The 113,628-nt window shown below is 38.6% G+C and overlaps 2 protein-coding genes and 3 pseudogenes across 2 annotated transcripts; 4 read left to right on the forward strand and 1 right to left on the reverse strand.

Moving 5' to 3' along the window:
- Positions 1–5,871: 5,871 nt before the first annotated feature.
- Positions 5,872–6,472, reverse strand: LOC123453718 (60S ribosomal protein L12). The gene has a single exon (XM_045131410.1). The coding sequence runs from the start codon at positions 6,419–6,421 to the stop codon at positions 5,924–5,926; it is 498 nt and encodes a 165-aa protein (XP_044987345.1). The 5' UTR covers positions 6,422–6,472; the 3' UTR covers positions 5,872–5,923.
- Positions 6,473–8,941: 2,469 nt separating this feature from the next.
- On the forward strand, positions 8,942–9,667 carry LOC101609321 (annotated as a pseudogene).
- Positions 9,668–17,023: 7,356 nt separating this feature from the next.
- On the forward strand, positions 17,024–18,139 carry LOC101609609 (annotated as a pseudogene).
- Positions 18,140–34,298: 16,159 nt separating this feature from the next.
- Positions 34,299–83,380, forward strand: Adad1 (adenosine deaminase domain containing 1). The gene is made up of 12 exons (XM_004667020.2): positions 34,299–34,419; positions 34,840–35,019; positions 35,286–35,474; positions 37,514–37,681; positions 40,451–40,519; positions 42,192–42,317; positions 47,898–48,021; positions 55,426–55,596; positions 56,752–56,981; positions 68,899–69,136; positions 74,940–75,072; positions 83,260–83,380. Exons 1-12 carry the CDS (start codon positions 34,299–34,301, stop codon positions 83,371–83,373), a joined length of 1,863 nt encoding a protein of 620 aa, XP_004667077.1. The 3' UTR covers positions 83,374–83,380.
- LOC101609898 lies at positions 75,828–76,733 on the forward strand (annotated as a pseudogene).
- Positions 83,381–113,628: the final 30,248 nt, after the last annotated feature.

Here is a 113,628-nt window from a genome sequence, read left to right on the forward strand (position 1 = left end):
CTAGAAAGAGTACCCATTCCTCAGACTAAGGAAATCCCAAAGCATGTGACTGGATTAACAGAGTGTAGTTAGATTATGTTGTGGTTTGAATCAGATGTCCCCCATAAACTCATGCATTCTGAATGTTTGCTCCCCAGGTTATGGTAGTTTGGGAGATAGAGCCTTACTAGAGAATGTGTGTTATTGAGGTTGGCCTTAGAGGTAAGATGAAGTCATTATCATGTCCAGTTGTCTGTCATCTTCTTTGTCAGATGACAAAGAGACCCATCATGTATGAAAGATGACAGTATTATAATTTAGCAGTTGTTAAAATGATCTGTAGCATTCAAGGTTGGTTAAATTAACATCAGTATTCAGAAATACATAGAGGAAGGTAAGTGTTTAAAATCTGACATGCTTTCATATATCCAATCAGACACTAATCATTTGTTAATACTGACATAGTATCAAGTCTGAGGCAGCTCTAAATCCAATAAGCAACATTGAATGTAGTTTTGAAATATGAACCACTTAAATCAGATACATGTTACACTAAACAATGAATTTTTAAAAAGATTAAAAAATTGTATTAAAATTTTTGCAAAATCCCCTCCCACAACCTGCCTTTGCCTCCCCTCCTCATTAAACTTAATTTTTTAAACTTTGCATTCTGTTTCACTGGGAATTTGTTATGCAAATTTTGGATCAACTGTCATAGAGCTTATATTTCAACTAAAACTAAATTTGCTGTGTGAAAAATCTAATCATTTTTTAAAAAACCGATCCCAAAATATAGTTTTTTAAAAGTATTTTTAAAAATGTTTTAAAAAATTTTATTTATTTATTTGACAGCGACAGACAGAGAAAGAGGCAGAGAGAGAGGGAGAGAGAGAGAGAGAGAGGGAGGGAGGGAGAGAAAGGGCATGCCAGGGGCTCCAGCCACTGCAAACGAACTCCAGGTGCGTGCGCCCCCTTGTGCATGTGGCTAACGTGGGTCCTGGGGAATTGAGCCTCAAACTGGGGTCCTTAGGCTTTACAGGCAAGTGCTTAACCGCTAAACCATCTCGTTAGCCCCCCAAATATGCTTTATCTCTCCATTCCTCATCTTCTAAACTTAATGTATTTTGTAGAAATAAAATGAAAAAGGACACTAGGTGTTTAGCATAATGGAATCATGGGGCATAGAAAGTAGAACCTGTTGTACAGTATAACATACTGTTGCCCAATCAAAAATGCTGTCTGTTTAATGATAGCCAATATTCTTTGCTGTGCTGTAGACTTTATGGTGTAAGTTATGTTTTAACCAGTTATTATGAAGTGAATAAATACTGTTTCTGTTTATGTTTTCTCCCCCATTATCTTTATTGGAAAAGAATGACACAAAAGCCAAAAGAGCTTGGACTTCTATGAGCCAGACAGACAATAAGAAAACTATATGCAGAGCAACAAGGAATATGAAGAAAAGGTGAATCAGGGCAGGACCAGTGTGATTTGGAAGATGTCATGCTTATGTCTATGTGCATGTGTGTGCCAAATGTGCAGTTGTCTTCTCTTAGAAGTGATATCTAAGGAGAGGGGAGTTGGGAAACTGAAAGAATAAACCAAGAGAAGATTTGGCTGTTTCCATGCATGGGGAGAAAGATCCTGAGGTAAGCATCAGCCCAGCATGTATTTTTTTGTTGTTGTTGTTGTTGCTGTTGTTCAAGTAGGGTTTCACTGTAGCTCGGGCTGACCTGGAATTCAGTAGGTAGTCTCAGGCTGGCCTTGAACTCACAGCAATCCTATCTCTACCTCCCTCATCCCCCAAGTGCTTGGACAAAAGGCATGCACCACCACACCTAGTTCCTAGTGTGTTTTATTAACAGAAGGACACTCTGACTGGAGCAACATGAACCAAGGGAGTGGTGGTAGAACATGAGGTCAAGGGGGCAGGCCCATCCATGGCCATGATGAGAAAACTGCTTCTATTCTCAGATGAGAAGGAAAAGCATGTGAGTTGTTGATACCAGGTAAGTAAAAAGAATTCCTTTGGGTAAAGAAAACAATGTAAGAGGGAGATAGCAGAAATGAGAACAAGTGAAAGGAAAACAATTAGAAAGCAACTGCACTAATGCAGACAAGAGAAAGTGGCTGATTACATCTGCTTACTGGGGTCAGAGGTTCAGTTGTAGTCCTTCCCTCAGCACATTAAGGCTTTTGCTCCTCAGAGACACAGAAGAGTGGTGCTCACAGAGTAGACCACAGTAACCCACTGACACTATACCTACACTCATTGCTCCTAATGATGAAAACCTAATCTATAGAGGCAAAGCAACTAAACAGTGGCCTGAAGCAATCAGTGGAGACAGGTATACTTACTAGCCTCAGCTTTTGACTTGAAGGAAGATGAGGAGCATCTATATGAAGACATAATGAATATTATAGCAGGTATCTTCTCTTCATCAGGACAAAACACTCAATCAGAAGCAGTCTATGAAAGGAAAGGGTCTATTTCTGGATTACAGTTTCAAGGGGAAGTTTCATCACAGTGGGGAAAGCATGGTAAGAGCAGACATCTGGGCATAACAATTATACAGCAGCAGAGAGGAAGCCATAAAAGTGAGTTGCAGTGGAGCTACAGTACTAAATCACAAGGTCTGTCCCCAGTGACACACCTCCTCCAACAGTCACACATGAGGCTATGGGGGGCAATTCTTTTTCACAATTTTTATTAACATTTTCCGTGATTATAAAAAATATCCCATGGTAATACCCTCCCCGCCCCGGCACTTTCCCCTTTGAAATTCTATTCTCCATCATATTACCTCCCAGTTTCAATCATTCTACTTACATATATACAATATCAACCTATTAAGTACCCTCCTCCCTTCCTTTCTCTTCCCTTTATGTCTCCTTTTTAACTTAATGGTCTCTGCTACTAAGCAGAAGCCCAATCATCTGTAGCTAGGATCCACATATGAGGGAGAACATGTGGCGCTTGGCTTCTGTGCCTGGGTTACCTCACTTAGTGTAATCCATTCCAGGTCCATCCATTTTCCTGCAAATTTCATAACTTCAGTTTTTCTTTACCGCTGAGTAGAACTCCATTGTATAAATGTGCCACATCTTCATTATCCACTCATCAGTTGAAGGACATCTAGGTTGGTGCCATTTCCCAGCTATTATAAATTGAGCAGCAATAAACATGGTTGAGCATGTACTTCTAAGGAAATGAGATGAGTCCTTTGGATATATGCCTAGGAGTGCTATAGCTGGGTCATATGGTAGATCAATCTTTAGCTGTTTTAGGAACCTCCACACTGATTTCCACAATGGCTGGACCAGATTGCATTCCCACCAGCAGTGTAGAAGGGTTCCTATTTTTCCACATCCCCGCCAACATTTATGATCATTTGTTTTCATGATGGTAGCCAATCTGACAGGAGTGAGATGGAATCTCAATGTAGTTTTAATCTGCATTTCCCTGATGACTAGTGACATAGAACATTTTTTAGATGCTTGTATGCCATTCGTATTTCTTCCTTTGAGAATACTCTATTTAGCTCCATAGCCCATTTTTTGATTGGCTTGTTTGAGTCCTTATTATTTAACTTTTTGAGTTCTTTGTATATCCTAGATATTAATCCTCTATCAGATATATAGCTGGCAAAGATTTTTTTCCCATTCTGTAGGTTCCTCTTTGCTTTTTTCACTGTGTCCTTTGCAGTGCTAAATCTTTGTAATTTCATGAGGTCCCAGTGATTAATCTGTGGTTTTATTGCCTGAGCAATTGGGGTTGTAATCAGAAAGTCTTTGCCAAGACCAATATGTTGAAGGTTTTCCCCTACTTTTTCCTCTAGCAGTTTCAGAGTTTCAGGTCTGATGTTAAGGTCTTTAATCCATTTAGACTTAATTCTTGTGCATGGACAGAGAGAAGAATCTATTTTCATCCTTCTGCAGATATATATCCAGTTTTTCCAACACCATTTGCTGAAGAGGCTGTCTTTTCTCCAATGAGTATTTTTGCCATTTTTATCAAATATCAGGTGGCTATAGCTACCTGGATTTACATCTGGGTCCTCTATTCTGTTCCACTGATCTACATGTCTGTTTTTGTGCCAGTACCATGCTGTTTTTGTTACTATGGCTCTGTAGTATAGGTTAAAATCAGGTATGGTGATACCACCAGCCTCATTTTTTTGCTCAGTATTATTTTAGATATTCGAGGGTTTTTTTGTGATTCCAAATGAATTTTTGGATTGTTTTTTCTATTTCCATGAAGAATGTCTTTGGAATTTTGATAGGGATTGCATTAAATGTGTAGATTGCCTTTGGTAAGATTGCCATTTTCACAATATTGATTCTTCCAATCCAGGAACAAGGGATGTCTCTCCACTTTCTAGTGTCTTCTGTAATTTCTCGCTTGAGTGTTTTAAAGTTCTCATTGTAGAGTTTCTTTACTTCCTTGGTTAGGTTTATTCCAAGGTACTTTTTTTTTTTTTGATGCAATTGTGAATGGGAGTGATTCTCTGATTTCATCCTCTGTGTCTTTGTTGTTAGCATATATGAAGGCTACTGATTTCTGTGTATTTATTTTGTATCCTGCTACATGGCTGTAGGTTTTTATCAGCTCTAACAGTTTGCTAGTAGAGTCTTTAGGGTCCTTTATGTATAGAATCATGTGGGGGGGGGGGGTAGGGAGCCCCAGCTGCTCTGGTTCTCTCGCTGTTCCACACATTCTTCTGCCTTGTGATCTGCTCCTCCATTGTTCACTGCTGCTCTCCCTGCATGCTTCTTTTCTTTTCTTTCTTTCTTTTTTTTTTTTTGGTTTTTCAAGGTAGGGTCTCATTCTAGCCCAGGCTGACCTGGAATTCACTATGGAGTCTCAGGGTGGCCTTGAACTCACGGCGATCCTCCTACCTCTGCCTCCCAAGTGCTGGAATTAAAGGTGTGTGCCACCACGCCTGGCTCCCTGCATGTTTCTTGAGAGTGGAAGCTCCCCTCACCTGGCTTTTCCTGCAGCTCGAGCAGAGCCTGGAGGCCATGTGGGGCATTTTATATTCCAACCATCTTAAGTGTCAAACAGGTTAAATGAATGAAGATAATACATCATGCGTAAAGCAAATATAACAATGTTTATAGCATATCTTTTGCTTTACAGTTATTTTTCACTCATTGAGAGCAATTAAAATAATTTTTATAGCTTTATGAGCATCTATTCATGATCCAAAGTCTTCACTGAATTAGAAACAGAAAGGAATTTCCTTAGTCTAATAAGAGGTCTTTAGAAGCCTATAATTTTCATGACATCATCTGCAATACTGAAACCAAGTGTTTTGTTTCTAAGTCTGGAACAAGACAAGGATGCTCTAAGTTCTTACTATGTATTAAGGCCAAATAGCCTGTACAGAAATTCTATGAGATGTTCACAGGAAAAAAAAAATTAAGTAAGAAGAACATTAACATAACCTCACATCTTAAAAAAATCAAGTCAATAGAAAACTGGGTCATTTGATGATGAGCTTTTTAGATACAATAGCAAACACATGATGTATAGAAGGAACAAGTTGATAAATTGGATTTTATCAAAATTCATTTCTTGTGAAAGACACTTTCTATATTTCTTTGTGTATATATTCATATGTATGTGTGTATGGGTGCATGCATGGCACAGCACATGTGTGGAGGTAAGTGAGGTTGTCTGTACTTCACCTTCTTTGAGGAAGGGTCTTTTGTCACTGCGAAATAAGGTCGGCCTATGAGCTTTTGGTCAGTTTTTACAAGGGTGCCTGTGAATTGAAGCTAGGTCAGCAGGCTTCGCAAAAAAGTTTCTTTAATGGCTGAGCCATCCCACCAGCTTCTGTGAGGATACTTTAAAGAAAATAAGTTCTTGGGTCATAGACTGAAAATACATTTCTTTTTTTTTTTTCTCTTGATCTTTTATTGAAATATATTCTTATGCTTCTTAGCTAGCTGGGCATTCCACTGCCCCACTGTTGATGTCGTCTATGATATCATGTGGGTGGCGGCCATCCACATTGCATCCCACAGACTGTGCAGTGCCCAGGATCTCTTTGATGGTTCCAGAAAGTTCTCTGGCCAAAGACCGGTGGCGCATCTGTCGGGCAATGTTGACAATCTCATCAAAAGAAATATTGCCACTGTGTTTAATGTTTTTCTGCTTCTTTCTGTCTCTTGGTGGCTCCTTGAGGGCTTTGATGATCAGGGCAGAAGCAGAAGGCACCACTTCAATCTGAGCCTGTCTGTTCTGAATGGTCAGCTTCACTGTAATCCTCAGACCCTTCCAATCACCGGTTGCCTTGGCGATGTCATCACCAACTTTTTTTGGAGACAGACCCAGGGGACCGATCTTGGGGGCCAGAGCAGATGTGGCGCCGACCTCGCCTCCGGTGCACCTGAGGTACACCACTTTGATCTCGTTGGGGTCGAACTTAGGCGGCATGGTGGAGGCGGCTGGTGTCGGATGAACCCGGATTTGGGACGACCGAAGAAAGTTGCACCTTAGCCTCCTCCGAGCCGAAAGACGAAAGCTGAAAATACATTTCTTAAACTGCATGTCTAATAAATGATTTGTATAGCAAGTACATAAATACTCTTAAGACACAATGATGAGAAAACAACTAGTTAGAAAATGAACAAGTGCCTTAAACTGACACCAAGGAAAGTATATAGATAGCAAAAATATATGATGTTCAATATCACTTTTTAGGGAAATGCATATTTAAACCTCAAGTAGATACCTACACAATAAATAAAATAATTTTCAATGCTTTATTTATTTATTTGAAAGCAGGGAGAAAGAGAGCATATGGGAGCATCAGGGCCTCTTACCACTGTAAACAAACTCCAGATGCATATGCCACTTTGTGCTTCTGGATTTATATAAGTATAGGGAATTGAACCTAGTCTGGAAGGCTTTGCAAGCAAATGTCTTCAACCACTGAGGCATCCCCCAGCCCTAAAATAAAAAAAATTTTAAATGGGCAATACCAAATGAAGATGAAAAATAAGTAGAGTTCTCACTGATTGCTTTTAAGAACATAAAACTGTTAGACACTATGGAAGTTTGACAGTTTCTTATATATTTATATGTATACATAAAATGTATATAAATATATATTTACCAAATAGCCCCAAAATCCTACTCCTGGTTACTCACTGGAATGAGTATAAAAATGTATGCACACAAATGCTATAGCTATATTCATAATTGTTTAAATTGGAAACAATGAAAATATCCTTCAATGAGTAGCACAATGGATTAACACTCTAAAGTGGATTCCTACTCTGTGTTGGGCCTTGAGAGGCCCGGACATGAGGCCTAGTGGAACTTCCTGAGCCTAGCTAAAATTTGGCGACCTGCCTCTGGCCAGCTATGACGCAGTAGGGTGCCGAATTGCCTCTGGCTTGCTACTTCCACGTAGGAAGTTAGAGTTCCCACGCGCGCTTAGAACCAATCATCTCAAAAGTCATGGTATGCTCTTGGCCCTTACACCTTATCCCCTCCTGAGATCCCCGCCTTCATTCTCAACACTATATAAACACCTGCTTGTTACAAGAAAGCAAGTTCCTGCTTTGATGAGACTCTGGCTCAGTGGTGTGTTCCTGGCCTTCCACACTCACCCTCCTCCTCAACCCCTTAGGAGGAACCAGTGGGCCTGGTTCTTCCTCAGCACTACCTGCTGGGGGAGCCCAGCAACTCTGCAATAAAAAGAAACTATTGACTTGCCAAATTAGGGGGACAATGAATGCTAGTTAATCCTGAAACATTTGCATAAAGGCTATCAGGAAGACCACTGACTCCTCATGCATAGTGAAAATTAAGACAGACTAGTCTCATGCCTGCCTGCTGAGTCAATATTCCTTAGAATATAATGACAAAGCAAGCTAATCGAATGGTATCACTACTTATGTAGTGTAACAATTGGAGAACAGGGAAAGTTCCCCACTTCCTTCTATGAAGCTAGTATCACCCTAATACCAAGCCAGGCAAAGATGTCACAAGAAAATAAAACTATAGGCCTATTTCCCTGATGAACTTAATACAAAGATACTGAACAAAATCTTTGCAAACCAAATCAAACAAGACACTAAAAGCATTCTCCACCTTGATCAAGTAGGCTTCATCCCAATGAATGCGGGGGTGGTTCAACATATGGAAATCTGTCAATGTGATACACCACATAAATAAGCTTAAACACACACACACACACACACACACACACACACACACACAAAACACAAAACACATGAACATTTTGATAGATGCAGAAAAGGCCTTTGACAAAAATACACCACCACTTTATGATCAAAACATTGGAGAGAATTGGCATGGATGGTTTATATCTCCACATAATTAAGGCTATATATAAAGCTCCTAAAACCCAAATAATACTTAATGGATAGAGACTGAAACAATTCCCATTGAGATCAGGAGCAAGATGGGGTGTCCAGTCTCACCTCTGCTCTTCAATATAGTACTGGAAGTCCTAGCTCAAGTAATAAGACTGGAGAAAGAACTAAAAGGGATACAAATTGGAAAGGAAGAAGTTAGCTCTATTCACAGATGACATGATTATGTACATAAGAGATCCGGGAGCCTCCACCTCAAAACTCTTAAAGGTGATTAACTCCTTCAGTAAAGTAATAGGATACAAAATCAATGCACAAAAATCTGTAGCCTTTCTATGTGCAAAAGACAAAGAAAGAAATAAGTGACATTGTCCCATTGTAAATAGCAACAAAAAAAATACATTGGAATAACATTAACCAAGGATGTGAAAGACCTATACAATGAAAACATAAAAAACACTCAAAAAAGAAATTGAGGCGGAAACTGTGGGGCTGGTGGCCTGCGGCGGACACAGTTGGGAGGCACTGGCTAGAGCAGGAGCAGTGTTTCCAGACCGGCCAGAGGAGGCAGCCTGAGAAGGAGGATAAACTGACAGCAGGGAGGGCCAGCATGCCCACGCTGCTGCATCTCGCCTGGCCGCTGCTCCTGGGCGCCACGCTGACATTTGGGGCACTCCGGCGGGTGCTCTACCACTTGCCCCTGCCCCCGCACATGCGCACCGACCCCCTGCGCACCTGGCGCTGGCATAACCTGCTCCTCTCCTTTGCACACTCCGTTGTGTCAGGGATCTGGCAGGCCCCAGAAATGCTGGTGGAGATTGAAATGGCCTGGTCACTTTCTAGCTATTTGCTCGTTTGCTTCTCAGCAGGGTACTTCATTCATGACACCGTGGACATCATGATTAGTCGTCAGGCTTGAGCTTCTTGGGAGTATCTTGTTCATCATATCATGGCCATGGGTGCCTTTTTCTCTGGCATATTTTGGAAACGCTTTGTTGGCGGGGGTGTTCTAACACTACTGGTGGAAGTCAGCAACATCTTCCTCACCTTGCACATGATGATGAAGATCAACAATGCCCAGGATCTCCTCCTCTACCGGATCAACAAGTATGTCAACCTGGCCATGTACTTTCTCTTCCACCTGGCTCTTCAGGCCTACCTCACCAAGTTCTTCCTGCAGTATGCAGGCCCGAGGACCCTGGGCACCTTTTTGTTGGGCATCTTGCTCATGTTGGATGTGATGATCCTTATCTACTTTTCCCACCTTCTGCGCTCTGACTTCTGCCCTGATCTTGTTCCTAGTCACCAGCACAAAGACAAGTTCTTGACTGAATGAAATACAGAGCTTTGGACATAAGGGAAGGACAAGCCCAGCCAAGAACAGCCTCCTGAATAAAGTGGGACTCTGCCTCAAGCCTGGGTGTCCTCTGGGACCAGCCTCTCCACCTTGCACCTACACCCACACTATTGAAAACACTAATGAAAGCACTCCTCTGAAGTTCTCTTTTCTTGGGCAAGGGGTAGGGAAGCAGACCAACCAGTTGGACGTGGTAGATGGGTAAAGACATGGTGCCATTAGAAAACCAGCCAACCCACACTGCCCTGAAATAGATGCTAACAACCATTCTAAAATAACCCCTGTCTGTGCTCCTTCAAACTCTGGTATTGGTTTCACAGCTTCCACAGTCCAAACATAAAGGAAGGAACTCTTGTTTAAAAAAGAAAGAAAGAAAGAAAGAAAGAAAGAAAGAAAGAAAGAAAGAAAGAAAGAAAGAGAAAGAAAGAAAGAAAGAAAGAAAGAAAGAAAGAAAGAAAGAAAGAAAGAAAGAAATTGAGGAGGACTTGAGAAAATGTAAAGACCTCCCATGTCCCTGGATAGGCAGAATTAACATTGTGAAAAATGGCAATCTTACCAAAGGCAATATACAGATTTAATGCAATACCAACAAAAATACAAACATTGTTCTTCACAGAGATAGAAAAAAATGATCTCAAACTTCCTGTGGAAAGGCAGGAGGCCTCAGATATCCAAGCATATCCTCAGCAAAAGAAACACCTCTGGACCATACCTAATCTAAAGCTATATGATAAAGCCATAGTGATAAAACTAGCATGGTACTGGCATAAAAACAGGTGTATAGACCAATGGAACAGAATTGAGGACACAGACTTAGGATCACATAACTATAGCTACTTGATATTTGACTAAGGCCCTAATAATATAGGCTGTAAAAAAGACAGCATCTTTAACAAATGGTGCTGGACAAACTGGATAACCATATGCAGGAAATTGAAATTTGATTCGCACATCTTGCCAGGCATAAAAATCACATCCAAATGGACCAAAGACCTCAATATAAGACCAGAAAATCGGCTACTACTGGAAAAAAAAAAAGGAGGAAGTTTCCATGATATAGGAAGGGGAAAAGACTTCCTGAACAAAATACCAGCAGCTCAGAAACTTAAACAATCATTTAACCATTGGGATCTCATGAAGCTGAAAAGTTTCTCCACAAACAAACATACAATATGCAGAGCCGATAGATTATCCACAGAATGGGAGAAAATATTTGCTGGCTATCCAACTGACAGAGGCCTAATTTCTAGAATCTACAAAGATCAAAAATCTAAACAATAAAAAGTCAAACAACCTACTCACAAAATGGGGCAAAGAACTGGACAGGCAGTTCTCAGAGGAAGAAATACAAATGGCAAACACACTTAAGAAAATGTTCATCATCTCTAATCATCTGGGAAATGCAAATTAAAACAACTATGAGATTCCACTTTAACCCGGATAGAATACATTAAAAAATCAAATGAAAATAAATATTGATGTGGATGTGAAGAAATAGGAATGCTCATCCACTGTTGGTGAGCATCTAAGATGGTATAACCACTTTGGAAAGCAATAAGGACACTCCTAAAATGGTTGACTATAGAGCCAACAGATCCAGTTATTCCCTTACTGGGCATTTATTCTAAAATCTCCATGCCTCAGTTCAGAGAGATTTTCTCAACCATGTTTATAGCTACTCAATTTATAATAGCTAAGAGCTGGAATCAACCCAGATGTCCATCATTAGATGAATGGATAACCAAGATGTCGTATATCTACACGATGGAATTATACACAGTTGTAAGGAAAAAATGACACAATGAAATTTGAAGAAAAATGTTCAAACCTGAAACAGATCATTCTCATTGAACTCACCCAATCACAGAAAGGTGATTGCTGCATACTCTCACTCATCTATGGTTCCTATGCTGACACATCTCGACATGCATCTCAAGGACCAGACAATAGGGTGGGTGGGGTGGCAGGGGAGGGTAAGGGTGAGGTAGGAAATACAAAACAGGACCCAAATGGCAATGGTACCATAAAATTCTACATCCTAAAAGACAGACTAAATGATTGAACCTTCATCAGGTCCTTAGAGGGAACATCTGTATCATGAGACCCTGGAGAACGTATGATGAAGACTGACCTTAATCTTTTCCTCTCTCTCTCTCTTCTGTCTCTTACATATTATCTATCCATTTCTTTTTATATATTTTATTTATTTATTTATTTGTTTCAGAGCAACAGACACAGAGAGAAAGAGGGAGAGAGGGAGAGAGAGAGAGAGAAAGAGAGAGAGAATAGGCACACCAGGGCCTCCAGCCCCTGCAAACGAACTCCAGATGCATGCACCCCCTTGTCCATCTGGCTAACGTGGGTCCTGGAGAATCAAGCCTTGAACCAGTGTTCTTAGGCTTCACAGGCAAGTGCTTAATCATCTCTCAAGCCCTTACACATCTTTTTCTTCCTTATTTTCTTTGGCATTGACCTGTAACTCACAGTACCAGCATGTGGCTAACATCCAGTGAGCTGTTGATCAGAGATCTACAAGGTTTTCCAAAAGAAGACAGGTTTCTGTCAGAGTACTTGATGACCCACCAAAAGTTACTGGTAAGACCCTACTGCTGAAGACTCCATATGCTGATGGTACAGAACATGGAGTGACCTGGCTGGAACCTGGAAGAGAGTCAGTCCCCAGACAGTTAGCTTGTCTAGTGCCAGAAGGTGCTGCTTAGTGACTGGGGGGAAATGATCAACATCTATCCAAGCAAATTGTTTAAGCTACTCAGCAGCAAACAAACTGAGTTGATGCTCAAGTGCAAGTGCAATAGTGTCACACAGCCATGGTGGGAAACCAACTGCTCTTGATTTGGCTAACTGATCTGCTCCATGGAATGGAACCCATAGGTGGAGTTGGGAAACAGGTCATCACTATATCCAAAAATGAGCCCCTTTTCCATTATCAAGCCCATCAATCATGGGCTACAAGAGGGCCTACACCTGTTAGCTTCTCTCTAAAAAAACAATGATTATCCTATTTACATGGCACTGTCTTCCTCTCCATTGGAGAATTTGCTTCTTTGTTTCAGATGGACACAGGTTCTAAGGAGGGAACCAGCCCATCACATCTCAAAAGGGCCCTATCTGAAACAAAGAGTAATTGGGGAAATAAGCAAGATTTCTGCTTTCTTGGTGAATCTAGTACCAGCACAAGGGTGAAGGAGATAGACACAGAGAATACTCAACTCCTACCAAACTAGATGTCCAGAGACACAGAGGTTCCCAAGATCTCATCACTGAAGCAGACCTAAAATGAACCCAACATGGCTCAGGGAAATTTGCGGAAGAGGGATCAGAAAGAATGTAGAGCTAGACATTGGGTCATTATGTACAGAAATATTGCCTCTTACCCATAAGTGATGGCTATCCCCACAATGCATGACCCATATTCCCCAATGAGGAGGGTCCCTGAAGAGGGGGGAAGGAATGGAGGAGGCTAACAATGGCACCAACATGACTATATGCACTGTGTACATAACTAATAAAAAATTAATTAAGAAAAGACAATGTAAATATTTAGAAGACAAAAAGTTTTCATTCTCCATATTTTTCTCACCTTAATTGTTCATATAATTTAGACTTTACTCTTTGTATTAACTTGATTAATGTATTTATATTGCCACATGCCAAATCAAAGGTAAAATTGAGCTATACCTATATTTCCTACTTTTAAACTCTGACTACTTAAAAAATTGAATGTTTATCAAAATCAAGATTCATTTTGATGAGTTTTTGTTTATTTAAATTTTATCCAAATGTAACATAAAAGTCAAAAATATGAAATTAGTATAACTGACCTTCTGAATTTTCAAAAAAAAGGTGGGTGGGGGGGGAATCTCGTGGGATTGCTGGCCCTGGGAAGACAGACAATCAGAATGCAGACAGTCTATTTATAATTAGCCACAGGGACAAAAACCATAAAATCAGAAGTTAGGAGAAAAAAGCTGTTAAGTTTCTGATTATATTTAAAGATCAAAAAAGGATGACATAAGTATATTATTAAATTAAAAAAAATTTTACAGGTCAAAATTCAGGTTTTCTTAAATATGATTCTGATCTTCATATTTATAAAATGTTTGATTGTCTATTTATGACAATAGCTCTCTTACATGTTACTCTAGTTTTTTTTTTTTTTTTTTTTTTCCGAGGTTTGGTCTCACTCTAGCCCAGACTGACCTGAAATTCACTATGTAGTCTCAGGGTAGCCTTGAATTCATGGCACTCCTCCTACCTCTGCCTCCCAAGTGCTAGGATTAAAGGCATGCGCCACCATTCCTGACTTACTCTACTTTTATACTAATGTTCACAAAATAGTTTACAAATAAATTTTTATATTAAATGATATACTTAAAGCATATGGCTAAATATACCCAAATACTTAATTTACATGTTTCCAATAGATAAAGTCTTCATTTTGTTTGATAAAACATATGCTTCTCTGTTTTAAACAATAGATTTCTTACATACTCTGCTGTTATATGTTCTCCCATTAGATAAAAAGTTCTTTAATAAAATTTTATTCTAGGGCTGGAGGGATGACTTAGCAGGTAAAACACTTGCCTACAAAGGCCAAAGGACACAGGTTCAATTCTCCAGGACCCATGTAAGTCAGATATACAAGATAGTACATGTGTCTGGAGTTTGTTTGCCATGTCTGGAGGCCCTGGCATGCCCACTCTCCCTCTCTCTCTTTCTCTCAAATAAATAAGTGAAAAAGAAAAAAATATTATTCTAATAGATACACAAAACGTTATAAAGAAAGATATTTAAATGCTCAACACAAGTGCAAAAATGTGTGAGGATGTAAACAGTAAGATTTTTAAAAAGATGGCCCTCGTCTTGGTTGCCTGAACTGTAGAGTATGTGGGCTGGCGTGGCATAGAGTGAGTAGGCCAGATCCCTGCTTCCCTATGCCTCCCAGTTCCCTGTTCCAGATGGTGAGCGAGCATAGCACAGAGTGAGTAGGCCAGATCCTAGTTTCCTGGCTCCTTCTAGTTTCCTGTGCTGAATGGTGTGCAGGCAGGTGCAGCAATGAGTGAGTAGGCCAGAACCCTGTTTTCTGACTCCTCCTAGTTCCCTGGTCCCTGTAGATCCCATTGTGCCTTGTTTGAGGAGACCTGGTCCCTGTATAGGCTGTAGAATCAGGCCTTTTGCTCTGGTATCCTGAGTGGCCACTGGGAACCAATGTCCTTGTTCATCTGAGTCAGAAGGTGCATGGGCAAAAGGACACAAATATGCTTCCTCCTCAATAAAATAAAGAGTATCCCTGAAATGCGTAGACCAGAATGAAAAAAAAAAAAACTGCCAACAAAAGACAGAAAACTGAGAGAGATCTTGCTCAAGGATGCATAGTCCTACAATGGAAGCCTCCAATGAAATCATAGAAAACTGGACTTCCAGCCAAGATGGCAACCGCCTAACTGTGCTGCATAGCCCTGGGACAAGGCAGGGCAAGGCATTAAGGGTTCACTGGGTCTTTTAGCAGAGAGAAATCTCTAATAGATTGCCAGTGGGAGGGCACAGAGGGGAAAAAAACAGGGAATCACTGATTCCCTTGCTCACAGGTCGCCCGAGTCCCCTAACCCTCCAAGCAGCTGCCTTACCCAAAGTCCCACTTAAGGATATCACTGCACTTACTGTAGGAAAGGGGACCCAGACCAACATAATTCCACTGTCTCACTGCACAGGGGTGATCACCCTGCTCCACACACCCCCATCCATGCATGACCTTGGGCAGGCTCCGCCCACCAGCCTGCTGGAGCTCAGGCTATATTTTCCCACCACAGGCACTGCTGATAATCCCTTGTGCAAGTTTAGCTTGCTCCCTCTGCCCATTTGTTCACTTACTGTTCCAGCTGCCGCCCATTCACGCATGAGCCCAGGCTCATTCTACCTGCCTAGCCTACCTGAGCTCTGGTGCAAGCCCCTCCCTGTCTGCTGTGCTAGCTGGCCACCATTGTCCTGTTGCGGGAGAACTCAGACTGCTTCTTGGTCCCAGTGTTCTGCCACACGTGAGTTTAGGCTGCTGTGGTGCTTGGTGCTTCAGCGTCCCTCTGACCACCAGTGCAGGCAGCTTTGGCGCATCACTGTGTAAGAGCTCAGGCTGCTTTGGCATTCCTCTAAGTGAGAGCTCAGAGAGCTTGGCATTTGCCTCAGGCGGCTTTAGCTTCCCACTGTGCTTAAGCTCAGGCTGATCCACCATCTATGTTCTAGCTCAAGACCACACAGCCCTTCTGCTTGCCTGCCAGCCAGCCCAGGCCAGGTCCCCCAAAAGGCACCACTTCCCCTGTCCATACAGACCACAGTCCTACTCTCCCTGCTCATACACTGTGATGGGCCAACTACAGTGCAAAATAAATAACATGAAAAATCAAATGCAGGAAAATCCAGTTAGATTACATAGTCCTACAATAAACATCTCTAATCAAAACATAGAAGAGTCATTAGGATCAGAACACCAAAATGAAGCTATGAGCAATGCAACCCTGACCAAGCTACTGGTAGAACTTGCAGAAAAGCAACAAAGGACAGATAATTGTGTGGATGCTACAATCACTAGACTAGACCTAATAGATAAGAAAATGGAAGGAATTCAAAGAGAGTTAAGAGCTATGAAGGGGAGTGAAAAAAAGAGGACCTCAAAAATCAGTTGGCGATGCTAAATGAAGACATAAAGAAATGCAAGGATGAATTCCAAGAAGCATCAAGAAAATCAGAAAATGATATAAAAAGGGAGCTTGACAGAGGGATGGAAACTATACATAGAAAAGTAGTAGAAAATTCAAACCTACTTGAACAAGTCCAAAACTCTCTAGAAGCTCTCAAGAATAGAGTCAGCCATGTAGAGGATAGAAACTCCGATCTAGAAGACAAGATGGAAAAAACAGTTCTAGAGTTCAAAAATTTCAATAAGTTCAAAAGTTTCTGAGAACAGAAAATGAAGGAATTGTGGGATACCCTTAAGCATCCTAATATCAGGATCACTGGAATACCAGAAGGAGAAGAAATTCAGACCAAAAGCATGGAGAATTTATATATGGGGAACAAAATAATAGAAGAAAACTTCCCCACTCTCTCAAAAGAAAGGCCCATCAAGATACAAGAAGTGAGAGCCGAGAATGGGAGCTGAGCGTAGCATCTGAGCTATACACCGATCTCCTCTCCTCTCCTCATCTATTCCCTTCTCTTCTCTTCTCTTCTCTTCTCTTCTCTTCTCTTCTCTTCTCTCTCTCTCTCTCTCTCTCCCTCTCTCCACTTTGCTCACACTGCCTGCCCAGCATGCCTTCCACCATGGACACCTCAGCAAGTTCCAACGTGAACAAAGGCATGTACAAGACCCTGCCTCAGGGTGAGAAAGTCCAAGCCATGTATGTCTGGATCGATGGTACTGGAGAAGGGCTGCGCTGAAAGATCTGCACCCTGGACTGTGAGCCCAAGTCTGTAGAAGAGTTGCTGAAATGGAATTTTGATGGCTTTTAGCACTTTCCAGTCTGAAGGTTCCAACAGTGACATGTAACTCCTCCCAGTTGCCATGTTTCATGACCCTTTCTGCAAGGATCCCAATAAGCTGTTGTTCTATGAAGTTTTCAAGTATAATCAGAAGCTTGTCGAGAGCCATTTAAAGCACACCTGTAAGTGGATCATGGACATCATCAGCAACCAGCACCCCTGGTTTGGAATGGAGCAGGAATACACTCTCATGGAGACAGATGGGCACCCCTTTGGTTGGCCTTCCAATGGCTTCCCTGGGCCCCAAGGCACACATTACTGTGGAGTGGGAGCAGACAAAGCCTATGGCAGAGACATCGTGGAGGCTCACTACTGGGACTGCTTGTATTCTGGAGTCAAGATCACAGGAACAAATGCTGAGGTCATGCCTGCCCAGGGGAAATTCCAAATTGGACTCTGAGAAGGAATCCACATGGGAGATCACCTGTGGGTAGCCCGCCTTATCTTATATCGTGTATGTGAAGACTTTGGTGTGATAGCAACCTTTGATCCTAAGCCCATCCCTGGGAACTGGAATGGTGCAGGCAGCCATACCAACTTTAGCACGAAGGCCATGCAGGAGGAGAATGGCCTGAAGTACATTGAGGAGGCCATCCAGAAACTCAGCAAGTGGTACCAGTACCACATCCATGCCTACGATCCCAAGGGAGGCCTGGACCACGCCTGGTGCCTGACTGGCTTCCATGAGACCTCCAACATCAACGACTTTTCTGCTGGTGTTGCCAACTGCAGTGCTAGCATCCACATTCCCCAGTCTGTCAACCAGGAGAAGAGGGGTTATTTCAAAGACACCAGCGCCCTTATGCCAATTGCGACCCCTTTGAAGTGACAGAAGCCATCATCCGTACACATCTTCTCAATGAGACTGGTGACGAGCCCTTCCAGTACAAAAACTAAGGGGATGATGCTTCCTGTGATTGAGCCCTTCCCAGCTCTTCATCTCACTGCAACTCTCCCTCTCCCAGTTGTCTTAATTATCCTCATTGCTCAAAAGTGGAATTTCAAGGTCTTTTTATTCCTCATGCCCAGTGAACCTTGCTTTCCTTGGTCAGGATAGAGGGGTCAAGTGCTTAATCTCCATGTGCCCAGCACCCATTTTCTTCCTTTCTAATGTGTGGGTGGGGGCAGGGAAAGGTGGTGACTGCTTCTCTGTGGAGATGTCCTTGTCTGGTAGATGTCACTTCCACACAAAGCAGTGTTTGAAGGAGGGGAGAACTTTCTCTAAAGGATAGCTGAAAGGGCAGGTCTGACTACTTATGATGGCATGTCTCCTTGTGGGAAACTTCAATTCTTAAGATTAAACCAACTCTCACAAGTGGTAGTTAAGGAGAAGAGCAAGAACTGTGGGTTAGTTTACCTCTTGTGTTTCTCTTGCTTGGAGCTGCACACACCCTTCATAAACAACAGCTCAGCAGCAACAGATGGCTGTCCTACCTTAAGAGAAGAAAAGTTCTTTACTGCTTGGTCCTCCATTTATAACACAAAGCAAGGTAGTATTTTTATATTTAAATGTAAAAATAAAAAAATTATATAAGGCTTGTGGATATATATGTTTTTCTAAAGAAGAAAATAAACATCCTGGTCACTGGGTGCCAAATGTGAGGTAAATTATTTGGTTCAAGGGTTCCCTTTGTAAGTAAAGGAAGTAGCAGTGGGGAACATAGTACTAGAAAAATTGGTTATTTGGGACTGTTCCTCATTTTACCAGGATTTCCCTGCCCATTTTTTTTCAGGCAATAGGTACACATTACTTGCAGTCTCTGAGCCCCATGCCTAACTCTAGAAGACGCACACACACACTGGTCCACACATGGGTTTAGAATTATGAGTTGGCTGGTCAACATAGTTATTGACAAGGGAGTGTCGGGGTTGTATTTTGGTGGGATTTAGCATGTCACTAAAGCAGGCCTTTTGATATATTAAATTTTTTAAAACAGAACAAGTTTTAGATTTTAACCATATTTGTAGGGTTTCTAAGTATAGTTTTACAGAATTGCCTGTTTGCTTCAACTGTCTTTCCATTTGCTTCCTGGAGGAGCTGGGGTCAGACCTGGAGTTAAAACACTTGTAATTTTGCATCCTAGTATCTTTTACTCCCAGCAAAATGTTCTTGTTTGTTAAAATTCCTAGGGAGTAGTCTTTTTTTTATCATAATAAACACAACCCACCCCATAAATAAAAAGAAAAAGGATACAAAAAGCTAACAGTACCCCAAACAGATTGGACAAGGGGAGAAACTCTCCAAGACATACTGTCATTAAGACTCTAAACATTGACACCAAAGACAAAATCCTAAAAACAGCTAGGGAAAAGCAGTACATCACTTTTAAAGGCAACATTATCAAAATTACTTCAGACTTCTCAATGGAAACACTGAAAGCCAGAAGGACCTGGAATGACATACTGCAAAGTCTAAGAACCTATGGCTTCCAACCCAAACTACTCTACCCAGCAAAAGTATCCCTCATAATAGATGGTGAAAGAAAAACTTCCTATGACAAAACTCAGCTTTACAATTAGATGAACACAAAACAAAATCTACAGAGAGTATTTCACGAAATTCTTCACACAGAAGAATCAAATAATCAACCTCAAATGCCTACAAGAAGCAGATCACAATAACCAAACTCAGAGAAAGCACAAAATCTTTAAAGTCCATGAAAACACCAAACCAACATCACATCAACACCAACACAATATGGCAGGGATCAAATCAAATATCACAATCATTATCCTAAATATTAATGGCCTTAATACACCCATCAAGAGACATAAGCTAACAGGATGAATCAGAAAATTAGACCCCTCAATCTGTTGTCTTCAAGAAACCCACCTCACCACTAAAGACAGACACCTCCTGAGGGTGGAAGTATGGAAAACAATATTCCAAGCAAACGGGAATAAGAAATAAGCAGGTATAGCTATATTTATATCAGATAAAATAGACTTCAAACCAAAAATAATCAAAAAAGACAAATAAGGGAACTTCCTACTTATCAAGGGAACAATCCACTAAGAGGATACTACAATCATAAATCTGTATGCACCAAACAAAGGGGCACCACAGTTCATAAAGCAAAACCCACTTGACAATAAAACAGAAATAACCACCAACATCATCATAGTTGGGGACTTCAATACACCATTATCAGTAATAGACAGATCATCCAAACAGAAACTCAACAGGGAAGTAAGAGAGCTCAACAAAACCATAGATCACTTAGACCTAATGGACATCTGGACATCTACAGAACATTTCATCCCAAATCCACAGACTACACATTCTTTTCAGGAGTACATGGAACATTCTCTAAAATAGGTCATATACTCAGTCACAAAGCCTTCCTCCATGTATTCAGGAAGATTGACATAATTCCGTGTATGATATCAGATCACAATGCTATATTAGAAATTAACAACAAAAGACCCACCAAGAATCACATTGGCTCCTGGAAACTGAACAGCACACTTTTAAACAATAAATGGATAGTGGATAAAATAAAAAATTAAATTGCAAAATTTTTAGAAGTGAATGACAATGAGAACACATCATACCAAACCTTATGTGACACAATGAAAGTGGTCCTCAGAGAAAAATTCATAGCACTCAATGCCTTCATAACAAAGACAGAGAGATCTCAAATTAATAACTTCACCATCCACCTAAAGGCACTGGAAAAGGAAGAAAAATCCAACCCAGAAAGCTTCAGAAGGAAAGAAATATTAAGATCAGAGCAGAAATTAATGAATTGGAAACTAAGAAAACAATTAAGAAAATTGACAAAACAAAGAGCTGGTTCTTTGAAAAAATAAACAAGATTGACAAACCACTGGCCAATTTGATCAAGAAAAAAAAAAAAGAGATGCTTCAAATTAACAAAATTCAAAATGAAAAGGAGAGATCACAACAGACATAAATGAAATTGGGAGAATCATCAGGACTTATTTCAAAAACCTCTACTCCACAAAACTGGATAATGTGGAGGAGATGGATAAATTCTGGGACACCTACTATCTGTCAAAGCTAACCTCAGAGCAGATTAATCTCCTAAACAAACCTATCACGCTCATTGAGATTGAAAAAGTAATAAAAAGCCTCCCCCAGAAGAAGAGTCCAGGACCAGATAGCTTCTCAGCTGAATTCTATCAAACCTTCATGAAAGAACTCAAACCAATATTCCTCAAACTGTGCCACACAATTGGAGAACAGGGAAAGCTATCCAACTCCTTCTATGAAGCTAGTATCACCCTAATTCCAAAACCAGGCAGAGATGCCACAAGAAAAGAAAACTAGCGGGCTATTTTCCTGATGAACTTAGATGCAAAGATTCTGAACAAAATCCTCACAAACCGAATCCAACAACACATCAAAAGCATTATCTGCCTTGATCAAGTGGGATTCATCCCAGGAACATGGGGGTGGTTCAACATATGGAAATCTGTCAATGTAATACACCACACAAACAAGGTTAAACACATGATCATTTCAATAGATGCAGAAAAGACCTTTGACAAAATACAACATCACTTCATGATCAAAACATTGGAAAGAATTGGCATGGTTGGCTCATATCTCAACCTAATAAGGCAATATACAAAGCTCCTAAGGCCCAAATAATATTTAATGGAGACTGTAGGAATTCCTACTGAGATCAGGAACAAGGCAGGGTTGTCCACTCTCACCTTTGCTCTTCAATATAGTACTGGAAGCCCTAGCTCAAGCAATAAAATAGGACAAAGAAGTAAAAGAAGTAATTTGAAAATGAAGAAGTTAAGTTAGCTCTATTTGCTGATTGTATATGTAAGAGACCCAAGAGACTCCATTCCAAAACTCCTGAAGGTGATTAACTCCTATAGCAAAGCAGCAGGATACAAAAGTCAATGCACAAATATCAGTAGCCTTTCTATATGCAAATGACAAAGATACAGAAAAAGAAATAAGGGACATGGTCCCATTTTCAATAGCAACAACAACAACAAAAATACCTTGGAATAACGTTAACCAAGGAAGTGAAAGATCTGTACAACAAAGACATAAAAACACTCAAAAAAAAAAAAAAGTTGAGGAGAACTTGAGAAAGTGGAATGATCTCCCTTGCCCCTTGGTAGAAAGAATTAACATTGTGAAGATGGCAGTCCTACCAAAGGTAATTTACAGAATTAATGCAATTCCAATTAAAATCCCAACATTGTTCTTCACAGAGATAGAAAAAATGATATCAAATTTTATATGGAAAGGTGGAAGGCCTCAGATTTCCAACCACATCCTCAGGAAAAGAAATAACCTCTGGGCGCATCACCATACCTGATCTAAAGCTATATTACAAAGCCATAGTAATAAAAAAAAAAGCTTGCTATTGGCATAAAAACAGGAGTATAGTTCAATGGAATAGACTTGAGGACCCGGACTTTGGGTCAAGTAACTACAACTACTTGATATTTGACAAAGGTCCTAACAATATAGGCTGGAAAAAAAAGAGCATTTTCAACAAATTGTGCTGGACAAACTGGATAACCATATGCAGGAAATTTAAACTTGATCAACACATCTTACCATGCATTATACTCAAGTCCAAATGGATCAAGGACCTCAATATAAGACCAGAAACTTGACTACTACTGGAAGAAAATATAGGAAGAACTTTCCATGATATAGGAATGGAAAAATATTTCCTGAACAAATCCCCAGTAGTTCACAATCTTAGTCACTCAACCAATGGGATCACATGGAGCTGAAGACCTTCTTTACAGACAAGCATACAATAATCAAAGCCAATAGATTATCCACAGAATGGGAGAAAATATTTGCTGATTATTCAACTGACAGAGGCCTAATATCTAGAATCTACAAAGTACTCAAAAACCTAACGAATAAAAAGTCAAACAGCTGACTCACAAAATGGGGCAAAGAGCTGGACAGGCAGTTTACAGAGGAAGAAATACAAATGGCAAACACACACTTAAGAAAATGTTCATCATCCCTAATTATCAGGGAAATGCAAATTAAAACAACTATGAGATTCCACTTTAGCCCAGTAAAGATAGAAAACATCAAAAACTCAAATGAAAATAAATGCTGGTGAGGATGTGGAGAATTAGGAACACTCATCTATTGTTGGTGGGAATGTAAGATGGTAAACCTCTTTGGAAAGCAATATGGAGACTCCTGAAAAAGCTGACTATAGAATTACCAACAGACCCAGTTATTCCCTTACTGAGCATCTACCTGAAAACATTTAAACCACAGTCCAGAGAGATTTGCTCAACCATGTTTATAGCAGCTCAATTCATAATAGCTAAGAGCTGGAATAAACCCAGATGTCCATCACTAGAAGAATGGATAATTAAAATGTGGTGTATCTACACAATGGAATTCTACACAGCAGTAAGAAAGAATGACACAATAAAATTTGAGAAAAAATGGTTGAACCTGGAACAGATCATTCTCAGTGAACTTTCCTAATCACAGAAAGAAAATCGCCGCATAGTCTCACTCATCTGTAGCACCTTACCTGAATCTCCCCAAGATGTTGACATATCCAGCAAGCACCTCGAGGAGTAGACAATAGGGTGGGTGGGGAGGGAGGGAAGGCCAAGAGAGGAGGTGGGAGACACAAATCTAGACCCAAATCACAATGGTAACATAAAATTCTACATGCTAAAAGGCAGACCAAATGGTTGAACCTTCACCAGGCCCTTAGAGAGAACACTTGAGCCACAAGACACTGGAGAGGGTATGATGAAGACTGACCTTAATCCTCTACAGCTTTTCTCCCTCTCTCTTTCAGTCTCTCTTCTAATTATTTTATATTAGTCATCTTTTCCTACCTTTTCTTAGTGGGCACTGACCTGTAACTCCCAGTTCCAGCATGTGGACCCTAATTGCTGAAGACACCATATACAGTTGACACATAAAATGGAATGTGATGGCTGGAAGCTGGAAGAGAGTCAGTCCCCAGATAGTCAGTGCATGTAGTGCCAGAAGGTGCTACATGAGCAACTAGAGTACAATGACCAATATCTGTCCAAGTAACTCATGGTCTAATCTACTTAGTAGCAAATAACCTGTCTTGATGCTCACACAAGTACAATAGTGGTGCACAGCCATGGTGGGAAACCAACTGCTCTTGATTTGGCTAACTGATACCCTCAGTGAAATGAGACCAATAGCTAGATCTGGGAAACAATTAATTTAAAAAAAATTTAAAAAAAGAAATTATAGAAAAATCAACAGAAATTTGATCCCCAAATGAAAACACAACAACCAATGAGATCCTGATCAAAAGAATTGCTGAGTTGGCAGCAAACCATCAAATAACCAACAATCATATCAATGAAATTGTCATATCTTAGGGCATTTAGTTTTTGACAGTAGGCTTAAATTGATTGAAGAAGACATTAGAACCCTCAAAAGAGATATGAGTGAATTGAAGGTGAGTCAAGAAATGAAAGATCTCAAAAACCAATTGATTAAGCTTAATGAAGACTTGATTAAATGCAAGAATGAACTCCAGGAAACATCAAAAAAATCAGAACTAAACTTGAAATCATACCTCAAAAAACACATGGACATGATACAAAATGACACAAAAGAAGCAAAAATCAAATAAGACTTATAAAAAGCCTCTCTAGAATCTCCTACTAACAGAGTTACTCATGTGAAAGGCAGAACCTCTGACCTGGAAGGCAAGATAGAAGACATTGATCAGGAGGCCAGAAACTTTGCTAGTGAACAGAATACACATGAAATGTGGGATACCCTAAAACAACCAAACATCTAGATCATGGGTATACCAGAAGGAGAGGAAATCCAAGCCAGAGACATAGAAAACATATTCAATAAAATTATTGAAGAAAATTTCCAAATTTCTCAAAACAGAGGCCCATCCAGATACAAGAAGCCCACAGAACACCAGACAGGACCGAAGAAGAAGTTCTCCAAGGCACATCATAATTTAAACTGTTAACAATAAAAACAAAGAGAATATTAAAAGCAGCAAGAGAGAAACAACTCACGACATATAAAGGCAATCCCATAAGAATTACCTCAGATTTCTCAATGGAAACCCTGTAAGTCAGAGGGCCTGGAATGGAACACTCACAGAATAAAAAACTATGGCTTCCAACCCAAGCTACTCTTCCTAGCAAAAATAGCCCTCATAATAGTTGGTGAAAGGAAAACTTTCCAGGAAAAAAGTCAGCTTTGTGAATATATGAACACAAAGCCAAACATACAGAGAATACTTGAGGGAATACTCCACACAGAACAGTCAAACAACCAATCTCAAGAGCCAACAAGAAGATCATAATAACAAAAAATATACCAGGCTCAATGTAGTACAAAACACAAGAAAGCATCAAACCCCATAAAACACCTCATCATGGCAAGCCTCACAATAATAACCTTAAATATTAACAGTCTTAACTCACCCATCAAAAGACACAAGTTATCAGGGTTGGTCAAAATAAAAGGACCCTTTTATCTGCTGTCTTTAAGAAACCCACCTCACCACTAAAGACAGAGACCTCCTCAGGGTAAAAGAATGGAAAATGATATTCCAAGCAAGTGGAAACAAAGAACTAGTGGTCAAGATGACTGTATAAACACTGTGTACATAACTAATAATAAAAAAGGTGTTGCTATATTAATATCTCATAAAATAGACTTCAAACCAAAAGTAATAAAAAAGGACAATGAAGGCCACTTCTTACTCATCAAGGAAATCATCCAACATGAGCACATAGCAATCATGTGTGTGTGTATGTGCGTGTGTGCCAAACACAAGTGCACCACAGTTTTTAAAACAAAATCTTCTTGACAACAAAACAGAAATAAACACCAACACCATGATAGTTGGAGACTTCAATACTCCACTACCATCAATGTATGGATCATACAAGCAGAAAATCAACAGGGAAATAGTACAGGTCAACAACATCATAGATCAACTAGACCTAATGGATAACTGCAGAACTTTCCACCCCAACTTTACAGAATACACATTCTTCTCAGCAGCCCATAGAACCTTCTCCAAAATTGGCCATATATTAGGCCATAAAGCATGCCTTCATAAAGTTAGGAAAATTGAAGTAACTTCCTGTATCATGTCAGATCACAATGCTTTAAAGCTAGAAATTAACAGGAGACACATCAAAAACTTCACCAACTCCTGGAGACCAACAACACACTTTTAAAATCATTTTTTCTGTTTATTTTTTATTTTTATTTACTTATTTAAGAGCAATAGACAGAGAGAGAAAGAGGCAGAGAAAGAGAGGGGGGAGAGAGAGAAAGAAAGAAAGAAAGAGAAAGAGAGAGAATGGGCATGCCAGGGCCTCTAGCTGCTGCAATCAAACCCCAGGTGCATGGACCCCTGTGCATCTGGCTAACATGTGTCTTAGGGAATCGAACCTTGAACCAGGATCCTTAGGTTTCACAGTAAGCACTTAGCCACTAAGCCATCTCCCCAGCCCTAAACAACATACTTTTAAACAATGAATATGTCATGGAAGAAATCAAAAAAGAAATTGTAAAATTCCTAGATTTGAATGATAATGAAAACACAACCTACCAAAATTTCTGGGACTCAATGAAGGCAGTCATAAGGGGAAAATTCATAGCCCTAAATGCCTTCATGACAAAGACAGAGAGATCACAAATCAATAACCTGACTGTCCTCCTAAAGGCCCTGGAAAAACAAGAAGTATCTAACCCAATAAATAGGTCCAGATGGAAAGAAATAATCAAGATTAGAGCAGAAATTAATGAATTGGAGCCTAGGAAAACAATTTTTAAAAAATCAATGAAATGAGTAGCTGGTTCTTTGAAAAGATAAATAAGATTGACAAAACCCTGGCCAAAGTGATCAAGTACAAAAGGAGAAGTCTCAAATTAACAAAATCAGAAATGAAAAAGGAGAGATCACAAGAAACGTCAATGAAATTGGAAGAATCATCAGGGCATACTTCCAAAACCTCTACTACACATTGAATAATCTGGAATAAATGGATGAATTCCTAGACACATTCCACCTATTAAAACTAAACTCAGGGGCTGGAGAGATGGCTTAGCGGTTAAGCGCTTGCCTGTGAAGCCTAAGGACTCTGGTTCGAGGCTCGGTTCCCCAGGTCCCACGTTAGCCAGATGCACAAGGGGGCGCATGCGTCTGGAGTTCGTTTGCAGAGGCTGGAAGCCCTGGCGCGCCCATTCTCTCTCTCTCCCTCTATCTGTCTTTCTCCCTGTGTCTGTTGCTCTCAAATAAATAAATAAAAAATTAAAAAACAAAAAAAAAAACAAAAAAAACTAAACTCAGAGCATATTAATCTCCTAAACAAACCTATCATACCCATGTAGATTGAAAATGTAATAAAAAACCTCTCCCTAAGGAAAAGTTCAGGACTGGATGGCTTCTTAGCTGAATTCTATCAAACCTTCACTGAAGAACTGAAACCAATTTTTTTCGAACCGTTTCATACAATTGGAGACCATGGAATCCTCCCCAACTCCTTTTTTTTTTTTTTTTTTTTTTTTTTTGTTTTTGTTTTTCAAGGTAGGGTCTCACTCTGGTCCAGGCCTTCCTGGAATTAACTCTGTAGTCTCAGGGTGGCCTTGAACTTACAGCAATCCTCCTACCTCTGCCTCCTGAGTGCTGGGATTAAAAGCGTGCACCACCATGCCTGGCCCCAACTCCTTTTTTAAAGCTAGCATCACCCTAGTACCAAAACCAGACAGGGATAAAAAAAAAAAAAAAAAAGAAAACTATAGGCCTATAACCATGATGAACATAGATGCAAAGATCCTGCACAAATCTTGCAAACTGAACTCAGCAACACATCAAAAGCATGATCCAACTTGACCACGTAGGCTTCATCCCAGTGATGAAGGAATGGTTCAACATACAAAAATTGGTCAACATAATATGCCACATAAATAAACTTAACCATAAGAACCACATGATCATCTAAATTGATGAAGAGAAGGCCTTGAACAAAATACAACACCACTTCATGATCAAAACACTGGAAAGACTAGACATGGAGGGTTTATATCTCAACACAGTAAAGGCTTTATATGTAAAATGACTAAAGCCTAAATAATACTTAATGGGGAAAGACTTACGGAGTTCCCACTCTACCAGGATGTACTTAACATCCACAATGAGCTTTTGCTCAGAGAGACCTACAAGGTCTCCCAAAACAAATAAGACAGACTTTTGTCAGAGCACTTGATTACCCACCAGAAATTAATGAAAAGACTCTACTGCTGAAGACTCCATACACTATCAGCATAGACCATAGAGAGACCTGGTTGGAATCCAGAAGAGAGCCAGTCCCCAGACAGTTAGCCCATCTAGTGCTGGAAGGTGCTACATGAGTTACCGGGGAAAGGGGCCAACATCTATGTGGGCAACTCAAAGTCTAAGCTACTCAGAAGCATACAACCTGACGAGATGCTCACACAAGTGCAATAGTGGCATACAGGCATGGTGGGAAGCCAATTGCTCTTAGATTGGCTAATAGATCTACTCAGTGGAAAGAAAACCATATCTGGAACTGGGAAACAAGTCAGGATCATATACAGATAACAATTTTGCTTTCTACTGTCAACCTCTTAATAATCTTGGGCTACAAGAAAGTCTATACCCTTTAAATTCTCTCTAAATTAATAATGGTTATTTCATTTAACTGGTGCTGACTGCATTTTCTGTTGGAGAATCTGATTCTCTTTTTTAGAAGGGAGTGGGACCTGAGGAGATAAATGACCCAGCACACTACCTCCCCATTCCCTGCCCCAGCTGAAACCACAGAGGAACTGGGGAAATGATCAAGAGTGCTGCTTTTTTTTTTAATTATTTATTTATTAATTTGAGAGCAACAGACACAGAGAGAAAGACAGATAGAGGGAGAGAGAGAGAATGGGTGCGCCAGGGCTTCCAGCCACTGCAAACGAACTCCAGACGCGTGCGCCCCCTTGTGCATCTGGCTAACGTGGGACCTGGGGAACCGAGCCTCGAACCGGGGTCCTTAGGCTTCACAGGCAAGCGCTTAACCGCTAAGCCATCTCTCCAGCCCTTGAGTGCTGCTTTTTTTAAAAAAATTATTTTTATTAATTTATTTGAGAGGGAGAGAGGTACAGAGATAGGCTGGAAGAGAGAGAGAGAGAGAAAGAGAGGGAGAATGGTGCACCAGGGACTCTCACCATTGCAAATGAACTCTAGATGCGTGTGTCTCCTTGTGCATCTGGCTTACATGGGTCCTGGGGAGTTGAACCTTGGTCCTTTGACTTTGTAGGCAAGTGCCTTAACTACTAAGCCATCTCTCCAGTCTAAGAGAGCTGCTTTCTTGGTGAACCTGATATCAGCATAAGTGTGAAGGAGACACTGAGGACACTCACCACCTACCAAACCAGAGATCCAGATGCTCCTTAGACATCATCTCTGAAGTAGACTTAAATTGCAAACATGGCTCAGGGAATTTTTCAGAAGAGGGGCCACAAAGATTGTTAGAGCTACAAGTTGGGACATTATGCACATAAACATTGCCTCTCCCCCATAACTAACTGCTGCCCCCACAATGCATGACCCACAATCCACCTGAGGTTGACCTGTATCCCCAAAGAGGGGGGCCTCTTCAGAAAAAGGGCAGGGGTAAGGGAAAGGATGGTAGGGTCTCACTCTGTCTCAGGCTGACCTGGAATTCACTATGTAGTCTCAGGGTGGCCTTGAACTCACAGCAATCCTCCTACCTCTGTCTCCCAAGTGCTGGGATTAAAGGCGTGCCCGGCCACATCTATATTTGTAAAAGATATTAGAGTGGTATTTCATTGTGGTGCCACTGGGCTATTACTGCTTGAAAATAAGTGGATAAATATATTCTCCTCATTTAATTTTTTAAAAAAATTTTATTAGCATTTTCCATGATTATAAAAAAAATCCCATGGTAATTCCCTCCCTCCCCCCCTCACACTTTCCCCTTTGAAATTCCATTCTCCATCATATTACCTCCCCATCACAATCATTGTACTTACATATATACAATATCAACCTATTAAGTACCCTCCTCCCTTCCTTTCTCTAATTTTTCATAAAATATATGGAGATTTTTTTTCCAATACTGTTTTATAGTATTCACCTATGAAGTAATCCAGGCAAGAGATACACTTTAAGGAAATTTTTGAATTATTTCTTTACTAGCTGTAACGTTATATGTTGTCTTCTTTTTGTTTAAGTTGTATATTTTAAGGCACTTGTTCGTTATTCATTTAAGTAATTGATTGATTCAGTGTTGGGGATTTATTCTAGGGGCTCACAATGCTGTTCAAATGCCCTACTGCTGAATAAATAATAACTAAATAAATACAAAATTTCAAAAAAAAAAAGATGGTCTTTAAGCAGAACTAAAAGATATCAGACAACCTAAATACTTTTGATTACAGCTTATCCCCATAGTCTCTAATGGTTTCCAGGAACTGTCAGCTGACAGGGAGAGAGATTTAAAAAAATGTTCTAACTATTGGGGAAACTGTATCTTAAGATAAAGGTTCAGTTATTAATGTTTAATTTCCCAAGACAGGGATCTTACACTAAAAACACTGAGCTTTGAAAACTAACTCCTATTTTACTTAAACTAGAAACACTGATTATTTGGCAGTGTTTTCTCTTTAATAAAAACAGATTTGTAAAAGGTTTCTTTATAGCTCATCTGTTTTAGTTCAACAAAGACCAAATTCTTCTCTTTTATGTATCATTAAAAAAGTATATAACTGTCTCATTTCTGGTGTCTCAAGTTCATTGCTCATAAGGTAAATTAACTATTAACATATCATCTACCTCAGGGTATAGCCCCATGCTCAAACAATGGTCTTCATCTAAAATAAATGATTTCACACTCTATGACCCTGTTTCCAACCTTCCCTGGGTAATAGGTATCTAAACTCATCAAAGATGTTACCAAATAGCAAAGCAAAAACTTTATGCTCTTACTTGACATGTTCTGCCTGTACTTATAACTATTAGATATTTAAAGAATAAGATATACCTACATTCTAAAAAGCTGTTTCTCTGTATTTCTCTTGCCCTAATTGTTTACATAATTCAAACAATGCTCTACAATAAGGTGGTAAATTTATTTACAGTGCCATACCTCATATTATGATAAAATGAAACCTAAAGACCCCTGGCTCAAAGTTATGTCTTATACTGTAATAAACTTTTATGCTGATTATACTGTGTAGTCTTTTGTACTGACACTGTAGATTTTGTACTGTTTCAAGGCCATAGTTTGTATTATAGCTTCTGGCCAGTAGTAAACTTATCTTGTATTTCTTCTTAACTCCATAACACAAGCAGAAATATTTCTCTACTAATTAACCATTTCCTTCAGGCTTTGGAAGAGATTCCCTTGGACTCATGCTGATATAAAAATAGACTGATTCTCCACTCCATCTCTGATGCTAGTTTTGTAACCCTTAGTTTTCCATATCAATATCAAGGTTAACAAGATCAAGATATTTTAACTAATTTTGGCTATTTATTTAAACTATCGAAACATGACATAAAAATCAAAACTAAGCCTTTATTTTGTTGCATAGGACACCTGTTTACAACAACAGCTTTCTTAAATGTTATATTCTTATGTTTTCCTATTGGGTAAGACCTTTATTCATTTGCTATAAAGTTATTCTAAAAGATAAAACTCAGCCTAATTGTATCAGATATATTTTATTGTATTATATGTCCAATATAATTATATAAACATAATTTCATTATGTTTATAAAATAAACAATGGCAATAACAAATTATCAAGACCAATCAAACTTTTAGACTTTCAGCCTAATATATTTTCATTAGTTCTCTAAAGATTAGACTTTTTGATCTTTGGACCAAGTAAGTAAAGACTATAAACCTTCTATATTAAAGGCTTACACAAAAAGAGACCCTTAAACCTAAACTTCAAAATTAGTTAACCTCTATCATATTCCCAATATTGCTTCAATACTAATCTCTTGTACTTCCTACTTTACCTAAACAAAATCTTTATATTTCCACAAATTCCAATTAACTTCCCATCCAAGTTAACAATTCCTTTTCCCTTACCTATCATCTATATTATTATTTTTCAACCATAAATATAATGTTTGTGTCATCTGTAAATGTCATGTTACATGCAAGAAAACTAATACATGGATAATAATCAAATCATAATGGCTAATGAATTTGATGTGATCTAGGTGTTTCTTTCCTAATGGATCTGATAAGTATTACTCTGCTGAAAAAGTGCCTCCTTGCCTGTTCATAAGATCGACATAGGATAATAGCCTACTATGTACACAGCCACAAAATGAAGTTTGACAAATGGAAAACCAAAAGCTAAGACGTCCAAAAGCCACACCTGTGTGACTAAGACTTCAATGATGGACTACAATGATTGTGGAGAAATAAATATTACCAATCTAGAGCCAATGATTTTTGGGTTATATTAGCCTTTTTAATGGCCAATAATATTGTTTCTCTGCATGTGACCTGACATCTCTCTGTGACCAGTTAAAATATCTATTGTAAGTTAAAAAAAATCTCACAGCTCTACGCCCTTCAAGTTAAACCTATCCTGTCTCTGACATGTACTTTATTCCCTGATTATGATAATTCTCCTTTTTGGTTCTTGCATACTCAGTTGCTTTACTGAATTCCTCCAAGAGAGAATACACGTCTTCATCTCACAGTGAATCACCCCTGGGCATCCAACCTCCTCAGGACTATGCAGGACACCCTACTATATATATATATGGGACCTACTGTCCTAACGGGAAGTAACCCAAGAGTTCAACACCCCTGTTCTGGCCCACACAGTCCACCCCTAAGTGCCCCACTCATTCCAAGTTCTTCCCAATCTTTTTTATTCTTGCAAAGTCCATACTGAAGGGTTAATAGCTTTCCCTGAAAGCCACAGGGAACTAAAGAGTTAATAACTATCCCTAAGACTAGAGGGCATAAACAAATAGCAGAGGTATTTAGTTCCAGACAAGCCAAATACCTCCCCTGATTGATGTACTCCCCTTCAAGGCTCAGATGGCCTTGAAGGTACAGAAATTATGTGAGGTATCCTCCCTTAGACCATTCTGGCTGAAGAAGCCTATTCTGAACAAGGATACAAATAGCTACAAGTTTTTACTGCACCTGGTACAGTCTGTTTTTCTTAGGATCCTCCTTATAAGCTTGAACTCCAGCCTAGCTCAGTGCTTCAGCCTTTATCTATCCAGAAGGCTGCTGCCCCATGCTGTTTCAATAAACAGTCTGTAGAGATTAAGTCTGGTATTCTCTTTCCCTTTTCTCTTACACTTGCCTTACCAATACTTTGAATCCCTTCTTGGCTTCAGACTAAAACTTGGTGATTTACTATTTAAAAAACTTTCAACCATCTATCAGCTTCCTTCTCATTGGGTTTTCCTTCAACTTTTATGAAAGCAAAGAATGTTGAGTTCAAGGCCCAGGTGCTTCCTCTCAGCAGCTTTCTTGACCCCTGGGCTCCACTCAAGCTTCTGCATGTGGAAGCTAAACTCTGCCCATGGGCACTTTCACATTGCCACCAGTACCTTGGAAAAGTTGTAGATTTAGACAGCTAAGGTGGCCCCCTGGCATGCAGTGAGATGAGGGCTGGGGGATTGGGGACAAAAAGGCTAAAATTCAACACAGAGGGCCAGGGCTGGGTTTCCATAGAAACGGCTGGCCACAAGAACCAGGCTGGAACGCATGCCGCATTCTTCTGGCGAGTCTTCCCCACAACCCACAGCGCGCAAGACACCACGCCTGACACCACGCAAGACACGCGGGAGCCGGTGCTAGTGCCTGCACGGGGCGGGGCGGGACGACGCGGGGAGGGGCGGGGCACAGCCTCGCCCGGAGACCGTTGGTGATTGGACAAGCAGGGACGTGGGGTTGCAGGCCCAGCCCACCAGGGGCAGCTCGACGCGTTTGAAAGACTCAGAGCAGTGGGCCGCGTGGCTCCTGCAGCCTGAGGCGAGAGGTCGTTCGACGCCAGCGACAGCAGCAGGCAGCGATGGCGACAGCGGGCGGCAGCCGGCGAGCCCCCCTCCCTGGCCCTCGGCTGGGCCTGCCTCTGGACGCTCACCTGCCGCCAGGCCTGGGCCAGGAGGCCAGCGCCAAGGACAGCCTCGGGGGTGCGCTGGGCTGGCGTTTGGGAGGCCTGCGTGTCGTTTCTGTTTTGTCGCTGTCTCATGTTTTTGTTCTGGACTTTGCTCAAGTCGCCTGGGACCTCCGAGACTAGGGGACTAGCCGACCAGCTGGTCTCCGCAGCCTTCATCTTTGGTCTCCCCACGTAGGAGAGTTTAGGAAAGGGATTTAGGAGAGGAGTTGGTCATATGCAGCCTTGAGATGGATGAGTGATTTGGTTCTAGTAGTGCACGTGTGTGTGTGTGTGTGTGTGTGTGTGTGTGTGTGTGTGCGCGTGCGCGCGCGCGCGTGTCCGTGCACACGCGCGCCTGTGTGCGCGTGTGTAAAACCCCTCCCACCCCAAAGTACTTTTAGTTTTCACCTAGTATTTTGTTTTCATTTTCTGCCAATTTCACCGTAATTTCTAGGTGAGAAAACTTCTGGAAACAGTGACTGGTTTCAGAGTTCTAGGGTCCCTAGTTTTGCTCAGATGCTAAAAAAGAATTTGCCCGTTCAACCATCAGCCCAGAGAATAACGATACCTACTGGATATTCCTCCGAAAGTTGCAGCGTATCGAGTATGGCATCAAAAGTTACACAAGTGACAGGTACAACTTTCATTTGTAGAAATGTCTGGGTTCTTGAAGATTCTGGGATGGGCAATAACTTCTGTTAGGCTTTTTAGATGTTTCTTAGATGTATATACCATTTCCTGTGGCCATGACTCATCTAGAGCCAGTATCTGTGACTCCCAATGCTGTCACTCCCTTGCATGCTTCTTATAAAATATATGTATGATTGTCTCTTCCATTTAAAAGAAAGATTTAGTGCTTTTGCTTCATTTAAAATGACCAATGTAATCTTTTGCTTATAGGTAACTTCCCAGAGCCATTGCTTTCTAAAGGTCTTTCATCTGTTTCAAATCCTGTTCTTCCTCCAAAAAAGATACCTAAAGAATTTATAATGAAATACAAACGTGGAGAGATAAATCCTGTGTCAGCCTTGCACCAGTTTGCACAAATGCAGCGTGTTCAGCTTGATCTGAAGGAAACTGTAACAACAGGCAAGTTCAAAGTTGTATCTGGTTGTCTAGCATATGTTTTTCCAATAATTGCAAGTCACATAAAGGATGCTGCATTTAATTGTGGCATGCAATGTTAGGGTTAGATAACTCCTAGTATATTTTGACTTAAGAAACAAGGTGTACTTTGAATCTTAGCAAATAACTCAAATATACAGAATTTGTTTTTATAGTCATAGTGTATATTTGTGTGTGTAACAAGCTAAACCAAAATCATCCTCATAAACTTGTACAATTAAAACACATCTAGTGATGGTAAGTATTTATACTGTGGTGACTTAAAACGATACTATAATTGGTTTGCCTAAGGAAGAATGGACAGATTTGGTTCCTGAAATGCAGGGATTTGATGTGAAAAGAGCACTTATATGGTTAGTACTGTATTGACAGATTTGTCTGGAGTGTTCACCATGCTCCTTTAAATTTCCAAACCTGAAAAATCTCTTGCTGTGTTGTGCTTTCAGAAGGCTACAGGATCAGTTAAATGAAGAAAGCAGCTTTATGTTATGAACAGTGATTAAGAAAAACTTGAGGAAAGTAGAGACATAGAACACGTGCTCTTAAGAAGCATGACAGGTTAAAAGCAGTTGACTCAAAAAACAGACTTAAAATATGTGTGTACATGTATATGTATTTGTTTACATATTCATAATTTGGTTTCATTAGTTTTCTTGGCACCAACTTTTGCCATTGTTCTCAAAGCTAGTATCCTTGTAAAATAATTTAAAGCTGTTGAGAATTGAGAATTTACTGAAGATTGTCACAGTGACATCAAGTTTCAGTCTGTTGCTTTGTATGAAATACCAGTAAGCTTAACAGATAACAAAAATATAATGCAGATGGTGGCATTTCTTGATATGAATAGTGGATGCAGTCTCTGGAACTTGTTAGCCTTCCTGAGTTATTCTCAGAACACCACTGAAAATTCTACTGTTGGTTGAAAAAGAAATGACCAATTAAAAATCTTCCCTTCTCTAAGGTTTATCAGTGGTGTTTATTTAGTATTCAAAATATGATTCTCAGTAGGTTTGTAAATTATAAACAGGATGAGACTCAAAGATCAGCATTCTCACACAGAACACTTTGTAACCAATTTAATATCTCCTTTGGAGCAATGTCGGGGCCACCTTTTGAGTATAAAAATATTCTAGTAAGTTTGTGTTGAAACATAGGTGATCATGAAAAAGGAAATGGGAAAATCGAAATGTTAGGTGGTGGAGATAAAGGAAGTTTACTCAGATGCAGTCAGGTTCCTGGTAAAACTTTGATGTGTATTGTTTAAGACAGTAGTGTAATGTGATTGTGAATATGTGAGACATTAATGTAGTAATGTTTATGTGCAATATCCCTAGTCATCCCTAACCAAAAAGTAGGCCACTTCAAGCAGAAAAATATATCACTATAAATTTAGATGATTCCATTTCATTTTTCATAAAGCAAATACAAAAATCATGTAACAGTAATTCTGCTAGGAATTTTAGAGGCCTTGACATTGAGTCTAATTCTTAAAGAAATCTTTTCTATTTTGTTTCTGTTTTGTTTATCTTTGTGGGGAACTCTTCCTGGGTTATCCTGAGCTCTAGGGGATTTAATTGCTTACTATGATGCCCTAAGGGTTTCTGCAATCCAAAGACTGAAGCAGTTCAACTTCATTTGTATTGGAGTGTTAAAGAAGTCTCCATATTTTACCTCATTGATGTGCTTGGTAGATAAATTCTGAGTGCTGACCATTGCCAATAGGCATTGTTACCCCCTGTATGAACTGTATTCTAAAGCTAACTTTATTGCTCACATTGCATTTGGAGTCAATATGCTTGCTTGAAGCCACAGAATTAGTTCAGGGATTTGCCCATCTTTAATTTTAAGCCCCACTGACCTCATGAAAAGTCAGGTTTAGACTAAAAAGGTTGGTGTTTTACACTAAATAGTTTTCTAGGATTATCTACAGAAATGTTTTCCACAGACATTTGCAACAATATTGTATTAATTATTGTAGCAGTCATTCTGAGTTCTTTTTCAAGGTAATGTTATGGGACAGTATTTTGCTTTTTGTGCTGTGGTGGATGGTATTCAATATAAAACTGGACTGGGACAAAATAAAAAGGAGTCAAGATCCAATGCAGCAAAATTAGCTCTTGATGAGCTTCTACAATTAGATGATCCAGAGCCAAGAGTTTTGGAACCACCAGGTAAATACAGTTCACTGTGTAAGTGTTTTAAAAATGTATGCTTTTCCAGGAGTCACCTGAAAGGTTTGTGTTAATGAAGTCTTACTCAGCAACTATATGATTATAATTATAGGACTGAATATTTTTATTTGCTGATATGCTTAAAAGGAGCTAAAATACAATTGCATGTTTCATTACCAGAAGATATTTTCTTGTAATCATATTGCTAAACTGATAACTTTCCAAATTATTAATAGCTTCAAATCTGAAAATTCTTTTTCTATAATTTATTGGATTCTTACTTTGTCTTAACCTTGTACACTTAATACTAAGAATTTTTAATGTAATTTTGTAAAGTTTGCTTGTGCTAACTTTAGGAAATAGAAGCTACTTGAGAAAATAATTACCAAAGGTAGCATAGCAAACAGGCTGAGAATGTAAATTCCTGAATAAGATTGACAACATTAAAAGACTAACCCTATTTTTGCCCTTTAAACCTAAGTTTCATTTGGATGGTGAGGATAGTGATGCAGTTACATCCTCTGGTTGTTATTAGGGTTAAGTAAATAATGCATATAAAGCTTTTAAACATATTCACATAGTTTAAGTTCTTACTAATTATTAAATCAATTTGAAGACTATATTAACATGTATGTTATATCTGTCATCAGTTTTTGCCAATATTCAGCATAAGCTTTGAATTGTAGTTGTTGGCCTCTTTCTCTCTATTTATTTATTTTTTGAGGTAGGGTTTCATTCTAGCCCAGGACTGACCTGGAATTCACTGTGCAGTCTCAAGCTGACCTTGAACTCATGGTCATTCCCCACCCTGGAGGACTAAAGGCTGGGACTAAAGGTGTGTGCCATCACACCTGGCCTGATTTGTAGTCTTTTTTTTTTTTTTTTTGGTTTTCTGAGGTAGGGCCTTTCAGTAGCCCAGGCTGACCTGGAATTCACAATGTAATTTCAGGGTGGCCTCGAACTCATGGCAATCCTCTGACCTCTGCCTCCTGAGTGCTGGGATGCATGTACCATCACACCTGGCCTCTTAATATTTTTCAAATAGTTTATAATACTTTTATAGATAGGTATTTTGTTTTTTTTTAACCTCACAATTTTTAAGGTCTATTAACATTTTAGGGCTAATGTATGATGATTTTGGTAAACACTGTAAAATGTCTATAAATGCTGTTTTATTCTTATTATAATAGATTTTTCATGTTATTTTACATATTGATATTGATGCAATGACTTTAATTCAATATAAAATAACTTTTGCCCATTTTATACATATATATTTTTTCTAGTATTGAGAATGTTACTTCTAGTTAGTTTTTGTATTTGCCCAATGATTTAAACCTGTTTTGACTTAAAGTAATTCTCTAATAAGTATAAAGTTAAGGGGTTTGTTTTGCTTGTGTGAATATGTGTAATGTGGTTTGTAGTTTGGTATATGGTATATGCAAGTGTATGTGTTCATGTGGTGCCCCATGCATTTACCTGTAGCAGAGTGTACTTGTACTTGTCTATAGTGGCTGGAGCAGAATGTCAGGTGTCCTGCTCCTTCATTCCTCTGTGTTTTTATTTAAGCCAGAGTCTTTTATTGATCCTAGAGCCTGCTGCTTTTTTTTTTTTTTTTTTTTTTTACAAGTCCCTGCTATTCTCCAGTGTCTTCTCTCCTATAGGAGACTAGGGTTACAGATGTATGTGGCCATGCCCAGCTGTTTATGTGGGCCCTGGGGAATGAACTTGAGTGGTCTCTCTGACCTCCTTAGGCCCTTATGCTTGCACAGAAGTGCTTTTAACTCTCTTTTAACCCCAAATTAAATTTGACAAGAATATCTTAGTAGCATACATTATGTCATCTCATGTTATATGGTCTCTTTGCTTTTTTTCCTTTTATTCTCATACAAATAATTTCTTTGACTTGCCTTTCTTGCTTTGACTTCAGTAATGCACATTAACTTCTGACTTTTCTAACCTTTTCTGATTATAGCAACATGTAAAAACAATTGAAATTAATATTCTAATAAATAAGTTTAAATTATTACTTATAAGATTTTAGACCTATTATTTGCAGTTGCTTTACAAATCAGTCCCTAATGTCAAGCATTACACACACACACACACACATACACACACACACACACACACGAAAAGAACATTGTATTAAGCCAGTGGGACAAATAAAATCCAGGAGGGGCTAGAGAAATGGCTTAGTAGTTAAAGGCATTTGCTTGCAAAGCCTGAAAGCCTGACAGTCTGAGTACAATTCCCTAGCACCGATGTAAAGACAGGTGCACAAAATGGTGCATGTGTTTAGAGTTCCTTTGCAGTGCTAAGAGGTCCTGACATGCCCTGACATACTCACTGTCTTCTTGCCTGACTTTCTACCACAAACATAAATTTAAAAATATTAAATTTCAGGAAAGGTCCTACAAAGAGGTCCTAGAAGCTAAGATCTCAACTAAAGTAGTCCATCTTAAGAATCATGGAAAGAGGCAAAACAGAAAGGACAAGTACTCTCTACTTCATTTTGAGTAAGGTGAAAAAGTAGTTAAAGATAAGAAACCAGCAAGGAAAGAGTGATGATGCTACCTTAGTGTTCACATTAGAGGAAGTGCCAACTGCAGTTAAATATATACACCTAATGAGTATTTTATGATAGAGACATGGCAAAATATATGGGAAAAGAGCCATTCTTAGATCGCTGTTTTTGCAGAATAATAAAATATCAATTCTTTGGAATGTTGCTATTTCATGTCTCTTATGTTTTTGCTTTATTGACAGGACCTCCTCCTATCCCTGCAGAACCTGTTGTTACACCTGAAGCACCATACATTTCAAAAGTACAATATGGTAGGAAATACTCTCTTTGAGAAGATTTACTCAATTAAAAATTATAATTAAAATAGACATAGATATGAAAATACATATTAACATTTAATTATAACCTTTTATATTACTATGAAGAGAAAAATTTCCTCCTAAAGTTTGTTCATAGTGAAAGAAATAAGGAATTGAAAAAGAAATGCTAGAAAAAGGACTTCAGTGAGGCCTGGTGGTGAGGCCTATAATCCCAGCTACTTGGGAGACAGGAAGATTGCAAGTTCAAGGCTAACCTGGGTGGTTTAGTGAGACCTTGTCTTAAAATAAAAAGTAAAAAGAAACCTGCTGTATAGCTAAGTGGTAGAGTGCTTGATTGCCTAATATATTCAAGGCCCTGTATTCAGTCTCTAGTACTACATTAAAAAAAAAAAAAAAAAAAAAAGGAGGCTCATTATAAGGAAGTAGATCATCAGTTTCTTAGCAGTTTTTGTTTTTTTTTTTTTTTGGAGGTAGGGATTCACTCTATCCCAGACTGACCTGGAATTCACTATGTAGTCTCAGGCTGGCCTCAAACTCAGCAATCCTCCTAAGTACTAGAATTAAAGGTGTGTGCCTCCGCACCTTGATTGTTAATGGATTTTTAGTGAATTTTTTCCTTTGGTGTTCTCACCATTAATGAAAACAACAGCTTTCTGGTGCTTGTTTTCATCATTGGCACATTTATTTCAGATAATTTATTAACTTACATGCAGCAAGCAGCTAACTAAATGAGTTTTAGTTGAAGCTACTACTTCTGACCTGTGACCACTTGTATTTCTCAGAGTAACATAATTTCCTTAGTTTTAAAATTGTTATGACTGCAATTACCTCATGAAGCAGAGTGAATTCATGGATGTCAGTAGCTGGAACACAGTAAATGTTCATTTTCATTGTTATAATGTCAAAATATTGTATGATAGCTGTGTCCTTTACCTGGTAGATTATTAAGTTCCTGGAAGGCAGAAAATTCTTAATTTCTCTATTGGCAAGATATTAGACACACTTCAGACTTTAAAATTTAGGGCATCTGTGAAATGAAACAGAGCCTTCCTTCTATTTCCCAGGCCTGAAAGGTGGGGGGTAGGGGTCTTTCTGCCCAGTCAACCTTTCCTGTTGAGTGTCTTTCTGAGACGATTAAAAAATCCTGGGGCCTGGGAAGATGGATCAGAGAGTAAATTGCTTGCCACATAAGCATGAGAACAGAGCTCTAGCACCCATATAACCAGAGATTGTTGGGCTTTGCTTACAGAACAAACCACAACAATAAACAGATACACAGAAGCAGCTCTGAGTTGAGTGAGAGACTCTATCTCAAAGAAACAGGCACATGAATGAAAAGAGGACATGTTAAACATCAAACCAAAATAATAAACAACTTCCTAAGTTACTTTTGGTGCACATTCTTGATTATAAACTGTTCTAGTTTGATACTAGTTACATAGAATTATTTGAACAATAATGTATAATACTGACATATTCAAAAGACCATAACTTTTATTATATAATAGTTAAATACTTCAAAATCTCAACCATGACATGTTAGAAATTTTAAATATCTTTATAAATTAATAGTTAATTTGATTATAAGAGTATAGTAATAAGAGAGCTCTTGGAAAAAGCAAAATGTTCTTCAAATTCATTTTGCTTTAATTTTTTTTGCTAGAAGGAAGACATGTCCAGTATGCAAAGATTTCACAGCTTGTTAAAGAAACTTTTAGTCAATTAATTTCTAGTCACTCAGAGTATTTGAAATGTAGCAGTTCGTTGGCTGCTTTTATAATTGAAAAAGGTAAGTCTCTATTATTGGATATGTTAGTTTATAAACAAACTAATATCTTCATGACCTGCACTATACTTTAGTGTTTAATTAACTGTCTTTGCCTTTATTGACATTGATGCTGCATTGATTTGAAGTGGCTTTTGTATCTCATTACACAGAAAACTTCTCAAAATTAGACACCAAATACACTGATAGGAACCAGTAGAGAAGTAGCCATTATCATGCTGTAATTTATCTATTTTTAACTTTTTTTGTCCTTTAATGTTCTGAGTTGATCATTGGGTTTTGAATTTCATATTAATCCCAGAATTGCATATTATAGATGATATAAACAATTTGACACTTGATTCCCATAATTCAGGAGTTTTATGACCTGGAAACTTTCTAAATAATGAATAGGTTTATGAGAAACTGGGCATGGCAACTCTATTAGTTAACTCTTTGCTGCTGGGAAAAATACCTGATCAAAACCAGTTTAAGGGAGGGCAGGCTTATTCTAGCTTATAGTTCCAGGTTACAGTCCATCATGGCAGTAAGGTGACAATGAATACTAGAGTTAAAGAGTAATAGTGACATTATTTTAAGTTCACATAGTAGAATAGTGTTCCTATAGCCATAGGAATTCTAGAAAGAGTATGATTGTGGAATAAGAAAACCTGAGTTGATTTCAGTGATCATTCCCACAGGAACTCCCACAATGTATTCACATATCTAAACTCATCATATCTAAAATTCATTCTTAGACTTTGTTTGCCTTGCTTCATCATTATTAATTGGTTTGTAAGAAGTTTGCAAGGAATCCAGATGTACTTTTCTCCTTGCTACTGAATCTGTCTACTTTCTTGAATCATGTCCATCTCTGCTAATGGAGAGGAAGGCTCTGCTTTTACAGGCTAATTCTTTCCCTGAAGTTCAGTTTCCATCTCCTTTTCACATCTTGATGAATACTTGCATTATCAAACTTGAATCTCTCCCTAAAGCAGTGCAGACCAAACTGAGAAAGAAGCTGAGTTCTTGGATACACCATTTCTCCTCACTTTCAGAGCTTACTTTGACAGTGTATTAGTATACCTAACAGAAGGTTGGTAGAGTTGGTAATTGATTCTGAGTCAGCTTTATGAGATCACATCCCTATCCTAGGAATGAAAGCAGAGACTGCCTAGGTGTTCCTGAATTGTATGTCTTTGCTTTCACATTCTCAGCAATCTGGAAAGACTGGCTTCCCAAACTTTTAGCCTAGAAGCAGCTCTTCCTTTAACTTTGGTGCCCTCCTATTTAAACCCATAGTCATTGTTTGCTTGATTTTATAGCCAGACTTTAAAGCTGCAGCCTCTTAGTTCCAATTTAGCTTTGTCCTCTACTTTTTGGAAGCTGCTTCTCTTAAGACTATTCTCTGCCTGGCTGGTACACAAGGCAATAGATTTTGTACTCCTCACTCAACTTTCCAGAAATAGTAAAACAGTCTGTCCTGGGGGAAGAAAGATGTCTCAGTCATTAAAGGTACTTGCTCGCAAAGCCTGATGGCCTGGATTTGGTACCTATGTAAATCCAGATGGACATGCATCTGGAGTCTGTTTTCGGTGGCAGGAGGCCATAGTATGCCCATACTCACTCTCTCTATTGCTGTCTCTCTCAAATAAATAAAAAAATATTTTTAAAAATATTTTATTTTTATTTATTTATTTATTTGACAGAGAAAGAGGGAGAGAGAGTGAGAGAAGGGGCACACCAAGGCCTCCAGCCACTGCAAAAGAACTCCAGACCCGTGAGTTAACATGTACATCTGGCTAACGTGGGTCCTGGGGAATTGAACCTAGGTCCTTTGGCTTTGCAGGCAAATGCCTTAACTGCTAAGCCATCTGTCCAGCCCCCAAAATATACTTTTTAAAGTTTGTTGTGGGCTGGAGAGATTGCCTTTTAGTTTAAGTTTAAGGCACTTTCCTGAAAGCCAAAGGACCCAGGTTGTATTCCCCAGGACCACCTAAGCCAGATACGTAAGCACAAGGTGGCACATACATCTGGAGTTCATTTGCAGCAGCTGGAGGCCCTGCCATGCCAATTCTCATTCTCATTCTCGCCCTCCCTCCCTTCTCCCCTTCTCCCTCTTTCTCTCTCAAATAAATAAATAATAAAATATATTTTTAAGTTTTTTTGTGTCCCTTGCCACAGTATTGGCCACAAATTTTAAGACTGTAACATAGCATTATTAACTTTGTATTTACCATACCGTTTGCACATTAAGTCTATAAAACTTACTCATTTTGTAACCCATTTCTTCCTCTTCATTTAACCTCTATATGACTTTAATGGATTCTGCACTATAAATATGATTGTTCAAATTGTCTTTCTGTGTCTGCTTTGTTTCATGCAGCACAATCTCCTTGCAAATGGCTGAGTAATGTTCCATTATATGTAATGTGCAATACACATACACAATCTCCAGGCTCACCCATATTATTGTAAATGGCTGAGTAATGTCATTATATGTGATACACATATACACACTATATTTATCAATATTGTTGCAAATGGCAGAGCCATATGTAATGTTCAATATGCACATCACAGTTTTGACCTTAGCTATTGTGACTAATGAAACATTTGTATTTCTGCAATGACTAATGATACACCTTTTCAAAAACACCAGTTTTTATGCCACCCCCACTGGAAAATCTCTATTAAGGTGCTTTGGCCATTTTTAAAATATCTCATCTGTCTTATCTAGCCATTTATCTTTCTTTCCTTGCTATTGAGTTGTAGGATATTAAATCTTTACTGGATATATGTTTTGCAGATATATTTTCCCATTCTGTAAGTTCTTTTTGTTATTTTTTGTTTACCTTGCAATGAAAAAAAGAGTGAAGTTTAAATGCAACTCCGAATGACTTTGCTCCCTTACCTTCAGTAGCCTCTCCATAGTTCTTGGGTACAAGTAACAGATGCTCCTGGAGCCACTGTACATGCTTCCTTTGTTTGCTCACGGTGATATGCTTGTGCTGTTTCTTTCCTTATATCTTCTTCTCACCCTCTCTCCTTCCCTCCCATCCTCCCTCTCTCCCTCCCCCCCCCCTTCTTCTTTCTTTTACTAAATAAAAGTTGTATGGATACATCATATATTAAAACCATAATTTCCCTCATCCCTGCCCCCATTCTGCTGAAGGCCCTTCTCAATGGGATTGCTGGTATTCCCCCCAGGTTTGCAGGTTATGAGATGTGAAATTATCAGTAGTCATTGTAAGATGGGAGACATGCCTCTGGACATCCCTTCCACTCTGTGGCTTTACATTCTTTCTGCCCCCTCTTCTGCAAAATTCCCTGAGTCATGGTGGGTATGTTTTATGCCTACTTTAGTGTTGTGCTCTTAGCAGATTCTGGATTTCCGCCTTGGTATATTTTGAGTATCCTCTGTATCTGTCTACATGACCCTGGCACTGGTTGTCAGGCTCACTATTAAAGCAGCATTCTTGCTCATCTTGCCAATTTCTCTGTGGTTTCACTTGGGCCCTTTCTTATGTGGGAGGAGTGGTTTATCTCCTTGCTCTAGCTGCCTTCTGAAAAAGAAAAGCATTTTCCAAAGGTGACGGAGGTCAGCATAAGTTCAGTGGGATAAGCATTATTAATGAAGAGAGATTTAGGTGGGTGTAGCCTCTCTTTTAGCTAAAGACTAGTGGGAGCCTCTTGTTGAAGTCTATGATTTTAGTCTAGGATTTTGACTTGGTTCCAAGCTCTAGCTAAGGGTTTCTTTCCACTGAATAGATAGATCTCTTAGACAATTAGAGAGCCATTGCTTACCCCACCTAGGCTGGGTGCCACTATTGCACAGGCATGTTAATCAGCAGGCTGGTTGCTTTTTTTTTAATTTTTTTATAGAAGTTTCCCCTGTTAGCACACAGGCTTGTTGGCCATTTTTCCTCAGCAGCTCATGTAGTACTTTTTAGCACTATACAGACAGACCATCTTGGGACTGGCTTCCTACCAGATACCACCCAGATCTATCAATATTCTGTGTTGGCAGCATGTGATGTTCAGCAATAGGGTCTTACCTTTTACCTAAGGTGGGTAATCAAGTGCTTTTACAAAAGCGTGTCTTGTTTTGGGGACCTTGAAAGTCTTTCCAATCAACAGCTCAATGTGGATTGTAACCAATTTCTGGTACTGAGAGTTACAAGCCAAAGCCAAATGTTTTAGGGTTAGACTTCATCCCAACCACTCCAGGGCCCTTCTTACCTGACAATCCCTGTATACTTATGTTGAGGGTTGTATAATTTAGTGTACTATACAGGAGAAAGATTTTTATGTATTGAATTTGTTTTGGATTTAGCTTTGTGTGTATTTCCCCACATTCCCATTCCCCTTCCCCAACAAACTTCCATCCCTATTATCTGACTCTTGAGTTGCCTGTCAGGTATACCTGCAACTTAAGGCATTTCAGGTTAGGAACCACAGATGAGGGAGAGCATATGGCATTTGTTTTTCTATGCTGTTGTGAGTTTGCTTACTATGATCTGTTCCAAGTCCATCCATTTTCCTACAAATTTTATTTTTTCATGTTTCCTACTGCTGAGTAGAATTCTATTATATATATGTACCACATCTTCATTATCCCATCATCAAATGAGGAGCATCTGGGTTGATGTAGGTTTTAGCTATTATTCCATTTCTTTTGACTGGAATGCCCTTTCCTTTCTTGGGGTGAAGCTTTAATTGTAACTTTCCCAGTACCTGTGTTTTATGAAGTACTCTCTCTCTCTGATTATTCTTCACATCAGCTTCATAGTTAAGCACTTATATGTGGGAGTTTCTTTCTTTTTGTTTTTCCTTTCTCCTGCTAGAAGCTTGTCTTGCTCAACAGATGACCCTGGCATCTATTCATGGTCTGCTACACTTTTTGTTAAATTAGTAAAAGTCTTTCAGATAGTTGTAAATGTTAAAAAAAAAAAAAAAAGGCCTAGAGATTTTCTGAAATCATCACACAGAAGCGAAAAGTAGAATGAAGAAATTTAGAGGAAAAACTGTAAACTGTAATCACTAGGCTGTTGAAAGGTCCTGTACTTAGGATGTAAGAAGGAAAAGATTGTCATTTGAATTACATATTTTCAAAGCATAGAATTTCAAGGATATTTCAGTTGCAGGCACACCAAAAATGTGGCTAGAGTAAAGCTACTAGGAAAGAATCTTGTTTCATCAAAGAAATCAGTTTTAGTAGGACAGAGAAAAACTATAATTTATAGTTTACATAGATTAAGAATTGGGAAAATTATATAGAGACTGTTTGAAACCAAATTACAAGGGTAAATGGAGCCTTAGAGTTGGTTATAAAATCTAAAAAGAGGTGTGTATTGAAGATCAAGATTATTTGGCAGTTCTCCTTATAAAAATCTAGATGGTATGCTGTAACATGATAATTGCCATTTAAATTGAGACATTAATTTTAAGTTTTTGCTTCTTAAAATACTCTCACACTCTTGAAATTATGTAATTACTTTGTCATCTATGTTAGCTAATTAAATATGGGTAAAAAAAGTGAAGCTGGAACATAGGAAAGAGGGAGGTTAGAATAACTTGCTCCTGTTTACCATTGCGTTTTAGCTGGAAACCATGAAGTTGTGGCTGTTGGCACGGGTGAATACAATTACAGCCAGTGTATTAAGTCCAATGGAAGGGTGCTGCATGACACACATGCTGTTGTAACAGCAAGAAGGTCTCTCCTTCGGTAAGTGACAAATGTATTTAATACCTTAATTTCTTCAAATATTAACACCCTCAAACCAAAGAAACTACACAGTAATACCTTTCTTTAAAAAATGAAATTGTGGGCTGGAGAGATTGCTTAGTGGTTAAGGCCTTTGCCAGCAAAGCCAAAGGACCCAGGTTTGATTCCCCAGGACCCACATAAGCCAGATACACAAGGTGACTCATGCATCTGGAGTTAGTTTGCAGTGTCTGGAGGTCCTGGAACACCCATTCTTTCCCTGTCTATCTGCCTCTCGCTCGCTTGCTCAAATAAATAAAAATAAAATATATTTTTTAAATGAAATTTTGCTGGATGTGATGGTTCACACCTTAACGTTAGTACTGGGGAGTCAGAGGTAGGAGTATTGCTGTGAATTAGAGGCCGGTCTGGGACAACAGAGTGAGTTCTAGATCTGTATAGGCAAGAGTGAGATCCTATCTTGAAAAACAAAATAGAATTTTACTGTTAGTCAAAGGACATATATCTCTCACTTATCCAAGTCATCTGATTATTTTCATGCTGGTTGTGGAAATCTTATCATGGTAACTGTGGTGTCTAGTGTGCAGATTTTACTTTCTTCCGTTATTTTTTTAAACTTTTTATTGAAAGTCCATATGTGTGTGTGTGTGTGTGTATTCATATTCATATTCATAATACAGTTTGTTGTGATCATAATTTTCTCACCACCCTCCTTTATCTCCTCTCTACTATACCCCCTCCACTGAGACCCTTCTTCATTCCATCTAGTCCTTCTTGTACTTTGATGTCATTTTTTTTGTTTTAATACTATGCAGCTCTTATGTAGTTAGTATCCACCCTTGTGAGGTCATAAATGCAATGATTGCTTTGTGTCTGGAAGACAGTATTCCAAAGCACTCCTCTTCATGTCCTTTAGTTTTAAGTCTTTCTTCCACTTCTGCAGTGGGCTAAACACTCCGCTGTCACTTCTCAGTACTTTGATGAGTTTTTATTCTCTGTAGTAGTTAATATCATCTGAAAATAAAAGCTATTCTAACCAAAGTGGAAATGGACTAATATATGGTCAATTTGGTTGGCATAATATATCCATTAAGCCAAACAACAATAATAGACTCCTATCAGGGCTTATGACCTCCTCAGGCATTGGTGTTTATTTTTTCAATTGAGAAATTTATTGTATGAGCCTATTGCATATTCCTATCTATACTGTTATGTTCCATACCCTATGCCCCCAGTCCACTGTAAACTTTTAACTAAGTTTTCAGTAACAAACACATGATTTCCCTCTTTTGCAGTGGACCTCAAATTCAGTCAGAGAGTAGTTGGTTCCCTTCTAGAACAGGCACCAGTTGACAAATTTTCCTGGCTGGTCAGCCATGGAATTGACAGAGTCTACTGTTGATTAATCTTGTTGATGACTTCCCCCGCCCTGCAGGCTGCATAGCACTTTATAGAACTATAACAGGTCTGACATTCATTATTAAGTCCTTGTAAACTAAGTATTTAAAAGTCCTACAGGGGTTTTTCCATTAAAAATACCATCTTTTTGACTAGAGATATTGCTCAATGGTTAAAGGAGCTTGCTTGCAAAACCTGATGGCTTGGATTCAGTTCCCTACTAAAAGCATAAAGCCAGATGTACAAAGTGACACATGCATCTGGAATTTTCAGCAGCAGGAGGTCCTGCTGTGCCCATTTCTCTCTCTCTCTCTTGCTTTCTCTGTCATAAATAAATACTTTTTAAAAATACCATCTTTTTTGGTGGCACACATCATTAATACCAGCACTGGGGGAGGCAGAGGTGGGAGGATCACCATGAGTTCGAGGCCATCCTGAGATTACATAGTGAATTCCAGGTCCACCTGGACTAGAATGAATATTGATAGCTGTATCAAAGAGAAAAATAGTACTGAGGTGAGTATGCCTCACCTCTTTTGCTTAACTCACCAGTCATTCTGTTCCTCATAAGAATGAGTAGTAGATGGAGAGACAGGCTAAGAATACTCGCTTTGGGTGTTCCCTCATATAAAAGCACTAGTAGTAGATAGTGGGTGTCAAAATGAAAGAATGAAAATGGGGGTCATTTCTCAGAATAGACACCAGCTTTTGATTCTCTCAAGCTGCTGAGTTTCTTTTTATATGGAAAATTTCAAATAGAAGTGAAAGTAAGATAATTCCACCACCCAGCATGAACACTTACCAATATTCTACTATTCTTTTTTTTTTTTAAATATTTTTTTTTGTTCATTTTTTATTTATTTATTTGAGAGCGACAGATACAGAGAGGAAGACAGATAGAGGGAGAGAGAGAGAATGGGCACGCCAGGGCTTCCAGCCACTGCAAACGAACTCAAAACGCGTGCGCCCCCTTGTGCATCTGGCTAACGTGGGACCTGGGGAACCGAGCCTCGAACCGGGGTCCTTAGGCTTCACAGGCGAGCGCTTAACCACTAAGCCATCTCTCCAGCCCTATTCTACTATTCTTGCTTAACCTCTACATTTATATATTTTATATATATTCTTTACTGAAGTATTTTAAACTAAATTTAGACTTGTTTTACTTTAAAAATGCAAGTATATATCTCTTGTAATAAAGAAAGACTCCTATAACCTAAAAAAAAAAAAAAAAGTGTAGGAGTGGAGAGATGGCATAGTGTTTAAAGCATTTGTCTGCAAAGCCAAAGGATCCTGGTTCAGTTCCCAGGACCCACATAAGCACAAGGGTGCGCATGCATCTAGATTTCATTTGCAGTGGCTGAAGGCTTTTATTTACCCATTCTCTCTTTCTGCCACTTTTTCTCTTTCTCCCTCTCAATTAAATAAAAAAAAATGAAATATATTTTTTATTTATTTTTTGTGAGTAATGTCCCAACTTGAATTTTTATTTATTTATTTATTTAAGAGAGAGAGAGAGAGAGAAGCAGATAGAAAGAGAATAGGCATGCCAAGGCCTCCAGCCACTGCAAACGAAAATACATTTTTTAAAAAGAGAAGTCTATAAAGACATTGTTACTCAGTTACGTCCCGTATGTGCATTTGTTCCCATGCTTGGCATTATTGTACACTGGTGCTGTTACATTTTCTGATGACTGGATTAAATAGAGTGCATCTTGAAATCATACTTTTGGAATAAGTTTGGAATAGTAGCCAAGAGATGATGTTTTATTTGTTTAATAGTGTATAATGTGGTATGTGTATGGTATATGCATGCACATGTATGTGCTCATGTGGCATCCCATGCTCTTACCTGAAGCGAGGTGCACTTGAGTATGGTGGCTGGAGTGGAACATTGGTTTCCCACTCTCTTATTTGAGCCTGAGTCTCTTACTGATCCCAGAGCTTGCTGGGTGTGTTAATTTAAATGGGATAGCTTGAATATATGACCCCATAGACTCAGATGTTTTATTAAAATTGAGGTTGGTGCTGGAGAGATGGCTCAACTGTGCAAGATGCTTGCTTGCCAAGCCTAAATGCCCAATTTTGATTCCCCAGTACCTACATAAAGCCTATTCTAAAACACTAGGTGGTACATAAGTCTGTAGTTCATTTTCCCTGGCATGCCTATTCTCTCCACCATCTCTCTCACTCTCACATAAATAAATATTTACAATTGAGGTTGTAACTTAAGCCTCTAGCAGGCAGATCCCTGGCTACAGGGGGTTGTGCCATTGGAAGAAGATGTAGGAGTCCAGTCCTAAGGTTTGTTTTGGGACAGATCTGAGTCTAGCCCTACTAGGTGTGTTCAGAGTAGTTGGGACCCTGGTGAGTTTGTAATACTGGTATTAATGAGTGGCATCTCTCTGCAGTTGTTTCTTTGTGCTTGGATCTAAAGAAGTAACCAGCTTCTTCTGACATTGATGGAGTTTTTCCTGCATTTTGTAAGACTGAAATAAACCCCTTTCTCCCAAAGCTGTGTCTGTTTGGCTATTTGGCCCAACAATAGGCAGCTGACTGCAACAGTAAATTGATACCAGGAGTAGAGTTATTTATTGCTGTGATGAATCTGGCAATGTAGATTTTGGTCTTTTGGAACTTGTTTGCTGGAGGAATGTGGAAGGAGTGGGTACTTGACTGCAGAAATTAGAAAATTAGAGACTATTGTGATTGGTAATGGATGTTGGACTTAAATTGCAGGTTTGATATTTAACTGATGGTTATCTATTTTGCATTGTTCCAGACTCTCCTTATAATGCCTTATTGCAATAGAAATGTTTATTCTGTGCCATTATGTGTTAAAATAGGTAACTTGTTTTGATTTTACAGTACTAATAGTTAAGAGACAGTCTTAAATCTCAGATGAGATTTGGGATTTTAGAACAGTCCTAAAAGTTGGTAAAAGCCAGGAGTGGTGGCATATGCCTTTAATCCCACCACTCGGGTGGAAGATCTCCATTAGTTTGAGGCCACCCTGAGAATACAGAGTGAATTCCAGGTCAGCCTAGACTAGAGTGAAACCCTACCTCAAAAAACAAACAAAACAAAACAAAAATGTTGGTAAAGACTATGGGGACTTCTGAAGTTGGACTAATGTAATTTACATTGTAAGATGGTCATGAGTCTGTGGGGACCAAAGATGAAATGTAGTTTGAATTATGGCCCCATAAACTCATGTGTCTTGTTTGTTTTGCCCTAGCAGGCCAATTCCTGCTGTGGGGGGGGCATGTTACTAGGAGCAGATATTGGATATTGTTCAGAGTCATTGGAGCTTGGTCTGTTTGTACTTGCTGATGTTCGTGTTTGTGCTGCAGTTGTTTCTTTCTGCTTGGATCTGTGGATATAAGCCTCTTCTTCTGCCATTCATGGAGTTTCTCCTGCATTTTTTTAAGCCTGAAATAAACACCTTCCTCCTATAAATGTGTATGGTTGGATGTTTGTTCCAGCAATGAGGAGCTGAGTGTAACACTTGAGGTTTTATGCAAGGTCTGGTGATTCTTTGGTCTCTGCTCCATTACAGGACTGGTGTTACAGATATGCATGGCTATGCTCACTATGTTTTTCTGGGTCCTGAAGATCAAACTCCAATTTCCAGTGGTCTTTCTTGGACCTCTTTTAGGCCCTCATGCTTGTATAGGAAGCTCTATTAACTGCTGAGTCATCTCTTCAGTCCCAAGGATGGTGTTTTAATGTGGGATATAAGAAAGTTCAGTTAAGCGCTTCTCTAGTGACTTAATTTTACTCTAAATAGAGCTAAGATTTCTTTTTGGCATATGATATAATATTTTTATTTATTTATTGCATGTATTTGAGACAGGCAGATAGAGAAAATAGGTGTTCCAGGGTCTTCAACCACTGCAAATGAACTTCCAAACACATGTGCCATCTTGTGCATCTGGCTTACATGGGTCTAGGGAAATCAACTCTGGGTTCTTTGGCTTTGAAGGCAAGAGCCTTATAACTGCTAAGCCATCTCTCCACCCAACATGTTTTTTAGTAGCTTAAAATAATGTCCATTTTTGACAGTTTCATTCATGTATATATCATCATAATATTCATCTCCTATTTCACACTATTGAGTACTCCCACTCCTGCTGAACCCCTTCCCTGCCTCTTACCAGATGATTCCTCTTCTACTTTCATGTATTGTCTTTCTTTTCTATTTCTTTCTTTTCTCTTCCTTCCTTCCTTCCTTTCTTTTTTTCTTTTTGGTGACCACATGACTTTTATTAGGGCTGCTTATGAGAGTGTAGGTAAGGAGTTATTTACTGGAGCATGGACAACTAACCAGTAGCTACACCACTGAAGAAAATGTCTTCCCCTATCCCAGTAACCATTACCTGACAATAACTCAGAGAGGGGGAGGGATCTCATGAGTCCTTTCCCCAGTAACCATTAACTGTCTATAAATCCTCAGGGAGGGGTAGGGTCTTATGGGAGGCATTCATGATGAAATGTTGAAAGCTCTAGTCGTGTGCAGGTACTGTAACTGCTGTGAGTTCATGCATGTAATACTGTGTATGTCCAGAAGACAGCATCCATAGCACATGTCCCCTTCTTTTGACTCTTATAGTCTTTCCAGTTTCTTTTCCATCATGGCCACTGAGCCTTGGAGGGATAGTGATATATATGTCCCATTTAGGGCTGAGCACCCAAATGTATTTATTTTCATCACTTTGACTAGTTATGAGTCTGTGTAATCATTGCTCACTACAAGTGACCCAAGTTAAAAGCAGTGCTAATTTGTGGATATTGACACAAATATTTAGAAGGCAGCTTGATGGGCACAACATGTCCACATAGCAAAATAACAGTAGTAGCTTTGCAACTGGGATCTAAGACCTCTCAGGCCACATTCTTTGGAGAAAGCTTACAGTACAAGCATGAATTCTCTTCTGTAGATCAGGCATCAAATCCAATCAGAAAGCAGTTGTTTACCCCATAACAGTTCTGCCACTATTGCACCAGTGGACATATCTTGCCTAGCAGGTCAGAAATATAGCATACAGTGCCCATTGTAGATTAAGACTGTGATGACTATAAAAGCTAGCTTTCAGGGAGGAAGTTTCCTACTCAATTCCATATTCATTTTTGCATGTTCTACAACCAAAGCATGTAGTGTCTCCAACAATATGGTCTTACCCTACAGTTCTGGTGGGTAACCAAAAGAAGTGGCAATGTCCTATTGGAGAGCTTTAGAGACCTCCCTGATCACCACCTCATAGGGAGGCCCACCACAACATGGAAATTCATTTATTTATTTATTTGAGGGAGAGAGAGAAAGAGGTAGATGGAGAGAGAAAGAAAATGGGTATGCAGGGCCTCTATCCACTACAAACAAACTCAAGACGCATGCCCAACCCCCCTTGTGCATCTGGCTTATGTGGGTCCTGGGGAATCAAACCTGGGTACTTTGGCTTTGCAGGCAAATGCTTTAACTACTAAGCCATCTCTCCAGCCCAGGAATTTTTGTTTAATAACCTATGACTTCTGGGAGCAACATTATACTCCCATATAGGTTACCTCTGTTAAAACTGTTTTTAGGGCTGGAGAGATAGATGGCTTAGTGGATCAGCGCTTTCCTATGAAGCCTAAGGACCCCAGTTCAAGGCTTGATTCCCCAGGACCCATGTTAGCCAGATGCACAAGGGGCGCATGCGTCTGGAGTTCGTTTGCAGTGGCTGGAAGCCCTGGCGCACCCATTCTCTCTCTCCTTCTGCCTCTGTCTATGTCTGTCACTCTCAAATAAATAAAGAAAAAAAATTATAAAAATCTGTTTTTATTATTTTTTTAACTTCTTAATTAGCTTAAAAAGTAGTAAGTTTCCTTACAGATTTTTCATACATCTTTAATAAAAATCCTAATCAGTATCATTATTTAACCTGCAGGGTTATTGCTCATACACAGATTGATACTCAGTAAAATACATCTTTAATAAATTTTATTACTTAACAGAGTTACTTGTTTCAGGTACTTTTATAGGCAGCTTCTACTTTTCTATAGCAAAAATCCTACCATGATGGAAAAGTCAATATTTTGTACAGAACCAGCTTCTAATCTTCTCACTCTGAAACAGAACATCAATATTTACCTCTATATGAACCAGTTGCCTAAAGGATCAGCCCAGATTAAGTCACAGTTGTAAGTATTATGGAAGTTACTTTTAAAGAACTATGGGATAGCCACTGAGTGTATTCTGAATCTCTGTAACAGAGAGAAGAAAATCCCTATGTATCCACATTGTCTACTAAAGAGGACTACAAATCCTCTCCTCTTCCCTCAGTTCACCCTGCCTTGTGGCTACTTAAAATTTCCACATTCTTTACCAGTTTCTTTCCTGCTTTTAAGACTTCACAAACTTTGTAAATGAATATATTTATATGAAAACATAGGATATGAGGAAAACATCCTACTCTGTAGTCAAAATGTCATTGCCTTAGCAAGGCGTGGTAGTGCACGCCTTTAATCCCAGCACTTGGGAGGCAGAGGGAGGAGGATCGCTGTGAGATCAAGGCCACCCTGAGACTACATAGTGAATTCCAGGTCAGCCTGGGCTAGAGTGAGACCCTACCAAAAAAAAAAAAAAAAAAAAAAAAAAAGCCATTGCCTTGATGAATACATAGTACCAGCATTTTAAGAGTTAAACAGTATAGACAAACCCAATAAAGAAAGATTCACCTCAGATCAGGTTATCTAAAACCATTGCTAATAATTTTACACAATTTCTAGCAATACCTTTGAAAATAAGATCTATATTCCCCAGAGAGGAACTTCAAGAAAAATTTTAGATTGTATTATGTTAACATTTTATTGGAGGTAAATTGTAAGTAAAAACTGTAAGTTTTTCAATGTACTCATTCTTTGGTTTCTAAATGTTTTATATGAAGAAAGGAAATGGCATACAAATTATGGTAAGAACAGAACTTAGTTTTTCATTTGACTTCTTTGTTGAGACAAGGTCTCACAAGTCAACTCAGTCAGGCCTCACAATCACTGTAGTTGAGGCTGGTCTTGAACTCCTGATAATCTTATCATTTGATTTTTTAATGGACATAAGAGAATTGAGATAACATGAAAAATTAACTGTCATAAAGCTGTGTGTGTTGTTGTTTTCAGTTTTCATCAATTCTATGGAAAAGTCGTTCCATTCCTACTTTGTGTTTGTGTGCATCTGTTTCTGTTACTAGAATTAGATGTGCATTGGAAAATTAAGCCTGTTATAACAAAAATTCTTAGGTAATTGTATATTTTACTTTTAGAGCTTTTTAAAAAGAATACTTTGTTTTCTTTCTCTAGACGTCTTAATCCGCATTCTATTTCTGCATTTGAAGCCAATGAAGAGCTGAGTCTCCATGTAGCTGTTGAAGGCAAAATTTATCTCACTATTTACTGTTCTGAGGATACTGTTAATAGAGTAAACAGCATGTCCTCAAGTGACAAGTTGACAAGATGGGAGGTGCTTGGTGTACAGGGAGCATTGCTAAGTCACTTTATACAGCCAGTTTATATCAGCAGTATACTTGTTGGTGAGTAAGCTTTCAGTATATTTTGGCCAGTTTCAGTGAGGAAATTGTGTATTTTACTTAACAATAAAAAAATCAACTTTTAAGCATATAAAATTTTTTAAATCCTTTTTTAAAATTTGAGAGAGAAAGAAAGAGGTAGAGAGTGAGAACGAGAGTGAGCAAGAGAGAGAATGAGCATGTCAGGACCTCCAGCCACTGCAAACAAACTTCACACTGTGCTACCTTATGCATCTGTCTTATATGGGTACTAGCAAATTGAACTTGAGTTCTTAGGTTTCAGAGGCAAATACCTAAGCCACTAAGCCATCTCTCCAGCCCCCATATAAAAGATCAAAAAAAATACTCAGTTTTTAGATTGGAGAGATGGGTTAGTAGTTAAGGTGCTTGCCTGCAAAGCCAAAGGATCCAGACTCAATTCTCCAGTACCCACTTAAGCCAGATGCACGTGGTGGTGCATGCATCTGGAGTTGATTTGCAGTGGCTAGAGGATGTGGTGTACTCATATTTGTTCATTCATATATTCTCTCTTGTCTCTTTCTTTTTCTGTCTATAATAAGTAAGTAAAAAATTCATTTAAAAATACTTTCTGTTGAGCTGTTTGTTTTAAAGAATCATTATGAGTTGACTTGTGTCATCTTGCAGGAGGACAAGAAGTAATATTTGAATCAGTTCAGTTAGATATATTCTATTTTGAGCTTACACTTTCATTTGCACAGTATTTAACCTCATTATTTGTGAAAAGTGTGCTTCCTTGAATTTCTTAATTATTAAAGTTTATGCTATATTACTTCTCCCTGATGTAAAAAATGTTAAATGCCCATTTTTGACATTTTACTACCCATATCCTTCTTGGTACATTTATTATACAGGTTCTTTAGTTGGCCATGTGATTTTGAAGTAACTACAAAATAACTTTTTCCTTTGATAAAGAATTTGCAGAATGCTGGGTTTATATTTGAATGGCCTTCTAGATGTGACCTCATTGGCAAACAGTTTGGGGTGCTTTTTCTTTTAAAAGTTAGTATAAAAGTAAGAATTTCTTTGCAGCACTTTCATACATATATGTCAATATACTCATTTCTGTAGGATTTTTGCTTTTCTTTTTATGTTTCTACTATTACTTAGCACATAAAATAATGAGTACCATGATATTGTCACATGTATATCATTGTACCTTGCTCGTATTCATCACCCATTGCACTTTCTTGTCTCCCTTTATCCCTTCTTGTCCCCCCTTGCTTACATGTCGTGGTCTGCAAGTCTTTCATTGTCAATTTCTACATCTGTTTTATCAGTTTTTGTTGTTTTGTTAATTTACCTGGTTTGTGGTACTCTACAGTGGTCTTGGTAATATTTTATTGCTTTCTATTTTGTGATGTGTTTAGAGAAACATGGCATTAATTCTTGAAAACTCTAGTAGAATTCAGGAGAGCTTCCACCCAGTTCTGGGTTTTTTGTTGGGAGGCTATTTCTGTTTTAATCTCATTGCTCATTATAGATCTATTTGAGTTGTTTAGATCCTCAATTTAATTCATATATGTCTAGGGATTTATTGCTTCTGGATTTTTCAGTGTTTTTAGAATCTAGATTTTTTTGGGGGACAATCCCTAATGATCATCTAGATTTCATTGATATCCGTTGCAGTATTTAACTCTATTAATTTGAATTTTTTCTTTCTTTTGATTACTTTGGCTAAATCAATCATATGTACTTTTCCAAGGAACCAACTGTTTTATTGCTTCTTTGTATTATTATTTTAGACTCCATTTCATTAATTTATGCTATGGTCCTCATTATTTATGTCCATCTTTTTGGGGGTTGTTTCTCTAAGCTCTTTCTTTAGGTGCATCTTTATGTTTTTTATTTGATATTTTTCTGAGAATTGGGGAGGGAGTGAAGCCGGGCCTCATGTAGATTAGGCCAATCTTGAACTCCTGATCCTTCTGCCTCTGCCTCCTGAATACTGGGATTATATTATATATGCCTGAATACTGGCATGTGCCACCACAATCAGACTCTCTAATTTTTTTTTAATTTGTTTTAATTTGTTTTTATTTATTTATTTGAGAGCGACAGACACAGAGAGAAAGACAGATAGAAGGAGAGAGAGAGAATGGGCGCGCCAGGGCTTCCAGCCTCTGCAAACGAACTCCAGATGCGTGTGCCCCCTTGTGCATCTGGCTAACGTGGGACCTGGGGAACCAAGCCATGAACCGGGGTCCTTAGGCTTCACAGGCAAGCGCTTAACTGCTAAGCCATCTCTCCAGCCCTCTAAATTTTTTAATGTAAGCATTTGGATAACTGTAAACTTTCCTATTAGAACTCAATTATTATACCCCAAAGGTTCTGTTAAGTTATACTTTCAACTTCATTTGATTCTGGGATTTTTAAAATTTGCACTGATTATTCAAGAATATACTATTCAGCCTCAGTGTTTTTGAATAGTTTCTATCACTTTTTTTTTTTTTTTTTTTGCTAATTCTACTTCTATTCCACCGTGATCTGATAACGTATAAGGAAGTAAGGGTGGTGGTGACAGCTTCACTCCCAGAGCAGAGCCTCCTGCTGCCAGGACTTTACATATACTTTTCAGCCTTCCCACTTGCCAATCTCCCACCCTGAGATTGTGGCAGGTTAGCTCTAATCTTCCTCACTTTTTTTTTTGGTGAGGCAAAGTTTTATTGGGTAAAAAGAGAGAAGGAGAAGAAAGCTGGTGCACCAGGTCTGCATCCCAGCATTTAGGATCTCAAGATGGAGCCCTGATCTGTTCAGAATGTCAGCTTTTATTGGAAATAACCACATGATATTTATTGCAAAAATAGGATCTGGAGTTAAACCACAAAACCACATACTGTTAAATAAGGGAGGTATTACAAGAAGTCATAAGGTTACATAGGTCACATAGGCAGAACTGAGGCAAGAAACATTCTATGCTATGTAACCACAAAGATATTTAGAAACAAAGAGATACAGAGAGGTCATGGTACATTGCACAGAAGGATCATCCCATTCCTTAGGTAACAGTAAACACCTGCATTGCACAGAGGGATCATTGCATTCCTTTCACACTCCGTTTTCCATTCCTTCTACTGATATGACACTAAGTCAAATCCTGGACTCATGAGATTTACAGAATTTATTCTATTCTTTGTATACCTACTTAGAGCATTAATAATGCAGGGTCTTAGGGTAAGACCTAAGAGTAGTAGTATCAGGTGGCCAGCAATAGAAGAGAAAAGGGAAGTTAGCCATGGAGACCAACCAAGTGTAGACTGAAACCAATTACTAGTGGCCCATCTCTGAAGTTCTCTTTGTTTGAGATTTTCTCTAACTAAAGCCAGTGTATTTCAGATTATTCCTGACTGACATAAAAGCAAGAAGTTTTACCTAAAGCCATACATAGGCCCCCTTGTTTCATAAAAAGTAAGTCTAATCCTTTTATATTTTGTCCCTTCCACTTTCACAGTTGTTGGAGTGGTTAGGGTGACCTGGTGGGGGCCCTTCCAGCATCCCAATATGGTGTCTCTTGATCAGAATTGTGTTGTCAAGCTGACAGAGAAGAGGGCAAACAGGGTGTGTCTGAAAAACAGCCTCGATTGCTGCTTTGACTCTTTGTAAGACTTGGTCACTATTTGGGCTGTCTCAGATTGGGAAAGCTTCCACCCATCCTTCAGCAGTGTTGGGATCCCAGTCCGGTTGTGTGGAAGGGAAGACTCATCAATAACATTAGGGTTCTCTGTGAGGTGGCTGTCACCTCCCCACACTAGTTTCTTGGCTTCCATTCAGATTTTCTCATGTTCCTCTGTGTTGGTGAAGAGAGTCTGTAAGAGTTGCTGACAGTCCTTCCATGTGAGCTGATGGGTATGGAAGACTATCTTGAGAAGGGATGTCAGAGAACCTGCTGGAAAATTTTGAGTCACCACCTCAAAGAGAATTTAGTTGTTTCCAGTAATCCTCTATGTAAGTTGAAGTTGACCTAGAACATAAAGTCAGGAATTATATTTATGAGATCATGTAACAAAATATGGCTTTGTTTACATAAATTTTTAGCTCACCATAGACTTTAGTCTGACTTTTAAAGACAAAAAAGTTTACTCAACAAAAATAATTTCAGTAAACTTTTAACTTTTTATGTCATCTTACAGTAAAAGCTGAAAATCCCTTTGTTTCTATTTATAAAAAAATGCTTTTCTATATGTACCCTTGATAACAGATTTTGAAGAGACTGTGTATGATGATAAATCATTTGAATGGTACAGTAGATGTAAAAATTTCACTTTAAAAGAACATTTGCTTTTACATTAAATGTTTATTTGAAATCAAAAAAATAAAGACAAAAAAAACCTTGAAATAAATCAAATGCCAACAAAAGCTTTACGAGAGACCTGTTGGACTATTTGGATTAGTAAACCAAAAGGTTCTATAAATAATGTCTTATTTGTTTAAAGCCCCCCCAAAAGAGGAAATACTAGGCACAGTTAAAATCAAAACTATTTACTTTTTTTAAAATCAAGCAATTTAAAAATCACATGGTTTAAAATGTAGACTCAGGCTATCATATTGGAACCTTGAATTGGAGAACCTCCTGTCCCAGCTTCCCAAGTAGCTACGATAATAAGCCTAGCTCATTTTAATGTTTATCCTTTTTTTCTGAAGATCTTTAAAGTGCTTTTTAACAAGTTTTAAGGGAGATTTTTTCAACAGAATGATTTTGACCCATATCTTCAAAGACAAGAACAAGACAAACAAACCCAACACCAAATGCAAACATGCTAGCAATAATGGCTTTGCTGACACTGCTAAGTGGCTGTCAAACCAGAATTGAACCAGATTCAGACCTCCATTCAAAATCTCCAAACAGAGCCAGAAGGGTCAAGGGGGCCCTTCCATCCCACTTCCAAGAGAATTAATGCTGTGTCTAGCTTCCCTCTTGGACCCAGAAAAGTGCACAGGAGCAGGAAAAAAAAAAAAAGTGGAAAAAGCACCTCTGGAGGTTTCTCACCCAATAAAGGAGGGGACTGGCAGTCCTGGGCAAAAGTTCACTGTCAATGGCTTGCTACCAACTCCAAAACAAAGAACATGCAGATAGGTGGAGATATGGTTCTTGGGCCATGACTAGGGGCCCTTCCCCAGTTTGATCATCCCAGAGTCAGGGAGGGAGGTCTTGAAATGCAGATCCAGGTTGAGCCCCCAAGATGTTATAGAGTCCGGTATTGCACAAGACCAATGACTCACAGAATGTGAGGCAAAGTTTTATTAGGTAAAAAGAAAGAAAAGAAAGCTGGTGCACCAGGTCTGCAACCCAGTGTTTGGGATCTCAAGATGCAGCCAGTCTTCCCAACTTTGGATTATTATTTCTTACCAGGCTCTGAGGGTGGCTGTCCTAAATAGTAGGTTCTCTGTGGTGATGGTGCCCTGTCCTCTAGCCAGGAGAACGGCCAGAAGGAATTTCCTCTCTACTACTGACCAGTCATGCTGGAAAAGTCACCTGTCTCATTAAAAACCCATGGCATTTGAAACTTGAAAGACTTGTCTTGTGGTTAGACTGTCAGTCTCTTCACTAAGGTTGTTTGACTTTGGTTTCAAGTACAGCTTTGCCTACTCTTTCCTCCCGCTGAAGGGCCTTGACAGTGCAAAAAGAGCTGTGTGGTGTTTGCTTCTCACTGTGTGGCTGTTCTGTTTCTCCTCACTCTCTGATGCAGTACCATGAGTGTACAGTTCTGGTGCCATGTGGGCTTGCCTCCAGCAGCCAGAGGTAAGCATCGGGATTCTCCTTTCATCACTCACCCGTTTTTCCTTGCAGTGGAGTCTCTCATGATTTTGAAGCTTGCTGTGTGTGAGTCTTAGTGATTCTCCAGTATCTACTCCCATACAGGACTGGGGTTATAGAATGCTCAGCTATTTTACATGGGTTCTGGAGAGATTCAAACTCAGGCGGATTCAGGCCTCCCACAGGCTACCATGCTTGTGCAGAAAGTGCACATAACCATTGTTGCACCTTTCCAACCCCCACAATCCATTATTTGTTTTCCTGGCTCCTTATTTACTGTGTTGTGTCACCTACAGGTGGCTTCAAATCCACCACTTCACCTAGGAGTCCTGTCTGTAGTTTTCAAATGGCCTTAGTGAGAAGCAGTGTACTGACACCATGTGGCTCTGTTTTGGTTATATTAGTTGAAAATAAACACACTGTAAACTTGACATCTTCATGTGGGCAATATTTTTGTTTTCAGATGATATTTCTAGGCCATTTCTATTGTATGTATTTTATGTGTACTTATTTAGGGATTAATCTTTAGGTCATTTTCTTCAATTCCAAATGTATGCAAGTATTCAGTTACATAATGTATGTTATAAAACATGGAAAGGATTATCATTAGTTTTTCTAACATTAGACTTAGTGTGTGTGTGTGTGTGTGTGTGTGTGTGTGTGTGTGTATGTCACATATGAGATATGTTATATTGACTCATAATTTAAGAGATTATATGATTCCTCCAATCCTAGTGCCTCAGGCAGTCATTTTTATTTTGTGGAAACATACCTTGCTAGTCTTGTTTTGCTTATGAATAAAAGTATTATTCATTTTTTCCTCATGAGTATATAATGTTTAACTATATAATTATTTATTTTATTATTATTTTGGTTTTTTGAGGTAGGGTCTCACTGTAGCTCAGGCTGACCTGGAATTCACTATGTCATTTCAGGGTGGCCTTGAACTCATGGTGATCCTCCTACCTCTGCCTCCTGAGTGCTGGGATTAAAGGCATGTGCCACCACGCCCAACCTAATAATTTATTTAACTAGGTGTAAGTTGTTGTCATTTTAGATTGTTTCAAGTCTTTTGCAGCTGCCAAAACATTGTTGTGAATTACTTTTTTTATGTGTTATTCACAAAAGTTTATAAATAGATTCCTAAAAGTAAAATTGAAGGTCAAAAATGTATAAATTTACAATTTTGAAAAGTATTACTTTAAATAACTCTCCCCCATTGTACATTCCCATTAACAACATATGAGAATACCTGTTTACGCACCACAGACAAGGCTTTTCTCACTCAAATTTTTCCAAATGCACATTTGTAGGAAGTACTTGGGCTGGCCTCTCTATATCTGCCTCTTTCTCTCTCTCTTTCTTTGTCTCTCAAAATGAATGAATAAAATTATTAAAAAATAAATATTCTTTGACACTTTTTAAAAAGATTTAGTTTGCTATTCTTACCCACCTTTTCCTTTCTTCCTTCCTTTCTTCCTTTCTTTCTTTCTTTCTTTCTTTTCTTTTTGCCAATTCAAGACACTTCAAGTTTTTCTTAATCTTTAGGAAAGACACTTTTTGTTCATTATAAATATATGCTGAGTGTCTAAGAAATGTGTACATTATCTAGAATCACAGCTTTGGTGATTAAAAAGCTTGTTGACTTTTGTGAAGAAGACATTTAAGAGGCTACAGAGATGTCTCAGTGGGTAAGAGCACTTGCCTTACAAGCATGAAGACCTGAGAGGGCCTAAGGTTGATAAATAGTAACCACATAAAAAGTTGGGAGTGGCCATGTTCATACCTGGAACCCCAGTCCTGTGCAAGGTGACATAGACAGAGAATCAACTGGGACTCACTGGTCAGACAGTCTAGCAAAAAATGATAGCTCTGGGTTCGGTAAAAGATCATGTGTCAAGGAAAAAGTAGTAGCAGGGAGGACACCAACATTCTCCACTGGTCTCTGTGTGCAGTGTGCACACATTGTACATGTATACACATGCTCCTAAAAGTCACTTAAAATCTATCATTTGTACAGTACAACACCATACAAAAGCTAGTTTCTTAAAAGATGAACATTTATTCCTTTACATATTAGTTTACATAGTTGTTTCTGATAGGGGCAAAAAACACTGTAGTCATCATCATGTACCTAGCAATGTGTAGGACACAGACAATAAAAAAATAGGACTTTGTAAATTATTCTGCTTTTTTATCTTGTGATTTCTTTGTGAGAATGACTCATCTGAAGCTAAGTAATTGGTAATCTATGTCTGTATGACTTAAAATAACATTGTACTTTTAAGTGTGAGATACCCAGAGTTCTGGAACTCTTGATATCTCTAATATGAAACCCAGGAACATACATTTTAAAAGAGCATCCCCAAGGCTAGGGAGTTGGTTCAGTGGATAAAGAGCTCAATCCTTAGACCCCACATAAAAAACTGGAAGCCATGGTGGGGCTCCTGCAATCCAAGAACACTGATGTGAGATGGGAGAGAGACACAGTAGAATTTCCTGAATGCTTATGATGAACACAGCAAAGAACAATAGCAGAGCTGGAATCCAGAGAGAGAGAAATCCTGCCTTGTAAGAACTGAACCAAAATTTGTTCTCTGACCTCTACACATGTGCCATGGCACATGCATCTTGCACTCACACACACTAACATGCATAACACAAAATTTTTTTTAAATGTTTTGAAAGAATATAATCAATTTACTTTGGTACAAGTGGCTTAATGGCTCACATTTTAAGCAATACTCATGTAAATTGTCTATTTACTAAGAGTGATTCAGATATCTGAAAGAACTTGAGAGTTAATTGAACTTTATTAGTTACAGGCTACAACTTCTTATCTAATATATGGACACATCTCTTATGCTGTGTTGGAAAAAGGCTCATCAAGCCTTGTTGAAAAGCATATAGCAATGTGAAATGTAAATGTGAAGATAACGCATTTTATTAATCAAGTATCCATAATTTTTATGGACTTCTTCCTTAAATTTAATTTATATTTGCTTCCCTCTAGTTCTGCATTAAGTGGCAAAAAGGTTAAGTCTAATTCTTTGAAGGTGGTTTTATCCCCTATTTTCTTCTTTTATAAAACATTTGTATCTTTATATTGACTCTTCAAGATCTGTGTTAGCAGAATGAGAATGCAAAGAATATATTTTAAATCTTTATTTTTTAAAAAGCTTGCAGAAATTAATTGTATGCTGTGGATAGTTTACAAATTTTCATTTTTACATTTTTATTGTGGTAATCTTTTTCCTTTCCTTTTAAAATTTAAAATATAGGGCTAGAAATGTTGCTTAGTGGTAAAACATATGCTTAGCATCAGCCTGGGTTCAATTCCCAGCACCATAAAAACACAACAAAATAATTAAATGTTTAAGTTTGTACTAAAAGGGTGTATACTGCCACATGCCAGAAATCTCAGCACTTGGGAAGCCAAGGAAGGAAGATCACAGATTGGAAGCCAGCCTAGGATATATGGCAAGGTTCTGTCTCAAAATAAGTAAATAAGTAAGGCATTTACTATTCCTTAAGTAGAAAACAATCTACTTTGCTTAGATATTTAAAACATGCTGGATTTATTTTTTTCAAGATTCAAAGGTATATCAAATCTTAAACATTTTATAGTCACTATTAAAATAAGTTCATCTGTCTCAGTATGTTGAAGAATATTATCCAGAGGTTTTTCTATCTAGAGTCCTTCTCACATACTAATTTGAATTATAGAAGTGTAATGCAGAGAACACCAAACCTTGATTCCCTCCTCGTGAAGGAATTGATTTTCAACATAATTCTTGAAATTTAACCAAAGAGTGATAACATTAGAGTTTGTATTAATCACTTCTTTCTCTTTTTTTCTCAGTATTACAAGGTTCAGAATATTAGTAAATCATTTCTCAGTGTTGTTCATCTTGCTTATTGGCAGAGCCTAGCCCCAAATCCAGCCCATAATTTCTCACATTGCTGTGTATGATAGATTTTTTTTGTGTACACATTGCTGTTAGAGCAGGTCTCCTAGATGGTGTTTGATGAAGTTTAACATTTGCCTTTAACCTTTGAGTTTAATGTTATTTAAGGTCATTTTGAATGAATCATATCAAATTTACATGATATAGCTGGGTGTGGTGGTGCACTTCTTTAATCCCAGGACTTGGGAGACAGATAGGAGGATTGCTGTGAGTTTGAGGCCACCCTGAGACTACATAGTGAATTCCAGGTCAGCCATCCCTCAGAAAACCAAAAAGAATAAAAACCAAAAAACAAACAAACAAACAAAAAAACACATGATATAATTATATCATTTTAGAAATATTTTTCTAGGGACAAGTCTCAAGTTACAAGGAGTATATTTCAGATATGGCAAATAATGAGAACATTCCTATATAAAGGAAAAGAGTAAAATGGCCAGTAATATATTAATTGGCTTTATTTTATTTTTTTTAAGTTAGCTTTAATGCTTTTTGCCAAAACATCTAGTGAAACAAATTGATATTAAGGAATCCTAAGAGGAGTTTGAGTTGTAGGGTTTTTTCCTTTCCCAAATGTTTCAATGTTTGTAATCAATTTGTAATATTTAATGAGTACATTATGTCTGGCTTTAAATTCATGTCTTCTTTACATTATAGATTTTGTAACTATGTCAGACCTTATTTTTCTTTAACTTTTGTCTGTACCTGTTTAATCTGACTAGCCATCTAGCCTTCATTTGTCTGTTACTCTTTTTTTTTTTTAATATTTTATTTATTTATTTGAGAGCGACAGAGACAGAGAGAAAGACAGATAGAGGGAGAGAGAGAGAGAATGGGCGCGCCAGGGCTTCCAGCCTCTGCAAAGGAACTCCAGATGAGTGCGCCCCCTTGTGCATCTGGCTAACGTGGGACCTGGGGAACCAAGCCTCGAACCGGGGTCCTTAGGCTTCACAGGCGAGCGCTTAACCGCTAAACCATCTCTCCAGCCCTTGTCTGTTACTCTTGATTGAATATTCAAGAAAATATTTTTTGTTGTTGTTGTTGTTGTTGTTTTGTTTTTTTTGAGGTAGGGTCTCACTCTGGTCTAGGCTGACCTGGAATTAACTCTGTAGTCTCAAGGTGGCCTTGAACTCATGGCGATCCTCCTACCTCTGCCTCCCAAGTGCTGGGATTAAAGGCGTGCGCCACCATGCCCCGCTCTCAAGAAAATATTTAGATAAAGGGTGCTGAGAACTACTCACCTGCTTTGGGGACCTAATGCCTCTAGATAGTTATTACAAATGTAAGTCCTCATCAGCTTTTCAGTACATCCCCTAATGTGGAGATAAAACATTATTTGTAAGATATGTCTAACAGTATAGATTATTTAATGAGAATATAAGGCAGAAAGAGATCTGCTTTAAATTATTTTTAAAGATGAATGTTTCTTTTTAAATAGCTCAACTATTTTATATGAGTAATATTGTATATTTTGATATATCTTCAATATTGTGAAAATTCAGTGTTTTTTTTTTTCTATTGCCACAATTTAAAAAAAAAAAAGGTCATTATTTTACTTTGTATTGTGAAATTGTAACATTGTGGTCCTGGGGCAGTTGTAACAAATGGCTGTTACATAGGGGAAAGTTACTTTCACCAACAGTCAGACTTACATGTTGTATGCTGATATCATGCTGTCAAGACAGAATGAGCCAGTCCTCACTAGAGAACCCTATAAAATATTTTCCTTCTGGGCCAGCACTGGCTCTGTACTTTTCCAAAAAGTTTTTATTTATTTATTTATTTGAGAGAGAGAGAGAGAGAGAGAGAGAGAGAGCATGCCAGGGCCTCTAGCTGCTGCAAACAAACTCCAAATGCATGTACGACCTTGTGCATCTGGCTTATGTGGGTCCTGGGGAGTTGAACCTGGGTCCTTTGGCCTTGTAGGCAAGTGCCTTAACAGCTAAGCCATCTCTCCAGCTCCTTGGCTCTGTACTTTATTCACTACACTTAATTCATTATTTTTTGTGTAAGAGTCTTTTAAAATGAAAACGAGCCTGTCATTACCTTGTTCTGATCTGGTAAAGTATGTAGAAGTAGCTGCCAAGGACTTTGGACTATCATGTGTTATTTATTCTTGTTTTTTGACAGTCTCTTCTTTTGACTGCATTTCTGAATGTGTTTTGGTTTTGCTTTCTAGGTGATGGGAATTGTAGTGATACTAGAGGCTTAGAAATTGCAATAAACCAACGTGTTGATGATGCACTTACCTCAAAACTTCCTATGTTTTACTTGGTCAATAGACCTCACATTAGCCTAGTGCCCTCTGTATACCCACTTCAAGTAAACTTGGACCATAAATCATTGAGTGTGAATTGGGCACAAGGGGATAATTCTTTGGAGATTGTGGATGGCCTAAGTGGGAAGATCACTGAAAGGTAAGAAATACTTTCTTTTTTTTTTTTTTTTTTTAAATTTTTTATTTATTTATTTGAGAGCGACAGACACAGAGAGAAAGACAGATAGAGGGAGAGAGAGAGAATGGGTGCGCCAGGGCTTCCAGCCTCTGCAAACGAACTCCAGACGCGTGCGCCCCCTTGTGCATCTGGCTAACGTGGGACCTGGGGAACTGAGCCTCGAACCGGGGTCCTTAGGCTTCACAGGCAAGCGCTTAACCGCTAAGCCATCTCTCCAGCCCAAGAAATACTTTCTTTTTAAAAATCACATATTAAACAACAGAAGACATGTTATTGCCATTTTTTACCCTAGCAATTTAAGATATCATTTTTTTTATTTTTTTTTTAGATTTTTTTTTTTAAATTTAATTTATTAGTTTTCATTTCAGTGAATACAGGCAGTTTGGTACCATTATTTAGGCTCATCTGTGATCTACCCCCTCCCATTAGACCCTCCTTGTTAATGAAAATGGGTCGTGCATTGTGGAGTTAGCCCCCAGTTATTAGTATGATAAATGTCTCTGCAAATCATGACCCAACATGTAACTCTGACATTCTTTCCGCCCCCTCTTCCGCAAGATTTCCCTGAGCCATGTTGGGTTCATTTTTGGTCTGCTTCAGTGCTGAGGTGTTGGGGGCCTCTGAGGCTTTGGCTCTCTGATTTGGTAGGAGTTGATTTTTCTCTGCGTTGATCTCCTTCCCCTTTGTGCTGGTATCCGGTTCACAGGAAAACATCACCCTTGCTTATTTCGCCAGTTGTCCTTAGTTTCAGTTGGGCCCTTTTTGAGGTATGTTGGGGCAGCTCTCTTCTTAGGATCTGCATCTATCTTTTTTTCCCCTTGTTGTTTGTAGTGCAGCTAGGCAGTCGCCATCTTGACCGGAAGTCCTAAGATATCATTTCTTGAATTCTGAGCAGTAGTTGCTGAGTATGTTTCAGGCATCATACTAATTAAAAACTTTTTGTTTTGTTTTGTTTTGTTTTGTTTTTATTTTTCGAGATAGGGTCTTGCTGTAGCCAAGGCTGACCTGGAATTCACTATGTAGTTTCAGAGTGGCCTTGAACTCACAGAGATCCTCCTCATGCCTCTGCTTCTTGAGTGCTGGGATTAAAGGTATGCGCCATCACACCCAGCTTAAAAACTTTTTATTTTTTCTAATGAGAAACTAGGCCTTGTAGCTTATATAGTTTACTGAAAATTACATAGTAAATGGGGAAGCTAGCATTCAAACTCAAGGAATCTGGCTCCAAAACCCATGTTTATCCAATTGTCATTTTGCAACCATTAGAATTACTATCATATAATTTTTCTACTAAATATGAATTTCTAGATCTGGGACTAATGAATCTGCATTTTGTTTGTATGCTATTCCAAATTTAACACTGAAGTATGAGAACTATTGTAATGTACTGTCTTCTATTAGAATAGTCCTACCCTAGTAGGCAAGGTGCTTTTTTCAGTATTTTGCCTGAAGTCACCCAAAAGAGATATAAGCTGGTATTCTGATCTATACATCTTATTTCCATACTCATTGTTTTAACTATAATCTCTCTTTCTTCTAAATAATTCTTTGTAATATCCCTGTCATGTAATATCAGATAAAACTAAAACCCTCCTAATTGTGTAAACTTACATTTATAATGAGCAATGCATAATATTAAAAGTTTAAAATGATTAATATGTCTTTCTGTTGGAAGGACATACTTTTATTTATTGGTGTGAAAAGAGTTACACATATTAAATAGGACAGACACACTATGCTTTGGATCATGTAATAAAATCAACCACACATGTTCAAACAAAACTAACATTTTTGTCAAACATTTTAAAATGGCATAACAAGACAAAATTAAATGTCCCCAAAGGTCTGGATTCAGACTGGCACATTGTCTCTTGTGTTCACCAAAACATATCATAATGCTTGCACAATCCTAATAGAAATAGAGCAACCACACCTGCTTATGGGGAATCTGAAAACTGACACTGTAAAGAATGTAGAAATCAGGAGGAATGAAGGGTAAACACAGTTTTAATAATCTAGGGCTAGGGAGATTGACTCTGTAAAAGTTGTTGTGGAAGCATAAGCATAAGTTCTCATTCTCAGCACTCATATGTTTATCTGTTACTGCCAAGAGAGGGAGGTGAAGAAAGGATTTCCATGATTTGCTGTCTTGCTAGTCTAGTCATTGAGCACCAAGTTCAGTGAAACCCTGCCTCAGAAAATAAGGTGAAGTAAACTTGAGGAAGATACCTGACTTTGACCTCTGGCTTCCAAATGCATAAACATCTGTATCCACAGTCATGCAACCATGCATTCACACATGTGTACCATGTACATATATGCATGCAAAAAAATAAAATAATCTGTCACTGAAGCAACTAATGAAAAGATAAAATGAGGGAGAAAAGTTGAGTAGAAAAAACATTCGTGCACTTTTATTAGAAACAAGTTTATGCATACTTGTATATGTACATGCATACACATGTATGAAGGGTTGGGACATTGTTTTATGCTTTTTAAATATTTTATTTTCATTTATTTATTTGACAGAGAAAGAGGGAGAGAGAGAGAATGAATGGGCGCACCAGGGCCTCCAGCTACTGCAAATGAACTACAGACACGTGTGCCCCCTTGTGCATCTGGCTAACATGGGTCCTGGGGAATCAAACCTGGGTCCTTTGGCTTTTCAGACAAATGCCTTAACCACTAAGCAATCCCTCCAGTCCTGTTTTATGCTTTTTAAACATTTTATTTATTTATTTGTTCACTTACATTTTTTTTTTTAATTTATTTATTTGAGAGCGACAGATACAGAGAGAAAGACAGATAGAGGGAGAGAGAGAGAATGGGCGCGCCAGGGCTTCCAGCCTCTGCAAACGAACTCCAGACGCGTGCGCCCCCTTGTGCATCTGGCTAACGTGGGACCTGGGGAACCGAGCCTCGAACCGGGGTCCTTAGGCTTCACAGGCAAGCGCTTAACCGCTAAGCCATCTCTCCAGCCCTGTTCACTTACATTTTTGATGTTTGGGATTAAACCAGGGCCCCATGCATGCAAGCCAAGCACTCTGGCAACTGAGTAATAGCCCAGCTTCCTACCTCATGTTACTTAAAAATTTTTTTTTTTATTAATTAGTTTTGTGTTCAGCAAATACAGTCAGTTTGGTACCATTATTAGGCTCACCTATGACTTACCCCCTCCCCTTGGCCCCTCCTTGTTGAGGTATATGGGTCATGCATTGTGGAGTTAGCCTACAGTGATGGGTAGGATAAATGTATGCATATCATGACCCAACATGTGGCTCTGACATACTTTCCGCCCCCTTGTCTGCAAAATTTCTCTGAGCCATGTTGGGTTCATTTTTGGTCTGCTTCAGTGATGAGGTATTGGGGGTCTCTGGGTTTCTGGCTCTCTGATTTGGTAGGAGTTGATTTTCTCTGTGTTGGTCTCCTTCATCTTTGTGCTGGTACCCAGTTCACCAGGAAAACAGCACTGTTGCTTGGTTTGCCAATTTTTCTTAGTTTCAGCTGGTGCCCTTTTGAGGTATGGTGGGGTGGCTCTCTCCTTGGGATCTACATCTATCTGAAAAAGAGAAGCAGATTCTCCAACGGAGAGTAAGTTAGCACCAGAACAAATGAGATAACCCTTACTTTTTAAATAGAGAATTTAATAGGTGTAGGCCCTCTTGTACCCCATGATTGATGGTAGCTTGATAATGAAGAGCAGGCTTATGTTTGGATATGGTTCTGACTTGTTTCCCAGCTCCAGGTATGGGTCCCGTAACACTGAGGGGATCAGTTAGCCGAATGAAGAGTAGTTGGTGCTCCACCATGACTGTCTGCCACTACTGCACTTGTGTGGGCATCACAACAGGTTATTTGCTGCTAAGTAGGTTAGACCATGAGTTGCTTGAACAGATATTGGTCATTTTCCCCCAGTCGCCCATGTGGCACCTTCTGGCACTAGACATGCTAACTGTCTGGGGACTGACTCTTCCAGCTTCCAGCCATGCTATTCTACGTTACGTGTCAACCACATAAGGTGTCATCACCAGTAGGGTCTTACTACTAACCTTTGGTGAGTCATCAAGTACTCGGGCAGAAATCTGTCTTTCTTTTAGGAAACAGGCATCACCATACCTCATCTTACTTTTATTCATTCATTTATTTACTTACTTATTTGCAAGCAGAGAGAGACAAAAATTCAAAAAGACTGGGTGCACCAGGGCTTCTAGCCACTGCAGTAAAACATTTTACATCTGGCTTCATGTAGGTACTGAAGAATTGAACCTAGGTCATTAGGCTTTGCAGAGAAGTGTCTTAACTGCTGAGCCACTGAGCTCCTGTTAATATTTCTTATAAAATATTTTATTTATTTGAGAGAATGGGTTCACCAGAGCCTCTAGCTACTGCAAATGAATAGACACATGTGCCACCTGGTACTTCTGGCTTATGTGGGCACTGGGGACTCAAACCTGGGTTCTTAGGCTTTGTAGGCAAGTACCTTATCTGTTAAGCCTTTGTTATAGTCAGGTTTGCATTGCTGGCAGAAATCACCCAACCAAGAGCAGCTTTTGGGGAAAAAAAAGTTTTATTTTGGCTTACAGGATTGAGGGGAAGCTCCATGATGGCAGAGGGAAACGATGGCATGAGCAGGGGGGACATCACTCCCTGGTCAATATAAGGTGGACAATAGCAACAGGAGAGTGTGCCAAACACTAGCAAGGGAAAATTGGCCATAACACCCATAAGCTCACCCCAAACAATAGACTGCCTCAAGGAGGCATTAATTCCCAAATCTCCATCAACCGGGAACCTAGCATTCAGAATACCTACGTTTATGGGGGACATCTGAAACAAACCATGACAGCCATCTCTCCAATCCTATTATGTTTTTAAAATATTTTTATTTATTTATTTGAGAGATAAAAAGAGGCAGAGAGATAGAGAAAGAGAAAGAGAGAATGGGCATGCCACGGCCTCCAGCCATGGCAAATGAACTCCAGATGCATGTGCCTCCCTTGTGCATCTGGCTTACATGGGTCCTGGAGAGTTGAACTAGGATCCACTGGCTTTGCAGGCAACATCCTTAACTGTTCAGCCATCTCTCCAGCCCCAAGTCCTGTTACATTTTTAATGTTAGTTGGTTTGCAAATAATTCAATGTACAGTTTCATGAGATTTAATATATGTATATATCTATGTTACCCATTCCTTCAGTCAAAATATATCAGTTTTCATCATTCTAGAAAGCATTCATTCCAGTCAATCCTGAGAAACCACTATTTTAATGTACGTCACTATAGAGTAAGAACACAAGTGTTTGGCTATCAATCTTCTTTGCTAACTTTTGGTGTAAAGCTTTAATAACTTAAGCTAACATAAGATATTTCTCTTCAGAAAGCATTGAATGCTTTTTGTAAGACAATGTTTTTGTTTATTATTTATTTGAGAGTGACAGAGAGAGAAAGAGGCAGAGAGGGAGAAGGAGGGAGAGAAAATGGGCACACCAGGGCCTCTAGCCACTGCAAACGAACTCCAGATACATGCCCACCTTGTGCATCTGGCTTATGTAGGTCCTGGGGAATCGAGCCTCGAACCGGGGTCCTTAGGCTTCACAGGCAAGTGCTTAACTGCTAAGCTATCTCTCCAGCCCTAAAACGAAGTTTTATCACATGCATTACACCTAACTAAAAACTAACAGTATGTGTATATACTTTAATCCATAAAATTGCTGATATAAATCATTAAATAATGATTATGGAATGTCTCCTTTCTTTCTATTTTAGTTCCCCATTTAAAAGTGGTATGTCAATGGCAAGTCGGCTTTGTAAGGCTGCAATGTTAAGTCGATTTAATCTCCTTGCCAAGGAAGCTAAAAATGATGATTTACTTGAAGCTAGGTCATATCATGCAGCTAAGGTAAGGTCCTTATAAAAGGATGAACATGATCAGAAGTAAAATTAAAAAAACAATGTAGTAACTGTATGAAGATTTTTCATAGTAAAGATGTGTTGAATTTTTTGTTGTTGTTGTTTTGTTTTTCTAGGTAAGGCCTCATTCTGGTCCAGGCTGACCTGGAATTCACTATGTAGTCTCTGGCTGGCCTCTAACTCATGGCAATCCTCCTTCCTCTGCTTCCTGAGTGCTGGGATTAAAGGTGTGTGCCACCATGCCTGGCTCTTGTTGAATATTTTTTAGGATAAGCTACTACCATGTAGTAGTGAGATTAAGTTTAAGTAAATATATAAGAAATTAGATATGGAAATAAGTGTTATCACTTAAAAAGGCCACCACAGTTTGGTGTTTATACTTACTTTGATAATACATACTTTTGATAGCCCAACACCTTTTATGTTAAACTCAGAAAAACAAAATGGTAATAAAACGTTTCTGTGTGTGACATTATGTTAGCTATATAGAATATTAAGAGTTCTTAGTTGGAAATAACAAGTAGGATCCCCAGTGTGTATATTTAGTGTTGTGACAAACACCTGTAATTCCATAGTTGGGTAAGGGAAACAACCAGTGTAACCTAATTGGTGAGCTTCAGGCCAATTGGAAACACTGTCTGAAAGGAGGCAGACAGTGATCCTGAAGACTGGAGGGACACTCTAGGCTACAGGCGCAGCTGGTCAGTGTCATGGTTGGGCTGAGGCACTGGTATTTAAGAGATTATGACATCTAAAACCAACAGTGTTAAAAACAGAACTCCTGTAATAACATTGAGGATCATTCCATTGATCTTCCTAGAAAGAGGATCTCTAATTTCACTAATAAGAACATGAAGGAGGTTAAGAAATCTCCATAACAATTGGCTGCTTACATAAGTAGTTGGACAAGTTGTGCAAAGTCCAGATAAAGTACAAAAAGTGATCTGTTGCAGAAAGAAAGGTCATCACCCATTTCTAAATCCCTGTTACAGAAATAAACAGTCCCTTAAAAGTGGGGACTGTGACATGGCAAATAAAGAAAATGAATGGGCTTATGTCTGAAAAATTACACCGTGATAGTAGATTAACTCTAGTGATTCTGGTTCTTCACAACAGAAAACCCATCATCAAAATGCAGTGGCTTTTTTTTTTTTTTTTCCTGAGGGTTCTCAGGACCATGAAACAATGGCCCAAGTTTTATTCAGCAGGAATTTGAGATTAAATGTAGCATTAACTTTCTGGAAAAGGAGAAGTATAAATGAACTTGTTGCCTGTTTTTGGTGAGGGTAGAAGGTCTTGGAGTTGTGGTGGATTGTCTTCCTGTTTGAACTAATAGTTTACAGGGAGAAAAGCAATATGTCTCATTTGGTTGCTGTGTAGACTTGTTGCCTCTAGTAAAGTCATTACTAAAGAGCAAATTTGAAGAATATGTAGTAGTTGGTTTAAACTGGCAGTAATAAAAAGATGGTGGTCAGAACTACCATCCAAAACCAGAAATTATGAATGATGGAAATATTAAAATTTTGAAGCAACAATTAAGTAGATTATAGGAACAGGAAAACCATCTTACTTTGGTTCCAGTATATACTAGTAATATAGCTAAGGATGTAGATGCTTATTTATTACAGTTGCATTGAGAAATTTCATCTACTACAGACCTTTTAGTTACTGAAAACATCACCAAATATAGGTCTCTTCTGAGAACTGTGGACTGGGAAGAAATCAAATCATTTTTTTTTCCTTTTAAAAGCCTCATGATGAAACTACTAATGAAACCCTAACAATCTACTTCACACTGAAATGGAAAGATAGCCAAAAGGAGCAGTTTCAGCATCCCTGAGCTGACCATGTACCAGGAGGCTGATTGCTTATGCTGCATCAGTTTCTATGGGTATGTGCAGCATGGTGTGAGAACTGCTGGGTCTTCATGCAACCCTGTGTGAAGCTGCAATTTATACTATGTGAGAAAATAAGACAGGACTTACTACTAGGAACCACAAAAACCAATCATTAATTTTATTGTAACATATATACATATATATATATGCATATATATGTGTGTATATATATATATATATACATACACACACACACATATACACACATATACACACATATATATGACGCTTCAATGTCTGCAGCTACTTCTGTTGAAAAGAAAGTTTAAAGCATCATAGTAAATAATCAGTAAAAAAAATTGTTTTAGTCCACACTGATACTAAGTCTATAAAATGCCTTAATTATTAAGTCAACATATTGTTATACCAGTATTTCTTTTTTTTTTTTAAAAAAAAAAGAAGACCCAGTGTTTCTGGCATAATAATATCATGGAATTAAATCAAGAGTTTTAACATTCATAAAGGGTCCTGTTATTGAAATATGTCCCACACCATTTTTGAACTTGAGAATATTTTTAGTGGCTCTGTTTTTTTTTTTTTGCCAGAAACTTCATATTATATTTGTATGCTTACTGTATCCTTATATAAAGAGAAAAGGTGATTATATATGTGTATGAATGTTTAACTGGAAATGTCCATGGATTTGGCTAATTTATATTCACTTTTTATTATATATAGATTTCTAATATTTTTCATTTCTGTAACATTTAAACTTCTTTCGTTTGAGTAGATTTACTAGTAGTTCTAAAAAAAAAATGTTAGATGCATAAAGAAGCACATGCCCATGCACCTGGAGTTTGCTTTCAGAGGCAAGAGACCCTGGTACATCCATCCCCCGACACCTTGCAAATAAATAATAAACTAAAAATAAAAAAGGGTTGGAGAGATTGTTTAGTGGTTAAGGCAAAAGATATAGGTTCAATTCACTAGGACCCACGTAAGCCAGATGCACAAGGTGGTGCATGTATCTGGAGTTCGTTTTCAGTGGGCTGGAAGCCCTGGTGCACCTGTTCTCTCTCTCTCTTCCTCTGCCTTGTACTCTCTCTCAAATAAATAAATAAAAATGAAATATTTTAAAAAATTTAAAGCCACAAGTGTAAATCTAAAAGTGTGTGAAAAACATCTCTTCAAAACTCTGGATATAGCTGAAACTCAGAGAAAGAACATCTAAAACTGTTGTGTATTTTTATCCAAAGATCACTTATCATGATCAAGTTAGCTTCACAGAGATGCAGGAATGGTTCAACATATGCAAATCAATAAATCATCACATGAATGGAATCAGAACAGGTATCACATGGCCATCTCAGTAGATGCAGAAAGGGCCTAATAAGCTCTAAGAAGATGAGGAATGGACAGAACATATCTTAACAAAAAGGGCTACATAAAACAGACCTATATCTAACATTATACTAAGTGGAGAACAAAAACTCGAAGCATTTCTTCTAACATCAGGAAAAAGACAGGGGTGTCTACCTTTTCTACTCTTATTCAATAAGTCTTTGGACTTGAATTTAGACTTTGAAGTCTTTAAAGCAATAAGGCAAGAAAAGGAAATAAATGGATAGAAATAGAAAAGTCAAATATCCTTACTTATAGATGATAATTCCATGCAAAGGAGACCCTAAAGACCCTGTCAGAAAACTCTTAGAGATGATAAACATTTTCAGCAAAGTTGTGGGATAGAAAATTAATGTACAAAATAAAGTAGCCTTTTTACCTGCCAATAATAAACATGCTAGGAAAGAAATCAAGGAAACAATCACAATTGCCTAACAAAAAACTTGAAATAAACCTAACCAAAGTGAAAGACCCTTCCATGAAAACTTGACAACACTGAAGAAAGAAATTGAAGATGCTTAAAGATGGAAAGACTTCCTATGTTTATGGATTGGAAGAATTAACATTATGAAATTTACTAGCCTACTAAAAGTAATCTACAATTCAGTGCAATTTCATATCAAACTCCCAGCATCATTCCTCACAGAAATTGAACTATCTTCATATCCGTACAGAAACCCAAAAGATTCCAGATAGCCAAAGCAATCCTGATGTAATGCTAGAAATATCACCATACTTTATTTCAAGTTATACCACAGAGCTTCATCACAAAAACAGACAATAAGACAGAGACCTAAACATAAACCCACTTAGCTATATATAGCCACTTTATTTTGTTCTGCTTTTTTATTGACAGTTTTCATACAGGGGTGTGTGTGTGTGTGTGTGTGTGTGTGTGTGTGTGTCCGTCCTTGTGGCACCCCATGCCTATGGCAGAGTACACTCATGCTCTTCCACCATTTTTGTTTGATCCAGTCTCTTTCTGATCTCAGAACTTGCCCTTTTTCCTGCAAGGCTGAGATTCTCAGGTCTCTACTGCCCTATGGGATTGGGATTACAGGAGCTCATGGCTACACCCAACTGTTTAACATGGATTCTGGAAATTCAAACTCAGGCAGTCTCATGCCCTCATGCTTGCATAGGAAGCATACTTAACAACTGAGCTCTCTCTCTAGTCCCCATTATGTCTTCTTATCCATAATCTCATCCTATTGTTTCTTTTGTTCCACTCCCACCCCTATTCCACTGAACTACTTCTTTACAATTGGTCCCCTTTATTTTATTTTTACTTTATAAAAATTTGTGATCAGAGACAGAATTAAGAGTATGGGTGTGCCAGGGCCTCATGGTGCTACAAATGAACTCTGGACTCATGCACCACTTTGTGCATCTGACTTTATGTGGATACTGGGGAATTGAACCTGAGCCAGCAGACTTTGTAAACAAGTGCCTTTAGTTGCTGAACCATCAACCCAGCCCATCACTTTATTTTGATGTCATATTTTCTCTTTTTGCCCTCCTCCTCCATGCATGATGACATGTTGATGGGTCCAATATTGTGCATGTCTTGTTCAGGTAAACACAATTGTTGTTAAGTCATGAATGCAACAGCCAATTCCTGTCCAGAACACAACATTCCAAGCCAACCCTCTTCATCCTATGGCTCTTACATTCTTTTAGCCATCTCTTCCAGTGTTCCTTAAGTCTTGGAGGAGGTGATAAGAGACGTCTCATTTAGTGCTGAGCACTCAGCTATCACTCTTCTCAACACTTTAATGAGTTTTCAGTCTCCCCAGTACTCACCACCAACTGCCAAAAAGAAAGAAAGAAAAATGAAAAAAAAAAAAAAACAGCTGCTCTGTAAACAAAAGTGAGAGTAGCACTATTCTATGAGCATAAACATAAATATTTAGAGTACAACTTGTTGAATACAATGCATCTATTTAGCCAAGCAATAGTAGTAGCTCCCTTCACCTCTCAGGGCCTATGACCCCCATAATAGACATGCCATATTGTACCAGTAGGCACATCTTACCTGGATGGTCAGTTGTATAGCTCACAGGGTCCACCTCTGGTTAAGACTATTGATGACCCTTGACAATGGCTTCTGAGAGTACCTTTATCAACTCCCATCAAGGTACTTCTGCCCATAATTTTTAAAAAATGTATGTGTATGTGTATGTATGTATATATATATATATAAAATTTGAGGCAAGCCCAAAAGGCTAGCCTTTTTTATGCGGGGGTCAGGGATGAATATTGGAGTGCTAGGGCCTACAGCCACTAAAATTGAACTCCAGACATGCACATGTACGACCTTGTGCACTTGTATCACCTTGTGCATCTGTGAACAAATTCCAGATGCATGTGCCTCCATGTGTATCTGGCTTATGTGAGTCCTGGGGAATTGAACTGGGGTTCTTTGGCTTTGCAGGCAAACACCTTAACCACTAAGCAATCTTCTCCAATCCCCCTCACCTCACACTTTTATGGAGAAGGTGTCTTTCCATAAACCTCATGAACCACTGTCTGCTAGTTTCACACTTTCCAGCTGTAGCTTCCTCACCTCTCAGCATCCTTAGAGTCCCCAGCCCTTGGATTAGGATTTATTTTAAGGACACAAATTCTATCCAGATTTCTGTTGTCTCCCTATTGGCAGAGAAGTGGTTTTGTTTTCTTACCGTTCATGTCTTCACTAGAGGAAACCTTTGACATTTTTCTTGCCAAGCTTAGTGATGCATGCTTGTAGTCATAGAACATTGGAGGGTAAGGTAGAAGGATTGCAAATTGTAGGCTATCCTTGGCTTGTCTCAAAAAACAACCTTTTTCTTTGTGTTCACAACCTGGCTAACTGGTGCAAGAGGCCTACCTTGGCCTATCTCAACTTTTCACAAGCTCTCTCATTAAGCGTAATAATTTCTAGGTATAGGGTTATTGATTGGCTTAATTTGAATATTGTATTTTGGAGAATGGGGAGGACTGAGTAAAGAGAAAAAGACTGGAAGAACAGCCAATCAATGGAGCACTCAGAACACACAACACTTAACTGATATATGTTAACATAACATTCCCTGTTTTTATATAGGTGCAATTTATGATGCCTCAAGATAATTAAAATAGTACTATCAAAGATTGCCACATTTGATAGAGACTTAGATCTGGAGTATAAGCAACACTTAAAACTCAATAATAGGACAACCCAATTTTACAGGAAGATTCTCTCTTTATTTGTCTGTCTGTCTGTCTAGTATTATAACCACATAAAAGATGTCCAGTGGTTAAGGCACTTGCCTGTAAAGCCTAAGGATTCAGGTTTGATTCTCCAGTACCCATAAGCCAGATGCACAAGATGGCACATGCATCTGGAGTTCATTTACAGTGGCTGGAGGCTCTGGCATGCTCATTCTATTTGCCTCTTCTTCCCCCACCCCACACACTATTCTTCCCCCCACTCCAATAAATAAAATATTTAGAAAGATGCTCAGCCTCATCCATTAGAGAGATGAAAAGTCAAACTACAATGCGATACCATGACATCTACTAAAATGGAGAAGACCTACCTTAATAGTATAATCAGGATGTGGGAAGGAGCCCTCATACAGAGCCACTTTGAAAAACTGTTTTTAAAATAAGCATGATTGTCATGTGATCCATCAGTGCCACTGGGATCTGTAAGAAACTAAATATATTCACATGAAACTCTTGTGTAGGTTTATAGCAGCAGCAGCTCAGTCAAAAGTGGAGACGGGCTGGAGAGATGGCTTAGCAGTTAAGCGCTTGCCTGTGAAGCCTAAGGACCCCGGTTCGAGGCTCGGTTCCCCAGGTCCCACGTTAGCCAGATGCACAAGGGGTGCACGCGTCTGGAGTTCATTTGCAGAGGCTGGAAGCCCTGGCGCGCCCATTCTCTCTCTCTCCCTCTATCTGTCTTTCTCTCTGTGTCTGTCACTCTCAAATAAATTAACAAAAAAAAAGTGGAGACAGTACAGGTATTCATAAGCTAATTGACGAACAGATGGAATATATGCAATAAAAAGGAACAATTGACATGAAATAACATGAATAAAAATGGAAAACATACTAGCCTGGCAGTTTATATGAAACTTTTTAATAAAGAAATGTATTTTAAATATTTTACTTTTATTTATTTATTTGACAGAAAGAGGGGGAGAGGGGTGGGGAGCACCAGTGCCTTTAGCCACTGCAAACGAACTCCATATGCATGTGCCACCTTGTGCATCTGGCTAACGTGGGTCTTGGGGAATCAGACCTGGGTTCTTTGGCTTTGCCGGCAAGTGCCTGAACTGCTAAGCCATCCCTCCAGCCCTATATGAAACTTTTAGAAAAATAAAAAATTCAGAGACAAAAATACTTGTAATTGTCTCAAGCTAGAGCCAATGGGAAGAATGCAAAATGAGCAGATAGAAGATTTTGGAGGTGCTAAAGTTGTTGTGGTGTTATTTGTGACCCCAGTACATATAATACAAAACACCAAACTACCCACTTATGGTATGTAAACTACACTTCAGTAAAGGAGGATTTTTAACAATCTATGTATTCATTTATATAAAATGAAAATATCCTTTCTGATATCACAGGTAAGTTTATTTAGATGCTATGGTTACATATATAGTTATTTAGATATTATTGGTAATTTTATTTAGATATTATATATAGTATTTTTTAGAAATAGGTAACTATTTTTATATAGTTTTCAAATTTTCTTTAAGGAATGTATTTACTCATAATTTAAAATGTCAGATAAAAAGCAAAATTGCCTTTTAGGAGTACTAAGAATTAAATCTTTAAGTTCAAAAATTAGCATAGGAATTCAAGGGTTTCTCACTAGTTTTTTATAACATAAAATTAACTAAGGTTATTTAATTTTTATAGGTCAGAATCTACTAATTTGATGTAATTTAATTATTCTCTCTCCGTAGCATATGTCTGGACCCTATCAAGAAGCTAAAGTGTTATTGAAATCCTACTTACAGCAGCATGGCTATGGCTCCTGGATTGTAAAATCTCCCTGTATAGAACAATTTAGTATGTGAGTTAGACAACCTAATGTCATATTAAAATATTGTTTTGTGTTTTGACTGGCAAAAATGTTTTTAAAATATTGGAGATTTCATCCTTCACAGTTGAAGACATTGCAGCAGTAGTGCCCAGGTATTGCTAAAAATCGATAAACACTTATGTCAGCTTACACTGAAAAATATTGGTGGGGTTATTTGCTTGTTTGTTTCCAAAAAGAATTACTTTTGAAACTGAGCCAGTGGAGATGGCTCAGCAGTTAAAGGTGCTTCTTTGCCTTCCACCCCTGGGTTCAATTCCTCAGCTCCTCAGCATTTGGCATAAAGCTGAACATAGCATAGCACATACATCTATGATGCCATGGTGACTATGACAATGGGAGGCCAGGAGACACTAAGCTCATAGGCCATATTGTCTGATGCTGTATTTGCAGTCTGGCTGTTGGCAGTTACAAAACAACCTGTCTCAAAGAAGGTGGAGCAAAGACGCCTCAAAGTTGTCTTTTGACCTCCACATGGGCTCACACACACAAAGAAATAAAAGTTAAAAGGAAAAAAAAACCAAGAATTTTCTGATTCAATATGTAGAAATTTAAATTTTTTATTTATAGATAATAAAGACGTTACCCTTTTAAAAATATTTTGTTTATTTATTTGAGTGACAGAGAGAGGAAGATAGAGGAGAAGGGGCATGCCAGGGCCTCTAGCCAGTACAATGAATGAACTCCAGCATACGCCAACTTGTTCACCTGGCTTCATGTGGGTACTGGGGAACTGAACCAGGGTCCTTAGACTTTGCAAGTAAGTGCTTTAACCACTGAGTCATCTTTCCAGCCTTGGCATTATCCTTTTTGTAGCTTATATTCTTTTTTGTAGCTCATATTCTTTTGTTTTTTTTTCTTTAAATCTATTCATATAGACATGATATCTAACATTATGCCAATATGTTTTTTTTTTAATTAAGAATGAAGAAGCCAGGCATGGTAGTGCACGCCTTTCTTTAATCCAGGCACTTGTGGGAGGCAGAGGTAGGAGGATCACAGTGAATTTGAGGCCAGCCTGAGACTATAGAGAATTCCAGGACAGCCTGGACTACAGTGAGACCCTACTTTAGCCTCATCCCAAATGAAGGTCAAGAGTAAAAATAATGTTTATTCACCCATTAATTAAACAGCCATTTTAAGTCTCTGATATTTGCCAATCACCATGCTTGATCAACCAGTAACTAAGATGACATCCATATGGTCAAAAGCGTTCATGAAGGCAAACTTCACATGTAAACACATAAAATCTCAATTATATTAGGATATAGTTTGACAAATGATTTTCATATATGCCTTAAAATATTGTCCAGTTTTGGCCAGAGAGGTGATTCAGGCATTAAAGAAAAGCACTTGACTGCAAAACCTGACAGCCTGGGTTTAGTTCCCGAGTACTCACGTAAAAACCAAATATACAAAGTGGCACATGCATATGAAGTTTGTTTGCAGTAGCAAGAGGCCCTAATGTACCCATATTTACTTACTTTCTTTGTCTGTTTCTCTGCAAATAAATAAAAATATTTTAAAAAGATTACCCACTTCAAGTTGTCTATAGACTCGATACCACATGTAATTTAATTCTTTATAATTTATTAGGAATTTATAATTTATAGGGAAATAAAATATTGCTTACATTTTATGTAGCAATTACATATAAAATATAACTAATCTTGAGTCTTTCCCATACTTGAGTTTTTTCACCTATTCAGAAATTTTTAAACTTTGTTTCTCTGAGTTTGTTGCTTTTACTTTACATCTTATATGAATCTTACACTCAGCCTTTGTGAACTCTATCTTTGGTGAGATTGTTCTACACATACAGGAAGATTCAGGTCATGGATAATGCCATCCATCATCCTGAGAAAACATGGTCTAAACTGCTGACTAGATAGAACAAGGTGAAAGTGCCTCTTTTGATTAAAATATGAGCAGTTTCACTTGGGTTAACAAATATATTCATAAATTATATTTCCATCAATTATATTTATTGCTTATTTCTCTGACTGGTATTTCCTTGCTAAATATTTTTTAATCTCTTTATTAGGCTGTTTCTTTCCATGACAAATTTACAGTCTATTTCTTTGATTTCATTTCTCAGTAGTGACTTTGCCTTTGAAAACAGATGATCTTTTCTTCCCATGACCCTTCACATTTGCTTTCAGCTGGTATTTGGAAAAACAACAAATGCTGCGTATTTGTTAGCAAAAGGCTCTAAGCTCAGCACTACTGTGAGAATCAGTAAAATATTGTGTTAATGTTTTAGTTTTGAGGGGAAAACAGTTGTTATGCAGTTGTTACACAGAACTTGTTATCCAACACCTAGCCAGTGATTGTGTCTAGGTACTACTATATGCACTGATGTGATGTTAGCTTCAGGTTCCTACTAGGTTATAGTATCAGAACAGACTTTAAATGGGATAGGGAGAGCTGGGTGTGGTGGCACATGCCTTTAATCACAGCATTCTAGAGGTAGAGGTAGGAGGATCACCATATATTCAAGGCCACTCTGAAACTACATAGTAAATTCCAGGTCAGCCTGGCTAGAGTGAGACTTTACCTTGAAAAACCAAAAAATTAAAAAAGTGGGGATAGGGAAAAAGTTGTAGAGAAGGTCATAAAGCAGTAAGTAATTCAGTAGAAGAGTCAGGAATTGGACCTAAGACCCAGCATTGAGGTTTTTTTTTTTTTAATTTTTATTAACATTTTCCATGATTATAAAATATATCCCATGGTAATTCCCTCCCTCCCCTCCCCCACACTTTCCCATTTGAAATTCCATTCTCCATCATATTACCTCCCCATTACAATCATTGTAATTACATATATACAATATCAACCTATTAAATATCCTCCTCCCTTCCTTTCTCTACCCTTTATGTCTCCTTTTTAACTTACTGGCCTCTGCTACTAAGTATTTTCATTCTCACACAGAAGCCTAGTCATCTGTAGCTAGGATCCACATATGAGAGAGAACATGTGGTGCTTGGCTTTCTGGGCCTGGGTTACCTCACTTAGTATAATACTTTCCAGGTCCATCCATTTTGCTGCAAATTTCATAACTTCATTTTTCTTTACTGCTGAGTAGAACTCCATTGTATAAATGTGCCACATCTTCATTATCCACTCATCAGTTGAGGGACATCTAGACTGGTTCCATTTCCCAGCTATTATAAATTGGGCAGCAATAAACATGGTTGAGCACGTACTTCTAAGGAAATGAGATGAGTCCTTTGGATATATGCCTAGGAGTACTATAGCTGGGTCATATGGTAGATCAATCTCTAGCTGTTTTAGGAACCTCCACACTGTTTTCCACAATGGCTGGACCAGATTGCATTCCCACCAGCAGTGCAGAAGGGTTCCTTTTTTTCCACATCCCCGCCAGCATTTATGATCATTTGTTTTCATGATGGTGGCCAATAGCATTGAGGTTTTAACTATAACTACTGCAAGCTAACTAATCTTTAGCTTAGGCTTTTATCATTCAAGGATGAAGTTTATACTAGTAGTTTCCCTTCATTATTCAGAGATTAAAGCTACCTTTCATCAAAAGCAGCTGTATCTTTTGTCATTTTTCTGTGTAAAGAGATTCTGCAAGATAGTTTGCTTGAGAAGGAATTTTTAAGTTCAGACTTCCTCCTCTTCCAAAATTGCTCAAAACCCATTTAAAGTAGCTGGATCTACAGTTAAATCTTGGCTCTAGGTTACATTATCTGAGGCAAGTGTTGAAGGATGGTCTTTTGGTAGTCTGAAATTGAAAAGAGAGAATTCACTCTAACTGGAACCTGTGAAGCAAAGACTAGACAGGTGTTGTGGTTTGATTCAGGTGTCCCCCATAAACTTAGGTGGTCTGAATGCTAGATTCCCAGCTGGTGGAGATTTGGGAATTAATGCCTCCTGGAGGCAGTGTATTGTGGGGTGTGGGCTTATGGGAGTTATAGCCAGTTTCCCCATGCCAGTGTTTGGCACACTCTTCTGTTGCTATTGTCCACCTCTGTTCATGCCTTCATTTTCACTGCCATCGTGGAGCTTCTCTTTAAGCCTGTAAACTTGAAGTTTACAAGCTGCTCTCGGTTGGATGATTTCTACCAGCAATGTGAATTGCAACAACAGGTAATGTTAACAGGGGTTAGGGATAGAAAGTAGAACACTAGACAGAAAAATTGAGAGTTTAATCTAATACATAGTAAGTACATAGTAAGGGAGCTCTTGATGGATTTCTGTTGGGAAATAACATGCATTTTAAAAATTCTATTCTGCAACATTTACTATGCTTATTACAGAAAATTTTGAACATAAAAAGGTAGAAAATTAGGAAGCCAAAGATGGCTCATTTGGTGAATGCTTGCTTTACAAGCCTGAAGACTTGAGTTCAGTTTGTCAACACCCAAGTGAAAATCTGGGTAAGGCAGTATGTCCCAGTGCTATGGAGGTAAAGACAAGAAGAGGATCCCTGGAGCTTGCTGGCCAGCTACTTTAGTCAAATCAGGGAACTATTGGTTCAGTGGGCAACCCTATCTCACAAAAGATGGAGAGGGATGGAAGACACCCCAAAAGTGACCTCTGGCCTCCACACACATGCATACCTTCCCCCACACAGAGACTAGTTAACAAGTTTCCACATAGCACTCACCCAGCTTTAACTATTAAAACGAGTAATATTTTGTATATTTCCCAGAATCATGTTAGGCCAAATATCAGATGTTACTTTCTGTGGAAATACTTGATACATGCTTTTGTAAAAAATAAGGATTGGAGGGGCTGGAGAGATGGTTTAGGGGCTAAGGCACTTGCCTGTGAAGGCTAAGGACCCAAGTTTGATTCCACAGCACCCACGAAGCCAGATGCACATGGTTGTGGCACATGTATCTGGAGTTTGTTTGCAGTAGCTAGAGGCCCCATGCCCATTTTATCTCATAAATAAAAATAAGGACTGGAGCTGGAGAGATGGCTCAGCAGTTAAAGTAGCTTCTTGGCAAAGTCTGATCACCTAGGTTCAATTCCATAGTACCCACATAAAGCCAGATGTACGAAGTGGCACAGGCATCTGGACTCATTTGAAATAGCACTTGGTATACCTCTCTCTCTCTTTTTCTCTCTCTCATAAATAATATAAGAAAATTAAAGACTTGAACTATAGTTCAACTAGTATTGCAAATGTTAATGTAGACTTGGAATCTGTATCACCATTATTTAGATAATTGGAATTTACATGTTAAGTATTAATCTATACATAACCTGTACATTTCTTATCACTCTTTTTTCTTTCTAAATTAAATTTCCAAAAATTTAATCATTTGTTTTGTAGCATTTTCTACAATCTTAGTTTTTTCTTATATATTAATGGCATCATTTAATATTTTCTTTTTCCTGAAACCAGTACTGAATATAGAGACTTTCAAATTCAGTGCCATACTTTTAATCACAGTTATTTCCAGGACAGTATGGTGGGCTTTGAAGAGGATGTACTAGCTGTGTCTGGTTGTCTCTCTTTTGTGATGGTCAAAGCAATTAGTTTTTGTCCACATCATTACATTGCAGATGATGTTCTCACTAGTGCAGTGTTTCTATTAATGACACAGACCTTATTTTTCATTACTTTGATTAAAGGTAGTTGTTTTCCTTTCTGAACATTTTTCAAGTAATTAGTTGCTTTCCTGTCATCTTTTGACATGAATCAATAAAATTATCTTCTAATACTATAAACTCACGAATTTAAGCATGCCATATTTCAGTTCATTATAATTTCCATGCACAGATATAATCAGAGCATCCTGTCTGGTTAGTAGGAGCCTTTTGTGTGTGGCTTCAAGGATTTTTCTCACAGTTGATAGTTCTGATAATATTTTATTTTTATGTGTATATTATTTTTATGTTGCTAACACATATATATGCAGTTTATTTTACCTTCTTTTTTGTATTGGCTGTGAAAAGAAGTCATGGTTGATACTCTTTGTTTTCTATAAAACTTTATCATTTGATGTCCTGATTTCTGAAATTGATCCAAGTAGTCTGAGAGAGTTTCCTTTCTTTTTTTTTTTTAATATTTTTTGTTCATTTTTTATTTATTTATTTGAGAGCGACAGACACAGAGAGAAAGACAGACAGAGGGAGAGAGAGAGTGGGCGTGCCAGGGCTTCCAGCCTCTGCAAACGAACTCCAGACGCGTGCGCCCCCTTGTGCATCTGGCTAACGTGGGACCTGGGGAACCGAGCCTCGAACCGGGGTCCTTAGGCTTCATAGGCAAGCGCTTAACCACTAAGCCATCTCTCCAGCCCAAGTTTCCTTTCTTTTATGACTAGCATTCCTGCCTTATCTTTGCATTTGCTGCCTGTGACTTGGAATCAGCCATTTTTCCTAAGAACCTTAGTTTCTTATAATGGAAATGGTGTTTTAACAACCACAACCTAGACACTAATGATGTCTGTTGATATTGGATTGGTCATTTTCCCCTAAAATCAGAGTTTAGAAACATACATATCTAATGGCTCAGTATTTAAAGGTGCCTGCTTGCCAAAACTGTTGGCCCAGCTTCAATTCCCTAGTACCCACATAAAACCAGACTGGAAAGTGGTGCATGCATCTGGAGTTTCTTTGCAGCAGCAAGAGGCCCTGGCGTACTCCTTCATTCATATTTCCCCCTCCTTTCCTTGTGAATAAATAAATAAAAATTTTAAAGAATCATATTTAAGATAGGTTCATGTTACTTTTCTTATGTTGGTATTTCCTTTTCAAATTCAGTTCCACGAGTCTTCTAGTTACATTTATTCAACCATATGTGCCTCTCATTAATAAAAATCTTGATTTCTATTGGCACAAACATACCACTTCCTGGTTTTTCATTATGCACATGCATAGAAGTTTCAGAGTAACATTGCAATTAATGCCATCAATAATAGAGTTATTGAAAAATAAGATTTTTCCTTTAAAATGTATCTCATTAAATATATCCAATAAATGTGGATGGGAGAAGTTGTTTTGATAAGCTTTTACATCAATATTCCTATGTAGCCAAGGATGACCTTGAACTTATGATCCACCTGCCTCCACCTCCTGTGTGTTGGGATTAGAAGCATGTGGCACTAGGCCTAGTTTGTCCAGTACTAGCGATTGAACCCAGGGCTTTGTACCTGCTAATGAAGGACTCTACCATCTGAGCTGTATCTGCAACCTAAATTAATAGTTTTAAAGTAATTTAAAGTAACTTTTGTGTGGTTATGCTTCCAATTCATAGTTCATATTTTTCACATATGTGGCTCTCAGTATTTAAAAATGAATTTCAGAAATTACTAATAAAATGTACATAGAGCATACCTATGCCATAAGTTCAGTTGCCAGTACCAAAAATAATGACAAATCTGGGAGTGACACCTGCAAGATGGACAACAACAGGTGCCTGACTTGCTTCCCTCCACAATGAAGGACCCAAACCAAGAGGAAACTAAGAGCAATTTCACTGGAGTGTTTGAGCAGAGTTCGGTGGGGATATGGCATATATGTTTTTATTTATGAGAGACAGAGGATGGCCATGTAAAGAATGGGACTAAGTGCACAGCATGTACTATCTCATCTCTCCAGATAAAGCCTGAACCAAAAGGGAAGTTGTTGGACAAAAAGAGTAGACAGGCTTCCTGCTATCTCCACTCACACATCAGACCATCTGAAATACTTGCTGGTGGAGAAACCTGTGGTTCCCAAAGGCCTTGTATTCTTAAGTAAGACCCATGCAAGCCCCTGATACATAATGCTGTCTTGATGTTCTGTCCTTATGGGGTCCTACCAAGCCATCTGGCAGCTTCCCCTCCCTCCAGCAGATCTGCTGCCTCAGATGTGAAAGCCAACCAGATAATCATGTGGCTTTGCCCATTTCTCTGCCCCCTTACAGTATTCAGGAAGCCCAGAAAGTTAACCCTTGCCAGGAAATAGCTGAGGAGCCTCTCTGATTTGATTCCCTTCTGAAATCCCCTAGGAAACAAGCCATGGACCACTCATCCCTCCTGCAATTAGTGAGGCGCCTGTTCTAGAAAGCTAGGTCCACAGAAGGTGGTAGGATGACCAGGCAACCCACACTCAGCCTTAGGAAGCAGTTGGGCCACTCTATCTAAGGTCCCATTATCTTAGTTACTAGTAGAAAACCAAGACTTAAATAAACTTTCCAGGGCTGGAGGGATGACTTAATGGTTAAGCCATTTGCCTGCAAAGCCAAAGGACCCACATTCAATTCCCCAGGACCCACTTTAGCCAGATGCACAAGGGATGCATGCATCTGGAGTTTGTTTGCAGTGATTGGAGGCCCTGGCACGCCCATTCATTCTCTCTCTCTCTCTCTCTTTCTCTCGCTCTCGCTCTCGCTCTCTCGTGCTCGCTCTCACTCTCTGTCTCCCTCCTCCTTTCTCTGTCAAATAAATAAAAATATTTAAAAATTTTCTAGGTATTTTATTCTTTTTTTAAGTTTTTAATTTATAGATATAAATATTTTGTTACATAGGTTATGGTCTTGTATCCTCTCATCCCCGTCCCAATTTCCCTGAGGGCCCTCCTCAGTAGGGTCCTTGGTGTTCACTCTGAGGTAATTAAGGCCTCTGTTAGTATTTGGGGGGGATGTTCCTCAGGATATTTCTACCCACCCTGTGGCTCTTATAATTTTCCTGATCCCTCTGGACCTTGGGTGTGTTAGCATTTTTTTTTTTTTTTTTCCTGAGGCAAGCCCAGTGGACTGGCCTTTTTTTTTTTTTTTTTTTTTATGCAAGAGAGTTAGAGTAAAAGAGAGAGTGAAAGAGGGAATTGGTGGGCCAGGCAGGGTCTCAGACACTGCAATGGAGCTTCAGATGCATGTGTCCCCTTGTGCACATATTTAACCATGTGCGTTTGCATCACTCTGTGTCTGGCTTATGTAGGACGTGGAGAGTCGAACATAAATCCTTATAAGGGCTTCACAGGTAAGCGCCTTAACCACTAAACCATGTCTCCAGGCCAGCAGTTTGTTTTGAATGTTGAGTTCTTTGTAGCCTCTGTATTTCTATTACAATACGTTTCAGTACACCTCCATGTTTGTTGCTGTTTCCGGCTAGCATTGGGAACAATATTGTCGCTGCTTTTTCTGCAGTTTTTTCTGGACCCTGATAAATGGAGTAGAGATAGCACATCTCATGGTGAGCAGTAGGCTGTCTTTTCTTGTTGAATTGGTGGATCTTGGATCTTCCCAGTATTCCTTGTCATCTATAAAATAAAACCAATTCTCCAACCAAGGGTGAGAGCAGTTTTGATTAAAGGGGTTTTGCATAAATTTTGAAAGACATGCTGAAGACCAAGACTACCAATCAGCACCAGATGTGTCCTGTTTTGCTCTATGTACCCTGTGATTATCACTCACTCCTTTCAATGTGTCACCTCCAGTCTTTCCAGGGAGTTCTGTAGAATTTAAACAAAAGTCCTTACTTTATGCTTTTTTTTTTTTTTTAAATGAATGCCTATTTCCTCTGCCAGTAATCCTTTGTTTTCTCCTGAAGAAACAAATTCCCCTGAAGTCTTTGTAAGTAACTGTTTTGACATTTTGTTGACATATAATTGATACGTAACAAAGTGTACATGCTGAAAGTGCCCACTTACCAGTTTACATGTAGACCTATGAAAGCATCAACAGAAGATAATAGAACATCCATTACCTCAAAGTGTTCTCATATACCTATGTCATCCTAAACTTCCCTTCCTATAAGGTTATGCACTCAAAATCCACATTCTTATGAGATGGCATGGATTTCTTAACCTCCCAACTGATATATCTCTCTTCCTATGCAAAATTCCACTTTATTCAAAGCTTATATACTTATACATTAATATTATGCTATTATCTTTCTCTATACTTTTCTTTTGTGTACAAACTCTTTTCAACTCCTTTTATTCATCTTTATAAACCTGTATCATTTCTACCCCATACCCAGCATTACTCAGGGAGTCATCCATCAATATTTATTGGCTGAATTAGCCAACAATGGCTTCTGAGTTCAGTGGAGTTAATGCTGGTGATCTTCTCAGCCCAGAAATTCCATGGTCCCACTTCATACTTTGTCACCACCCATATGTACCTCCTCCCGAAAGCTGTTAGAGACAGCTTTCTCTCTGACCACTACCTTCCCTCCTTGTAGCCTACTTATCCATGGGTATTTGAGATGTCAGCTGGCTTCAGAAATTGTTGTTACTGTTAAAATGCCCACAAATATATGACATTTAACACCATCCTATATACTTCTTCAGTTCATCTCCCATTGTCAAAGATGAGTATGTTTTTGTTTTTTGTTTTGTTTTTTCAATGTAGGGTTTCACTCTAGTCTGGGCTGACCTGGAATTGACTGTGTAGTCTCAGGGTGGCCTCAAACTCATAGAGATCATCATGCCTCTGTCGCCTGAGAGCTGGGATTAAAGGTATGCACCACCTGAGATGAGTGTTTTGTACCTTCTCTATCTCACAACTACAGATAGTTTCTTCACTTTGAACCACACTCAGCTTATTACTATCCCTGCTATTTAAAGAAAATAGAAGGAGAACACACATAGCACTAAGTCTTCATGCTTCTGCAATACAAAACAGTTTTAAAATTAGTTTTCTCTATATAAACTGTATCTTCTGAATGTCTTGTTTCAAAGCATAAACACAATGAAATAAATAGGAAAAGTTTAATATAAAAAATTACTAAGTAACAGTAAGAATATATGATCTAAGAAAACTGTATGGCACCCTATGGCTGAGGGAACATGTTAATTTATGCTACTATAACAAAGCTACAGTTTATTTCATTTTAGAGCTTCTGAAAGTATGTCAAGCACTCTGCATACCTTTAGACTGGAAACAGATCTGCCCCCCAGTAACACTTTAGTTACAGAGACCCATCTTCCAGCCAGGTGGCTAGAAATCCAAATTACAAGCTTTAATAAAACATTTAAGTCTATTGGGGGACATAAATTCAAACTACCACATGCCATTTTGGCCCCTAATAGATTCATAAGCATAACACATTGCAAATTGTAATCAGTCCATCATTAAAGGTCCCATAGTCTTTATCAACTTAAGATAGTTCCAAAGTTCCAAGTCTCATCTGAGATTTAAGACCATCTCTTAGCTGTAAGAACTGTAAAATCAAAACAAGTTATATACTTCCAACATATAATGGCCAGAGTAAACATTTCCATTGCTATAAGGCATAAGAAGGAATGACTGGACCAAGCACACTCATCAACCATTAGGCAATCATCAGCAGTTTAAGTCCAATATCCTTAACCAGTGACCAGTGAAAAGTCTTTGGAATTTTCAGTTCTGTCCCTCCAGCTGGAATTAGCCAGGGAAAACTTCCATCCCAAGCCAAAAGCATATGGTAGCTTTTGCACAGTCCTATTATATCCAAAACATCTTCAGGTCTTGTTGCAAACCACAGTCCATGGCTTCACTGATTTTTTTTTAATTTGTTTATTTGTTTATATTTGAGAGTGACAGACAGAGAGAGAAAGAGGCAAAGAGAGAGAATGGGCACACCAGGGTCTTCAGCCACTGCTGACGAACTCCAGACGCGTGCGCCCCCTTGTGCATCTGGCTAACGTGGGTCCTGGGGAACTGAGCCTCAAACCAGGGTCCTTAGGCTTCACAGGCAAGCGCTTAACCGCTAAGCCATGTCTCCAGCCCCACTTATTTCTTTATCAGGGTCATGATGGCCTGCCTCATGCCATGTCTCAACAGTGACTCCTGGAATTGTGTGCACTACATGACCCACTTCATGCATTTTTCATGCCTCCAAAATCAATATCAGATGTGCAGGAAACAGCCATATCATTCATTCAAACATGAAATAAATTGTGACCTTGAAGAGCAGGTTCCTTCCTTTCTAAAGAGTTTACATTCCTACCATTTAGCTTTTCCTCAGGAATCCTTTCCATTGTTTCAATGTAAAGGAATTGGATCATCTTCTTTAAGATTTCTAGTATGTTTGACAATAGCAGCTTTAGTAACCTAAAACCAGTCTCTGTTCCTGTATATTTTAAACTTGTTTGACTTTCTCTAATTTTAAATCTATATCTCTCAGTTCTATATCTTTAGCCAAGCACATCAGCCCATTGCAGATTTAACCTTTATCACACTGGCAGCAGAATTCAGCTGGCCCTTATACCAGTAGCTCAGTTCCAACAAAGTTCTCTGCAGTCTTTCCTTCCCCTTAGAAACTTGATAAGCAAAGCCTCCAAATGCATTTCTCTGCTCTTAGCATTTTCAAATTCTCACAAGAATAGTTCATTGTGATGGTTTGGCACACTCTCCTGTTGCTATTGTCCACCTTATGTAGGCCAGCTCATACCATCATTTTCCCCTGCCATTGTGGAGCTTACCCTCAAGCCTATAAGCCAAAATAAACCTGTTTTCTCCACAAGCTGCTCTTGGTTGGGTGAATTGTACCAGAAATGTGAACCTGACTGCAACAGTAAAGCAGTACCTGAGGAGTGGGATTGCTGTTAGACACTTAACTGTGTGATTTTGGCCTTTTGGAGCTGGTTTTCAAGAGGAATGTGGAAGGATTTGAAACCTGGCCTAAGAGATGCATTGCAGTGCTGTAAGTACAGCTTGATGAACTATTCTGGTCTGAGTTGAAAGACCTGAATGCAATAAGAACTATGGACTGTGAGGTTTGGCTTATGAGGGTGAAAAAAAAAGCTTTGCTTGGAATGGGCTAGCTTTTGTGTGAGAAACTTGCTGTTATGCCCGTGTCCTAAGAAGTTGTGCAGGGTTGCTTTGTGTAGAAATGAACTGGTGTGAGCAGAGGGATATGGCATAGAAAAAAAATGTTATCTTTGGGCCTAAATTGCTGCCTGTTCACCTGCAAATTTTTTGAGAGATAACAACTATTGAGATTGGGCCAGCTGACCTCCACTGGGGCAACAGGAAGAATGTGGACTCTTTTAAAGGGGCCTGAGTACTCAAGAAGTGTCCTGTTCTCAAAGTCTGCTTTATTACCCCCTGAATGAACAATTTGGCACCCTACCTGATATTGTGGAGTATAAGAAATTTAGGAACGAGAGTGTCATTGAGTATGCAATGCAGTCTTGTGTTTTGGAAATAGCCATGGGCAGTGTAAAGCAGGTTTACTGGATGCCTGCAAGGAGACCCGATGGAGTGGAGAGGAGGAATCATAGATTGCATTGGAGACCCAGTGGAGCTGCTGGCACCAGGAGATGGCTGCTAAGGAAAGCTGCCAACCCAGTGAAGTTTTCTAGGACTGTAAGTAGCCTAGCTGGAGGGGCAGAATTGGAATTCTACGGACTTATTGCTGGTCAGAATTATCAAACTTGGAGATTTGTCACTGGCTAGAGTTGTTAGACTTGAAGCTATAGAATTTGATGTTTGCCCTGGTTGTTCTAAATCTTATATTGGCTAAATATTTCTTTGCTATGCCCAATGCCATCTTTTGCAGTGTGAATGTTTATTCTGTGCCATTATGGTTTGGGGGGGACTTTTTGGAATCATATCAATGAAATTGAACAGAATCTTCTTCTAGAGCATTCAGCTTTTGACAGTAGGCTTTACTAGATTGGAAAAAATAAAATGTTAGACGCCTCCAAAGAGATAACAATAAATTGAAGGTGAGTCAAGAAATAAAGAGGAAATCCTGGCCAGAGGCATAGAGAACATATTCAATAAATTTATTGAAGAAAATTTTCCCAATCTCTCAAAAGACAGGCTCATCAAGATACAAGAAGCCCACAGAACAGCAAACAGACAGGACCAAGGAAGAAACTCTCCAAGAGTTAATTAAAACTCTTAACACTGAAAACAAAGAGGGAGTGTTAAAAGCAGAAAGAGAGAAACAACTCACAACATACAAAGGCAATCCCATTAGAATTACCTCAGATTTCTCAATGGAAACCCTGAAAGTCAGAAGGGCCTGGAATGGAACACGTCAAAAGCTAAAAATCTATGGCTTCCAACCCAAGCAACTCTACCCAGCAAAAATATCCCTCATAATAGACTTTGAAAGAAAAACAGTCCATGAAAAAAAGTCAACTCTATGATTATATGAAAGTAAAGAGAATACTTGAGGGAATACTTCACACAGAACAGTCAAACAACCAATCTCAAGAGACAAGAAGAAGAAGATCACAATAACCAAAATAGACCAGGGTCAAAAAGTATAAAATACAAGAAAGCACCAAACCCCATAAAACACATCATCATGGCAGCAATTAATTCAAACCACACATTAATAATCTTAAATATTAATGGTCTTAACTCAGCCATCAAAAGACAGGTTATCAGGGTGGATAAAAAAAATAGAACTTTTTATCTGCTGTCTTCAAGAAACCCACTTCGCCACTAAGGATGGACACTTCCTCAGGGTAAAAAGTTGGAAAATTATATTCCAAGCAAGAAATTAAAAACAAGTGGATAATGCTGTATTGATATCTGGTAAAATATACTTCAAACAAAAAGTAATCAAAAAGGACAAAGAATGCCACTTCTTATTCATCAAGGGACATGAGCACAGCAGTTATAAGTACATATGCACCAACACAGTTGCACTGCAGTTTATAAAACAAAATCTGCTCGACAATAAAAAAAGAAATAAACACCAAAAACATCATTGTTGGAGATTTCAGTACTCCATTATCATCAATAGACAGACCATCCAAACAGAAAATCAGCAGGGAAATAATAGAGCTCAACAATATGATAGATCAACTAGACCTAATGGACAGCTCCAGAACTTTCCACCCCAATTCTGCAGAATACACATTCTTCTCAGCAGCCCATGGATGCTTTTTCAAAATTGACCATCTATTAAGCCATAAAGTATGCCCTCATAAAGTCAGTAAAATTGAAGTAACTTCCTGCATCATGTCAGATCAGAATGCTTTGAAGCTAGAAATTAACAGGAGACACATCAAGAACTCCAGAAGCTCCTGGAGACTAAACAACACACTTTTAAACAATGATTGGGTTGTAGAAGAAATTGAATGATAATGAAAGCACAACCTACCCAAACTTATGGGATGCAACAAAGGCTAAATGCCTTCATTACAAAGAAAGATCTAAATTAATAACTTGCCTGTTTACCTAAAGGCACTGGAGAAACAAGAAGGATCCAACCCAAAGAGCTCCAGATAGAAGGAAATAATCAAGATTAGGTCAGAAAATAATGAATTAGAAAATAAGATAGCATTTTTTTCCTCAAGATAGGGTCTCACTCTAGCTCAGGCTGACCTAAAATTCACTATGTAGTCTCAGGGTGGCCTCAAGCTCATGGCAATCCTTCTACCTCTGCCTCCTAAGTGCTGGGATTAAAGGCATGTGCCACCATGCCTTGCTAGGAGAACAATTTTTAAAATTGATGAAACGAAGAGCTGGTTCTTTGAAAAAATAAACAAAATTGACACACCACTGGCCAATTATATCTAGGGAAAAAAAAAGAGAAGTCTCAAATTAACAAAATCAGAACTAAAAAAGGAGAGATCACAACAGACATCAATGATCTTGGAAGAATCATCGGAGTGTACTTCCAAAACCTCCACTCCACAAAATTGAATAATCTGGAAGAAATGGATGAATTCCTACACACCTACCACCTACCCAAACTAAACTCAGAGATTAATCTCCTAAACAAACCTATCACATCCATGGAGATAGAAAAGGTAACCAAAAACCTCCTCAAAAAGAAAGCTTCAAGACCAATGACTTCAAAGAAGAATCTATCAAACCTTCACTGAAGAAAGGAAACCAATTTTTTCTCAAACTGTTTTGCATAATCTGAGACCAGGGAATCCTTCCTGGCTCCTTTTATGAAGCTAGCATCACCAAAATACCAAAACCAGGAAGAAATGCAACAAGAAAACTATAGGCCTATATCCCTAATGAACTTAGATGCAAAGATTCTGAACAAAATCCTTACAATGTGAACTCAACAACACATCAAAAGGATATCTACCTTGATCAAATAGGCTTCATCCCAGGATGCAGGGATGGTTTAATATAAGAAAGTTGGACAACATAACACACCACATAAATATTCTTAACCATAAGAACCACATGATCATCTCAATTGATGCAGAGAAGGCCTTTCACAAAAGACAATACCACTTCATGATCAAAACCCTGGAAAAAATAGGCATGGAGGGTTTAGATCTCAACATAATAAAGGCTAGAAATAGGGCTTCTGAAGCCCAAATCATTCTTAATGGGGAAAACCTCAAGGAGTTCCCACTGAGCTTGGGAAGAAGACAGGGGTGCCCACTCTCACTACTGCTCCTCAATGTACTAGAAGTACTAGCCCAAGCAATAAGACAGGATAAATAAATAAAAGTGATGCCAATTGGGAAAGGAAGAAGTCAAGTTAGTCCTACTTGTAGATGACATCATCCTATATACAAGTGACCAGAAAGTCCCCATCTCAAAACTTCTAAAGGTGATAAATTCCTTCAGCAAAGTGGCACAGTGTGTTGAATGGCTCTACAAGACATGTACTAGAGCTCACCATAGGGTGAAGTTCATAAAAGACCACACTATCACACAAAAAGAGGAAGTGTTTCCAGAGGCATTTGGTGTGACCAGTCAGCAACTAGTGTTTTGTTCTTTTTATAAACTCAGGGCTGACAATGTAGCTTAATTGCAAGGCACTTGCCTAGAACATTTGAGGCCCTGGGTTCAATTCTTGGTGCCACAAAATCAATGAATATCAAAATTCTCTGGCATCAGCAAGTATAGCAGTCTGTTTAACATTTTCTTCTAATATATGACTATATTTTACTACCTTTTTAGTCCCATTTAATACTACTGTTTAAATATTTATTTATTTGAGAGAGAGAAAGAGAGAGAATGGGCACATCAGGGCCTCTTACAACTGAAAAAAAATCACTGCACAAAAATCAGTAGCTTTTGCATATGCAAAGGACAAGTATACAGAGAAAGAGATCAGTAAGCTGGTCCCATTTTCACTAGCAACAACAACAACAAAAATTAAATACCTTGGAATAACACTAACCAGTGATGTGAAATGCCTATGTAATGAAAACATTAAAAAAAAACTCAAAAAAATAAATAAAGGAGGAATTAAGAAGATGGAATTATTAGGATTATTAATGTCTATGTTTCTTTTAAAAAAATTTTATACATTAGTTTTGTACTCAGTGACTATAGTCAAGATGGTACCATTATTAGGCTCATCCATGTCTTACTCCCTCCCCCCAATCCCTCCTTGTTGAGCAATTTGGGTCATGTATTGTGGAGTTAGCCCACAGTTATGGGTAGGAGAAATGTCTCTGTGTATCATGACCCAACATGTGGCTCTGACATTCTTTCTGCCCCCTCTTCCACAAAAATCAAATGCAGGTAAATCCAGTAAGATCACCCAGTCCTACAATGGATATCTCTAATCAAGACATAGACGAGAGATTAGGATCAGAACACCAAAATGAAGCTATGAGTAATGCAACCCTGACCAAGCTACTGGTAGAACTTGTAGAAAAGCAACAAAGGACCAATAATCATGTGGATGATGCTATCAATAGAATAGACCTAAGATAAGAAAATGGAAGGAATTCAAAGAGAGTTAAGAGATATGAAGGGGAGTAAAAAAAAGAGGACCTCAAAAACCAGCAGTCAATGTGAAATGAAGACATAAAGAAATGCAAGGATGAATTCAAAGAAGCATCAAGAAAATCAGAAAATGATATAAAAAGGGAGCTTGACAGAGGGATGGAAACTATACATAGAAAAGTAGTAGAAAGTACAAACCAAATTTTTGAACAAGCACAAAACTCTTTAGAAGCTCTCAAGAATAGAGTCAACCAAGTGGAGAATAGAAACTCACATCAGGAAGTCAAGACAGAACAAACAGTTTGAGAGTTCAAAAGTCAATAAGGGACTTGCAGTTAAGATGGCAGCATAGGTACCACACCAAAGCAGCCTAGGGAGGAAAAAGACCAAAAAAAAAAAAAAAAGAAAACCTCAGCAAAATACACACTTTTACTAAACAGTGAGGTGTAAAGGAAAGTGAAATGGCAGTGGAGAAGTAGAAGAGATCCAGAGCATCTAGAGCCCACACAGGCTGGCAAAAATGGCCCTGGCATGTCCACCAACCGTGGCAGTGGCAGCACACCAGAAAGCCGCCAGGCTCAGCTCAAGCCGCAGGAAAAGCCAAGTGAGGGGAGCTTACACTCACACTGGAGCTCTCCACAACTCAAGAAATGTGAAGGGAAAGTGGCAGTGAACAACAGAGGAGCAGATCACAAGGTAGAAGAACACGTGGAACAGTGAGAGATCTAGAGTAGCTGCAGCTCTTTCCCCTCCCCCGCAGCCTGTGCCCAGCTCCAGCAAACAGAGCAGCGGTCCTGGGAACTGGCCACACCAACTTGAGCCAACAACAGGACCCAAGCAGGAGCAGAGTCCTGCAGCAACATCAGTGGCTCCTGCACTGGCAACAGTGGCCCCAGCAGTGGTGGATCCAGTAGCAGCAGCTTCAGTGGCAGCAGTGGCAGATCCAGCAGCAACAGTTTCAGAGGCAGCAATGGCAGATCCAGCAGCAGCAGCTTCAGAAGCAGCAGCAGATCCAGCAGTAGCAGCTTCAGCAGCAGCAGCAGCGGCGGCTCCAGCAGTGACAGCTACAGCAGCAGCAGCAGTAGCAGTGGGTCCAGCAGCAGCAGCTTCAGAAGCAGCAGGGACAGACCCAGCAGCGGCAGCTATAGCAGCAGCAGTAGTGGTTCCAGCAGCAGGGGTGCCGAACTGCAGGGCCACAGTTGCCAAGCTTGGTTTGCCCCACAGGAAAATCCAGTGTCTAGCTCCAGAAATCAGAACAGCAGCCCAATGACCCAGCCAGAAACTTGACTGAGACCAAAATCATCCAAGGTAACTGGGATTGCACCAGGGAAGGATTTCACTTGGTCACAAGCTGACTTGGATACCTCAACAGACCAGAAATATTAACCTCTTTGTTGATAGAGGATCTGGTTGTTATAATAACTACTCTTGAATAAATACTTGGTGCTGGTTTTGATTGAATGTGTAGTGTTTAGTTAAATTTTAGAATCTACCTGTATTTTATTCCATTCAGCCTACTTGAATACTCCCATAGCAGGGAAACTCAACCCCTAGGAACACCTTTGTAGATACTCTGACAGTCTTAAGAGCCATACCTAATACCTTAAGTTCTATATAACATCAAATCAATTTATACAGCTAAGAATACCCAGCTAGCTAGAAAATCCAAGCATTAACTTAATCCAAGATGCAAAAATATATACATTATAACACATGAAACACTAAAAAGCAAGACAATATAAATCCATCTAAGTATTAATGCATCAGAAATGACCTCCAGTGAGAATGAGTTAGAGGAAATGCCTGAGAAAGATTTCAAAAGAATGATTGTAAATATGTTCAAAGAAGTCAAAGAACAAATCAAAGTAATCAAAGAGGAAATCAAACAAGATGCAAAAGTGTCAATAAGTTCAAAAATTTTTGTGAACAGAACATGAGGGAATTGTGGGATACCCTTAAACATCCTAACATAAGGATCATGGGAATACCAGAAGGGGAAGAAATTCAGACCAAAGGCATGGAGAACTTATTTAACAAAATAATATAAGAAAACTTTAGCACTCTCTCAAAAGAAAGGCCCATCAAGGTACAGGAAACTCACAGAACTCCAAACAGATTGGAACAAAGAAGAAACTCTCCAAGACCTATTGTCATTAAGACTCTAAACTTTGATGCCAAAGAGAAAATCCTAAAAACCAGCTAGTGAAAAACAGTACATCACTTTTAAAGGTAACCCCATCAGAATTACTTCACACTTTTCAATGGGAACCCTGAAAGCCAGAAGGGCCTGGAATTGAACACAGCAAAGTCTAAGAACCTATGGCTTCCAACCCAAACTACTTTACCCAGCAAAAGTAACCCTCATAATGGTGAACGAAAAACTTTCTATTACAAAACATAGGTTTACATTTATATGAACACAAACCTAAACCTAGAGTGTTTCAGAAAATTCCCACACAGAAGAATCAAATGATCAACCACAAATGCCTACAAAAAGCTGATCACAATAACCAAACTCAGAGAAGGAAAAAAAAAACAAAAAACTTCAAACTCCATGAAAACACCAAACCACATATACCAACACAATATGCAGGGATGAAATCAAATCTCACAGTAATTACCATAAATATTAATGGCCTTAATTCACCCATCAAGAGAGACAAGCTAATGGGATGGATCAGAAAATTAGACCCCTCAATATGTTGTCTTCAAGAAACCTACATCACTACTAAAAACAGACACATCCTCAGGGGAAGACAAGACAGAAGAAATATTTTGAGAGCTCTAAAGTGTCAATAAGTTGTCTGGAAGGGTGGAAAATGATATCCTAAGCAAATGGGAATACGAAACAAGCACACCTAGCTATACTAATATCAGATAAAACAGACTTCAAACCAAAAATAATCAAAAAGGACAAAAAAGGCCACTTTCTACTGATCAAGGAATGATCCATCAAGAGGATACCACAATCATAAATCCTTATGCACCAAACACAAGAGCACCACAGTTCATAAAACAAAACCTAATTGACAATAAAGCAAAATAACCACCAACACTATCATATTTGGGCACTTCAATACACCATTATTACTAATAGCTAGATCATCCAAACAGAAACTCAATAGGGAAGTAAGAGGCTTCAACAAAACCATAGATCATTTAGACCTAATGGACATCTGCAGAACATTCCATCCCATATCCACAGACTATATATTATTCTCAGCAGCCCATGGAACATTCTTTAAAATAGATCATATACTGGGTCACAAAGCCTTCCTCCATATATTTAGGAAGATTGACATAATTTCCTGCATGATATCAGATTACAATGCTATATTGTTAGAAATTAACAACAAAACAGCCACCAAACACCCCATTGGGTCCTAGAAACTGAACAGCACAATTTTAAACAATAAATGGATAGTGGAGGAAATAAAAAATGAAATTGCAAAATTTCTAGAAATGAATGACAATGAGAACACATCATACCAAAACTTATGGGACACAAAGAAGGCAGTCCTCAGGGGAACATTCATAGCACTAAATGCCTTCATAACAAAGAGAGCTCCCAAATCAATAACCTAACCATCCACCTAAAGGCACTGGAAAAGCAAGAAGACTCCAACCAAAAAAGCTCCAGACAGAAGGAAATAATTAAGATCAGAGCAGAAATTAATGAACTGGAAAGTAAGAAAATAATTAAGAAAATTGATGAAACAAACAGCTGGTACTTTGAAAAAATAAACAAGATTGACAAACTGCTGGCCAATGTGATCAAGCCAAAAAAAAAAAAAAAAAAAAGAGAGACACTTCAAATTAACAAAATTAGAATTAAAAAGGAGAGATCACAACAGACATAAGTGAAATTGGGAGAATCATCAGGACTTATTTCAAAACCCTCCACTTCACAAAACTGGATAATATGGAAGAAATGGATAAGTTCCTGGACACATACCATCTACCAAAGCTCAACTTAGAGCAGATTAATCTAAGCAAACCTGTTACACTCATCGAGATTAAAAAGGTAATAATAATAATAATAATAATAATAATAATAAAAACTCCCCCAAAAGAAGAGTCCAGGACCAGATGGCTTCTCAGCTGAATTCTATCAAACCTTCATGGAAGAACTCAAACCAATCTTTCTCCACACAATTGGTGAACAGGGAAAGCTCCCCAACTCCTTCTATGAAGCTTCTTTCACCCTAATTCCAAAACCAGGCTGAGATGCCACAAGAAAAGAAAACTACTGGCCTATTTCCCTGATGAACTTAGATGCGAAGATCCTGCACAAAATCCTCGCAAACCAAATCCAACAACACATCAGAAGCATTATCCACCTTGATCAAGTGGGATTCATCCCAGGACTGCAGGGGTGGTTCAACATAAGGAAATCTGTCAGTGTCATACACCATATAAACAAGGTTAAACACAAAAACCACATGATCATTTCAATAGATACAGAAAGGGCCTTTGACAAAATACAGCATTACTTCATGATCAAAACATTGGAGAGAATTGGCATGGTCAGTTCATATCTTACCATGATAAAGATTATATACAATGCTCCTAAAGCCCAAATAATACTTAATAGAGTGAGACTGGGAGAATTCCCATTGAGATCAGGAACAAGAGAGGGGTGTCCACTCTCACCTCTGCTTTTCACTATAGTACTGGAAGTCCTAGATCAAGCAAAAAGACAGGAGAAAGAAATAACAGGGATACAATTTGGAAAGGAAGAGGTTAAATTAGTGCTATTCTCAGACAACATGATTCTGTATATAAGAGGCCTGAGAGCCTCCATCTCAAAACTCTGAAAGGTGATTAACTTCTTTACAAAGCAGCAGGATACAAAATTAATGCACAAAATCAGTAGCCTTTCTATATGCAAATGACAAAGATACAGAGACAGAAATAATAGTCATTGTCCCATTTTAAATAACAAAAACAAACAAACAGAAATCCCACCTTGGAATAACGTTAACAAAGGAAGTGAAAGATATATACAACAACATCATAAAAACACTCAAAAAGAAATTGAGGAGAACTTGAGAAAATGTAAAGACCTCCCATACTCCTGGATAGGCAGAATTAACATTGTGAAAATGGCAATCCTACCAAAGGCAATATACAGATTTAATGAAATTTCAATTAAAATCCCAACATTGTTCTTCACAGAGATAGAAAAAATGATTAAAATTCATATGGAAAGGCAGAAGCCCTCAGATATCTAAGCATATCCTCAGCAAAAGAAATACCTCTGGAGGCATCACCATATCACCATACCTGATCTAAATCTATATTACAAAGCCATCATAATAAAAACAGCATGGTACTGGCATAAAAACAGGAGTATAGACCAATGGAATAGAATGAGGGCCCAGACTTTGGGTCAAACAACTACAGCTACTTGATATTTGACAAAGACCCTAGCAATATAGGCTGGAAAAAAGACAGCATCTTCAACAAATGGTGCTGGACAAACTAGATAACCATATGCAGGAAATTGAAATTTGATCCACACATCTCATCATGCACAACACTCAAGTGTAAATGGATCAAAGACTTCAATATAAGACCAGAAACTTGTCTACTACTAGAAGAAAATATAGGATGAATTTTCTATGATATAGGGAATGGAAAAAGACTTCCTGAACAAAACCCCAGTAGCACAGGATCTTGAACAGTCACTCTACCAATGGGATAACATGAAGCTAAAGAGTTTCTTCACAGACAAACATACAATTAGCAAAGCCAATAGTTTACCCACAGAATGGGCGAAAATATTTGCTCAATATCCAACTGACAGAGGCCTAATATCTAGAATCTACAAAGAACTAAATAGCATAATCAATAAACAGTCAAACATCTACTCACAAAATGGGGCAAAGAGCTGAACAGGCAGTTCACAGAGGAAAAAATACAAATGGCAAACACACATGTAAGAAAATGTTGTTCATCCCTAATCATCAGGGAAATGCAAACTAAAACAAATATGAGATTCCACCTTACCCCAGTAAGGATAGCAAACATTGAAAAATCAAATTAAAATAAATGCTGGTGAGGATGTGGAAAAATAGGAACCCTTGTCCACTGTTGGTGGGAATGTAAGGTGGTACAACCACTTTGGAAAGCAATATGCAGACTCCTAAAAAAGCTGAGTATAGAGTTACCAACAGACACAGTTATTCCCTTACTGGGCATGTACCCTAAAATCTCCAAGCCTCATTAGAGATATATGCTCAACCATGTTTATAGCAGCTCAATTCATAATAGCTAAGAGCTGGAATCAACCCAGATGTCCATAACTAGACAAATGTATAACTAAGATGTGGTATACCTACTCAATGGAATTCTACACAGCAGTAAGAAAAAATGACACAATGAAGTTTGAACTAAAATGGTCAAACCTGGAACAGATCATTCTCACTGTATTCACCCAATCACAGAAAGATAGTCTCACTCATCTACAGCACCTAACCTGTATCTACCCAAGATGCTGACATACCCAGAAAGCATCTCAAGCACCAGACAATAGCATGGGTGGGGAGGGAGGAGAAGGCAAGTAAGAGGTGGGGGACACAAATCTAGAGAAAACTGGCATGGGACCATAAAATTATACATCCTAAAAGGCAGATCAAATCGTTGAACATTCACCAGGCCCTTAGAGGGAATACCTGAATCATAAGGCCCTGGAGAGGGTATGATGAAGACTGACCTTAATGTTCTACTGCTTCTCTCTCTCTCTCTCTTCCTCTTCTGTCTAAGTCTTTTATGTTACTTATCTTTTTTTTCCTTCTCTTAGTGGGCAAGACCTGTAACTCCCAGTACCAGCAGGTGGCTATCATCCACAATGAGCTTTTGATCAAGAGACCTACAAGATTTCCTAAAAGAATGACAGATTTCTATCAGAGTACTTGATGACCCAACAAAGGTTAGTGGTAATACCCTACTGCTGAAGACACCGTATGCAGTTGGCACGTATCATGGAATGACATGGCTGGAAGCTGGAAGAGAGTCAGTCCCCAGGCAGTTCATCTAGTGCCAGAAGGTGCTACATGGGCGACTGGGGGCAAGTGACCAATATCTGTCCAAGCAACTCATGGTCTAACCTACTTTGCAGCAAATAACCTGTTGTGATGCTCACACAAGTGCAATAGTGGCACACAGCCGTGGTGGGGAACCAACTGCTCTTGATTTGGCTCACTGATCCACTCAGTGGAATGGGACCCATAGCTGGAGCTGGGAGACATGTCAGAACCATATCCAAACATGAGCCTGCTCTCCATTATCAAGCTACCTCCAATTGTGGGCTACAAGAGGGCCTACACCTATTATATTCTCTCTAAAAAAAAAAAATAAAATAAAATAATAATGGTTATCCCATTTATCTGGAGCTAACTTTACTCTCCATTGGAGAATCTACTTCTCTTTCTCAGATAGAAGCAGATCCTATGGAGAGAACCACCTCATCATACCTCAAAAGGGCCCCAGCTGATACTAAGAATAACTGGCGAAATAAGCAAGTGTGCCATTTTCTTGGTGAAACTGATACTAGCACAAGGGTGAGGAGATTTATACAAACAACAATCAACTCCTACCAAATCAGATATCCAGAGACACAGAGGCTCCCTAAGATTTCATCACTGAAGAAGACCTAAAATGAACCCAACATGGCTCAGTGAAATTTGCGGAAGAGGGAGAAGAACGAATGTCAGAGCCACAAACTGGGTTATGATACACAGAGACATTTCTTCCTACCCATAATTGAGGGCTAACCCCACAATGCATGACCTATATACCCCAACAAGGAGGGCATTACAATCCTGAACATATATGCACCTACCTAAATTAGATCAAGATGAGATTAACCACTTAAATAGACCTATAACAAACATGGAGATCTGAGCAGTTATCAAAAATCTCCCAACTAAACAAAGCCCAGGCCCAGATGGATTCACTACTGAATTTTACCAGATGTTCAAGGAAGAGCTAACACCATTGCTTCTTAAGCTTTTCCATAAAATAGGAAAAGAAGGAATTCTACCAAACTCCTTCTATGAAGCCAGCATCACTCTGATACCAAAAGCAGGCAAAGATAGAACGAGAAAAGAAAATTACAGACCAATCTCCCTCATGAACAAAGATGCAAAAATTCTCAACAAAATATTGGCAAACAGAATACAAGAATATATCACAAAGATCATTCACCCTGACCTTGTTTTATCCCAGAGATGCAGGGATGGTTCAATATATGCAAATCTATAAGTGTAATACATTATGTAAATGGACTGAAGGACAAAAATCACATGATCATTTCATTAGATGCAGAGAAAGCATTTGACAAAATCCAACATACCTTCATGATAAAAGTCCTACAGAGACTGGGAATAGAAGGAACATGTCTCAATATAATAAAGGCTATTTATGACAAGCCTACAGCCAACATTTATTAAATGGGGAAAAACTGGAAGCTTTTCCACTAAAATCAGGAAAAAGACAAGGGTGTCCATTATCATTACTTTTATTTAATATAGTTCTGGAAGTCTTAGCCATCACAGTGAGGTGAGAGACAACATAAAAGGGATACAAATTGGAATGGAAGAGATCTAGTTATCATTATTTGCTGATGACATGATTCTATATATAAAGGACCCTAAATTTTACTAGAAAACTGTTGGAGTTGATAAAAACCTACAGCCATGTAGCAGGATACAAAATAAATACATAGAAATCAGTAGCCTTCATATATGCTAACGACAAACACACAGAGAATGAAATCAGAGAATCACTCCCATTCACAATTGCATCAAAGAAAATAAAGTACCTAGGAATAAACCTAACCAAGAAAGTAAAGAATCTCAACAATGAGAACTTGAAAACACTCAAGCGAGAAATTGCAGAAGGCTCTAGGAAGTAGAAAAACATCCCTTGTTTCTGGATTGGAAAAATCAATATTGTGAAAATGGCAATCTTACCAAAAGCAATCTACACATTTAATGCAATCCCCATCAAAATTCCAAAGGCATTCTTCATGGAAATAGAAAAAACAATCCAAAAATTCATTTGGAATCACAAAAAACCTCGAATATCTAAAATAATACTGAGCAACAAAAATGAGGCTGGTGGTATCACCATACCTGATTTTAACCTATACTACAGAGCCATAGTAACAAAAACAGCATGGTACTGGCACAAAAGCAGACATGTAGATCAATGGAACAGAATCGAGGACCCAGATATAAGTCCAGGTAGCTATAGCCACCTGATATTTGATAAAAATGCTAAATATATTAATTGGAGAAAAGACAGCCTCTTCATCAAATGGTGTTGGGAAAACTGGATATGTATCTGTAGAAGCATGAAAATAGATTCTTCTCTCTCTCTCCATGCATAAGAATTAAGTCCAAATGGATTAAAGATCTTAACATCAGACCTGAAACTCTGAAACTGCTAGAGGAAAAAGTAGGGGAAAGCCTTCTCATGAAACTAAAAACTAAAACCCATCTCATGAAACTAAAAATATTGGTCTTGGCAAAAACTTTCTGAATACAACCCCAATTGCTCAGGCAATAAAACCACAGATTAACCACTGGGACCTCATGAAATTACAAAGATTTTTCACTGTAAAGGACACTGTGAATAAAGCAAAGAGGCAACCTACAGAATGGGAAAAAATCTTTGCCAGATATATATCTGATAGAGGAATAATATCTAGGATATACAAAGAACTCAAAAACTTAACTAATAAGGAATCAAACAAGCCAATCAAAAAATGGGCTATGGAGCTAAATAGAGAGTTCTCAAAGGAAGAAATACGAATGGCATATAAGCATCTAAGAAAATGTTCTATGTCACTAGTCATCAGGGAAATGCAGATTAAAACTACATTGAGATTCCGTCTCCTGTCAGATTGGCTACCATCATGAAAAGAAATGATCATGAGCCGGGCGTGGTGGCACACGCCTTTAATCCCAGCACTCGGGAGGGAGAGGTAGGAGGATCGCCATGAGTTTGAGGCCACCCTGAGACTACATAGTGAATTCTAGGTAAGCCTGGACTACAGTGAAACCCTACCTTGAAAAACCAAAAACAAAAAAAGAAATGATCATAAATGTTGGCAGGGATGTGGAAAAAGAGGAACCCTTCTACACTGCTGGTGGGAATGCAATCTGGTCCAGCCATTGTGGAAATCAGCGTGGAGGTTCCTAAAACAGCTAAAGATTGATCTACCATATGACCCAGCTATAGCACTCCTAGGCATATATCCAAAGGACTCATCTCATTTCCTTAGAAGTACATGCTCAACCATGTTTATTGCTGCTTAATTTATAATAGCTGGGAAATGGAACTAGCCTAGATGTCCCTCAACTGATAAGTGGATAATGAAGATATGGCACATTTATACAATGGAGTTCTACTCAGTGGTAAAGAAAAATTATGTTATGAAATTTTCAGGAAAGTGGATGGATCTGGAAAGGATTATACTAAGTGGGGTAACCCAAGCACAGAAAGCCAAGTGCCACATATTCTCCCTCATATGTGGATCCTAGCTGCAGATGATTGGGCTTCTGCGTGAGAAGGAAAAAACTCAGTAGCAAAGGCCAGTAAGTTAAAAAGGAGATATAAAGGGAAGAGAAAGGAAGAGAGGAGGGTACTTAATAGGTTGGTATTGTATATATGTAAGTAGAATGATTGAGATGGGCAGGAGATATGACGGAGAATGGAATTTCAAAGGGGAAAGTGTGTGGGGGTTATTACCATGGGATATTTTTTATAATCATGGAAAATGTTAATAAAAATTGAGAAAAAATTTTAAAAAATCAAGTCCAAATGGATAAAAGACCTCAATATAGGACCTGAAACTCATCAACTACCAGATGTAAAAGAAAAAATAGAGGTCACTCTCCAGGATATACAACTAGGAAAAGACTTCCTGAACAAAACCCCAGTAGCACAGGAAATTAAACAACCACTCAACCAATGGGATCTCATGAAACTAAAAATATTTGGCTCAAATACACCATAAGCCGAGCCAACAGATTACCCATTGAATGGGAGAATATCTTTGCCAGGTATACCACTGACAGAAGCCTAATATCTTGAATCTACAAAGAACTCAAGAAAATAAACAATAAGTAAGCAAACAACCCATTCCAAAAGTGGGGCAGAGAACTGAATAGGTTGTTTTCAGAAGAAGAATTATAAATTGGTAACATACTCTTAAGAAAATGTTCAACATTCTCAATCATTAGGGGAATGCAATTTAAAACAACTATGTAATTTTACCTTACCTCAGTAAGGATAGTGAACATTAAAAAAAACAAAATGAAAACAAATGTTAGCAAGAGTGTAGAGAAATAAGAACACTCATTCACTGTTTATGGGAATGTAAACTGGTAAAACTACTATGAAAATCAATATGGAGTCTCTTGAAAACAGACCCTGTTATTCCCTTATTGGGCATTTACCCTAAAAGCTCCACACCTCAGTTCAGAGATATTTGCTCTACCATGTTTATAGCTGCTCAATTCATAATAGCTAAGAACTGGAATCAACCCAGTTGTCCATCATTGGATGAAAGGATAACCAGACTGTGGTATATCTGCACAATGGAATTGTACTCAGCAGTGAGAAAAAAAAAAATGACACAATGAAATTTGTAGAAAAATGGTCGAACTTGGAGTAGATCATTCTAAGTGAACTCACACTATCACTGAAAGACAGTTATCACGTGGTCTCACTCATCTGAGGTTCCTAACCCTGATCAGTCTGAGTTGCTGACAAACCTGAATGGCATCTCAAGGCTGTACAATATAGAGGGTAAGATGTGGGGAAAGGGGAATGATTGAGGAGGGGACACAAAATTGAACCCAAATTAAACTGTTACCATAGAATCCTGTATACTGGAAGTTAGTCTAAAAGGTGGCACCCTCAAGAAGACCTTAGGGGAGCACCTGAATCTAAGGGCCCTGGAGAGGGTGAGATGAAGTCTAACCTTAAATTTCTCCTGTTTGTCTGTCTTGTGTCTTCTTCTTTTTTCTTTTCCTTTGGTGATGGCCTGTAATCTCCTGTACCAGGATGTGGTTCACATCCAGAATGATCGGTTGATCAGAGAGACCTAGTAGATCTCTCAAAACAAGCAAGATAGACTTCTGTCAGAGCACTTCATTACCCACCAGAAGTTAATGGTAGGACCCTAATGGTAAAGACACCATATGTTGTCTTGTCCACATGGACCATGGAGAGACCTGGTTGGAATCTGGAAGAGAGCCAGTTCCCAGATAATTAGCCCATCTAGAGCTGGAGGTGCTACATGAGCAATCAGAGGAAAGTGGCCTACATCGGTCCAATCATCTCAAAGTCTAAGTGACTCAGCAGCAAAGAACATGAGGTGATGTTCACACAAGTGCAATAGTGGCACACAGCCATGGTGAGTAGCCAATTGCTCTTGGACTGGCTAACAGATCTTCTCAGTGGAAAGGAAACCATACCTGGAACTAGGAAACAAATCAGAATCATATCCAGCTAGCAATTTTGCTTTCCAATGTCAAGCTTCCAGTAATCTTGGGCTATAAGAGGATCAACATCCTTTAAATTCTCTCTAAATCAATAATGATTATCCTATTTAACTGGTTCTGACTCCACTCTTCATTGGAGATTCTGCTT

The sequence above is a fragment of the Jaculus jaculus genome, chromosome 12 (genome assembly GCF_020740685.1).
Source record: "Jaculus jaculus isolate mJacJac1 chromosome 12, mJacJac1.mat.Y.cur, whole genome shotgun sequence".
Taxonomy (NCBI): domain Eukaryota; kingdom Metazoa; phylum Chordata; class Mammalia; order Rodentia; family Dipodidae; genus Jaculus; species Jaculus jaculus.

What these genes read in the sequence shown, in the direction of transcription:
- LOC123453718 (XM_045131410.1), bottom strand. Translation starts at nt 6,421, where the DNA reads ATGCCGCCTAAGTTCGACCCCAACGAGATCAAAGTGGTGTACCTCAGG.
- Adad1 (XM_004667020.2), top strand. Translation starts at nt 34,299, where the DNA reads ATGGCGACAGCGGGCGGCAGCCGGCGAGCCCCCCTCCCTGGCCCTCGG. An exon ending in CGCCAAGGACAGCCTCGGGG is followed by an intron (nt 34,420 to 34,839) that starts GTGCGCTGGGCT and finishes CGTAATTTCTAG; the next exon opens with GTGAGAAAACTTCTGGAAAC. An exon ending in AGTGGGAAGATCACTGAAAG is followed by an intron (nt 69,137 to 74,939) that starts GTAAGAAATACT and finishes TTTCTATTTTAG; the next exon opens with TTCCCCATTTAAAAGTGGTA.